Source organism: Pongo pygmaeus, chromosome 22 (assembly GCF_028885625.2).
Source record: "Pongo pygmaeus isolate AG05252 chromosome 22, NHGRI_mPonPyg2-v2.0_pri, whole genome shotgun sequence".
NCBI lineage: Eukaryota > Metazoa > Chordata > Mammalia > Primates > Hominidae > Pongo > Pongo pygmaeus.
The window spans coordinates 55298271-55425021 of NC_072395.2; the positions used below are offsets into that span (position 1 = coordinate 55298271).

The following is a 126751-nucleotide window of genomic DNA, read 5'->3' on the forward strand; positions in this document are numbered from 1 at the left end:
GTGCCTGAGTCATTGTTTTCTCTCATATTCCCACCCACCTCTCCTCTGCTTCCTCCCCATCAACTTGACTTCCCACTGCTCACTGCAGCCCCTTCAGGATTCCTGCTGCAACCACCTGACCCCTGCAAAAGAGACCACTTCTCAGCCTCTCGCACTCTCCTGGCCCTGGCGGAAGCCTGTGTTGTCCTAGGGATGCTTCCCTGGAATCCTGCTCAGGCCCCCACGCAGGGACACTGAGTGCCCACAGAGTTGGGAAACCATTACAAGAGATGGGACGTCTGCAATAGAGTGGCATCGCTAGTTTAAAGTGAAGCTGTTCACAACCTCCACAACTGTACTTGGTGGCCACATCCCCATCACATGGGCTCAGACTTGGGGGCTGGACATTGACTTTGAGCCCCAAGTCTTCACCCTCATGCAAAAACCATCCTCCTTGGAGATGCAGGCTGGGAAGGGCACCATGTCCGGATTCCCTGCCTTGCTGTCATCTACCGACCTTTGTGCAGCCTGTCCCTTTCGTTAAGAATTTCAGCACTGAGTTCACTGTGTTCCTTGTCAGGCTAAGACTTGGTCACATCCCAGGCATCTTCAACATGGCGGTGGATGTTTCATCCAAATTCCCAGTCGCTCAGATTTTATTTTTCCTCATCTCTAGGAACTTCCATCTCCACTTCACTTCTGCCACTTCTGCCACCCTCCCATGACCACACTCAGAACTTGAGCTCCACCTCTGAAAGAGGGTATGCAAATGTCCTTTCTGCCCAGGATGTCCTAAGTTCCTAACATTCTCCCTTTGTCTGAATCCTAAAGCCCTCCAATCCCCTATCCCACTGTGAGCCCCCTCCTGTCTATCCTTCCTTCCTGCTTCTCCAGCCTGATTTCCACGGTGCTCACTTCACCCACTGTCTTCCTCACTGCTGTTTCGCACTGTCTCTGTGCCTACGCCATCTGCCCAGTGTGGCCAACACCTACCTTGGATTGTTGCCACTCTCAACGCCTGATCTCAGTGCCATCCAGGCACTCAGGGCTGGCGCCCTCCTTCTTTCTGTCTATCCTTCTCCACCCCTGCTCACTTCCATTTTGCACACTTTGGGGATGATACTTTCCACCAGTTCACATAGAAAGTCAACAAATGGGAACCACCTCAGCTATCACCCATGTGGACTTCTGCTTTTGACTATGGAGTCACTGGTACCAGGCTAGCCTCCCACCGTGAGTAACTCTAAAACTACATGAGTAACTGTCTGCAGATGCTGAGCAGCAGGCAGTGACAGACAGCGATCCCTGAGAGAAGGGAAACAATAGGGGGAGTCCCACGGCTGCCTTGGTTTCCTGGAGATGCTCTCCAGACTACAGCACAGGGAGGGGAACCCAAATAGCACTGAAGTCCCATCGGGCTGAGGAGACAGAGGCTGGAACTGGAAGCTTCTGAGGCAGGTGGGTTATCAAGGTAAGAGAAGGGAGCTCCAGAAATATAAAAGTGTGTCCTTTGAGCTTTTCATCAAATACTATGCTGTTCATGCCCACAAGGCCAGGCTAAATAGCCCCTGGGGACAGAACAATCACTGGAGAGGCTGAACTGAACAACTAGTGTAGGGTTCTTGGGGCTGGAAAGCATTTGAGCTCTGAGCAGCCAGAGGTGTTGACCACTTCAAGCATTCAATAAAGGCCATGCCGTAAAAAGAAGCTGATTTTTCTAGAGGAAAACTACTCAAAATCCATTCAAACAAACTTTAAAACAAGTCTTGCAAGAATCAAGTTAACCTACAAGTAAATTAACTGCTTGTATTAGTTCACTCAGGTTGCTGTAACAAAATACTACACATTGTGTAACTTAACCAACAGAAGTGCACTTTCTCACAATTCTGGTGCCCAGAAGTCCAAGACAGGGTGTTAGCACATCTGGTTTCTACTGAGGCCTCTTTCTGCTTGCAGATGACTGTTTTTTCCCATGTCTCACGTGGTCTTTCCTCTGTGCACGCACATCCCTGGCGTCTCTCTTCTTATAAGGACACCAGTCAGATTGAACCAGGGCCCACCCTAAGAGCCTCATTTTAAGTTGATTACACCTTTTAAGACACTGTCTCCAAATGTAGTCACATTCTTAGGTAATGGAATTTAAGGCTTCATATGTGAATTTGGGGGAAATAATTCAACCGATAACACTACCTGAGAGAGCAAAGCTTTCAACACTTTACTAATGAAGACAGTAAAACCTAAATACACAACATAACATCCCTAATGTCTCTAACAGAAAATCAGAAGTTACTAGGTGTGTGGAGAGAACTAGGAAATATGGCCCATAATCATTAGAAAAATCAGTGAACAAAAACAGACTTAGACATGGCATAAAATGTTCAAAGATTGAAAGAAAAACATAATATAATAAAGGAACAAAAAGGAATCTCAGTAGATAAATGGAAACTAAAAATTAACCAGGTACAAATTTTAGAAATAAAAAATACAACATCTGAAATGAAAAATACACTGTATGGGTTTTAGATTAGATACTATTAGATGCTGCAGAGGAATGGTCAGTTTACTTGAAGTGAAGCCAGTGTGAGATAAACTATGCAAACTAGAGCATAAAGTGAAAAAGGGCTAAACAAATAAACAAGATTCCAATGACCGGTGAGACAATGTCAAGCAATCTAACATATATATAATTGATGTACCAGTAGGAGAGGAGAGAAAAAAATCTTTTAAAGAAATACTTGATCAAGAATGAGTATTGAGTAAATATTCATTAGATTTTTCTGAAGTTGATGAAAAGTATAAACCTACAAATCTTAGAGGCTCAAAGAACTTCAAGGAAGATAAATACCAAAAAAATCACATCAAGGCACAGCGTTATTCGTCTGTTGAAAATCCAGTGATTTAAAAAATTCTTAAAGCAGCTGGAGGAAAAGACTTCCATGGTTTGAATGTCCCTCCAAACTCATGTTGAAACTTAATCCCCAGTGTGGCCGTATTGAGAGGTGGGGCCTTTAACAGGTGATTGGATCATGAGAGCTCTGCTCTCATGAATGAATTAATCCATTCATGAATGGATGATGGATTCATGGGTTATTGTGGAAGGGGACCTGGTGGCTTTATAAGAAGAGAGACCTGAGCTAGCACATTAACACACTCAGTGCCCTCGACATGGAATACCCTGGGCTGCCTTGGGACACATCTGAGAGTCCCCACTAGCAAGAAGGCACTCAAGAGACACAACCCCTCAACCTTGGACATCCCAGTCTCCAGAACTGTAAGAGATGAAGTTCATTTCTTATAAATGACCAGTTTCAACTTAGCAACAGAAAATGGGCTAAGACAAATACATACAGCATGGAGGAGAACATAATAACAATAATGACTGATAACACAGTATTATTTACTCAACGCTCATTCTTGATCAAGTATTTCTTTTTATCTGATAATGCAAACCAGAAGACAATGGGATAACATGTGTAAGTGCTAGGGAAAAGTTCTACACTCTGAAAATATGCTTTCAAAACAATTGCAGAGTTGATTCATTGTGACAAAGACTGTAAGGCCCCCAAAACCTACAATATTTACTATCTAGCCCTTTAAAAAAATCCAGGCTGGGTGCAGTGGTGCACGCCTATAATCCCAGCACTTAGAGAGGCCTAGGTGGGCAGATCACCTGAGGTCAGGAACAGCCTGGCCCACATGGTGAAATTCCATCTCTACTAAAAATACAATACTTAGTCAGGCATGGTAGCTCATGCTTGCAATCCCAGCTACTTAGGAGGCTGAAGCAGAAGAATCGCTTGAACTCAGGAGAGGTTGCACATACCCCTATATTATAGTCTTAAGCTGTCTAAAAATAAAATTTAAAAATAACAATGGAGGGAAATATTTGTATTCTATTTTTCTTAAGAAAATATTACAGAAATGAGACTTAATCCTTTTTCCTCCCTCTATAATCTTGTCCTGAAAATAAGATATTTAGTGTACTGGTTGTTGGGAGACAGTTCTCCATAAATTTCTCACATTTCTGCACATCCTGTGAATAAGAAACTAACTATCCTTATAGCATAAGACCTAAACTTAAGGCACAATATTAAGTGCTGCCTTGACATCTGGTGAAACAGAGAGGGCCTCAAGCAGCCTCACTGAAGTTCCCCTTCCGTGTCTACTCCCATGGATAAGGTCCCCTAGCCAAACAACCCTCCCTATCAAGGGATCAGGCACCGTGCTTGCTTAGCCGTGAGTAGCAGATTTCAGTTTTCTGCCAGCCCACAGAATTATTTAAACAAGCCAATTGCATCCTCCTGGGGGAACCACTGGCCACTACACCCTCTTGATACTACAAAGCCTGCTTGCCGCAGCCTTTGCTTATTCACTCTGCTCCTGAATGCCACCTCTGTGTGGCTCCACATGGCACAGTGTCCTCAGCCCCTGAGCTATAAGGATATGGGTCTCACAAACTGCTATTGTTCTCACCTATGTGGTGTTGGGGGTGGTGTGTTCAGTCATCCCATCATCCTAGGGTGAAATCCCCCCCTCACCAACGAAATGTGTAGGAGGCAATTAAAACAGTTCTTTCTTCCAGACTATCTCTCCAAGGATGTTTGGGCGGCAAATAGTCTTGGAAAGTGGATAAAGTGTCTCCCTCTGAAGCAAAGAGCAGGCAAGCTCACTGTCCCTTATAAAACACTTGGATCCCTAAGTCCAGGGCTTCTCTCCAATAAGGCAACCCACTGTGTGTGCAGGCACCCATCTGAGCCCATTCCTGGTCCCAGTCCCTTGGGGGTCTTGGAGGCAAACAGAACCAACACAAGTAACCTTTCTTCATGCTGCTTGCTGTAGCATGAGTAATAAAGTCATTTATCTTTGAACCAGGAATCTCCTGTCATCTGCCAGCAAACAGGAAACTGGCAGACTCACCTGCTAGCTTGCACGTAGGATATAATAAGCTCAGCCCTTCCCACTTCTCGACACTGATAGACTAGGTCAGATGAAATGTAGAAAATCCTTCCAATACTTGCCTTTAGCTTCACTGAGTCCCCTTGCAGCATGTGCGTGTGTGGGCATGTATGGTTTGGTCTAATTTAGTCTGTTTGCTACCTCAGAAATGTCCAGCTCAGGGCACTGTTAAGAGCTGAAAAGAACAAGTCAGAAATCCTTTAAAAATAATACTATTTATTCTTGTGTTACCAACTGGTGTCTTCTATCTGCTTGGACCTTTAAGTCAGGGAGCCCCTTCTTCCTAATGGCCATCCCTTCCTTCTGGTAAGTTACAAGGACTGGGATTTACCAGGTGTGTGTCTCTTTCTTATGAGCTGATGTTTCCTATCAGACTCATAAAAATTAAATATTGCAACAAACCACCCCTCCCTCTACTTGCAAAGAAAGGTGAGGGAGTTTTCTTAAGTTAACAATATCTTTCCCAGTGACCCTACAAATATGAACTTAAGCCACAGCTTGGCTTCGAGAATTAGTTCCTGGTCTGGCCTTTAGTTCAATAAATGCCCTGAACAGAACCCTGTTGTGTGGGAAATTATCTAGAAGCAATTGTGGCCTCTGAGTACATAGCCAGTGGCAGAACAGAGGTGTGCGTAGACCAAATTAAGGTGTGAAACCTGCTATTTATTAAATCGATTGACAGCACATAGTGAAAAATGAGGGGAAAGAGAAGGTGAACACCTCATAGAGGCATGGGAGGATAGAAGGACCACACGCCTGAATTCCGGCCACGAGAAACTCTCGCATCCTCTCCGTCTCTCCACCTTCTCCACCAGGGTCATAGTAATGGAGATCTCAGCTGGGGACCAGGAGGTGGAGGGAGCCTGGGGCTGACACACGCTCTTGCTTTGTCTAAGAGATTCTGGGCTAGGGCTCCTGAGCCCAGCTGCAGCCCGGCACGATCCACAGAGCAGCCCATGTTTACTGCACATTTCCGGGGCCAAGCACAGAGTGGGTGGTCACCGTGAGCTGCTGGTTCAGGGCTGAAGGAGTTGTCAGCCTAGAGCACACCTTCGGTTCCCTGCGGCCTTCTCATCCTTTTCTCTCCCTAATGACGTTCTTGTTGGTTCCATCCTTCTCATCACACAGCATATCTCACAGAGGACCTCTCCTTCACTGTCCACCTTGAATATTCCTTATGAATGTGTGCCCCCATATGCACCTGACACATCTCCAGTTTCCCAAAATCCAATTTGTTTTCTTGCCTCCCACAGCAGAATTGCCTTGTCTCACACAATGGTGACAGCACTCTGTAATAATTTGCACTGGCCAGGGCTCCTTAGTTGCAGGTAACAGATACCACTGTTACGGCCCAACTCTGTTCTTATATGTTGAAGCCGGAACCCCCAGCGCCTCAGAATGGGATCACATCTGGAGAAGGCGCCTTTAAAGAGGTGATTAAAATTGTGAAATCAAGTTTAGCCTAAAGCTGCCCCCTTACATATTTTAAATTTGACCTAAAGGTTTCTCTGTACATCGTGAACTATAACAGGTGGAGGCGTAAACCGACCGTAGCCTACACTTGTGTCAATCACCCAGTTCTGACCAATCAAATGTAGCCAACTGTCCGAACTGAGTTCAAGTGAGGCAAAGGCGGAGCTGTAACCAGTCCGGCTGTTTTTGTGCCTCATATCCATTTTCTGTGCCTCATTTTCCTGTCTGTGTCCATATATCTGCTTCCACCACGTGGCTGTGCTGGATTCTGAGCCTACTCTGACTCAGCAGGCTGCCCGATTCCTGAATGGTTCTTTGCTCAACTAAACTTCTTTAAATTTAATTCAGCTGAAGTTTTTCTTTTTTTTTGAGAGGGAGATTCACTCTTGTTGCCCAGGCTGGAGTGCAGTGGCACAATCTCAGCTCACGACAACCTCCGCCTCCCGGGTTCAAGCAATTCTCCTGCCTCAGTCTCTGGAGTAGCTGGGATTACAGGAATGTGCCACCACACGCGGGAAATTTTGTAATTTTAGTAGATGGGGTTTCTCCATGTTGGTCAGGCTGGTCTTGAACTCCTGACCTCAGGTGATCTGCCCGCCTCAGCCTCCCAACGTGCTGGGATTACGGGCGTGAGCCACCACGTCTGGCCAAGTTTTTCTTTTATCAAGTTACAATGGGGTTGTTAGGCTGGGCCCTAATCCAACCTGACTGGTGTCCTTATGAGAAGAGGACATTTGGACACACAGACCCCAGACACACAGACAGACAAGCATGGGAAGAGGCAGCACAAGGGTGCTGCTTGCAAGCCAAGGAGCAGCTTACAAGAAAAGTGTAAACTGACATGTAACTCCATTGAGCAGATCTGAAATGGAAGGGCACTTTTTTTTTTTTTTTTTTTTTGAGACAGTGTCTCACTCTGTCACCCAGGCTGGAGTGCAGTAGCACAGTCTCAACTCACTGCAGCCTCCACCTCCTGGGCTCAAGAAATCCTTCCGCTTCAGCCTCCCTAGTAACTGGGACTACAGGCATGCACCACACACTCAGCGAATTTTTGTATTTTTAGTAGAAGCAGAGTTTTGCCCTGTTGCCCAGGCTCCACTGAGTGGAAGCCCAGGGAAACCACAGGAAGGCAGTGACCCACCTTGTTAACTGGCTCTGCCTGCAGTCCTTGGTGAGAGCAGTTGTTCCTGGCCATCATGGCTGGGCCATAGGCTCACTGCTCTATGGTAGATGGAAGATATGGGCCTTGGTAATATACTGAAATGCAACAGGAAACCAAACCAGCAGTGATTTAACCCATAAGAACACTTAGGTTTATTTAACATGATGTCTCAAGGTGGGTGGGGGGCTCAAATCAGCAGCTCAGGGTTATTAAGGCTCTAGCTCTTGGGCCTTACCTCATTATTACATAATGGCTGCCTGCAACACCACATCACACCCACCTTCCACAACACCCAAAGGCAGGCTGCAAGGGCTGGCCTAGGAAGCCAGAGGGCTCTCTTCATTCATCAAGGGAGAAGCCTGCCCCACCTTCAAGTAGATGCCCCCTGTGTCTCATGGGCCACATAAAATTGCATGGCCACTTCTGGCTAAAAGAGGGGCTGGGAAAGTGAATTCTTTTCCCCCTCCTTCGTAGAGTGCAAGTTAGGTAAGAAAGAAGAGAAGGAATGGATGGTGGACTGCCAGGAAACAGTCGGCTACGATGTGTCTTGTGGAAAGCCCACCTTTCTGACACCGGAGAACTGTGGGAAGAACGGACAGACCACACACCAGCTGGGCTCTGAGAACACCCAGCTTCTGCTCCACAGTGGGCTAGCAGGAATCCAAAAGGCATGGGCAGACCCCAGGGGCTCCTTCACCCCACCCAGGGGTAGAGAGGGCAAGACAGAGTAGAGCGAGGTAACAGACTGAGCAATGCGTCCCCAAAGACTGTGACCGACAGAAGCTGTGCAAATTATTATAACAAACTGAATTTTAAGAGGAATTGGACTAAATAAAGTTAGCTTGTTTTTACCTGTAATTAGCAGACAGTGTAAGATCAGACATACCATAGATGGAAAAGAAAAGCTAAAACTCCCTTGCACATCTGAGAGGTAAGAGGAGGTGTCTGTGGCCCCCCGACACATATGTGACATATGTATTATTACGGCTCATGTGTGTGCTGCTGTGTCAGGGGGCAGGGGGCTTCCCGTTCCTGATAGTTCTTCATGGTGGGTGTCTCCCGGCCTCTCAGGCCTCTTTACCTGCTGAACCTGGTAGCCAAGGGTTTGGGAATGATTTGCCAGACTGGTAATGTGGAAAGAGCTGGCCCCGCTCAATTCTGCACCTCCCTCTTCCTCCCTGGAACTGTCTGGCTGCAGAGAGCAGGAGCTTTCCAGAGCTCCCGGGACCCCATCTCCAGTATAACTGTGCAACGTGTGCCCAGCACAAGAGCACCAGATGGAGGGACAGATGGGAGGAGGAGGAACCCAGGGTGCAGTTGGCTTGGGGCTTGCTGAGCTGAAGTCCCCAGAGCAAGGACGACTAGGTCGGGGGGACACCCTCTCCCAATCCTAGCCAAGCTACAGAGGAGCCAGTGGGAATAAAGTGACATTTTGGCTTCTGTATCCCTCCCCTGCTGTTCTATTTTCTAGTTTGTTCAGATCTCAGGTTGGGGAGGGGTTTTCCTGGAGGGGTCAGTCCATGCCACCCTCTGCAATTTTTATTACACGTGCTTTCAGACATTCTGCTACAGGTTTCATCTCCTACGCCAATTTCTATCTGGGAAAGCAAATAAACGGAAAGGTAACTTGTATCACTTGGTCGCTGGGGCATCCGCGGTGAGTAGTTAAGAAATGCCAGGGGAATCGGTGTCCATTTTCATGCCTGGACAAGAGTGACCTTGGACTTGCGTCCTGCTGCACACCCCACCGTCCTGCTGCACACCCCACCGTCCTGCTGCACACCCCACTGTCCTACTGTACACCCCACCGTCCCCGCTTTCTGCACTTAGCTGCCCACTCATATCCCAGTTCAGGAAGCCCAGAAGATGCAGACCCTCTGCGAGAGCCCAGGGCGAAACGCTGCGCTTCACTTTCAAAGAAAGGAAAATCATTCATATTCTTTAAACAATGAACAGCACAGATTAACATCGATCTCTTTTAATTTTTAGGCCAATTTTGAGTAGTCAAAGTCAGAGCAGTCAATCTGTGTTGTGAGCCGAGGCACAGCTGCAGAAGCATGTCTGAGGTGTCCGGTGGAGGTGGCAGCCGAGCTCTGGGACTAACCACCATGCTGGGGATGGCACCGCGTCAGGATGCAGGCAGATCCCTGCAGAAGTGTCTAAAATTCACACTCCTCTGCAGAGGTGAGGGGGAGGGAGGAAGAGATGCTTTAGTGAGGATAAATATTTTCTTTCACATTTAAACAATTACAGAGTTTTTACTTTAAAGTATCAATAGGCACATTCTTTAGAAAACATGAACTGTCTGCCGGGCTCGGTGGCTCACGCCTGTAATCCCAGCTCTCTGGGAGGCTGAGGCAGGCTGATCACCTGAGGTCAAGAGTTCAAGACTGGCCTGGCCAACATGGTGAAACCCTGTCTCTACTAAAAATACAAAAAAAAATTAGCTGGGCGTAGTGGCACACGCCTGTAATCTCAGCTACTAGGAAGCTGAGGTTGAACTCAGGAGGCAGAGGTTGCAGTGAGCCAAGATCACGCCATTGCACTCTAGCTCAGGGGCAACAGAGCGAGACTCCATTTCAAAAAAAAAAAAGAATACATGAACTGTCTTCAGATTTTGTCATGCCTTCCCCTCTAGCCTAGGCAAGCTAGAAAGCATCACCAACAGTGGCTATTCACAGGCTTTTGGTTAGAGATGTGAAGAGAAGCCGGGGGAAAATCGGGTTTCTTCCCAAGCCCCTTAGCCCTGCCTTTCTATTCCCGGACCTGAATGCAGCCTGACTCAGGCTACCTGATTGCACCACCACCTGCGGCCATGACTCTGGGTAAAGGCATAGCTGGTGATGCTGATCAGATCCTCTGTAGCCTTAAGTGACTTTTCTAACTAATTCTGAATCTTCAGAACCCATGGTATAAAAAGGCCGTACCTTCTGGAGGGACGTCGATGGTCTTAGGATGGAAGCACCAGGGGAACCCACGAACGGTGTCGTCGAAACAGCAGCCCTTATTTGCACACTGGGAGGGCGTGACACCGGGAAAACCACAATTCTGTCTTTCACGGGGAGCCACTGTACACGTCTCTGAAAGTGCACAGGTAAGAAGCAAAGTAAGTTGTGGGCTGAACTCCTTGATGTTATCATGCACACACCCATCCAGCTTCCTTCTCCAATGACATCAGCAACCGTCCGGTGAGGCAGATATAAAACCCTCAGGACATGAGAGGGAGACGTGGTCCTCACATCCTGATGTGCAAACATTACGCTCAGGGAAAATGCAAGGTGCCCCGGGTTTGTGGACTTTGCGTCTTTCTAGGTAACTTATTTATTCACTTTTTAATTTCAACAAATGATTGTTAAATTTTACTCAATACATAAATATTTACTGAGCACCATTTGTGTGCATGAGAAGTGGGAGCTAGCACGGCAAAAGCCAGGCACTGTGCCAGGTGAGAGGGACCCAGAAATTAAAACCAGAGAAGTCATGATTAAGAGTCTAAATATCTGGGCCCAGGCTCAAGCCTGTAATCCCAGCACTTTGGGAGGCCGAAGGAGGTGGATCACTTGAGGTCAGGAGTTCAAGACCAGCCTGACCAACATGGTGAAGCCCCATCTCTACTAAAAATACAAAAAATTAGGCGGGCGTCGTGGCACACGTCTGTAATCCCAGCTACTTGGGAGGCTGAGGCAGGAGAATCACTTGAACCCAGGAGACAGAGGTTGTAGTGAACCAAGATCGCACCATTGCACTCCAGCCTGAGTGACAGAGCAAGATTCCATCTCAAAAAAAAAAAAGAGTCTAAGGATCTGATGGAGGAGAAAGGCAAGAACATGTGCGAGACAACGCAAGGCCATCGTCCCAGGGTGCCCAGGGTAACCACGGGGGTAGGGCACTCCCAGGAGGGGCCAATGACAAGCAGGCTGAACAAAGCAGGGGGGCTCCCTGCGGGAGGAGGTTCACCAGGTGAAAATGGAGCCGCGTGGGCAAAGGCCATTCAAGAGACACAGGTGTGTTCAGGAGGTGGAAGCCCATTGCAGGTAAGGTGAGAGGACGGGGTGGGGTGGTCTAGGAGGAGCTGACAGAGGGTACGAGCTGTGAAACAGCTTGAAGCAGGGCAGTGAGGAAAGGGATCTAGAGGAGGAAGACACATGGACAGACAGGGCTGGCTGGGGGCTGCCGCAGGATCTTATGCAAGAGATTCTAACACAAGAGCTTCAGGCCCTGAGCTCCGCGGAATCAAAGGTCTCAGAAAGCAACCTATTAGGATCTGGCGGTTGACAGCCTGCAGCAGGGGGTGAAAGAGGAGCCCAGAGCACCCTCCCTGTCCCTGTCCCTGTCTTGGGGCGTAGGAGGGGAGGAACTCGGTCTGGCCACACTGGCTCAGGTGAGGGCGCCCCAGGGGAGGTCAAGAGGGGCTGTTCCCTTGTCTGCTTTGCTATCGGGGACTGCCTCAAGCTGTCTTTGGAGAAAGTGTTCCTGGCTTGCTGGGAAGGATGCGTGTTCACCTCCCGCTGCCCAGCAGCTTCCATGGGAACCTTGCCCTCCTGGGGTCTGGATCCGTCACGAAGTGAAGGTGATCATCGCCCACCCCCAGGGCACTGTGGGGGTCAAGAGAGGCCCCGCGGTGAGGAAGGATCATCATCCTGAGGGTCAGGGGGGTTTCCTCCGCAGGAAGGAAGATTTCCAGCCCCGGCGCTCTGCCTCCGGCAGACTCTGTCTTGCCCACCCGCTTTGTCACATGATGGAAATAAACGGAAATGGTTTCCACACGCGAATGCACTAAATTGTAATCACAATTTTCTAGATTTCTGTTGTAACAGGATCATGGACCTGAGTGACTCGCAAAGACGCTCTGAGCCTTGAGCCAGAAGGTGTGTGGGGTGGGGAGGGGAGCTTGCCACGGCCTCTGTGATCCCACAGCACAGGGGGCAGAGCTGGGGGCGGGGCGGTGCAAGGGCGGAGGCAGATGGGCCTGGGGTAGCCAGCATGGGGACCCACCCGGTTCGTCCTGTACACCGAGGCCACTTCCTCTCTCGGGTTCCAAAGCTCCCCCGCTCCTTGCCATGGGCTTGGGGGTCTTCCCACTGCAGCCCGATGCTGGCTCCTCTTCTATGTTGCCCAAGCGCACCCCTCAGGCCCCGCACCCCACAGCAGCGATCAAGAGGTAGTTGGAGGGCAGTGGGGGCATGGACACCACCACTGGGCGCTCCCTCTTCAGGCCTCTCTGGAAACCCTTGCTTTGGAAACGTGGAAAACCCTTTCTCCTGCCCCCACCTTGAAACTGTACCTAACAATAGCAAATAAGTTATTCAGCTCCCCGCAGCTGGCAAAGTGCAAGTCGCAGATGCTGCCACACAGCATTTCCTGACAGCCCTAGGGCAGACCATTGATCCATTCTGCAGGTAAAGGAGTTGAGATGCAAACACTTCCCAAGGAAGCAAGAATGGCCTCCTCCTCCACTCCCTAGAAGGACCCAGGGCAACCGATCCACTTGACAACACCAGGGAATAGGCATTGCCAGCCACGCACTCATGAGAGAGGTGGCTTTGACTCTCACAGCGTGGATCCCAGGGGAGCCCAGGAACCTGTGGGAGAGAGTCTCCCAGTTGGCCACCCCTGGGATGGGCATTTGGGCCTATCTGGATGGGCCTTGGGAGGGTCTGCCCCTGGGGGAGATGTTGGCATGAACACTCAGAAGCACTATTCTGAGACCTCACACCAACACTTCCTCTTTGAAACATGACACTTGGGAGGATTGTATAGTCTTCCCAACACGGGAAAACAGCCCCGACCGAGGGCAGCCCCCTCCTCGTCGCACTTCTCGAAGGTCTCCCGGGGCCCCGCCACCCTGCGTTACTCTCCATCTGCTTTTGACGATCCTGTAAACTGGATATACTTTTAAGGGCCTAGAAGAGCACCTGGCACAAAACAGGTGCTCAAAAATATGTGTGCAAAACAGTGGCTCCTGGCGGAGGCTGCCCGAGCCAGCTGTGGCCCCACAGAGCAGGAAGAAGCGTGCCTTACCTGTCTGGGCCTCAGCCAGGATGCCGAGGGCCAGCATGGACACCAGGACCAGGGCGCAGATCACCTTGTTCTCCATGGCAGCCATTGCCTCCTCTCTGCTCCAAAGGCGACCCCGAGTCAGGGATGAGAGGCTGCCCTAGCCCCGGATTTTATAAGGCAGGCTCTGTTTGCTTAAAGAGCATTAGATAATATTTGCCTAAGGAGGCCCAGAGATCCTCTGAGACAATCATCTCCACTGATTTTTCTCAAAGGTGTTTCCTAGACATGGTCAAGCCACATGGAAGGATTTGCTGATAGAGAGAGATGACATGTGGTGAGGTCATCTTGGCTGAGGGATCTGAGATTCAGAAAGTACCTCTTATCCCATGGGAGTCTCCTCCAACCTGACCTTAATCCAAGTCCTACTCATATCTGAGAGGCCCTCCCGCCAGGGTAAATACAGTACTCACTGCAGAAGTGATTCACAGTGAGAGATGGCCAGAAAAAGGCTTGGCCGTGACAGCAGTGGCTCATGGCGTGGCCACCGTGGCCTTGCAGGGGGAAGGGAAGGAGCTCATGAAGCCCATTCCATCTAGGCCTAAGCTAATTCTTTTTCTGTTCTTTTCCCTTTTACAGTGGAATTGTTTTAATAATGAAATCGTAGGCCTGGCGCAGTGGCTCACGCCTGTAATCCCAATACTTTGGGAGGCCATGGCAGGCGGATCTCTTAAAGTCAGGAGTTCGAGACCAGCCTGGCCAACATGGCGAAACCCCGTCTCTACAAAAAAAATACAAAAATTAGCCAGGCATGGTGGCGGGTGCCTGTAATCCTAGCTACTCTGGAGGTTAAGTCAGGAGAATCACTTGAACCTGGGAGGCGGAGGTTGCAGTGAGTCGAGATCACGCCACTGCACTCCAGCCTGAGCGACAGATTAAGTCTCCTTCTGGGAGGGGCTGGGGGCAGGGGGGAGAAAAAAATAGTATGTACGAGCTGCCATCAAAGCTGACAAAGTGAATGTGGTTCACTCCCTCGTGTCTACGGGGCTCCCTCCCTCCCCCTCCCACGCCTTCCCAGTTAGTCCCCTGGACTCCTGTATTTTAGAGGACAGCCTCCTGCTTTCCTGTACCATGCCTCACTCCCCTCCCCTACTCGGGGCTTTCTCTTTCATAGCTCTTATTACCTCCTGGTGGATAAAACAAGTGACTGACACATTACATTGGTTATTTATTCATTGCACTCCTCCCTGCAGTAGACGGGAGGGCGCATGGGAGCAGGGGTCCTGGTCTCCTAGTGCCTTGAGGTGGCCCCAGACCCTAGAACAGTGGCTTTGATTGGCATTCGAGAAACGGCTGTTGAAGAGCTGCATGAAGAAATGGACAACAGGAGAAATCTTTTCTTCTTCAGTGAGAAATTAGGCCCTGAGGAAAATGCATGCTAGCCTAAAAAAGGTACTTTCTTTTCTTGGGTGACCTAGTCAGTACATTTCTGCAGCCCCTCTGGGAGGGGAGTCCAGGCCAGAATGGGGGCGGCCATGTCCCTCTTCGCTCCATCCCAGGACCCAGCCCCTCCTCCGGGGCTGCCACTCCTGCGCCGGGGTCTCCACTCCTGGGCTGGGGTCTCCAGGAGGGGCCTGACTGCAGGACCCATGGAGGGGCCGAGGCCTGGTGTCCTCTGTGGTCGGCTGAAGTTTATTGAAAACAGAACAGGGGCACCAGGCCCAGGGTGGTGCTCATGGTGACAGTGGTTTTCCCTGCTCTAATTTCTTGGATCAAAATGGGGGCTCTTGGAAATGGGATGTAAATTGCACAATCATTTGGAGAAAAAGTGGGCAGTGTTTGGTGAGGTTTAAGCCATACAGATTTTACAGCTCAGCAAATTCTGCTGGTTGCAGGCCTGGTCTCTTAATCCCAGAAACATGTTCATACTTGGGCAGAAGAAAACACAGGCAAAGATATTCTTTTTAGCATTGTTTGTAACAGCTGGAAACAGGGAAAGAAGGAAGGAAGGAAAGGAGGGAAAGAAAAGCAAAATAAATATCCATTAACCAGGGAAAGGGAAAATGAACTTAAAATACAATGCAGTCGTCCCTTAGTACCCCCTGGGGGACTGGTTTTGGGACCCCCCAGGGATGCCAAAATCCGCAAATGCTCAAGTCCCTGGTATAAAATGACATAGTGTGCAGAAACCACGTGCATCCTCTCATACACTTTCACCATCTCTAGGTTACTTACAATACCTGATGCAATACCTACACCTCACTTCATTCTGCAGATTCTGCATAGTACTTGACTTGTGGCACACCCAAGTTTTGATCTTTAAAATGTCGTAAATAAGATTTTAAAATACTTTTTTCTTTTTTTTTTTTTTTTGAGATGGAGTCTTGCTCTGTTGCCCAGGCTGGAGTGCAGTGGCGCAATCTCAGCTCACTGCAACCTCCACCTCCCAGGTTTAAGTGATTCTCCTGCCTCAGCCTTCCGAGTAGCTGGGATTACAAGTGTGTGCCACCATGCCCAGCTAATTTTTGTGTTTTTAGTAGAGACGGGGCTTCGCCATGTTGGCCAGGCTGGTCTCGAACTCCTGACCTCAGGTGATACACCCGCCTCAGCCTCGCAAAGTGCTGGGATTACAAGTGTGAGCCACTGTGCTCAGCTGGATTTTAAAACAGTTTTGATCTGACATTACTTGAATCCATGGATGTAGAACCCACGAATATAGAGAACTAATTGCATACATGTATTATACTTTACATATATTATATATGTATGTATGTGAGTATCTTTCAGAAGATGAAAATGAATAAATAATGAGAAATATTGAAAACAAAGCAAAGTGAAAAAATCCGTTAAAATGGTTTGTAAAGTAGGATATCATTTATAATGTAGATTTCCAAACTATGTGAAACAATGTGATATACTGTTGGAACTGCATCCAGATGAACAAAATGATGACAGCGTAGACAGGAAGGAGACACTGACTTCAGCACGATGGGTCTGTCTAGGAAGGAGGAAGCAGGAAAAGGTGGCGGGGTAGGGCACAAAGGGGCCTTCGATGTCTCCGTAATGTTTTCTTTTGTTGAAGAAAATCTGAGGGAAATAAGGTAAAAAGGTTAGCATCCATTAATAAGGGGCAGCGTAGATTCACGGATGTTGTTCTAGCATTCTGTACATGTTTGCAATTGCTTTCTTGGAAAGCCCAGCTCCTATCTCCTTGGGAGAGCTGTGAGATAACTACCAAGTGCCAGACTTTGGCCTCCCACGTTAGGGCTGGAGCAGCTGGAGCTGCCCCCAGGACTCTCCGTTTCTCGGGACAAGAGCTTTATCCCTGTGAGAGTGGACGGAACCCAAGACCACACCATACATAACCTTATCCATAAAAACTTGTTGAAGACAATTCCAGTGCAGCGAGGGAGAGAATGCAGAGGCGAGCGCCAGTCCATCATCAGTGGGGGACCCTGTGCCAGCATTTTCACAGCTCTGGGTCTTAGTTTTCTTATCTGAAAGACGCAGTGGCTGGGCCACAGGACATCTGAAGACTCCTCACCTCAGACCCTCTCCGGCAGGCATCTATGGCCGTGGGGGCGTCTGTGGCTGTGCAGGCACTGCTTGTTTCCTGAGCCCAGCTGACCTCCCTGCGGTCTGGCAAGAGCCCCTCATTTTCAGTGCGGGGCTCTGCAGCCGCCCAGATTCCCCACAAGGGGGACGCGCAGTTGGGGAGTCAGTCTCCTCCTGATGCTCCCCACCTGCCTGCTGCCCCTGACCTGTGCCTTGGCAGGAGGGGGTTCTGTAGGTGGCCCTGGCAGGAGGGAGGAGTTTGGGAGGAAGTGGATCTGGAGCTCTCCTCCAGGATCCCTCCTGGGATCACCTGGGACAGGTCATGTCCCCCTCTCAGCCATAGCCCAGGTGGGCGTCCTCTCCACACACCACCTTCCCCAGGCCCCAGAGTGAGACCCCTCACCCCCTGCCCCCAGCCTGGGGGGTTTACCAGCCCCAAGGAGACTTTTACACTGTCTTCACTCTCCTCACACTGCCCAGATCTGCTGTGGCGAAGCCCGTTTCCTGCCAGGCCTCTGGTCAAAAAAGCAACTGCCACCCCAGGGGACCTTTACACGGACACCCAGCATGAGGCCCTGGGGTTGGGGTCCTCAGGTATTGGAGGAGGCAGGTACTTTCCTGGCCAAGGACCCTGATGCACAGACCCACAGCATGGAGCGGGACCACATTCCTCAAATTAACCCAGAAAGAGAGGGGAATGAGTGGAGTGTTGAGGCCAGGCTCCTCCAGGGAGAGTGGCTGAGGTGCTATGCTTCCATGGTAACAGTAGGGCGGTAACCTTGTCAGGTTGGCCAGCTTCTTCCGGAGCCACACACACCCAGAAAGGAAAGAGGAGATCCAGGACTGAGCATGGACGCAGGACGATCAGAAAGGCATCCTTGGTGGCACTCAAGGAGCTCCTCATCACTTGGAGTTGCAGGACAGAGAGGGCTGGAGGTCGGGCAGCTTCTGTCTACATAAAACCCTTCTGACAGTACACCCGGCTCACACAGGGTGCGAACAGTGGGTGGGGGCTGGGGATGGAGGGAGGGGGCAGGGGTGGGGGATGGAGGGAGGGGGCAGGGGTGGGGGATGGAGGGAGAGGGAGGGTGGAAGTGGAGGATGGAGGGAGAGGGAGGGTAGGGGCAGAGGATGGGGGGGTGGGGGGAGGGGGTGGGGGAAGAGGGTGGGATCTCTTCTCAGAACTATTGGTACATCCTGGCTTTGTTCCCAGGTGCAAAGGGTTAGAACCCCCACAGGGCTGGTATAGAAAGTGGAAGGTGGTCTCATAAAGGACAGTCGGTGCCACCAAAGAGTTGCCAGAGCTGTATAGGCAGGAGCCTGGGAGGGTGGCTGAGAGGGTGTTGTGTCGGACTGTGTTAGACCATGGAGGATGAAATATCGTGCTCAAAGGGCTGGCGTCGTTGCACCCACCCAGGATTCAGGAGAGGACGTGTTAGCGCAGCAGGTGGGAGGCATGGCCATCTCCAGGGTGCTGCTGGAAGCCTGGGCTCCGTGGTGGCCAACAGTCCATGCTGCCGAAATGTGCGGCCAACAGTCCATGCTGCCGAAATGTCACAGCTCCCCAACACACGCCAGCCTCACTCCTCAAAGGGAGTGTGAGAATCAGCAGCATCCTGTCCCTGCGATCTTGGGGTACGTGCTCCCTCCAAACTGCAGGAAGTAGAATCCGCACACTAAAATGCTCCCAGGTGGCTCACGTTAGGTGTGGGAAGCCCCGTGCTGCCATAGAGGAGGGAGTCCGAGGGCTCAGGCAGATGCCAGTGTAGGAATGGGTCTATCGTGTGCACTCAGCTCCGCCACCCCAGGAAGGCTCAGAGGATACTCCCAGTTGGAAGGCACTAAGGAATGCCCTGGTGGACAGTGTCTTTAATAAACGATGCTGGGAAAACTGGCTATCCACTTCCAGAAGAATGAAACTAGACCCTTAACTCACGCCATGTACTAAAATCAACTGAAAATGTTTTAAAGCCTTAAATGTAAGACTGCAAATGATAAAACTACTAGAAAACGTAGAGGAAAATCTCCATGACACTGGCCTGGGCAAATATTTTTTTTGGATGTGACTGCAAAAGCACAGGGAGCAAAAGTAAAAATAGGCCAATGAGACTGCTTCAAACTCAAACCTCTGCACAGCAAAGGAAGCAATCAACAGAGCGAAGACATGATCTATAGAATAGGAGGACAGACTTGCAAACCTACACCAGATAAGAGGGTGGTATCCAAAATGTGTAACCACAACTCAGTAGCAAGAAAACAGATAAGTAGATTAAAAAGTGGGGAAAGGACCCTGAACAGACACTTCTCAAAAGAAGAAATGACCAACGGGCACATTCAAAAATTCTCGGCCAGGCACAGTGTCTTACGCCTATAATCCCAGCACTTTGGGAGACCAAGGTGGGTGGATCATGAGGTCAGGAGTTCGAGACCAGCCTGGCTTATATGGTGAAACTGCATCTCTACTAAAAATACAAAAAAAAACTAGCCGACCGGGCATGGTGGCATGCACCTATAGTCCCAGCCACTCGGGAGGCTGAGGCAGGAGGATTGCTTGAACCCAGGAGGCAGAGGTTGCAGTGACCTGAGATTGCACCACTGCACTCCAGCCTGGGCAGTAGAGGGAGACTCTGTTTCAAAAAAAAAAAAAAAAAAAGTCAAACTCATAGAAGCAGAGCATAGAATGGTGGTTACCAGAGGCTGGGGTGAGAGACTGGGGGAGATGTCGGTCAAAGGACAAAAAAAAAAAAAAAAAAAATTCAGTTAGAAGAAATAAGTTCAAGAAAACTACTGTACATCATGGTGACTATGATTAAAACAATGTATTATGTATTTGAAAATTGCTAAGAGTATTAGGTGTGCTCACCACTAAAAAAATAAGTTATGTGAGGTAATGTATATGTTAACTAGCTCAATTTAGCCATTGCACTATATATATATATATATATATATATATATATATATACACACACACAGACATATATACGGAACTGTCATGGTGTAGACCATGAATATATATAATTTTTACTCATCAATTTAAATAAATAAAGTAGGTGGGGAAATGTCTGGGTAAGAAACCACCAGCGCCCTTCAGAAGTTCTGTGGCTCCAGGCTTTGTGGGCCAGAGTTGAATGGGACCCAGAGTCCCTCAATAAGAATGGAAGCTAGGACCCTTTGAGGAATGGCCACAGATGCATCTGATGAACTTCTCTCAAGCCTTCCCCAGAGTGATCAGAGCCACTTACCGGGGCTGTGGGTTGCACTGAGTCCCCCCAAAGATAGTGAAGTCCTAAGCCCCAACACCTGTGAACGTGACCTTATTTGGAAATAGGGTCTTTGCAGATGACCCAGTTAAGGTGAAGGCATGAGGGTGGGCCTGAATTCAGTATGACTGTTTCCTTATATAAAGAAGAAGTTTGGGCTGGGCGTGGTGGCTCACACTTGTAATCCCAGCACTTTGGGAGGCCAAGGCGGGCGGATCATGAGGTCAGGAGTTTGAGATCAGCCTGGTCAATGTGGTGAAACCCCGTCTCTAGTAAAAATACAAAAATTAGCTGGGTATGGTGGCACATGCCTGTAATCCCAGCTACTCAGGAGGCTGAGGCAGGAGAATCGCTTAAACCTGGGAGGTGGAGTTTGCAGTGAGCCGAGATCATGCCACTGCACTCCAGCCTGGGTGACAGAGCATGACTCCATCTGAAAGAAAAAAAAAAAAAAACAAGAAGTTTGGACACAGAGACACATTCAGAGGGATGGGACATTAAGACACAGGGGCAATGCCATCTACAAGCCAAGGGGACACCTGAGGCTTCCAGAGCTGGGAGGGGCCTGGAACAGATTCTCCCTCAGAAGGAGCCAGCCCTGCTGACACCTTGATTTCAGACTAGACTCCAGGCCTCCAGAACTGTGCAAGAATCCATCTCTGTGGTTTAAGCCACTCAGTCTGTGAGACTTTATTACAACAACCCCAGGAAATTAACACAACCAGAGTGACTCTGCCCTGGGAAGAGGAAAGTATTGAGATCTGAGTGCATTACATATTAGCTCTAAACTGACATGAGTCAGAGACCCAGGCCCCATCGTGGTTCACCAAAGGGTGCAGCTTGTGGGTTGAAGGTGATGGGGCAGTCTGGGCCCATGTGGGTCTCACAGTGGGTCCAATAAGGTCATACACCCTCCACTGGGGGAAACAGATACCTACAGACACAGAAAGTGGAAATTGGTGTCACCTTTTTGGAAATTAACATGGTACTTTTTATCAAGAGTCTGAGAAAAAAGTCCACTTTTAGACCCAGTAAATCTGCACTGGTGGGTGTTCTCCCATCAAAGTCCTAACCAGGCACGACCCTGCTTAGCTTCTGAGATCAGACAAGATCAGATGCACTCAGGGTGGTATGGCCACAGACTATGTTGGTGGGTGTTCTAAAGAAAAAATCCTATACACAGGGAAAATCACTTTGCATGAAGATGTTCATCAAAAGAAATCTTAGTTCATAATAAAAACTTGTAATACGAAGAATTATTAACTAATTGTTAGTTTAGCTACATGATGAAATATTATGGAAACCTCACTAGCATATTTCTGTGGAATTTGTAATAACATGGAATAGTTTCATGCTTTAGTGTTAAAAAGAACAGGATACAAAAGTTTACAAACCACTCAGTAGAAAAAAGCAGAAAAAAAAGAAAATATACCAGTGGGCATCAGAGAGTGCTTAAGTATCAGTTACGTCTTTTTCCCTGGATTCTGCCTTCCTATTTACTGAAATATCTCTATGACGAGCATCATTAACTTTTACAGTGGAAAAATACTGTATGCTTACAGATAAAATGTAATGATTTTACTCTCCCCAAAAAGAGAGAGAGAGAGGAGTTCCCTACCTTCCCCGGTCGATGACTCAGTGAGTAAGAGACGGAGGTGGATGTTTAACTTTGGGGGTTCTCTGCAGGCCATGCCCCATGACACGCTCGCCCCATGACCTGTGTCCTCACACCTTCCCTGAAGTTAAATACAGGTCTAAGATTGCGGCGTAAGAGGCCTGTAATCTCTTAGATTTTAGCACCTGCTAGGGAGAAGCTGCCCATTCCTGCCCACTGAGTCCTCCTTGTCTCACCCAACAAATCCCACAGGACCGCTCAGTACAAACCAGTGAAACGCAGATGTGCCCATGGAGGGAGGAGAACACATCTGGCCCCATCAATGGTAAAACGGCCCCCGCCCCCCCTCTCCATGCTCCCCGCCCCTCACAGCCACCTGCTGCAGCTCCCACCGCCCTTCCTGTTCAGAGGGGCATGGCAAGGCCGGGCAGCCCTTCCATCAGTCACGGCTCTGAGAGCAAAGAAAGCCTAACTGTGGCCTCCAAGGAGCTGAGAACTGGGAGTGAGACATCACTCACATCACCAAATGTCAAAGAGACAAACCTGACAGAAGCAATGGGGAAAAGATTCCCTATTTAATAAATGATGTTGGGAGAACTGACTAGCCATATGCAGAAAATTGAAACTGGACCCCTTCCTTACATCTTAGGCAAAAATTAACTCAAGAGGGACTAAAGACTTAACGGTAAAACCCAAAACTATAAAAACCCTAGAAGAAAATCTAGGCAATACCATTCCTAGGTACATTTCCTTGTACCATTCAGAACATAGGTACAGGGAAAGTTTTCATGACAAAAATGCCAAAAACAATTGCAACAAAAGCAAAAATTGACAATGGGTTCCAATTAATGAGCTTCTGCACAGCAAAAGAAACTATCGTCAGAGCAAACAAACAACCCACAGAATGGGAGAAAGTTTTTGCAATCTATCCATCTGACAAAGGTCTGATATCCAGTCTACAGGGAACTTAAGCAAATTTACGAGAAAAAACAACCCCATTAAAAAGTGGGCAAAGGACATGAACAGACACTTCTCAGAAGAAGATATTCATGTGGCCAACAAACATGAAAAAAGCTCAACGTTACTGGTCATTAGAGAAATGCAAATCAAAACCACAATGAGATGCCATCTCACGCCAGTCAGAATGGCAATTACTAAAAGTCAACAAACAATAGATGCTGGTGAGGTTGCAGAGAAAAGGAACGCTTTTACACTGTTGGTGGGAATATAAATTAGTTCAACCATTGTGGAAGACAATGTGACAATTCCTCAAAGATTTAGAAGCAGAAATATCATTTGACCAAGCAATCCCTTTACTGGGTATATACTCAAATATAAATCATTCTATTATAAAGATACATGCACGCATATGTTCATTGCAGCGCTATTCACAATAGCAAGGACATGGAATCAACTCAAATGCCCATTAATGATAGACTGCATAAAGAAAATGTGACACATCTACACCATGGAATACTATGCAGCCATAAAAAGGAATGAGATCATGTCCTTTGCAGGGACATGGAAGGAGCAAGAAGCCATTATCCTCAGCAAACTAACACAGGAACAGAAAACTAAGCACCAAATGTTCTCCTTTATAAGTGGGAGCTGAATGACAAGAATACATAGATACATCGGGGGAAACAACACACAGTGGGGCCTGTGGAGGAGGGACGGGGTGGGTGGAGGAAAAGCATCAGGAAGAAAAGCTAATGGATGCTGGGCTTAATACCTGGGTGATGGGTGGATCTGTGCAGCAAACCACTGTGACACATGCTTACTTATGTAACAGCCTGCACTTCCTGCCCATGTACCCTGGAACTTAAAAGTTGAAGAAAATAATAATAATAATAATTCCTCTAGTATTGGTAATTTAGGTTGCTTACAATTTTTCTCTATAAAGGAAGATTTCTTTTGATGGACATCTTCACACAAAGTGATTTTCCTGTGTTTAGGATTCTTTCTGGGATGCAGATACACAGGTCTCAATTCTACACCCTCTTTTCCAGCCACCCCCAGCTCCGCCAAGCTGCAGTTACTTAAACTACCAATGCTTAGGCACAGCTCCAACCAGGCTGGAACGCAGACCTGCTCCTCCCATTGGGTGACTTTGGAATTAAGCTGCTGACTCCTTGCCAAGGTTTCAGCCTGGGTTATCATGGACGTTGTAGATTCTCATTCATTGGCACCCCAGTCCCTGCAGTGAGTGGACTGGGCCAGTCTCCTTCCTCGACACCATGTCCCTTCCTCCCTCCCGCGGGCACTGCTGGAGCCTTGACTCCTTGGCCTCTGTGCTGCCCCTGTCCTGGCCTTGTGCACTGGCTGGTGCAGCCCAAAGACTCTTCCTACTCCCATGAGCAGAGTATTCCCTCTGGCCGTCTGCCCACCACCCCAGCCTCAACCCTGTGAACATGGCCCCTGGTGGTGGTCAACTCATGCCTACCCAAGACATAAACGTGTGCTGAAGTTTTATTCTGGGTGTGAGGATCTGCTGTTTGGTTTGGACTGATGATGAACAGTTCCTGCTTCTACTGAGGAAAGGTCAAGAACTACAAATTATCTGTAAGGAGAAGATCCCAAGGATGGTGGTGGCTCATCCCTGGTACTGCTTCCAAGGCCTGTTCCCACCGTGATACTCCATGAGTCCCGGAGATAAAGACATGATGAAGAAGAGGCCAGACTGTCCATTGGTTTAGTGATCCATCAACATTGACCAAGAGGAAAACTTTTGTTTGCTGGACAAAGGCCCAGGATTTGATCATCTCTAAAGACACTCATTACACTTTATTTCTGTTTTTATACCTTGTAACCATGTCTTCCCTTTGTCAATTACTTCCTCTAAATATAGCTGCAGAGTACAGGGCTCTGAAGCCCAGGCACCCTGACCAAATGTCCATCGTCCATCTGTGGGGGATGCATGCAGGATTGTGCCATCTGGGCATATCCTGTCTTGTTGATTGTGTCCTCATCTGAGTCTCTGTGTCCCTGCTGTGCTGTGTCTTTGGAGGACAGAGGCCCTGAGAACAGGCATGGCCTGGGCCACCTGTCTGAGGGGGCTGCCAGTCTTCCACCTCTGTGCAAACTTCACATCTGCAGGAGACACCAAAGACGTTTATACCACTTTCATTATTAGACTTGTGGCTAGAAGTTAACGCAAAAGCATACAGCCCAAATGGTCCCTCCCAACAACAATCCTGTTTCATCATCCTAACAACCCTAAGATTTAGCTAAGACAAGTTACGAGGGAGGAATCTGGAAAAGAAGGGCTTAAGGAAAATGCCTGAGCTGCATGATCACTCAGGGGGCAAGGCCTGGACCCCCGGGCTTCCTGTTCCCACCCTGGGTTCACTGCCCACGCTCTAGGGTGGCACTGCTCCCCTCTTGGGCCCTCCTCACCATCTGAGAACCACTGAGGCATCTCACAAAGGCACGCAGGCTGCTCTCCTCAGTAACGAGGGCCCACGCATGGCGTAGCTGCAGCCAGCGCTGCTCAGCAGTCCTCCAGGGTGTCACCAGGTGCGTTAAATGCATGACTTTCATTTTTAAATATACGTTGGAGGAGATCCAAGCATCTCTCTATCAGACTGTTCTCCCTCTTTTCTATCCTCACATACTTTCTTCAGCGACAGAGGAAGGGGTGGCTGTGTTCTCTCAAGCTCAGAGCTGAACTTAGCTAGGCTCCCCATGAGAGACTCATCTTTAATGCACATTGCAGAGAATGTTTGAAGTCCACTCATCTGTCTGTTATGTTCTATTTTTAAATTCCTGCTTTATCAAGGGGATGGAAGGTTTAGAAAGCTCCTTTGCAAGTCCACCCTTTGTCTTTTTTCATTTTTCCACATAAGGAGACAGTGCAAAAACATTTCCCAAGACCAATTAAAGCAGCAAGTCAGCTTCTGAGGCCCAGATCTCCATGGGCCGGATATTTCCTGCCTCAGTCTGCACTGAGGATGGCGTGATGAAGAAGCTGAATATGGTTCAAGGAGAAAAAATGGGGTGTATGTATTCTCAAATGTGTTATGACAATTACATGGCTCTAAAAACAATTTTCCATTTAAAATTTTCAAAAGAATTAGTCCTCACCAAACAGCAAAGCTTCAAAATACACAGAAGAAAATGGATGGAGCAGAAAGGAAGAAGAGATACGTCCATAGTTAGAGTGGGAGACTTCAAGACTCCTTCACAGCAACGAACACGGACAGAACTACTAGACATGCAGTCAGCAAGGATCTAGAAGATCTGAGCTATCCATTAACCAATAGCAGCTCATTGATATTTATAGGACATTCCACCCAACAGTAACAGAATACACATTTTTCTAAGCATCCATGTAAATCCACCAGGATAGAATATATATATCCCAGGCCATAAAACAAACTGCAACAACATGTAAAAACAGTTGAAATCATACAGAGTGGGTTCTCTGACCACAAGGGAATCAACTAGAAGTCAATAAGAGACAACAGAAAAATCTCCAAACATATGGAAATTAATAACACACTTCCAAATAATCTACAGATTATAAAATAAGTTTCAAAAGAAATTTTAAAATACATAGAACTGAATGAAAATGAAAACACAACATATCAAAATTTGTTGGGCTCAGCTGAAGCAGTGCTGAGAGGGAAATTTATAGCATTAAATTACATCAGAAATGAGGAAGGCTCTCAAAACAGTGAGCTAAGTTTCGAGAATAGAAAAAAAGAGCCAAATAAACCCAAAGCAAAGAATAGGAAAGAAATAATAAAGAAAAGAGCAGAAATCAATGAAATCGAAAATAGAAAAACAATAGAAAAAAAATCAATGAGATATTTTTGGTTCTTTGGAAAAATCAATAAAATTGACAAACAGCAGATAAGACACAAATAACTAATGTCAGAAATGAAACAGGGGACATCATTACAGATCCCGCAGATGTCTAAAGGATAATAAGGAAAAATGAGGAAACACTTTACATTCATGAATTGACAACTTAGAAAAAAAGAACTAATTCCTCCAAACTCACAAACTACCAACATTCAACCAAAACTCAACAAAGATGTCAATTCTTTACAATCTGAAAAACTCTACATTCATCAGAGAAATTGCATTCATAATTTAAAATCTCCTCCCCCAAAGAAATGTATAGGCCCAGTTTTTAAAGAAGAATTAACATGAATTTTACACAATCTCCTCCAGAAAAATAGAAGAGGAATGAACATTTCTCAACTTATTTTGTGAGGCCGGTATCATGCTAATAACAAAACCAGAGGCAAGACACAAAAAAGAAAACATCAGACCACTATCTCTCATGATCTTAGATGCAAAATTCCCCAACAAAAAATTAGCAAATCTAATAAACAATGTATAAAAAGAATTAAATACATGACCAAGTAGGGCTTATTTCAACTGCGTAAGACTGGTTCAGCACTGTGAAATAATCAACGTAATCCATCCTATCAACAAGCTAAAGAAGAAAAGTCATTTGATCACATCAAACTGATGTGGACAAATATTTGACAAAATTTAACACCTATTCATGATAAAAACTCTCAGCAATTTAGTAATAGAGGGGAATTCCCTTGACCTGAAAAAGAGCATCTAAACACACTACGGCTAATGTCATACTTCATGTGAAAAACTGAATACTTTGCCCCTAAGATTGGGAATAAGGGAAGGATGTTCATTCATATTTAACATAGTCCTAGATGTTCTAGTCACTGGAATAAGGCAAGAAAAACAAAAAACAAAAATGATACAGATGGAAAGGGAAGAAATAAAATTAGCTGTTTGCAAATGGCATAATCCCCTACACCCAAAATCTCAAGGAATCTACGAAACAAAAAGAAAACAAAAAACTTTCAGAAATAAGAGAGCTCAGCAAGGTCATAGCACACAATATCAGCACACAAAAACCAACCACATTTCTATATACTATCAGTGAATGTGAAGAAACTGACATTAAAATCACAAGTGCCATTTACGATCACTCAAAAAATGGAATATTTAGGTATACACTTCACAAAACATGTACAGGATCTATATGCTGGAAATGACAACGTTCTGACAAAGGAAATTGAATAACAAATGGAGAGGCATACCAAGTTTATGGACTGGAAGACAATGTAGCAAAGAAGTCATTTCTCCCTAGATTTATTTATAGGTTTAATGCAATTCCTATCAAAATCCCAGTAGGGTTTTTGGCGAACATAGATAAGCTTATTTTAGAATTTACAAGGAAAGGGCCAGGCGCGGTGGCTCACGCCTGTAATCCCAGCACTCTGGGAGGCCAAGGCAGGCGGATCACGAGGTCAGGAGATGGAGACCATCCTGGCTAACACAGGGAAACCCCGTCTCTACTAAAAAATACAAAAAATTAGCAGGGCACGATGGCGGGCACCTGTAGTCCCAGCTACTCCGGAGGCTGAGGCCGGAGAATGGCGTGAACCCGGGAGGCGGAGCTTACAGTGAGCTGAGATCTCGCCACTGCACCCCAGCCTGGGCGACAGAGTGAGACTCCGTCTCAAAAAAAAAAAAAGAAAAAGAAGAAGCAAATGGAAGGCATCACTCTACATGACAGGAAAGTTTACTATATACAGCTACAGAAACAAGTAGTGTGGTAGTGGCAGCAGCATGGACACAGAGGTCAATAGAACAGACCAGAGAACGCTGAAACAGCCCCACACAGACATGCCCAGCAGATTTTGGCAATGGTGTAAAAGTGATTGAATGGAAGAAATAGAAGCTTTTCAACAAATGGTGCAAGAACAGTTGGACCTCCACGGGGGGCGTGGGGGGAATGAACCTTGATCTAAACCTTGTACAAAACTCAAAATACATCATAAAGTGTAAAGCATAAAACTTTCAGAAAAAAATCTTTGGGACCTCAAACTAAGCAAAGACTTCTTCCGATTGACACCATGAACATGATACTTAAAAGGAAAAATTGATAAATTAGATCTCATTGAAAGTAAAACTTTTGCTCTGTGAAAGCCCATGAGAAGAGGATAAAAAGTCAAGCCACAGACTGGGAGAAAATATTTACAAACTACATATTTGGCAAAGGAGTTGTATCTAGAATATATAAAAATTTTCAAAACTCAGGACCTTTGCAATCCAATGAAAATACGGGCCAAAGACATGAGCAGACATCTTACCAAAAAGGATATACAGCCGGCAGAAAACATCATTTGCCATCAGGGAATCCAAATGAAAAGCATAATGAGATACCAATCAGAGTGGTAAATAAACACAGTGGCAACACCAGATGCTGGTGAGGATTTGGAAAACCGTATCCCTCCTGTGTCACTGGTAGAAATGTAAAATGGTAGTGCCATTCTGGAAAAGAGTGTGGCAGTTTCTTTCTTTCTTTCTTTTTCTTTCTTTCTTTCTTTCTTTCTTTCTTTCTTTCTTTCTTTCTTTCTTTCTTTCTTCCTTCCTTCTTTCTTTCTTTCTTTCCTTCTTTCTTTCTTTCTTTCTTTCTTCTTTCTTCTTTCTTTCGATAGAATCTTGCTCTGTCACCAGGCTGGAGTGCAGTGGCACGATATTGGCTCACTACAACCTCCACCGCCTGGGTTCAAGCAATTCTCCTGCCTCAGCCTCCCAAGTAGCTGAGACTACAGGTGAGTGCCACCATGCCCGGCTAATTTTTTTTTGTATTTTTAGTAGAGATGGGATTTCACCATGTTGGCCAGGATGGTCTCGATCTCTTGACCTCGTGATCTGCCCACCTCAGCCTCCCAAAGTGCTGGGATTATAGACTTGAGCCACTGCTCCCAGCCCTGTTTCTTAAAAATCGAAGTATGCAGCTATTAAATCCCCCAGTAATTGCACCTGGGCTTTTATTCAACAGAAGTGAAAACTTGTACACAAATGAAAAAACCTGTACACAAACCTTCGTGACAATCTTAATTGTAACAGCCAATAACTGGGATCAGTCCAGCTGTTTTTCAATAGGTGAATGGTTATCTAAGCACTGGCATAGCCACACTATGGAATACTACTCAGTAATAAAAAAAGGAACAAAGTACTGATACTCCAAACAACTTGGATGACTCTCTAGGGAATTACTCTGAGCCAAAAAGTCAATTCCAAATGGTTCCATACTGGATGATTTCATTTCCGTAACACTTTTGAAATGACAACATGGTAGAAATGGAGAACTGATTAGTGGTTGCCTGGGGTTAGAGACAGGGGTGGGATATTCACGAGGGAATTGGGTGTAGTTTTATAAAGAACAAAAAGAAGAGTCCTTTTGATGATGGAATTACTCTGTATCTTCACTCTGATGGTGGATACTTGAACCTATACAGGTGATAATATTTTATAGAGCTAAATACACACACACATACACACACACACACACACATACGCAACTGGAGAAATCTGAGTAAGATGAATTGACTACATCAGTGTTAATATCCTGCTTGTGACCCTGAACGATGGTTTTGCAAAATATTATCATTAAGGAAAATGGCACCATTTACAAGGGCCCCCCTCTGTGTTACAACTGCAGGTGACTCTGCTGTTATCTCCATAAAATTTTCAGTTACAAAAGGTATTATTAGTCCAATAAGAATGTTTCTGAAATCATAGTTCTCATGATTTCACAAACCAAAAATAACTTTAAAAAATCCTTTTCCTGGCTAGTTTTTCTGGGGCTAGCAATGGTCTCCTCTCCTGGGGATGTGGGAATGCTCCTCGGAGGTGATTAAACCGAATCCTCAGCCGTAAGTCTCCTGTCCCTGGGGTGTCACTGTACCAAGAAGACAACAGCTCCTCCAGCATCCAAAGGACTCACTTAGGAGTTCTTGCCTGAGCCTTACAGAAGCCCCTGGGCTGCAGAACAGTTCTTAACATTGCCCAGCTGAAGGGCTGACTCCTAGTGAGATAAAGACCTGTCTGCTGGGGCTGAAGTGGGTTGCAGACTCTAAAGCCTTGACCGTGGTCCCTGAGGCCCGCCTAGCTATCGAGCCTATTGCCTGCTTTAGCTTTGAGGCCAACTCTCAGTACAGAACCTCCAGGTATGGCTGCTGGAAGTAGCTCTGGTCTGGCAGGAAGTAGACCCCCAAGTTCCCCAGTCCTTCTTCCTCCAGGGAGCTCTGACAGCAGGAGGGAGGTAAGATGAGGCACCCAGGGCCACAGGCCCAGGAGGCAGCTTCCCAGGGGTCTGGAAATAGCACCTGATCTGGAAGTTTCCAGGTCCCTGGAGGAGTGAGTGGGAGTGGCTGCCCTCCCCAGAGCTCTTCCTGGTGGCCAGGCCTGGGAAGTTCTTAGGTTTCCTCTGAGAGTGAGCTCGACAGGCCAGCAGCACTCTGGTCCTGGGCTCTGTCCCCTACTCCTGTCCCTTCCCTTTCCTCGCCTCTTCCTCTGTGGCCTCCAGGAACTGAGTACACAACTGTAATATTGCATTGGGAACCAGTAATATTGTAGAAAATATAACTTCAAGGCTTGGCCAGCTCCTGCACAACATCCCTGCCTGGAGGTGTCCTGGCCTCTGCTGGACCAGTCCCAGGTACAAATGAGGGAGGATTAGGAGCAGGAGGGCTGAAGGTGGGGGGCTGCGTCCTTGCACCAGTGGCTCCTGGCGAAGAGAGTGATTGGCAAGTGGCCATGGCCTATGTGAAGGGAACAGCAGATCTCAGCAACTCCTGTGACTCTCGGGCCAGTGCTCACACCCTCCAGCCACTGCTCACTCAGTGACTGACTCCCTCTGGCCACCGGCCACTCCCTCCAGACACCACTCACACCCTCCAGCCACCGGCCACTCCCTCCAGACACCATCCACTCCCTCCAGACACCGCTCACACCCTCCAGCCACCGCCAACTCCTTCTGGCCACCAATCACACCCTCCGGTCACTGCTCACTCCCTCCAGTCAGGGATCACTCCCTCCAACGACCACTCACACCCTCCAGCCACTGCTCACACGCTACAGCCACCACTCCAACCCTCCGTTCAGGTCTCACACCCTCTGGCCACTGCTCATTCCCTCCAGTCACCACCCACACCCTCTGGCCACTGCCCACACCCTCCAGCCACCGCTCAAACCCTCTGTCCAGGTCCCACATCTTCTGATCACTGCTCACTCCCTCTGGTCACAGCCCACACCCTTCAGCCACCACTCACACCCTTTGGCCACCGCTCACTCCCTCAAGACACTGCTTACTCCCTCTGGCCACCACTCACACCATCTGGCCATTGCTCACACCCTCCTGCCACTGCCCACTCCCTCCAGCCAGAGCTCACTCCCTCCGGCCACACCCTTCGGGTGCCACTCAAAACCTCCGGCCATGGCTCACACCGTCCAGCCACCGCTCATACCATCCAGTCACCGCTTATGCTCTCTGGCTACTGTGCACTTCCTCTGGCCACTGCTCACACTCTCCGGCCACTGCTCACACACTACTGCCACCACTGAGACCCTCCGTCCAGGTCTCGCACCCTCCAGCCACTGCTAACTCCCTCTGTATAGGGCTCACTCCCTCCAGCCACCGCTAACACCCTCCGGCCACCACTCACTCCCTCCAGCCACCGCTCACGCCCTCCGGCCACCGCTCACTCCCTCCGGCCACCGCTCACTCCCTCCAGCCACCGCTCACACCCTCCAACCACCACTCACTCCCTCCGGCCACCACTCACACCCACTACTTTGCCTGGCCTTGCTCTACTTTTGAGTTTTGTGTATGACATGAGCTGATGCTGATCTGCTGAGCAACCTGTTCCGACAGAAGAATGCCAAGTCCGCAATGCACACAGGAGAGATGACGGTAATGGAGTCCCTGGAATTCAGTGGATGATTTTGATTCACATGACCGGTCCACTCAGACACACCAGACAATGAGGGAAGAAAACACATTATTTGGAATCAAAGGACAATAATACATCAAGCACCAAATGCTACAAAGAAATCATGAAAATAGGCCTTAAATGAGTCATTCCTAGATTAACCTCCCCGCATGTGAAAATAAGTCTTGGAAGTAGAAAGGGTGGGTTTGGTTCTGGTCCCTAGAGACAAAAATGTGCAGCGACTGCACTTCTGCAGTTCTGGGCCGGTGCGTCTTTTCTGAGTGGCTGTTGGTGGCTTTGCACCTGAGGTGACATAACTGCTTATCTCGTCAGGAATTTTGCAAGACCCCTGGAGAGAAAACCAAATGGACCGGTGGGAAAGGCCGCCCTTGCAAGTTGCTGCTTCTTTTGTTTTTAGTGAAGATCAGAAAGGAACGTGAGGCTGGGCGTGGTGGCCCATGCCTGTAATCCCAGCGCTGTGGGAGGCTGAAGCAGGCACACTATTTGAGGTCAGGAGTTTGACAGCAGCCTGGCCAACATGGTGAAACCCTGTCTCTACTAAAAATACAAAAATTAGTCGGGCGTGGTGGCGGGCGCCTGTAGTCCCAGCTGCTGGGGAAGCTGAGGCAGGAGAATCGCTTGAACCAGGGAGGCGGAGGCTGCAGTGAGCAGAGATTCCGCCACTGCACTCCATCCTGGGCAACAGAGCAAGACTCTATCTCAAAAAAAAAAAAAAACAGAAAGCAGCTTGAAGGTTGTGCTGGAATCAGATGGAAGGGTGCCTCTTTCGGGCCTGCTGCTGGTGCCAGAACGCAGAGCTCCGAGGGTGTTTGCTCATGTGCAGGTTCCTACACTGGAGTCCAGGGGAGGATCAGGCTGTCTTCATCACCGCAGGAACTCAGGTGGCTACTTGTCCCCTTCCTCTTCAGGTTTTTAGGTCTCTCTATAAATGAAAACAAAGATGTTATTGTTTTTAGCAGTTCCAGCCATCCGTGCAACATGATGATGGAGCGGGCACCTGCATTTTGCCCTGTGGGAATTGTGGGGCTGTTCTCCACGATGAAGACAACGTTGGCCTCCCCCTGGGGCTGCCAGCTCTGAGTGGATCCCAGGCAGGCATGAAAAGCTACAACGAGCAATGCATCCGCAGGTCCCATCTCCGCCCTGTGACAGTTCCGTCACTTCCATAGGAACCTTCCAGGTCTCGGCACTGTGTTCCTAAGTTCTGGTTTGAGTCAGAACAATTTTGTTTTAAACCCCCAGCTAGATAGAGAAAAGTGCTGGATGAAAATGAAGATGAGTCCACGGGCATGACACCAACTAGCACACGGGACACTTCCCCACAAGACAGTGAGTGCTCGGAAGGCCTTCACATTGACATTCCTCACAATGGACAACTGAAACGCACAGCGGGCCCACTGGAGAGCCTCCCAGGAAAGGAAGTCTCTTCTGGGTCTCTCCTAGGATGTCTGAAGAGGGACTTGGGAAAGGGTGTGTCAGGCTGTGCAACTCATGCATGCACTGGTGGGTTGGAGGCAGCGGATGACTAAGGCGTTGTGCAGGGAGCAGGGGCTCCAGGCATTGCCGGAGCCAGCGTCACAGACGAGCTCCTCCACCACAGCTTCACCACAACAGGGGAAACTGCCTCCAAGACCCTCCCAGGGTTTCTCAGTGTGCCCTGAAGCCCCCCATGCAACAAATTCACCAGGGTCTTCACCCCGGACCTCGCAATCAGACTCCAGATAAATGCCCTGCAATCTTCACATTTAACAAACAGCCTGAGAGAGGCTTCTACACCCCTAAGTTTGAGATCTTTTGATTCTGCTCTGCAGTCACACTGGGACCACATCAGGGATCTGATGTGACACACACTCTGCCCTTGTTAGCTGGGGGGCCTCATGCAGGTCGCCTCCACTGTAGTACAGGGAGGGTCACAGGCTCTGTGGCCCAAGACGGTGCTGACATGGGAGGGGCTGAGGCGGCCCCGTCGTGGAACCATTGTGAGCGGGCTCCCCAGACTGATTTTGAACGTTTGTCTCCAGCTCACCCACGACAGCTGGAAGACATGGCAGTGGGCTTCTCTGCCTTGTGCCTTCAGTGTCTTAAGGGGGACTTTTAGGATCACCAGCTCAGTGCTTAGCCCCTGGGGATCTGTGTCTCGTGAACGCCTCCATGTACTGCAGACCCGTGTGGAGGACCGGCTTCTCCTTTCCTGCCCTTTGCCCTCTGTGCTCACACGACCCTTCTGTGCCCCAGGCTCCCACAGCACCCTGAACAGTGAGGAGGTCTCCCATTCAGTTGTCCATCCTGGTCCTTTCTACAGTGCGGGCGGGCTGAGCTGAGCTTTATACTGAAGAGCATTGCAGGCCACTCAGTGCCTAGTACGGGGCCAGGCTGCCTCTCCCAGCAAGGTGAGCAGGAGCAAGCACTTTCCACCGAGCCCAAGCACAGTCCTCACCACTCCCCGAGGGTGTGCTCAGGGCTGCACGGCCGCAGTACTGGAGGTGAAACTAGCCCAGGTCTCAGTCCCAGGCCTCACCCTGTGCTGGTGGGCACCATTCTGCAGTTTCTCATTTAAAGCACAAAATCAATGAGAGCAAAATGGGAATTAACGCCTGAGGCACATTCAGCATTTGATGTCCTTTCCTGGTCAATTGTTTCAAATTAAATGAGCTTTTTAAAAAGGTCTTTGAGCCTTGGAGACAGAAAGCTGACTGGTGGGTGCCAGAGGCTGGGGAGAAGAGTGGAGTCGCGAGTAACTGCATGCTTCTAGGGTGCCGTGTGTCTTTTGGGAGATGAGAATGCTGGGAACTGACAAAGGTGGTGGCTGCACAGCCCTGGGAATGTGCTGATGCTACAGGGTTGTTCACTTTAAAATGGTGAATTGTACGTTATATAAATTTCACCTGAATTAGGAAAAAAGAACGGACTTACTTTGACGTCATTGTTAGTTCTTGGAAACTACGACTTTAAGCAAAATGATATATAATGAAACCAATTTTTTTTTTCTCATCGACTTTATAACAAAATTACCTTGCAAACAAGGATGTTGCTGGAGGGCCTGTGTGCACTGTTTCTCCTAAAGCTGCAGTTTCCAAGATCCCATCAACCGTATTAAGTGAGGACCTCCTGTGTTTGAAACCATCCCAAGGAGTGGGGTGAGAGACCGTCTGAGATCAAGCCAGCAAATGTTTCCCCAGCGCCCACATGAGAAAGGCGCTGCATTCACCTGCCAGCGCGCAGCTGCCAGGGTCCCAGCGAAGCCCTAAGCCTCCTTCTTCCTCCTTCACCATCTCAGGGTTGCCCTCCATGCCCGGGTCCTGCCAAGCCAGCCTTGCTGTTGGGTGGCCCCCTGCAGGCCCCTCCCACTTTCATGCCTTCCCCTCCAGGACCCCCCACCCCCACACCACCAATGCAGAGCTCCCCAAGCCCCTCCTGACTGCGGATGCTGCCTCTCATCCCTGGCTCCCAGCAAGGTTCCAGCCCCTCAGCAGGCAGACAAGGTCCTCTCCTGCACTGTCTCAGCCCCCTGCCCTCTCCCACTTTCTCCCTGCTCCTGGCACACGGGGCACGCCCGACCCATCCCCATCCCAGCGGGGGCTCCTCCTTGCTGCCTCCTCCTTTCCCATGTCGTGAGGCTCCTTCTTCCTCCCGGCCCCAGCTCCTCTGCCTGCCAGGCTGCACCCACCCACAGCTGCCCAGGACTAGCGGTGATCTCTGTTTTCAGCACAAGCGTCTGACACCCTGGAGCCACCAAATCACTGCTGCTGAATTGACAACCACTCGGTCACTCCCTGGTTTTTATAGCAAGACCAGGGTTGCATTTAATGGACCCTAGGGTCAAAAGCCAGGGACAACATGAGCTGGGGAGGGCGCCGCACCCACCTCCATCTGCTCGTGGATCCAGTCCAGGAAGGAGGTGACACGGGTGTACACCCCAGGCTTGTTCACCTCTGCACAGCCGATGCCAAAGCTGGTCGCTCCCACTAACTTCCACAGCCTCCTCTCTTGACACACCAGGGGCCCCCCGCTGTCCCCCTGGGTGACAGGAAAGAAGCAAAGATTGGGGTACAGGCACTGCCATGCGAGATTGCTTTCTGTAGACAGTCTGCCATGTGAGGCTGCTTGCTGTGGAGTTGGGACCCCCCTTCATGACGTCACAGTGGATGACCCAGTTTACAGAAGGGAACCCACCAGCCCTTCCAGACACAGCATCCCCAAGAGAGGATGTCCCTCGGCCCCTTTGGGGTACTGCCTCCAGCTGTGTGTCCCTTCCAGAATGCAGACCCTGACCCTCTGAAGCTCAAGGGCAGCCGGTGAGAGGGAGGGTCTGCCTGGCCAGGGCCCTCAGGTGACCTGTGATCCACCTGGTAGAACTGGAGTCCCACCCACTGCAGCTTTCGGAGAGCCAGATTCACTGGTTCCCCGCCACCTACCACCCCACCACCTGCCTCCCCTGTGGTCCCCTACAAAGTCAGAATTGGAGGGGAGCAGCATGAAACCCCTCCCACCACCCAGCACCCATGCAGAGCCAGATCGCTGGGTAAACACAGGCCTGGCAGCCAGGAAAAGGAGTGATATCTTGAGCAAATTTCTTCTCCACGCCCTGTAAATTTACTTTTTGTTCCGTCACAGGGAAACGCTGGCAATGGCCTGTCCCAAGGGCTGGGTCACCCTGCCACGGCCTCGCACACCGCCGTGGCCCCGTACCTGGCAGCTGTCCACACCACCCTTCAGGTAGCCCGCGCAGAGCATGGAAGGGGAGATGATGCCACCGTACACATCCCTGTGGTTGCAGATCTTGTTGGAAATCAAAGGGATGGCCGCGTGGTTCAGGACAGGGGAGGCGTCACCTGCTCCAAAACAAGTGAGGGGATGTGTGTGAGAAGGAAGCCCGGCTCAAAACACAGAGGGCGCATGCTGAGACCACAGGGACGAGGGAACGAGGGAGGAGAGGGATGCTCCCTGGTGTAATGCAACGGCAGAAAAGGACAGGGCCCTGCGGGTGGGACAAGTAGACTCCCACTGTCTCAAAGCACATCAAGCCCAGAGCTTGCCCTCCTATGAGTAGCCGCAAGGGGCCACTCTGCTTCAAGGCAGGGCCACCGACTCTCCTAAGGTGTCCAAAGTGGAGGAGGAGTGGGGGCAACAGTGGCCAAGTCACCTCCTCCCCAGGTCACCAGCCCAATCAGCCATCAGAACACCCCAGGTTACGGGAGGGAAACTGAGGCTCAGGAAGGTCACTCACTCAGCATCTTTGTGAACTCTGGGATGGTCAGCAGAAAAATGACCCCCAAAGACATTCTCACCCCAATCCCCAGAACCTGTGACTGTGTCACCTTACAGGGCAAATGGGACATTGCAGGTGCATTGAGAGACAGTCCTTGAGTGGGGAGATGATCCCGAGTAAGAGGGTGGACCCGACAAAGTCACAGGGGTCTTTGGAGGAGCCGGAGGAGAAACTGTGACGACAGAGCAGGGACCAGAGTCAGAGAGAGATTCGAAGATGTGGCATTGCTAACCCGGAAGACCAAGGAGGGGCACAAGCCAAGCAGTGCGGGCAGAGCGCAGACGCTGGGAAAGGCAGGAGACAGGTTCCCCAAGGGCCTCCAGGAGGAGCCAGCCCGGCCCACAATTGACGCCAGCGCCCTGAGACTGAGTTTGGACCTGTGACCTTCCTAACTATGAGATGATACCTTTCTGTCATTTTAAGCCACGAATTTGGGGTCATTTGTTGCAACAGTCACAGAAGACTTAATCCACCTGCAGTGGGCCAAGCACGCGCCCGACACCAAGAGATGGACTCCTCAAACTTAGCTGGTTTGTGACCCAGGCATCTTGGTGTTTTAAAGACTCCATAGATTCCATGGAGACAACAAAATCACACAATGACAGGACCCTGAGGGACTGCTCTGAGGAGCGCATAGTATCACAAGACACTCAGCTTTCTGCCCGGAACGTGCCAAAACAGCTCAATGCGTTATGGGAGGAGATTCCAGCACAGGCTGGGGCTGAAGCCGCATCAGGACAGGGGTCATCGGACCTTTTGCGCTGGACAGAGCAGATTGACAGCGAGAAGCAAATCTGCAGCGGGATGGAGAATCTCCTGGGAGGATGAAGCTGTTGCACAGCCTCCTCTTCGGAGCCCAGTGTCATCAGAATGACTCTGACGGGCTGGGTGGTCCTGAATGAGAGCCCACCGTGAAAGGAACGGGAGCATAGATTGGTCTCCCAGCTCCCACCACACACCAGGGGTGCTGGTTCCGATGAAGCTGGAAGGGCCCTGGACCAGCCACACTGGCACAGAACTGGGCCTGGGCTGTGTGGGTGGGTTGGAAACTACAGAGAGCTGTGAGTGCCTTCGGCCGGGTGGGCAGCCCTGCCACTGGGTGGGGGAAAGTAGGCCCCGCAGACTCGAAGCATCTGGGTCAGCCCTTGGGTGACTTCAGCCGGGGGTGGGCTCAAGTAATCGGTGTTGAGAGGAAAACACTGAACATCCTGTGTTGGGTTGAACTGTGGGCCCCTCCAAAATATGCCTACCTGCCACTATGGAGCCCAACCTTATTGGGAATAGGGTCTTTGCAGATGTAATTAAGGTAAGAATCTCAACATGAGATCTCCCTGCGTTTAGGGTGGACCCTAAATCCAATGACTTGGTGTCCTTATAAGACACAGGAGAGGGAAGTTTGAGATACAGAGACACAGCGGGCAAAGCCACGGGAGGAAGGCGGCTGAGGCTGGAGATCCAGCTACAAGCCCAGGAATGCCGATGCAGCTGCAGCCATAGCCACCGCCACCAGAACCCAAAGGAAAGGGGTCAGAACCTCCAGGAAAACCACCCTACAGACACCTCAGTTGGGTGTGGAAATAAATTTCCATGTTTTTTTTTTTTTTTTTGGTCGTTTAAACACAAAGTCTCACTCTGTCACCCAGGATGGAGTATGATGGCATGATCACGGCTCACTGCAGCTTAGAATTCCTGGGCTCAAGCAATCCCACCCCAGCCTCCTGAGTAGCTGGGACCACCATGTCAGGCTAATTTTTGTTTGTGTGTCTGTGTATCTGTTTGTTTGTTTGTTTTGAGACAGAGTCTTGCTCTGCCACCCAAGCTGGAGTGGAGTGGCATGATTTCGGCTCATTGCAACCTGCGCCTCCTGGGTTCAAGTGATTCTACAGCCTCAGTCTCCTGAATAGCTGGGATTACAGGTGTGTGTCACCATGCCTGGCTAATTTTTGTATTTTAGTAGACACAGGGTCTCACCATGTTGGCCAGGCTGGTCTCAAACTCCTGAACCTCAAATGGTCCACTTGCCTCGGCCTCCCAAAGTGCTGGGATTACAGGCATGAACCACCGCACCCGGCCCAGGCTAATTTTTTTTAATTTTTTGTAGAGACAGGGTCTTGCCATGTTGCCCAGGCTAGTCTCAAACTCCTGGGCTCAAGCAATCCTCCTGCCTTGGCCTCCCAAAGTGCTGGGATTACAGGTGCATGCCACCGTGCCTGGCTAATTTTTGTATTTTTTGTAGAGACGGTGTCTCTCTATGTTGCCCAGGCTGGTCTCAAACTAATGGCCTCAAGGGATCCCATAGACTCGGCCTCCCAAAGTGCTGGGACTACAGGTGTGAGCGAACACACCTGGCCAATTTCCATCATTTTAAGCCACCCAGACTGTGATAATTTGTTAGAGCAGCCACAGAAAATGATTCCTCTTCCTACTAACAAAGAAAGTGATTGATGGAAAAACCTAAGACCCATGACCAGCTCTGTACCCACACTAAGGAAAGGGCGGCCCAGGCTTCATTTGCATGGACTATGGTTACTGCCACTCCTGCTTCCCTTATTATTACAGCGATCTCATCTGCTGCTGCTTCCACTTGCTCTTTATAGGATGAAGGAACACATCTTCCAAAGTCCCACAAGGCAAAGAGTCTTCACAAACACGAATCTTTGAGTTCTGAATGAAGCCTGGGAGGGTTGTCTAGGTGGGCTCTGTATGTCCTCAGTTAACAAGGCCAGGGGTCCGGGCAGGGGAAGGGAAACACCTGCTGTGTTCGAGAAGGTCTAACTCTCTCCTGAGAAGGTCTACAGGGTCATGTTGTCCCCATAACAATGGAACCGTGACTCCTGACCCACAGTTCCTCGGCTGACTGTGTGTCCTGAGCAGCTGACATGCACTCCCTGGCCGGGATATCTGGGCAGCCCATAGCAACATCACACTGGGACATTGGGAGAGCCCCCTCCGCAGCCCTCTGGGTTCTGAGCTCCCGGACTCAGAATCTTGGCTTCAGCCCACTGACCTCCATCCTCTGTGGCCCCCCATCCTGACGTCCAGCACACTTTTCCATCGGGGAAGTTCTCTTCAGAGTTAGGCAGGCACACAGGCTGGATCACTTCTGTTTGAAGGGAAGCAACAGTTCTCAACTCAATTGAAGCAGGAGTCTGAGAAAAAAATCTCATCTATGCTTCTGCCTCTGAGGAGCCCAAACTATCTCCCAAGGGAAGGAAGGTCAAGCCCTTGGTTATTTGAAAACGATCAGCTCACAGCAGGAGCCCCTTATCCCATCCACCACACCCAGAGCACTTAAAACTGTAAAACAGCCCTCCACCGTGGCAGCATGAGGGAGCCTAAACCAGGGTCAGCACACCTCTTGTGGAAAGGGCTGAATAGTCAATCTTTTAGGCTTCATGGGCTGTGCCGTCTCTGGCTGCCATCGGAGCATGAAGACAGCCCCAGGTGATAGGCACCAACATAGGTGTGGCTGTGTCCAGTAAAATGTCTATTTACCAAAATATGACGGGGCAGACCTGGCTCTCAGGCCAGTGCGTGCCCACTCCTGGCTAGATCACAGTGCATGTGTTGCTTATAGAACACGGCTCCATGAATATTGCTATGGTTCCTGGGATTTCTGGAAGCGACAAGTTTGCCTGTGTGTAGGGCTGGGTCCTGTGGGCCTCCCCCAAAGCCAGAGTGCCCTGCACGTACCTCAGGCTTTCATGTGAACACACCCTGAGGTTCCCCGAGCTTTTCTGTGCAGAACAGTAATGGAGAGATAGAGAAGGAATAAAAGAACTCACTTGAAACTTTGGCAAAGTACAGGTGCTGGCACCTCATTTCCTATAACCAATATCATTAATCATAGTTGGCAAACTGGCACCACCGTAATCATTTTCCTGCTTCTCTGGAAATATTTGTTTCCGGGCATTATGTGTCCATGTGACGGACACAGTAATGACTCTGCCAGGTAGAGCCTGCAGCTGGTCTCGGGCCAGGATTCTGCTCCAATAAGAGGCAATTCACCTATTTATTATGCTTTCCCTGCTTTCTTGAGAAGGAAAAAGGGCTTTAATTTATTTGGGTGTAGTCTCCTAGTACTTTGTTTGCATCTACGAGATGTTTGAAAGTTTTATCAGGTGTGGCTCTTCTGGCATTTTTGTAATGTCCAGAGGGCAGGGCTTGACTTTTTCAAGAAACAGCGTCTTTAGGAGCTGCTGGTTGGGAGAGAACTTTTCTGTACTTCCAGGGAGCTGAGGGTGCCCAGCATCTTTCAGCTTGTAAAGAAATGAGAGGACTCCACCACACCATGTGGCCAGGCTGGGAGGTTCTATTTCTAAACCGAGATGGCCCCTCTACCTGGAGAAACAGGAAAGTGCTCTTTGTCCCTACAGATGGATGACTCTCTTCTACCACCTAGAGGCCCCAGGTGGTCTGGCCTCAAGAAGCTCTTCCTGCCTCCAGGTGGCACCAACAGGGAGAAGGTGGCACCAGACAAAGCATACAGCCCACGAAGGCTCTAAAATTAAGTTATCATTGGAACTACAGCCCACCAATCTACCTGGCAGAGTCATCAGTGCATTCATTCTGTAGGCCAGGATCTACAAACGACATTTAAACAGGGTAACACTGAAAATGTAGGTAGGACTCAAGTCTGCAAACATGATAGCCACATTGTCCAGGATACAATTGAAAATCACTTGTCATACCAAGAGCTAGGAACGTCACAACTTTAATGAGAAAAGATAATCAACTGATGCCAACACCAACATGAATCAGGAGTTGGAATTATTAATATCTGACAAGGATTATAAAGCAGCCATCATAAGAATGCTTCAATGAGCAATTGCAAATCCTCTTGAAACAAAGGAAGAGCTGCAGAACCACACAGAGACCCAGATGTACCATTGAACGTGAGTGGCCCGGCCAGCTTCATGAGGGCGATGTCATTGCCCAGCCTCTTTGGCTTGTACTTGCTGTGGTAGACAATCTTCTCCACCAAGTGGGATGGGGCTGGATTGTCCAGCAGGGAAACTAGACCCACCTGGATGGTCCATGACTTGGGGAGGTACAAGCTGAAATGAGAAGAGCAAGAGGTGAAGCACAGGAAAAGTCCAACCACTGAACTCATTGACCTCAGGTGTCCTGAAAACCTAGGAAGATGGTGGGAGAGGTTATCAGGCAAGATGTGGTCCCATCACCCTGCTTGTTTATGCTGTATATGCAACTGCACTGCCACGCCCTGCAGAAACACAGACCCACACCCCGTGTGTTTCCCAGACAGGCCTCACTCTCAGCACCTCTGAGGTCGTCTTGGCATTTGAGGGCTGAACTCAACATTGCTCACTGCAAGGAGTCTATCAGGGCCCATTCTTCATCAAACAGCAACAAAATGGGGAGTAAAAATATCAGGGAGAACCATTGTGTTTGGAAGTCTTTTTTGTAGTTTTCTTGCACTCTAAGCTCCTGAGATTTTAAGAAGAAGAGACCCAGCACCTGGCCCCCAACATATTCTCTCTAGCCTCCCGCACCACCATGTCACCCTGTCTCTGCCATAACATGGTCCACTGGAATTAGCTATGGGAAGGTCTAGGTCCTTTCATTTTTGTGGGTTTCCTCCAGCACAAGAGCTTCCTTCCTCTTCTGTCTGCCCTTTCTGTAGGAGCTACAATCCTTAAAACAAGCTCAGCCTCACGAGTTACCCCCAGCCAATGATGATGGGTCCACAGTGAGGCTGGAGACTCCTCTCCAACTGTACATTACTTGGAGGTTGGTCTTTCTGTCTTCCCTCTGGACCCGCTTCTCACCACCCAAAGCAGCCCCTCCCTGACATGACCCAGGAGTGAACAGGGGTCTGGGAAGATGGTCAGCAGCACTCACTCGTAAACACAGTGTGCAGCGGTGACGATCCACAGGGGCGTGATGACAGAGCCCCCGCACAGGTGGTAGCCCTGGAACTGAAGGCTGGCCTGCCAGGGCCACTGCGAGAGCAAGGACATGTTTCCACCCACGATGCGTGAGCTGTAGCCCCTTCTATGACCACAGGCTATGGAGGGGAACAAAGGCTTGTGGGTCCACCCTGCAGACTTCTTTGGGGGACATGGTGTCACCACCATGCACCTGCTCCCTCTCCCCACCCTCACTGCCCCCGTTCCCAGAGCTCACAGCAGCTCTAAGACAAGTGCTGCAAGGGGGAGCTCAGCAGGGGAGGTGGTCAGGCTCTTGGGGAGACCTGAGGATGGTGGGTGCTGTGGGGGATGCGGTGGGAAAAGCACCTGCCCTGCTTGGTCAGTGCCCAGCATTGGCAGCGCCACTCCCCATCCTATTCCCCCAGTGATGACAACACCCTGGGATGTCAGGAGCAGGCAGGAACTTTCTGCAGCCCCCTCCTCACTGCCACTGGTGCACGCACCTCTCTGACTGCTCCAGACCCCACCCTTGCGGTGTGAACACTCCCCTCTGCCAGAAACGAGGGACACTGCCCGAGGCCTGGAGTGGGCACTGTGCACATGTAAGGAGGAAGTGGGAACTGAGTCAGGGACTCAAGGCTCTACAGAGTGATGGGACATCATGGGCCTTGGTCCTTTCCTCTGCTAATGAGTTTCTCTGGCTGACTCCCCCACCTGACAGGTGAGGCCAAAGGGGGAGGATGACACTGCTCCCCTCCTTCGGCAGGTAGGGGTACACGGAGTTCCCGCCTGGCACCCAGGAGGAAGTGATACAGAGCCCCATGGGTAGAGAGGACTCTGAGGACAAGGAGATAGGACTTAGCATGTGCTTGCTCCTCCAGACCCCTGCCTTTCTGGAACTCTTACCTGTGCACTGCAAGGTAACCACGTGGCCAGAGGCACATCCCTCCCTAAAGAGGAGAAAAAGTAGGCTCCGTGAAAAATGCCCCAGATCTGTGAAAGGAACACTCTTAAAAACTCAATCTTAGGGTAACAGAAAAATAAATTCTATTTCCCCCTCTCTTGAATGTAGATTACAATTTTAGTCTATGTTCAAAAAAAAAAAAAAACCATGAGGATGAGGTCACACAATTCATTCTAAAACACTCGACCAACAGTGAAGTATTGTGTATACAACAGGCTGTTCTGTATTTCTAAGCTTTAGATAGCTAGTGATAAAGGATATGATATCAACATATCACGCTGTCATTGCATGGCGATTCAGTCCAATGTTCTCCACCTCCTGGCCCCTAGGGACACAAGAGTGCCCAAGGGACAGTGTGGCAAGCTCTCCAGGACTCATTGTAGCCTGGGTTCACACACCTGGCAGAGGACTCCTTCCCTAGAGCAACAGAATTTTGATTGCCCCAAAGTTGACACTCCTACCCCCACCCCCACACACAGGTGGAGACCAGGGTGTGTGCTTTTCTCATAGTGAAGGGAAAGGGATCCCAAAATCTTTGTAACATTTTCTGCCTTTTGGGCCCCAGCTCATCATGCAAGAGAAAGCTAGTGTCACCAGACTGCGGATTTAGCACCCAAGACATGAGCTGTCCCTCCAGACTGCATGTGGGTCCCGGGGTGCTTATTCATCCCCGATGGACAGACCAACAAGCCTATTGTTCCCAGAGCAGAAAATGCACATCTTAGGGTTTGGGCCTAGATGTCAGGGAGAGAATATGGAATTGGATTCAGAACTCTTGGCTGTATCTGCTACACACCATCTAACCTGGGGCAAGGCAGGTGGTCCCTGTAAGTTTCAGTTACCTGATGGTTATTTAAGGACACCTGGATTTATCTTCCCCATGAGTTGTTGGGGAAAACATGTAAAATAAATAATGAATGCTAAAATACTTCGTAAACAAAGAAGGATAAATTTCTATCTTAATTTCTGTTTTTCTTCCTTTTCCCTCCCTCTCTTCCTCCCTTCCTTCTTTCCTTCCTTCCTTCCTCCCTCCCTCCCTCCCTTCCTCTTTTCCTCCCCACCCCCCTTCTTGCTTGCCTGCTTTCATTCCCCAGACACACCCAGAGTGTCTGTCACATGACAGTACATTGGTCACACGCACAGCATTGTTACCCTTCTACTCTATTTCCTTCCCTTTCTTTGTTGGGCCATACTTGCCCAGTTGGGACCAGGTTCTCGCACCCCCAGCCTGGCGCATCCACCAGTCTCATCAAGGTGGCCAACTCCCACCTTCCATCTGAGATAACACATGTATGCCTCTTAAGTCCTTGTGGAGTTGAGCATAGCATCACAAATCCAGCAGGTGACTCGATACCTGTACAGACAACAGCATCGCCTGACCACCTACCTCACATATACTGAGTGGTGTAATGCAGTCACCTTGTCGTCTGGCAAGAGGTGATTGATGGACACAAACTCCTCCCGGAACTGCCCCTCCAGCGAGCTCACTCTGAGGTTATCTGAACTTACATAGCTGCAAGCACATCAGAAACACAGACCCAACGTGGTAACTTTACACTTTGAAGCATTCAACCGATGTGCGAGTCACAATATTACAGGGATTGTACATGGGGGATGTCATTTTGTCCCCCCAAACCCATCAAAGGCTTCCTTTTGCCAAGAGAATGAAGTTCACTCACCCTGGCAAGGCATTCAGTCCAGACCTTCTGTGTTCTGGGATGACCCCCCCGCTTCTGGCCTGCACCTGACGGCCCTGTCCACCCACCCTGGGCTGCAGCCACACAGTGAGTGACCACCTCCTGATGTCCTTGGTTGAGTCATTCTTTGTGCATTCCAGTGAAATGCCCTTTGCTTGGCCTGAAGCAAGTCCAGAGGGGAGGTGAGCACAAAACTAGGTGCAGTATTGTCGGGGGTCACCCAAGCAGGGACACCAAGCTCCCCAAGAACAGTGAGTTGGAGGAACAGGAGAGATGTCCCTCACCTGCCCAGGACCAGCTCAGGGCCCTACTGGAAAGAGATGAACACGTACAAGAAAGCGATTCCACGAACACCAGAGCCCAGCTCATGTTTACAGTGCCAGGACACAGGTCTTCTGGAGAACAGTGGTGAAAGTGATGCAACTTTTTAAAAAAGAATCACATGTTTGGAGAGTCACAAGATGGAAGATGGTGAATAAAGAGCCATGTTCTCCTTCCCTTGTGAAATGAACAAAACACAGTACAGTAGGCTTGTTTTCATGGTGAACACACCAGCTTATCAACAGGATTTCTTCAGCTTACTGTAAATGCTATGGGGATGTGTACATAGAATACAAAGTTCAATCAGCTTTGAGTTTCGAGGAAAATGCAATCAAGGCGGCAGGCACAACCTTCGCAGCCCTCCAAGGATTGCTCAGTGCACAGATTCCACTGGCACTGGCATGAAAGAGCCGATTGTTGCTGGGATGGCTTGGTTCCAGTGCAGGTGGCCGGGCTTGTGCCAGGCAAGGGGACCCCAGTGCTGCAACTGGAGCCCCATGAACTGTCCGAGTCTCAAAATGGTAACAATGACAGCCACAACCACACACTCCCCCAGTGTGCTCTTGTCGACCAAGCCCTTCCACACTCACAGCGTCATCGGAACTTCAGTTCCCCTCAAAGCAGGTGCTATTATCATCCCTCTTTTCTAAGAAAGGAACTGAGGCATGAGCTGTGTGTGGGATTTGAACTCAAGCAATCTAGCTTGACCGTCCTTTGGTTATTTATTTATTTATTTATTTTTGAATCACAGATATCTGACATAGGATGTAGTAGAGCAGAGAAGATTAAGGAAGGATTTTCAAGGAGAATTTAAAAAAATAAAACAAAATGCAGAAATAAATCTTAGAAACTGAAGCAATGGATAGAGAACAAAAGAACAAGCCTATAGAGAAGAAAGTAGGCAACATCGGGTTGAGAGATGGGGGACATTGCATTCCCTGGATTTCCTTGTAGAGGGAGCATGTTAAGGGTGAGAAGGAATATTTTACCAAACAGGCTGGGGTGGAAGAGAGACGGGAAGGTTACCCCCACCATGAGGTGGCCTCTACCTGATGCCTGGGACAGTGGGGGCTCCTGACTTTGGTCTGCTGGGTGAGGAAGGAGAGGGATTGAGCTGAGTTTTTCTGCATGACAGAGCAGAGAGGCCTTGGGGTTTGCTCAGACAGAGGGGTGGTCCTCCAGGACAGAGGATGAGGGCAGAGAGAAGAGAAAAGGAGGCCCCCCAATACCCCCCACCCAATGAGTCAGAGGAAGAGGCTCAGCGGGGAAGAAAAATGCCCAATGGGGAAGCTGTCAGCTGTGTGCAGTGTGTGTGTGTGTGTGTGTGTGTGTGTGTGTGTGTGTGTACCTCTTCCTCCTTGTCTCTAAGGAATAATACATCGTTCCTGAAGACGTTAGTGTGGATGATTTTTGCTCTTCTCATTGAACTTGAATTTCAGCTCATTTCTGAATCTCAGTTGGTGTAGAGGGAAAGAGAGGCAGACCGCAGGGCTGGAGGCTGGAGGGCATTTTGGCTTCCACTGGCTTTGGGGAAAGACAGCCGAGAATATGATGCATGGAATTTGAAAACTGAGACTCTGTGGAGGACTCAGGGCAGTGTGGCTTTAATGACCCCATCTACTAGAGTACAAAGCAGAATGCAGCCTGCCTGCTTTGAGTGCTGAGACTTGAGAGCAAAGGGGAGTAAGGAGGCTGCTGGGGTAACCCGTGGAAGTACAGCAGCTGCAGGAAGTCAGAAGGAAGGGACCAGGGGAGAGAAGGAGGCCCATGCCTAGGCCAAAAATGTGTCACCCCAATGCAAAAAATCATGTAGGCAACACAGACACTAAAAAGTGAATAGTCAACTGTTACAGTTCTTTGTTCTACAAGTTGCTAAACAACTGTTTTGGATGATTGTGTCTTCACTAAATTTCTGACTTTCAACAATTGGTTCTCTGGGGTTCTTGGGGAAGCGTGCATGGACATTGATGTGACCACCAGGACCAAGCAGGAAAGTGTCCAGGAAGCTACTCTAGGAGCTGCAAGCTGAGGAGCTGGAGGGTTTTTTGGCTTTGTTTTTGTTTTTTACTTTGAAACTTTTTATTGTATGTTTGTATCTCCGATCCTGGCCTGGCCCTGAGAACCCCCAAACATGCCATTTCCCATGTGCCTTGAGCAAGTCGCTTAGCCTGTCTGGCCTTGGTTTGCTTGCCTGTGAAGTGAGGATGATATTGGGCATCCTAAGGTGGATGTGAGGATGGAATCTGAGAGCGTTAAAGCACCCAATAGTGCCCAACTAAATGGTAGTTGTCTTTCTTCATTGTTATCCTCTCTGTGTTTTGCCCATGGGTTGGAAATGCTTTTTAACTTGCCTTGGGAAACCCAGCTGGGCACAGGCAACATTTGCATAGTGACCCTTCCAGTCATCGGAGCACATGGTCTTCCACGAAGCAGCTGTGAACACCTGGAGCACGGCATTCTGACCACTCACTCGGACTGGCGATGCACAGAAAAAAAGGCTCATTAGTGGCCGGTAGAACCCTGAGACCACAGGCAGGGGTTTCTCCACAGCCAGCTCAAACCCCTCCTCTGCCAAATCTGACCCACTTCTTGTCCACAGCAGCCTCCCCAACACAGAGCAGTGACTCTGGACCCCTGAGACTTCTCGGTGGTGTCATCTTATTGCTTATGTGGTCTCCCCAAGTGAGTCAGAGCTCCATGGAAGGCCCTCCCTGACCCCCAGCCCAACATGTCTTTGGGCAAATGCCAGTTCAATCCCAGCTGAGGACATAACCTAAAAATGGCAATGACTTGGACCCATTTTACAGATGGAAAGGGTCAGGTTGGCTTCTGCTGCTTCCTTCTGCTTCCCCAGGGAAGAGCCATGACCTTACCACAGCGGTACTCGTCCTCCCCGTCTTTGCAATCTGAGACTCCATCACATCGAGCTGTCAGCTCGATACACTTAAAGGATGAGCGACACTTGTACTTCCCCGAGCAGTTGAAGTGGACTGGGAAAAGGGAGGAAGGCAGGAATTAACCAACAGCTCTTTCAGAGGGCAACAGTAACAACTGTCCACCTGCCACACGGCACAGAGCTGGCCCGTAAATAATGAAACCTGTATTGAAATTGCATCCCTGTCAGCAGCCTGTTTCCTGCAGCCCAGTTTCTGTTTTGAATTCCAATGGGTGGGGCTGCTGTGCCTCACTTTATCTCGCTATGTGGCCTGGCCCGGGAACCACAATGCAAGGTGAATTTAGACTCTGGAGGGCTCAAGGTCAAGAGAGAAACTGCATGGAGGGGAGCCGGCCTGCTGAGCCGGCCGAGCAAGAAGTCCTGACTGAGAACTGCTCAGCCTTCCTGGTTTCTCTAACCGAGGGCAGAAAGTGAATGAACTGTGGACCACACAGTGGGGCAGGTGGCGAATTGAACTGACCTGTGATTTAGGTATTTGAAAGAAAAATTGTTCCCTATTAGAGACCCTCCATCCAAATGACCCACTTTCTCAAAAGCCACATGCACCTTATTGTAAAAACAGCTGGTGAGCCTGCATTGCATGAATGGGTCTCTTTGTCTTCTCCCCGCTGCCCCGGTCAGTGCCTCCTTCCCACCTGCGGGATTCTATTTCATCAGCTGCCTTTGGCCACTCCTAACTGGGCAGGTTCCTTGGTGACAAAGCCATGAGCATGGCCAGCAGCCCTTGCTGCACCCCAGACTGACTTTACATTCATGTGGGCAAATAAAACTTCAAGTCAGCAAACCAAAAGGATGTTTGCCTCCAGTAATTAAGGCTGGGCAGCAGCAAAATGCTGGGGTGAGAGGGGGCGCTCATGAAAGTTTAACTACTTGGCTAGGTATTTGAGATCCTACTAAATAATGAATTGTACTCACTGCCCAGACCAATGGCCAGTGCTAGTATCAATGCAATGATCCCAATGACAATGATTGGAAAAAACTTCAATGGCAGCAGTGACAGGATCTGTGCAGCAACGGCATCTGCATCTGAAAACCAGAAAAAGGAAGAGCAGAAAGCCACAGAACTTGACTTGGAGTGGCATGAAACTTACAAATTTAGCTATCCCTTCCCCGTCCCCTCTTTGCAGAGAAGTCTCAGCCCAAAGAAAGATGTCTTAATTAGGGAAAGAGCCACCCACCAAGGGGCACATTCTCTAGAAGTTTAGTCCTACCTGCTCCACCTCTGACCTGGTTATTCCATGGGGGACGAGGGGATGGTGCTATGGGTTGAATAGTATCCCCCAGAAAGACACGTTGAGGTCTTAACTCTTAGTACCTCAGAATGGCATCTTATTTGGAGATGGCCTGGAGAGTCTTTACAGAGTCATCTAGTTAAAATGAGGTCATTAGGATGGGCCCTAATCCAACGTGACTGTTGTCCTTATAAAAAGGGGAAAACAGCCGGGTGAAGTGGCTCACTCCTGTAATCCCAACACTTTGGGAAGCCAAAGTAGGTGGATCACCTGAGGTCAGGAGTTCAAGACCAGCCGGGCCAACATGGTGAAACCCCATCTCTATTAAAAATACAAAAATTAGCTGGGCATGATGGCAGACACATGTAATCTCAACTACTCAGGAGGCTGAGGCATGAGAATCGCTTGAACCCGGGAGACAGAGGTTTCAGTGAGCAGAGATCACACCACTACACTCCAGCCTGGGCAACAAGAGCAAAACTCTGTCTCCAAAAAACAAAAACAAAAAGGAGAAATCAGGGCACAGGGACAAATATGCATGAAGGGAAGAGGATGGGAGGAGACGCAGGCAGAAGTCAGCCTCATGAAGATGAAGGCAGAGATGGGAGCAATGCATCTACACGCCAAGAAGTGCCAAAGATTATTGGCAAACTACTAGGAGCTAGGAAGAGGCAGGGCATGGTGCCCTATGGACTTAAGAGGGAGCATGGCCTTGAAGACACCTTGGAATTCGGACTTCTGGCCTCCAGAACTGAGACAATAAATTCCTGTTGTTTTAAGTCACCCAGTTTTGGAGACTTTGTTTCAGCAGCCCTATGACACTTAATATGGACAGCAGCCCTATGACACTAATATGGAGGGGAAGTAGCATCCCAACTTCCAAGGCTGTTCCCCTGCAGAGGAGGGGGTGAAACCCACATGGGGGGCTTGCAGGCAGAGGTAGTGCTGAGATCTCCCAGAGGAGATGCAAGGACAAGATGTTGATTTTTGTTTGTTTGCTTAAATTTTTTCTTATAGAGATGGGGATCTCACTATGTTGCCCAGCCTGATCTCAAACTCCTGGGCTCAAGTGATTCTCCCCACTTGGCCTTCCAAAGTACTGGGATTACAGGCATGAGCCACCATGTCCAGCCGAGGACAGGATGTTGATACACCATTCTCCACAGCTGCTGTGCACAGACACTAACAGCTTTCGTTCCAGATCATCTCTTCAAGAATGTGTGTAGAGCAAACAGCCTTGGAAGATACAGATAGCATCTCCCTCCAGAGCAAGAGGCAGGTTTGTTTACTGTCCAGTTTAATAAATATAATGCCTTCCTCCAGAGCAAAGTTTGCACAGGTCTGCTTGCAGACCACTATAAAGATGAGGGTTCCCTTAACTCTGGGATATGCAGCAGTAATGCAAACTGCCTGCACGTGCAGCATACACGTACTCCCACAGAGGCTGCTCCACATACCTCTGTGGGACTGAGAAGGCAAAGGCAGCCAACACAAACAGGATACTTGTGCCCCTTGCTGCACTGTTGAGGAATAGTCCTTTGTCTCTGACCCAGGACTCTCGTGTCTTCCAAAGCACCCATGAAATTGTGGCAGGCTAAATTTTGGCTTGCAAGTAAGGGTGACATCTCAGGCCCTTTACAGTTCTTGCCCCTAGAACCAGGCAAATCTGATGGAAACAATATGAAAGGAGGGTCCAGATGCCTGGCCAGAAGTATAAGCCTCTCTGGGCAGCAGGAGAATTCCCACTAGCACTCTTCCTTCCTGGAGAGAGCAGGCCATTTCACCTAAATTACCTCATCAATCCTGAAAATACATAAATGCCCACGTTGTCTTTGTTAAAAATTAGGAAGATTGGAATCCAGAAAGGTGAGAGAAGCCTGCCCAGGGTCACACAATTGCCCAGGATGAGACTAGCACATGCCTCTCTTCTCCTAGTCTTGGACATATTGAGCCGAGAGCTCTCTCATAGAAGAGCTAAAAAGATCTTTCCCTGCCTGTCCGTGGAGACTCACAACTTCACCCTCTGGCAATAAGGAGTGTGATTATGAAATGATCAATATCAGCTGAGGCTGCCTAAGAAAGAAGAGAATTTGAAGACAAAAATGATGAAAAGACGTGGAATGCAAGGAGAAAAGAGTGTGCGGAGGAGAGGGTGAGCAGGAGATGGAGGAAGAGCAGGGAAATAGGAGCTGCACGTCGCAGATGTGGAGGCTGCGAGGAACGCAGAGTGAGGGAGGATGAGAGACCGTGGCAAGCTCTGTGTTTTAGGCCTGGACAAGCTCAGTGGTTTGTTGAGGCTGCATTCTCCATACCTAGAACAGCAGGGGACACACAGTAGTCCTTGATAAAAATGTGCTAGATGAATGAGTGAATGACATCATGATAATGAAGGCCGTTTTAACTCAGGGTCTGAGACCAAGTCCTTCCAGGACAGCCCATCTGTGGTGGTGAGCTGGCAGAAAGGATCCTCTCTCCACCCTCACACCTCAATCCCCCACACACTAACAATTCTCTTGTATGAGGATGCCCACCCTCCGTCTTATACTTAGAAATCTGCAGGAACCCCAGGAATGACATCTTCGCATTCTAGCTGCTCTGTATTTAAGTTGGATTTAGAAAATGACCCCAAATTGTCAAATCAAAGATTGACATTTAATCGAAAGGCTGTATCAGTTCCCGTTTGCCCTGCTTCTCTGCCAGGCTGCCCTGAGGGCACTGCAGGGGCCCCACGCCTCCTCTGTGCTTGGTCCTTGAGGACATTGCCTGGAATAAACAATGAAATGTACAGCATTTCTCCAAAGAAGGAATGCAAATGGCACATAAGTATGAAAAAGCTTTCAACTTCTTGACCAGCCTGCCCAACACGGTGAAACCCGCCTCTACTAAAAATACAAAAATTAGCTGGGTGTCGGGGCACGTGCCTGTAATTCCAGCAACTCAGGAGGCCGAGGCAAGAGAATCGCTTGAACCCGGGAGGTGGAGGTTGCAGTGAGCCGAGATCACGCCATTGCACTCCAGCCTGGGTGACAGAGCGAGACCTCGTCTCAAGAAAAAGAGAAAAAAAAAAGCTTTCAACTTCTTGAGAAATGAAAACAATGCAAATGAGACATAACTACATACCAACTTCACAATGATTCACATGAAGTGAAAGGAAATGGCCCCCCACCTACAGTCACAAGGATAGAAACTGTGTAAACTTCCCAACTGTGCAAACTTAGACACCGGAAAGCTCAAAAACAGATGAAAGTTTTGACCTAGCAGTTCCACTTCTAGGAATTTATCCTAAAATGTCACCATAGATATATGCAAATATTGACCCCCAAGGACACTTAGAAGAATGGCACTTATAATATTGATGCACAGGAAACGGACCAAATTACCCACAAAAAAGAACGGGTGAAATAACAAATGAGGTACATATATAATGGAATACCTATAGGAGGACAAGATGATATAGAAAAGGGGTGGTGAGATTTTCTGTAAAGGACCAGATAGTAAATACAGCACTTAAACTTTATGCGCCGTGCGGTCTGTCCTAACGACCCCACTCTGCTGTTATGGCATGAAAGCAGACACAGACATTATGTGAACAAATGAGCATGTCTGTGTTCCAATAAAACTTTATTTACAAAAGCAGGGGGTGGGCCAGATTTGACCCATCAGCCATAGTTTGTCAACATCTAGAAAATATTTAATTATTTAATGCCATAGAAAGGTGAAGGTGATATTGTTAAAATTTTTTAAAAGCTTCAAAATAATACAAATAGTACATGTTACTTCCAAAGGAAATATAGATATATAGATAGAAAAAGGCAAGAAATTCAATAATAAATTGCTAATAGGATTATCTCTGAGTAATGGTGCCATTGTGGGTAATTTTTAAAAATCTTTTCAATGAGCTGTATTTTCTAAATTGTTCTTCTAATGAACAATACACTACTCTATTTACGAGGAAAAGTTTTTGTTCTTCCCCACTACTTTGTCATAGCAAAATAATCAAAAAATAAGAGAAAGGAATATTACAGTGCTATTAATATTCATATTATTTGTATTATAAAATATTAGGAACAACTATAGGTCAAACTATGACCAAATGGCTATGTAAATTGCATATCTACTTGATGGAATACTGTGATTCCATAAGAAAAAATTTATAAAAACCTTTTATGGAAAAAAACCCACCTGCCTATATCTGTACTGTGCATGAAACCACACATATGGGCAAAATCAGGAAGAGACTTTGCAGCCGTAAAAACCAGGTAAGTTTTGGGGGTCAGGTGATTGCAAGATTTTTTTTTCTTTCATTGACACTTAGCTAATTTTGAGCCATATTTTTAAATGTGTGTCTTTTCAGTTACTTGAAACCTCTTCTCCCACCTCCCATCCTTTCCAAACCTCCTCCAAGCCAATTTTCCAGTTGGTTTAAAAGAAATCATTAGGGTGACCCCCACTCCCACTTTCTGGAACCTCAGGCAGAGCTCCTGTGGTTCCTCCCTAGCACCAATGTGTCAGGAATCTGCCTGCATCCAAGCCCTGACTTCCAGAACCAGCAACCCCACAGCTCCCTTTGACCAGTCCTGACCATCTCTGGTCAAAAAGACCCTAGCCGTATAGGTTGCTAGAGAGTCCACTGTTTTACCAGGCATTAGTGACTTATTTACAAAACCAACTTTTTTCCTTCAGTTGTTAGGAGCCACTCTGTCATCTGCTGCTGGATTTTAATCTAGGCCCCTAATATCTTTGGTGACATCCAGTTTATCCTGAGTTTTCGGAGGGACTGGTGGCCACTGCTTCTCAGGACTTCCTGGGGGACTCAGAGATTTCCTGGCCAGGATCTGACCTCCTTCAGGATTGACAGGGCAATTGTGGAGCCCCAGTCTCTGAAAACCTCCAACAAGAGAAGAAAACACCAGTCTCCAGGGAGAGAGCAAGGGGCTTAACCAAAGGATCCCTTCTCCAATGCCCCTTCTCCCCGAGATTCCACAGATCTAGGGAAGTGCAGGTGTCCAGCCTGTGGGTGTCAGAATGGCTGGGGAGATATTTCCCCCACAGGGACAGCCAGTCACAATGGTCACCTACATGAGGGTATGGGCAGAAATCGCAAGGTCCTCACCTGGGTCCACTTACCTGGGGCAACAGGACTTATTTTCAAATCATCAAGGCCAAAAAGCGATCGGAATGAGAAGGGGGCTTCAGCAGCAGGCGGATCATTTTCCCCCATGGTGACTATTTCAGGACCTCTGACATCCGGCTCCACCTCCACCTCTACCTCCTTAGCCGAGGAAGAACAGAAAGCATTTGTTCCCCTATTTATGCTTGTAGCATCAGGTGCATCTTGGTCATACGGTAAATCTTTGAAATTCGACAGTCCACACAAAGCACATTCAGTATCGATTAACCAAAAACAGTCGTCTGGTGAGAATGCACTTTTGTCTGAGCTACAGCAGATAACAGAAAAGCTTCTAGAATAGCAAAAAAAAAAAGTATGAACTTAATTCTGCTAAGACAATGACTTTCCCGTTGTTTGTCCAGCCAATCTTCAAATCGATTGCTTTAGAGAGATTCCCTCTCACCATTTAGAAGTTGCCATATTGCTATTCTTCAGAAGATAAGTGACTCTCAAAGCCCTTTCCATCGCTTTTTTGTGATTGTTTTCACCTGTCCCACATAAACGCAATTCTTTCCCTGTGCGTGTGGTACACCTGCCATAAGCATAAGTAGTTTCGGTACTCACATAATTCCCGAGTCCCGAAAATGTAGATGGCTACTGGCTTCCCATAAACACAGCCCTTTTCTGGCTCACACGGGCATGACCTAATTAAGAATGAAAGTACCCAAGCCGTCCGGTGCCCAGTCCTTCCCCCACATAGCAAAGTGGGGAGTGGCTTTGGACCAACGGCTTGCATTAAAATAACCCTGGGGCTGTGTTTCCTATGAAAGAATTCCACCTATCACAATGCCAAGGAGACCAGAGACCTTTCTAAGTCATTCCCTATAACTCTGAGAGGGCGGAGGAAGCAGGGAAATAGCAGAAGATTCCCAATTAAATTCTAGTTCCCTCTCCCAGATATCAGGCATGGCTGCTCTGGGAACCTGCTTCCTCCAAGGGCTAAAATCCACAGGGGCTCCGGCAGGCACATCAACACAGATACTCAGATCATCCTCTTTCATTCCCTTTGTGACTACCTGTTGTAACATTTGAAATTCCAAAGGGATCTAGTAAGCCATTTGAAACAAACCGTGTTTCCCAACATCACAGTAAAATCTAAACAAGAGTTTTGTGCCAAAAATGTTTATTTCATTTCTATCGCAAGAAGAGCTTGAAAGAGTATCTTAGAAAAGCAAGAAGTTCATGTTGGGCCATTTTCTGGCTTTCATTCTTGCTGATACCTCTGTTTACTATCAGCATGTAGCAAATTACATAGTTTATCCATATAAAAAGAATAAGTGGGCAAATGGCTTCTGAAAGATGGAACCTGGGTGAGAACATCCCCTCCCAAATAGGCTGTGGTTGGCAGGCTGTACAACATTGAGAAATGTTGAGAAGCATCTTCTCTCCTCACACCCATTTTACTCACCATTTCTGGAGCTGCCATCATTAAAAGCAGAAATAATTTCCTTTTTCATTATAAAAACAAGTGTGATGGTAAGCAGGCCGCCAACAGGTTAGTCCAATCGGGGAATATTTTCCCCAAGTCATTCAGCCTTGTCGACTCAATAATCGCAGCAAATGGCATTATCGCGGGCATCTGTGTAACCCAAGCTGCGTGTGCCTATCAAGTAGCCCTTGGTGGTATGGCTGCAGAGACCAGGGAGGGAAAAATGTGGCTTCCCCTTTAATTAGTCAGTAAGGTGAGCAAACCTTTTCAGAAGCTTTGCTTCAGAGAATGATCAGAACACAGCCGCTCCTTTTACTTGAAAGAAGGGGTAGGCTCTGCCCAGTGCTGAGCGTGTGGCCGTCAAGAGGGCAGGCATACTCTTTGGTGGGGGTTTCTGTCCCTCCCTGTAACTGAGCCCCCAAGTTCAATTCTGCAGCTGCCCCTGCAGATAAAAGATGGGGAGCCTGAAGATGCTCATCACAGCCTGCGCTCCACAAAAGACAGGTCATGTTTCCTTCCTCGGGGGCCTCTGCATCCCAAGAGGCTTCTGCACATAGTACTGCTCAAAGGGGTTTAACTGCTGCTGTGGGGATGGGAGCTCTGAGCATCTTTGAAGGGCTGAATTTACCATTGTGGATGGTGAATTGTGAATCCATGCATTTATTCAGCAAATATTTAGAGAGAGATGAGGGCGAAGTGGAACAGGACGGCCTCTAGGGAGAGTGATGTTTCAGCAGGACCTTGATGATGTTTTAGTAGAGACCTTGGTGACCAGTGAAGTGAGTCTTGTGAAATTCCTCTGAGGAGGGTGACCACCAGCTCCAAAGCCTGGAAAAGGGGCCAGGTTGGAGTGTCTGAGGACCTCCAAGAGGGGCCGTGAGCCCAGAGAGCAGGGAACAGGGAGTAGCCGATGGCAGATCCCATGGCCCAGGGGCATGGGAAGGGCTCTGGTTTGCCTTTGATGTGTGGAAAGCCTTGGGCGATCTGGATGGGGCAAATTCAGGTTGACAGGCAGGGCATAGAGTGGGGTAAGGATGGGGGGACACAAGGACAGCCACAAGGAGGCTGCACCTCGTGGGCCACGAGGGCCATGACTCGGCACGAGTGGTGATGACGGTGAGGACTGGCTGCCCGAGGTTGATTTTGAAGGCAGAATTGGCAGGATGTGCTGACGGCAAACGCCTGAGAGATGCATCCAGGCAGTCTTTGATTAAGACAGTCTTACTTTCCCCCTCCCAGTAGGTACCTGCCCACACACCTGTCAGTGCCTTTGGCTGTGATCTACGGTCTCCTTCAAGCTCACACATCTCTCCTTCACCTATTTCCTGACTACTCTTTCTGGTCCCTCAACGAATGTTTGCCCTCAAAGGCAATGACAGGAAATTTAACATGCCATTCTTTCTTTGCTTTTACCTGTGTGTTATAGGAGATGCTCCCCGCTGGAGTACAGCTCTGGGGGGACAGAGTCTGGAATGTACTTTCACTCCTAAGACCCCACTGTGCCCAGCACAGCCATGTGTGTGTGACAGGGGCTCTGTATGCATAGATGAGCTGATCATAAACCCTGGGAGGACAAATAACACCAAATTGACATGCAATAACCAACTACAGGGGCATGTTAACACGTGCGTCAGATGTAGGTCAAAGGTCAAGCCAGCTCCCCAGGGGGTAGCAGGGAGAGGCCCTACAAGGGTGGCTGGTCTTCCTTGCTATAAAATATCCTCTCAGAAAGTTTACCGACCAATCAATTCCATTGAGCTCAAACTAAAATTTTGAGGAACCAAACAAATAAGCTTATTTGGGGCCCAGCACATGACAGTTACGCAGCCAGTGCCATGAGCAGACTTGGTTTCAGCGCATGAGCGCCTTATCCTGTCCTGATGTCTCCTGGGAGCCCCGCGAAGCTTTAGTAACGATTTGCAAACAGCTTGAGTTACAGGCACATTCTCTTCAGTAAGTGAGGGAGGAAACTGGTAGACTCTTCCCTGATGGGCTTGGAAGAGAACTTTTCAAGTTAGGAAGGCAGGATTAAGCTAGATAGGACATCTTCTGGCTTACACAAATAAGATTTTTTTAAGAGAAATGCATAGAAGCATTTTTCATTTTAATATGTTATAAACATAACACAATTGCTCAAAACAGGGTTTATTATTTAGAAGAGAAAAATATACTTGAGTAGAGACTATATTTCACACCCAAATCTGCTTTTTCCCTCTGGGTCACAAGCTTTCTCTATTTGCAGACTTTCAAATTCAAGATAAATCATTTGATTGTGGAATTATTTCATCTTTTGAATTCCCCAAAGAAAAAGGATAACAAACTGTCAGGACATTATGCTAAGTGAAATAAGCCAGATGGAGAAAGACAAATATTGCATGATCTCACTTATATGTGGAATCTTAAAAAAAAAAAAAAAAAAGAGTTGAATACATAGAGAATAAAGTGAGGTTCTCAGGGGAGGGTGTGGGGGCAGGAAATGGAGAGGTGTAGGTCAAAGGGTGCAAAGCTGCAGATGTATAGGATGAAGAAGTCCAGAGACAGAAGGCACAGCTGACAGCCAGAGGTATAATATCTTATTGAATACTGAAAATTTGCCCAGAGTAGATTTTAGTTTCGGTTACCATGAAAAAAAAAAGTATAAAAAGTAACAATGCAAGATGATAGATATGTTAATTTGCTTGATGACAGCACTCATTTCACTATTATGAATATAGCAAAACATCCCATTGTACACCTTAAATATGTACAGTAAAAAGAATATTATTATATTTATTTTTTATTATTATTATTATTATTTTGAGACTGTCTCACTCTGTCACCCCGGCTGGAGTGGAGTGGCGTGATCTCGGCTCACTGCAAGCTCCGTCTCCTGGGTTCACACTATTCTCCTGCCTCAGCCTCCCAAGTAGCTGGGACTACAGGCTACCACCATGCCCGGCTAATTTTTTTGTATTTTTAGTAGAGACAGGGTTTCACCGTGTTAGCCAGGATGGTCTCGATCTCCTGACCTCAAGATCCACCCACCTCGGCCTCCCAAACTGCTGGGATTACAGGCATGAGCCACCGCGCCCGGCCCCAAAAGAATATTATTTAAAAATCAGGTGGGGCGCAGTGGCTCACACCTGTAATCCCAGCACTTTGGGAGGCTGAGGCAGGTGGATCACCTGAGGTCTGGAGTTCCACCCTGGCCAACATAGTGAAACCCCATCTCTACTAAATACATAAAAATTAGCCAGGCATGGTGGTGCCCGCCTGTAGTCCCAGCTACTCGGGAGGCTGAGGCAGGAGAATCACTTGAACCCAGGAGGCAGAGGTTGCAGTGAGCCTAGATCATGCCACTGCACTCCAGCCTGGGTGACAGAGTGAGATTCTACCTCAAAAAAATGAAAATAAAACTATACAAATAAATATCATAATATGCTCACATTTATTGGTGAAATATTGAGGCCTTGTCCTCTGAAATGGAGAGTTATACAAGAAGGTGCACTAGTACCACATCTGTTCAACATTTGACTTGGGTTCCAAGCCACTGCAATAAAGCCAAAAAAAATAGAAGGAACTATTATGCGTAGAGCTGCCATGAACATTCATAGACCAATCTTTGTGTGGACACACATTTTCATGTATATTTACCTTTATAAGAAACCCTCCAAATGTTCCCCAAAGTGGTTGGACAGTTACACATTCCCACCAGCACAGTGTGAGAGCTCCTGTTACTCCCCAGCCTTGTGTAAACCTGGTATTTTCCATTTTAGCTCTTCTGGTGGGTGTGCTGTGGAATCACGTTGTGGTTTTAATTTGCATTTCCCTGATGACTAATGATGTTGAGCATCTTTTCATGTCTATGTATATATCTTCTTTTTGAAAGTATCTTTTTTGATACTTTCCACATTCTTAAAATAGATGCTTATTTTCTTATTATTTGTTATAAGTATCTATAAAATATTCTGTATATTCTAGATACAAGTCCTTTGTCAGCTATATGTATAGTGATACTTTCTCCCAGTCTGTGGTTGACCTTATTATACTCTTTATGATGTCTTTCAAAGAGCAGAAGTTTTCAACTTTCGTGAAGTCCAGTTCATCAACTTTGTCTTTTGTTGGTTTATTCGCTTTGTGTCCTAAGAAAGCTTTGCAAACTCCAACATAGCAAACATTTTTTTTCTAGGTTTTCTTAAGGAGTTTTATAGTTTTAGCATTTACATTTTGAGTTAATTTTTGTGCGTAATGTGAGGTAAGGGTTGAGGTTCATTTTTCCTCATACCAATATGCACTTTTCCTAGCACTAATTTTTTTTTTTTCAGATAGGGTCTCATTCTGTCACCCAGGCTGGAATGCAGTGATGCAATCACAACTCATTGCAGCCTCGATTTCTTGGGTTTAAGCCATCATCCCACTACAGCCTCCTGAGTAGCTAGAACTAATGCCACCATGTCTTATTTTTTTTTTTTTTTCTTTAAGAGACGGAGTCTCACTCTGCTGCCCTGGCTGATCTCAAACTCCTGGGCCCAAGTGATCCTCCCACTTTGGCCTCCCAAAGTGCTGAGATTATGGGCGTGAGCCTCTAGCACCATTTATCAAAAGCATTATCCTTTCCCCCATTGAATTTCATTGGCATCCTTGTTGAAAATCAATTGATTGTAGGTGTGAATCTTTTTGCACTACCCAATGACACACTATGACACACCATGGCAACCTGATTTGTAAATGTTTATGAAAAAGCAAAGGACAAAACCAGAGGGTTTAGCACTATAGTGATTAAAACAGTGTAGAATGGGCACAAAAAGGGACAAATCAAACAAGAGAGCATAAAAGTTAGAAAAAACTAATCCATATACAGTCACTTGATTTACAATAAGCCTCCTACTGCAATTCACTGGGCAAAGGATGGCCCTTTCAATGGGGAAGAAGATGAAAGTTTACCCCTACCTCTTGCCATACACAGAATGAATTCAAATGGATCATAGAGCTAAATATGAACAGCAAAAGTAGGAAAACTTCTAGAACAAAACAGATGATCTTCATCAATGTTGGATTAACAACAATCTCTTGAATAGGATGCAGAAAACTCTAACCAGAGTTCCTACAAATTGATAAGAAAAAGCAAACAACTTAGTGAAAAAAAAAAAGAGCAGAATATCTGAACAGGAATTTCCCCAGAGAGGATATTCAAATGGGCAATAAGCCTGTGAAATGGTGCCCAATATCATTATCCCTCAGGGAAATACAAATGGGAACCACAGGGAGATACCACTACACACCACCCCCACCAGAGTGGCTAAAATTAGGGACTGATAATATTAAGTGTGAATGAGGATATAGAGCTTTGTACAACTGCTTGGCAGGTCCTAATGGAGTTTCATGTGCTCTGTGATCCAACAGCCCCACTCCTAGATGCACACCTAACAGAAATGTGTGCACAAAGCACTCAAAGACACATACAAGAACATCCTCAGCAACATTAGTTACAATAGCAAAACAACTGAAAACTTCCTGAATGCATATCAACAGAGAAATGGATACATGAATTATGTTATATTTATTTTATTTATTTTTGAGCTGGAGACTCACTCTGTCCCAGGCTGGAGTGCAGTGGTGCAATCTTTGCTTTCTGCAACCTCCACCTCCTGGGTTCAAATGATTCTCCTGCCTCACCCTCCTGAGTAGCTGGGATTACAGGCATGCACCACCGTGCCTGACTAATTTTTGTATTTTTTAGTAGAGACAGGGTTTCAACATGTTGGCCAGGCTGGTCTTGAACTCCTGACCTCAGGTGATCCACCCCCCCCCCTTGGCCTCCCAAAGTCCAAAAATGCTGGGATTACAGGCGTGAGCCACCACACCTGGCCGATATATTTATTAATCAAATACTACACAGCAATAACAGTGAACTAACTGTGGCTACAAGTAATAATGTGGATAAATTTTACAGGCATAATTTGAGGAAAAAGAAACTAGATGTGATAGAGAATATGCTATATGGTTCTATTTACATGAGGCTCAACCACAGGCACAATTCATATACAAGTGATACAGCAGTTTACTTTCTGGGGGAGGGAGGAGATAACTGGAGGAGGCCGAGCTGGGGGCAGAGGTGCATCTGAGGTTCTGAGAATATTCCAGAGCAGGCTTTCTCCACCTTGGCACTAGTGACATTTTGTTGGGGAGACTGTCCTGGGCACTGTGACATTCCCAGCCTCTACCCACTAGTGCCAGTACCACAATGTCCACCCCACCCACCACCACCCCCGCCTCATTTTGGAAACAAAAATGTCTCCGGACGTTGCCAAATGTCCCCTTGGATGGAGGAGGTACAAAATTCCCCTGGTTGTCCTGTTTGATTTTGGGTCATGGGGGAATTAGGGGTTTGGGCTCATTTATGGAAATTCCTTGAGCTATACACATATGATTCATCAACTTTTCTGTACACATATTAAGCTTTTAAAGTTTTTAAAATAAAAAAACAAGTCAATGAATGACTGAAAGAACCAGTAAGTTTTCCAGCAATCCGAGACAATAGATAGAGTGGGGTTTAATATCTTGTTCACAGACAAGGAGACTGGGATCCAGGGTGGGTCAGGGCAGGATCCAGGAGGGAACTCATTCCCTGACTTCTCCTCCACTTCCTTCCCCCATGCTCTCACGCATTCTTGCTCCCAAATACTGGCCAAGTCTCTATAGAGGCTGATCCCATGCAGGGGCTGGGTTGGACCTTTAGCCTCAAACCCCCGTGGTGGAAACAGTTAGGATTGGTGGACGCTGCACCCAGCATCCTGCAAACAGAATTCTGAAAACCGATATCTCATGCAAACAGGATATCAACTTTTGTCAGAAAGATCAAAAAGAGCTTGAGGTTTCTCTTCACAGCCTCAGCCTTGCCTCTCCCCCTCTAGCTTTATCTCCTCATTTCTGTGTGCAGGCAAGCTTCTTGGCCTGTGGGCAGGAAGAGATGGCAGCGGGGGAGACGCAGCTCTACGCCAAGGTCTCCAACAAGCTCAAGGGCCGCAGCAGCCCCTTGCTCCTGGAGCCCCTCCTGGCCATGGGCTTCCCAGTGCACACCGCGTGAGTACTGCCCAGAGACCCTGGGGCCCAGCCAGTGAGGCTGGAGCCAGACCCTGCTGCGGCCCCCGGCATGGATCTACAGGGGTGTAGGGTACGGCTTCCTGTCAAAGCAGTGCACCTTGCAGGGTAAGACACTGCCTCTTAACAGGGCCCTCTTCTGCTTTTCGTAAATGAGGTGATCTTGACCAAGCTTGTCCAACCCACGTGAGGCCCAGGACAGCTTTGGGCTTAAGCCATCATCCCACCTCAGCCTCCTAAGGCTGCCCTGTTCAATTTGTGTTGGCTGCCCAACACAAATTGGTAAACTTTCTTAAAATATTATGAGATTTTTTTTTAGCTCATTAGCTATTATTAGTGTTAGCGTATTTTATGTGTGGCCCAGGGAGGCACAAGAATACCCCTGATATTCTTGACCTTTTAAAGACCAGCTCTGCTGGCTGACGGGGGACCCTGAAATTTGTGAAAATCAGAAGCCATGTATTACTCTGCGTACCCCATTTTGGGGGTTTGGAGGAGATTGGGGCCTGGTTGTAATCTCTCTATGTGCAGCTCAGTGACTCTGAAGGTGGCATTTCAAGATATTCAAACTCTAACGTGAAAAGCCCCAAAGCCCGCTGAGTCTCTAACACTGGGACCAACTGTCAGCAGGGCTGTGCTTCCATGCTGTCCGGGGAAAGTCACTTGTCCTCACAGAAAATCCCTTGAGTGTCTGATAACGAAACAAATGGGTAGGAAACTTCAGACACAGTGTGAGCGCGACTCTGCTGACCCAAGGGAAAGGCCTGCGTGTGGAACAGCTTAGCCTTCAGAGTTACCGCTCTCGGAGAGGGAGGACACGACACCAACATTGGGTTATAGCTTTCATGGCAAACCAGTGCCTTAGATCTGACCCATTCAATTTTTCACATGGAAAAATATATCAGAAACACACTTTAGATCTGACCCATTCATTTTTTCACATGGAAAAATATATCAGAAACACACTTTAGATCTGACCCATTCATTTTTCACATGGAAAAATGTATCAGAAACACACTTTAGGTAACTTTGGGTTGGGGAAGGAGCTAAACTTTCCTTCCACACTATAACAAAAGCTTGGCCAAATTGGGTGAAGTAACTTTGAAGCTAGATAAACCCCTTTCTTCTCCCCAAGTCAGGGCTTTGTCGTCACTGTTATGTTCAAGCTAAGCCAGGGGCCTTTGAATGGGGAGTGGGGTCAGGCATGTGCAGGGCAGCCACCGGGCACCATCCAGGCATTACAGACAATGCAGCTTTTGTCCACTGCTCGCCACCCAGTTCAGGCAGGACACTGGGCCCAGAGAGTGCATTAGTGGCGGAGGTAGGACTCTAACCAGCTCTCCATGCCTTTGAAGGAGTCCATGCTGGATTTTACTACTAAACCTGTAGCATGGACTTCTATTCAAAATTCCTTCCAGTTTAAACATTAAGCACATGTTGGAGGAAGAGAAATGTGTGTTAATTTCCCCACACCAGAGCACCTCATAGTAAGGGCCCTGCACCAAGGCTGCCTTGTTCAAACCTCTCCAGGTGGCCAGAACCCCATCGGTGCCCACCCAAATAGCAGCATTCGGCATCATGTGGTGGGTTCCTCATGGATGCCCGCTGTTTCCAGTCTGCATTCCTGATAAATTACCTTTGCTATATTCCATTCTGTTTCATTTGGTCCAGTTCTGCCCAATTCAATGCAATGTACTTACGTCCCAGGTTACCGTGATGAATAAGACTCAGCCCTGCGTTCAGGGAGCTCTTGGTCTAGCAGGGGAGAGCCGTGGGTGCAAGGGGACTGTGTAAGCCATGACAAGTGCCTGCCTGGGTGCTTTGGAAAGGGCTGTTTCCCAGCAGAGAGGTGTGGGAAGCGAGCCTGGGGATCAGGGTCGCTGATGCTGGGGCGAGGAAAGCGTGGGTCCGAGCCAGGGGCACGTTCCACAAGGTGGGTCCACTTGCTCTAGGCAGTGGGGAGGGGCAGGCCAGGGAGAGGGATTGCAGGAGCGGGCGGAGGTCAGGTCCTCAGCACTGAGACCCTGTGCCAAGGGCTGCAGCAGGTAGCCAGGGAAGGACAGTGAGGGGGAGGTGTGAGCTGGTCAGCATTGTCCAAAACCACGATGGCAGCCCTCAGGGGACAGGCGCTGGAGCTTCCAGCTGGAAGTTCAGCATCAGGCCCTCTTCAGAGCACCCCCCAAAGATCCTGGGTGGGCAAGACTACACCCTGTCTCTCTGGTCCTTTTCCCAAGAATGGGCGACATGACTCTGTGCCTGTGTCTGCTCTTCTGCAGGCTGAAAGCGTTGGCAGCCACGGGGAGGAAGACGGCGGAGGAGGCCTTGGCCTGGTGAGTGCAGCCACTCCTGTAGACCCAGGAGCGTTTGGGCTGAATACCCTGTGCCTGAGGACTCCCTCCCACCAGGGCTGACGCCAGGAAGAGCCGGGCGCCTCTGGGTGGGATGGGGCCACTGCGGAAGTGAAACAAAATAACCTCCCTGCCTACCCATAGTGCACTGAGGGAGGGGCACAGGGCTTTGGTTAACCATGGAAAGAGAAAGAGAGAACTCTGAACAAGGCTTTCTTCACTTACAAACCTGATTCAATCCAATTTGACTGCCAAGAAGAACAGGTTCATGTGCTTTGCTGAGTAAATGGGGAAGACATAATTGTTGTGTTGTGATAAGCACGTAAATGAGGGTAATTGTTAGAATAAAGTAATTAGGTTAAAAATGGCAACATTTGGGTTTTATATTAGTACTGCTAATATTCAACCTATTTGAGTAATTGAAGAGTAGGCTGGGATTTTGCATACTTGTGTTTGATTAAGTCCTCCTCAACTGCCTACTATGATGGATAAGATTGAGATAGATAGGAGGATGTTTGTGTTTATTGATGGTAAGATTTGAGACATAATTGACATCTTTGCTGATAGAAACTAGCGGCCACCATGCTCTCGGGCTGCCTCTGAGGGGAAGGGAGTTTACTGGTGGTCATGAAGCCAGGTGTGTGGGTCTAAGGGCGACAGGTGTGTGGGTCGGGTGAGGGCTCTGATTTGAGGTGACCCCACCAGGTACAAGCTGTGTGAGTGATTCTGCAACCCACCCACTGCCATGGGCCTGTTCTCTGCTCTGGGGATGGAGAGGAGGGCCACCGGTTCTCTAAAACCCTCTCCCACCTGGATGTGCTGTGGGGAGTCCTTCATCCTCTGCCCTGAGATAGCCACAGGGAAAATCAAACAATAAAAACCAGGTCCCGGGAGGCTGGAGTGCCCTCCCCAAAGCAGGAGGGTAGATACTGATCCTGGGTCTCTGAACGTGCAGTGTTCCCAATGGGATGCCCCCTCCTCCTCCAGAAAGTGTAGGCCACGGGCAAAATGGGCAACCGCTTCACAGACCCCACTAAAGCCAGTTGCCAATTTTGGATCAGAAACAAGCCCACTGCTGTGAGGGGCATGGCCAGCACCTGCCCACTGCAACCCAGTCAATAAGACTAGGAACCCCACCAAAAAACAGGGAGGCAATGGGGTCCCCTAGACTCAGTCAAGAGCACCCCAACCTCTCACTAGTAACCAGGGAGGTGGTGCAAATTGAGATATCATTAGAGCAAACAAGGTAACTACAAGTGTTGATGAGGGTGAGGGAAGGGGGGGCCTCACATGTCACTGGTGTCACTGAGGAAGGCAGTGCTGGGTATCTGCCAACCTTGGCAATGTGCACAGCCCATCAGCCTCCATCATGCATCTAAGCAGATTCCCTGGAGAAACGCAAGGAGCCTAAAGAGACATGTACAAAGATCTTGATTACGGGGTTATGAAATGGTTTTAAAATAAAATAATTTAGATGTTCATCAGTGCGGGAATGAACAAGTGCAACATTATATATGTATATGATGAACTATTACACAGCCTTTAAAAAATTCGCGCTGACAAACTTCACTAGATGTGTGTATCAAGAGGGATTAACTGAAAAGACATGGTAGAGGAAAAATGCCAGTTGTAGAATAATTTGAATAACAGCTTATGATTTATGTAAAATAAGTGCTATCTATAAGTCTGTTACTTAAATTTCTGGGAGAAGACAAAGCAGCTTCACCCTCTGGGTGAACCCTGGAAAGGGGGAGGGTGGGAACCGTGATGGAGAGGAGAGGTAACTTCCTCTGTGATTTTTATTGAAGAGAATATGGTCTTGCATAAGTTCTGTTTCCTCTAGTGATTGAATACTACTTTCTAAATTGAAAATTATATCAAGGCACTTTGCTGAGTAATTAGAAATTCTTCCAAACCATGATTTCTAATGAATGCACGATAAATAGATTTGCTATCAGTTATGGAGTTTTTCTTCTTTCTTCTAAATAACCCTAAATAACCTTCTAACTTTCTTCTAAATAAGTTTCTTCTAAATAACCCTAAATAAATGTTTCATGTGTAAAGTTTTGCCTATACAGTACTTTGTGCTCTTTCCTCGGGAGACGTTTCTGGAAGTAGAATTATTAATTCAAAGAGTGTGGACATTTTAAGACTCTCAATACCTATTGGCAAATTGCTTCACATAAAATTTGAAAGGTCTGTCCTTAAGTCCTGCTGCACCTTTCACACATTGAGCAGAACTTTTATCCTTTTATTAAAAAAATCTTTTTGAACTTGACAGATGAGAAAAATGCTGTCTCGGAGCTATTTTATTTCCATTTTTATCGTTAGTGACAACGAACTCCTATGCTGGGTCATCCGTCATTTTTCCTTTAATTTAAAATAACTGTCTGCCTGAAATCCCAGCCACTCAGGAGGCTGAGGCAGGAAAATCGCTTGAACCCAAGAAGTGGAGGTTGCAGTGAGCTGAGATTGTGCCACTGCACTCCAGCCTGGGCGACAGAGCAAGACTCCATCTCAAAAACAAAATAAAATAAAATAAAATAACTGTCTGAATCTAAAGAAACGCAGTAGCTACCTAAATTTTGTCTAGGTTTTTGGTTTTGGTTTTTATATATATGTAATTTGAAGTTTGAGGTAAAATACAAATGTGAGGGTTTTCCACAAAATTTTCCCACACCATCAAGGAGATGCTGGGCCCACAGATCATTTGAAGACCAGGTTTTAGGTCTTGCTGTCAACTTTCTTTCATTTTTTCCACCTTTGACTTTGGAATCAGACTAAGGTGGGTCTGAGAGCAGGACTCACACTGACCAGGTCTGTGCCACACACAGCTCTGCTGCAATGCCTCCCACCAGTAGGATGGCTGTGAGATTAATATATGTCATAAGCATATATGATGTGTTCAGTGTGCCCTATAATTCTGCATTGCTGTCATTGTCATTCTGTTGTGTGTCCTCAAAGGGGAAAAATCTTTTTGTTGTGACAGTGGGTGACGCCGGCTTGCTCTCTGTTGCAGGCTACATGATCATTGCAATGACCCTTCTCTAGATGACCCCATCCCCCAGGAGTATGCCCTTTTCCTCTGTCCAACGGGGCCCCTGCTGGAAAAACTTCAAGAGTTCTGGAGAGAGAGCAAGCGCCAGTGTGCAAAGAACAGAGCTCATGAGGTCTTCCCACATGTGACACTCTGTGACTTCTTCACGGTGAGTCAACCCAGTGTGCCTTCAATGCTCATGGCAGCTGGAGGCATTTTTCTGTGCTAATTAGGCCATGATGGGACAAAGTTGACTTATTTAAATGGGATGGTCCAGAACTGCATCATTAGCTGGCACCTTCATGTGAGCTGTCCTTTATTTTCCTCTTTGCCTTCATCTGGTCAACTCTTATTCCTCCTTCAGAACCCAACTCATTTATCCTCTCCCCTTTTTGAGTCTTCTCCAGCTCCCCAGGCAAAAGGAGTTGCTGCCCATTTTCTTGTTCATGTGTCTACTGGCACTTTTGTATCATATGGGCCATGTGTCTGGTGCAGCACCGCATCCCTCACCAGATCAAGTCCCTTAAGGGAAGGCAGATGCCCCACTCATCTTTGCACCCCCAGAAACTAGCACAGCCCCTAAAACAGAGTTTGCGCTTCCAAAATGTGTGGTAAGTCAACTCAAGGACGGGTGATTGTTGGCTACCCCCAAATGCAGAACTTTTCCCTGTCTCAGGGACCAGCCATCTGATTCAGAAAAAAATGGCCCAGTGGGTAGCTCCACAGCCACACACAATGGCCCAGCGGGCAGCTCTACAGGGGCACTGGGAAGACAAGAAGGATGTGGGAGCTTCTCAGGAGAAAAGAAGGAGAAGGGAGGGACAGACAGCCACTGCCCTCCTCAGCTCCGCCAGAGGGGCTTAAGGAAGGGCACACCCACTTTCGCTACCGCGGCCTGGCCCTAACTCTGCTGTTGGCAAACTGATTTGTTCCACCCATTTCAAGGAATTCCATCAGGGCCCAAACAACCCTCCATTCCAACACCAGGCCCCTCAGTGCTGGATGGTAAGGAGGAATGCAAACCTCTGAAGGGAAAAGATTTCTGGAAGATGTCCCAGGAGAAGCAGCACCTTCCAAAGCCTCCAACCACCACCCCGGATTGCCTGAGACTTGCAGGGATCCCCAGAGCACAGGACTAAGCCTGGGAAAGCCCCAGAAAAATCGAGAGAGTTTTCACCCTACATCGACATCAGTGGTACTTGTGACAAGCTGATTCCCTTCTGGCTCACCCTCTGGAGCTAACAGGGAAAGGCAAGACAGACCAAGCCGTGTGACACAGCTCAGAAATCAGAGTAGGCCTTAGCCCCCTGCTCCTTCCCCAGCCCACTGAGGCACAAGCACACACACACACACAAACACACACACACAGACACAGAGACACACACATAGCTCGCACACACAGACACACACAGATTGACACAGATACTTACACATGCACACAGATACACACACATACATGCATACAGACATACATAGATATAGACACACAGACACACACAGACACAGAGATGTACACACGGCACACACAGATATACACACATACATGCATACAGACACACACAGAGACACACAGATACACACACACACATATATACATGCATACATGGATACAGACATACACAGACACACAGAGACACACATACACACATACATGTACATAGGTACACATGCACACAGATACACACAGATATACACACACAGGAATACACAGATACATGCACATAGACACAAACAGACACACACAGAGACACACATTAGATACACACACATGCACACACACAGACATGCACATACATAGACACACACACACACACAGACACACACATAACCACCACGTACCCACATATGCACACAGATACACACATGCACACACACAGACACACACATAAGCACCACATACACACATATGCACACAGATACACACATGCATACACACAGACACACATATAGACATATGCAGGCACACAGACACACATAGACATACGCAGACACACACACATAAGCACCACATACATATGCACACAGATACACACATGCATACACACAGACACACATATAGGCATACGCAGACACACAGACACACATAGACATACGCATATGCAGACACACACACAGACACACACACATATAGACATATGCAGACACACACACACTCACACACCTCCCTCTGTCGTTAGCTCCTCCCAGTCCCCCACCCCAGGTCTGGCCTGGCTGTGGTTAGTGGAGCTCCCCTCACAGGCAGAAGAGTGTAACAGAGACTCACTGTGTACCTTTGATGCTGTAAAATGAAAACACTGATCTTCTGAAGTGTGATATTGATCACAGCTACATTTATAACATGACTATTCTTGAAAATTACATATCTGAGGCCAAGAAACACAATGTGAGACAGATTCAGGAATGGACATGCGTTCACTGGGTGGTTTTGTGTTGAGTACCATTGAGGGCTGCGGAGAAAACAGACAGGGAGGAATGTCAGGCCGGCCTGTCCACGGGGAGATGGAAGCTGCATTAAACACTGTGATCTGGCCTCATACTTGGGCTTGTAAGAAGCACTGTGGGAAATTCCGAGGGCAGCCCGGTGCTGGAAAGAGAAGGGATCAGGCCATCTCCCGCCAGGAGGATGTGGTGTCTGGGTTTCCCCTGTGGTCCAATGTGGGCAATGGCACTGGGAAGGTCTTCAAGCCCAGAAAGCAGCCTGCCCAGGGCGGTAGGCAACACCAAGCCCAGATGTCAGGACAGGCCACATCTGGCTGGAGGACGGGGGTGGGAGCCCCATAGGCAAGGCTGCCGGGCCAGCACCTGTCGGGCTCTGTGGGCCTGAGGGATTCTCCAGGTGACAGAGAGCCTGCGGCCTCAGGGGTGGGAGCTGCATCAGAAAGAGGGTCCTGCAGCCACTCAGGGGGCATCAGGGAGGCCGGGCCAGGGGCTGTGCAGGCTCAGGTCCTCCAGGGAGCAGACCCCAAGGCAGAATTCCCAGTGCAGGAGACGCACAGGGGAGAGACTGCTGGTGAAGGCAAAAGAGGAGGAGAGGGTTGGAGGCAGGCAGAGCCTCAGTGCCTTAGAGGAGTCCCCTGTGGAACCCGACTCAGTGCTCAGCCATGGACGAGAGGGCGGCCCCGCCACTGGAAGTGCAGCTGAGTCCCCCTCACTACAGGCTCTGAGCAGTGCCTGGGCAGCCTTGGAGTCTGCTAGAAACCTCCAGAAGCCAAATCATGCAAACCTGAGCAAAGCAGTGGGCCATGGGACTGAAGAAAGGGCCTGGCAGGTGATGAGCATGTGCCATGGAGGGAGGGAATGCAGTTCAAGGACCAGGGGATTTCCAACCTGGGCACCTAAAGGAGACTCCATCCCGAAAAGAAACTTACCTGAAATATTTGAAAAAACCGAGGTCCAGGTATAGAACAAATCCATAACCCCAGACACACAGGGACACGATAAATTATGTTACAGCGCTTTGAACAGAAAACAGTCTCACTTTAATTGCTGCCTGATTGTTATTAATTAAATTAATAGATGACTTCTGATGAGAGGTGTGGAAATACAGGATCTGTCTCTGTCCCCTTAGTGTGAAGACCAGAAGGTGGAGTGCCTGTACGAGGCACTGAAGAGAGCTGGAGACAGGCTCCTGGGCTCTTTCCCCATGGCCGTGCCCCTGGCTCTCCACTCCTCCATCAGCTACCTCGGCTTCTTCGTCAATGGCAGCCCCGCAGACGTCATCCGGGAATTCGCCATGACCTTCGCCACGGAAGCATCTCTCTTAGCAGGTGGGCAGCCCTGGCCGGTTGCACACACAGGGCCGGATTCACAGTGAGTGAGCCCTCTGTGGCAGGGACTAGCCCCCGGCACATGGATGCAGTGGGTAGGTTCCAGGGGAGCAGAGCCCAGCAGCAATGGTGGGATGGCTGGGTGGGCTTTCTTCCGGGCTCAGTGGCTGCACCTGTCCTCACCCAGGCACCTCCGTTTCCCACTTCTGGATTTTCAGCCAGGTGCCTGGACATGGCCCTAACCTGAGGCTGAACAATTTAACTAGATCCTCCTTCATGAGCCACTACATCCTTCAAAAATGTAAGCTGTTAGAAAGCTTCCAGACCAGCTTTGGTCTTCTCTTTAGGCGGGAATAGCCTTACGTTCACATTATATGGTTTTTAAAATGCTTAGTTATATACCAACAGCCTGGGAAAGTGCCCCAGAAGGGTGTGCCAAGCATCAAGCCTGAGTGGGTGACCATGACGGGGTTGGAGGCTGGTGCACACAGGGAGTCAGGGCCTCCCCACTCCAGCCTTCAGTGGGAGACACAGAAGTCCTACGTGACTTATTTCTGTATTTTCAGTATGAGCTTAGTGCTCTCTCCTTGGCCTCTCCAGGGAAAGATTATTTAGACTCATACTGAGAATCATCAAAATTCCCTTCTCTCCAGACACCAGCCCTGGCCAGGAGACCAAGGCTACCACTGGGGTTTAGTGGAAAGGATTGTGGACTTGATGTCAGAAGATGTGATTTTTTTCTGTGTCCCTGATGAGTGGCGTGACCTTAATCAAGTCATGTCCACTCTCTCTGTCTCTTTTTCTTTCTCTACAAAACAATGAGAGCTCTCACTCTTCAAGAACAATGTTGCCTGAGTCTGTGGCCCACCACGCCATAGTTCCCGGGACACAGAAGGCACTCAGTATTGCCGTGATTTGCCGACTCTAAAATCTGACGAGGCTGCAGTGCCTTGGTGGGAGGGCTCCCCACTCTCTCTCTCCGGGAGTGAGTCTGTCTCTGTGCTCAGACGTGTATGAAACACAGATCCTGGCCTGTAAATCCATCCACGAATCCTGGGCCTCCACTTGGATGGCAGCTTGTGAGTCTGGAGATCGAATCTGCTGGGTAATTAGAAAGTCGCCCCCGGTCTTTGTGGATTAGTCTCCTTTATCAAATGATGGCTCTTTCACACCCAGGCCCTCCCCCAGTGAACCTCATTGGCAGTATCTTAAAAACAGGAAACTGAGGCTGCAAAGGGTGAAGTGCCTGCCCAAGGTCACTGTGGTGTGTAGAGTGGTGTCCCCTAAAAATGTATGTCCACCAGGAACTTTGGAATGTGACCTCACTTGGGAATAGGGCCTGTGCAGATGCGATTGGTTGGGAGGAGGTCACACTGGATTAGGGTGGGTCCCCGTAAGTATAGAGGCCGCATAGAGACACAGAGAAGCCATGTGCCGACTGAGGCAGAGACCGGAGTGATGTAGCCACAGGCCAAGGGACGCCTGGGGCCACCAGAAACTGGAAGAAGCCAGGAAGGACCCTTCCCAGGAGCTTTCAGGGCGAGCGCAGCCCTGCCAACACCTTGATTTTGAACCTCTAGTCTCCAGAAATGGGAGAGAATAAATTTCTGTTGTTTGAAACCAGTCTAGTCCCCTAACCAGGCTGGTGGAGCTGGGACCTGAACCCAGCTCTGTCCTGCTCCATGCTGCCTGGGTTCATGCTGGGCAGCCCCACTTCCTGTGGGAGCCAGGGTTGACCTCACATCCACGCCCCGACCCTGAGCAGGCTGTGTCCTGCCCTTCCGTGGCCCATGCCTGACACCGAGGGGGTGGAGGGGCCTCTCTCAGTGATGAGTGACCAGTCACTACTCTGAAGTGGCCGAGGTCCCGCTCGGGGCAAATGCACGAGGCCCCCTGCCCGCATTGTCCCTCCCCAGTGAAACGTGCCCATAGGCACAGGTCCACAGAGAGAAGGAAACGCAAGGGCCCGTTCAGAAGTTGGTGTGACTCACTCTGACGTCAGCAACCTGCAGTGGGTCTTTCCCAGGCCGCACTCACTCACATGGCAAGGCGGTCCTCCCTGACTGCTAAAAACAAAAGTCAGAAAAGGAATTTCCCCACCACCTACACACTCATGCCGCTCTGGGCTGCGTAGCCTCAGTCCCCCGGCTTTCCTAGAGACCGTGGGAGCTTCCCATTTGCCTCTAAAGGTTCACCTCTCAGGTGGGAGACAGCAGTGGGCCCCAACTTTGGGGCTCCAGGGAAAGGCTTACATCACCCTTGACCTTTTTTAGGGAGTGAGCAGATCCTGTTTGTAAGTGCCTTGCCGTGGAGTGGGGGCAGGGGACCTCTGTGCACCGACACAGCGTCTCTAGCAGGAAACTTTAGGTTAGGAGGCTGATTTCCCACTGCAGCCTTGGCGAGCAGGCGCTGCCATCCTCCAGCAAATGCTGCTGAAGCAGAAATTGGGCCAGGCCCAGAGGCTCGGTCAAGGTCACCCTGCAAAAGGGGGCACGGTGCAGCCTAAAACTAGGTCTATCCAACACCAAAGTTTGTGTTGTTCCTGTCAAGACACAGACCGCCTCCCTAGGACATAAAATACTTTGAGGCTCAACTGAAATCAGATCCTGGCTGCTTCGGTGATGCCAGCTGCTCTGCTCACTGACCCAAGAGCCCCTTGCAGGACCAGGGAGGGCTAGGGCCACAAGTGCAGAGGACACCCAAAAAGACCTGAGGCTCAGCCACTCCCAGGACTTCCTGCTTCACCAAAACAAGGTGAACCTTAAAGACACTGTGTGTTTTATAGTTTTGTTGCCTAAAGAGTTTTCTTCTTGAAACTCTACAATTAAACAAAAAGCCATTGAACTGGAGCTCGGGCCTGCAAGTCCAGGCCACTGGGTAACGTGCACACCCCGGGGAATGGAGTAGCCGTTTACTCTGTGCATCTGAATTGTGCATTCAGGCAGCTAGCCTGCAAACTGATAGGTCCCCAAGACCCTGAACCCACATCTCCATATCCTCCTCTTTCCTACTTCCTGGAAAAATCTGCAGGGATCCAGCCATCTCCTTTATGATGTGAGTTCTGAGTGGGCCAAATGAGCTCTGAGTTCTGAGAGCCCTTGCCTTGTTGAGGAAGCATGGAGGTCGGAGGAAGGAGGCATTTAGGTAACAGTGCCCTGGCACCCTCTGTGTTTCCCTGATTTCACAGACTGCTCCGTGAAGCCTTGCACCAAGCAGCTGCATCTGACCTTGGCCCACAAGTTCTACCCCCACCACCAGAGGGCGCTGGAGCAGCTGGCCAGAGCCATCCCCCTGGGCCACAGCTGCCAGTGGACAGCAGCACTCTACTCCCGAGACATGCGCTTTGTGCACTACCAGGTGAGAGAGCCGAGCAGGGGCTCATAAGAAGCAGATGAATGGGCAGGGCTCAGTGGCTTACCCCTGTAATCCCAGCACTTTGGGAGGCCGAGGCGGGCGGATCATGAGGTCAGGAGATCGAGACCATCTTGGCTAACATGGTGAAACCCCGTCTCTACTAAAAATACAAAAAATTAGCCGGGCGCCTTGGCGGGCACCTGTAGTCCCAGCTACTCAGGAGGCTGAGGCAGGAGAATGGCGTGAACCCGGGAGGCGGAGTTTGCAGTGAACCCAGATCGCATCACTGCACTCCAGCCTGAGCTACAGAGCGAGACGTCTCAAAAAAAGACGCAGATGAATGAACAGCCACTCACCTGACAGCACGTACCCTCTGGAGCCCTCCAAGGGAGATATGTTAGTAGCAAGGAAAATTTCTATTGCTTCTCTAAAGCCATTCTCTTTCTTTTGCAATTTACAACCAGCATTCTTTTTTATGTGAGTTAGAGATGCACAGACATTTTAAAACAAAATAGAAGCATTTCCAATATTAGAAAAGGAAGCTGGGTGTGGTGGCCCACACCTATAATCCCAGCACTTTGGGAGGCTGAGGCAGGTGGATCACTTGAGGTCAGGTGTTCGAGACCAGCCTGGGCAACAGGGCAAAACCCTGTCTCTACTAAAAATACAAAAAATTAGCCGGGTGTGATGGCACGAACCTGTAATCCCAGCTACTCGGGAGGCTGAGGCCGAAGAATCACTTGAACCTGGGAGGTGGAGGTTGCAGTGAGCGGAGATCGTACCGTTGCACTCCAGCCTGGGCAACAGAGCCAGACTGGCAAAAAAAAAAAAAAAAAAAAAAAGACAGAAAGCAGAAAGGACTATTGTAAAGGTCTATGAATACATGTTTTGCTTATTAATTCTTTTTTATTTATTTATTTTTTAAATGTAGGGGCCATGCTAATCTTCTCCGTAGCGTTCCAATTTTAGTTACATGTGCTGCCAAAGTGAGCACAATTCACTTTAAAGAATGATTTGAGTGAAACCTCATTCTGGGACTTCCTGCCCATGAATTGATGGGTTTAGAAACGAAGTGTGTGATGCTCCTTTCAGACCCAGAGAGCACATGTGAATGAATCCACCATGTTCTGTATCGTATGAGAAGATGTCAATAACCTCACACCAAGGAAAGCAGATGTGAAAGTCTGCTTAAGCCTTCAGATCTTTTGTAGACAAAAAAGTACCTAGATGGATGGATGATGGATAGATCCCAAAATGTATTTCTTTTTTTTTTTTTTTTTTTTGAGAGGGAGTCTCACCCTGTTGCCCAGGGTGGAGTGCAGTGGAGTCATCCGCGCCCACTGCAACCTTCGCCTCCCAGGTTCAAGTGATTCTCCTGCCTCAGCTTCCCAAGTAGCTGGGACTACTGGCACCCACCACCATGCCCGGCTAATTTTTGTATTTTTAGTAGAGATGGGGTTTCACCATATTGGCCAGGCTGGTCTCAAACTCCTGACCTTGTGATCCACCCACCTCGGCCTTCCAAAGTGCTGGGATTACAGGCATAAGCCACCGCGCCTGGCCCCAAAATGTATTTCTAAATCTATCCAAAGAATTCTATGCTGCGTTTCGTTATATTCTGTGCTACATATTGCCAGACAAAGCTTTGGATGGAGACTTGGAGACACAGAACACATTGGAGGGGCAGAAAGCAGGAGGTGGCAGGTGATAGGCCTCCTATTGCTGCCATTTTCCAGTGTAAATCTTTGCTCGAGACATGAAACCCCTTGCCTCTTTTCTAGACCCTGAGAGCCCTATTCCAGTACAAACCCCAGAACGTGGATGAGCTGACGCTGAGACCTGGTGACTACATCTTTGTGGACCCCACACAGCAGGACGAAGCCAGCGAGGGCTGGGTGATTGGGATCTCACAGCGGACGGGCTGCCGGGGCTTCCTGCCGGAAAACTACACGGATCGAGCCAGCGAGTCTGACACGTGGGTGAAGCACAGGTGAGTGCTGCCTCTGGCTGCAGCCCCGTCATCTCTCTCTGAGTTACTGTGTGAGAGTGCCCACCTGCAAACAGTGTGCTTCTAGGCCATTCCATTATTGGTAAAATTGCATTCTCCATGCTGGCAAAATTATTCCTGCAGGTATATAGTAAACATCTTGGTTCATCCATGGTTTTCCGACGATAACATTCAAAAAAGAATGAATTACTCTGCATTAGAGTAATTTGAGATGGTAATCCCCAAATTATTGCAAAATACTACTTCCTTATCACAAACATAATAAATTATACTCAGAGGTCCTGAGCTTAGGTTTATTTATTCTTCTGCTCCGTGTATGAAATGTAAAGTCCTAGGGCGTATTATTAGTTTTCTATGACTGTATAATAAATTACCACTAAAACAAAGTGCAATTATTATCTTATTGTATTTATGCGTTGAGAGTCAGAGTCCAGCTTCACTGGGTCCTCAGCTCGGTGTCTCAAGGCTGTAATCAAGGTGCCTGCCAGGGCTGGGCTCCCCGCTGAGGCTTCACCGCCCCTCGCCTGAGCATACACAGTTGTTGGTGGAAGTGATTTCCTTGAAGCTGTAGGGCTTCTGGTGAGTTGCTTCTTCATCAGCTGAAGAATCTCTTAATTTTAGCACCTTTAGCATCATCTGGTGAGGCTAAGGATTTTCAGAATCATCAGATACTGGTTCTTTTTTGTTCAATGTTCTTCCCTCAATTTATCTCTTTCCTCTCCCGCTTCACTATAAATAACACGAAGAAACCAGGTGATACACTTAACACTTTGTTTGGAAATAGCCTTAGCTGTGTGACCAACATCATCGCTTACAAGTCCTGCTCTCCACGGACAATTTCATTAAACTCTCTGGCACACATGGGAAGGATCCTCCTTGCTCCGATTTCCTGGAACACGTGTCACATTCCTTTCTGAGTTCTCCCCGGAGGATTCACCTTTCGCATCCCTATTTCCACTAGCAATCTGTTCATGGTGATTTGGGCTTTCTCTGCCATGCTACTCAAAAGTCTCTTAGCCTCTGCTCACCGCCAAGTCCCAAAGTTGTTTCCACATTTTGAGTTCAGAAGGTTTCCAGCTTCCAATGGTTCGGCTTAGGATTTCATAATGATACGAAAGTGATATGGGTTCAATAGAAACTGTACTTCAAGTGCCCATACAGTCATTCTGCACTACACTTTCAGTCCAACATTTAACGAATTACATGAGATACTCAACACTTGATTATAAAATCGGCTTTGTGTTAGATTATTCCGCCCTATCATAGGCTACTGTAAGTGTTCTGAGAGTGTTTAAGGTAAGCTAGGCCAAGTGTGATGTTCAGTAGGTTAGGTGCGTTAAACGCATTTTCAATTTATGATGGGTTTGTTGGAACATAACCCCATCTGAAGTTGAAGAGCATCCTCTGTTTGTTAGAACAGCACCCCATTCCTGATACCAAATTTAGTAAAAGTTTAACCAGAGATGCAGAACCAGTCACTTTCATACAATATATAATACAGATAAGTATATGTACAGTTGTCCCTTGCTATCTGCAAGGGATTGGTTCCAGGACCCCCACAGATACCCAAATCCTCATGTTCTCAAGTCCCCAATATAAAATGCTGTAGTATTTACATGCAACTTATGCACATCACCCTGTATCCTTTAAATCATCTCTAGATTACTTGTGATACATAATACAATATAAATACTATGCAAATAGTTGTTATACAGTATTGTTTTTATTTGTATTTTTTAAATCGTATTGCTATTTTTTATCGATTAATTTTTTGAATATTTTTGGCCTGCAGTTGGTTGAATCCACAAATGCAGAACCTCCAGATACAAAGGGCTGACTGTACATACATAATATTTTATATTATATACACATGTATCACACACATATATATATATGGAAAGGTATATATGTATACACACATCTATATTGATTTACTACAATGAATTGCCTTATGGAATTACTGGGGCTAGCTAAGCAAGGGCAGACAGGCAGGAAGGGAGGATCCTACTCAGGCTGAAAACCCATGGGCAAGCTGAAGCTTGTTGTCCACATGTGGCAGTTGGAAGGACCACCCGGGTGATGGGAGAGCAGTCACAGACACAGCTGCTATTGAAGTCTCTGAGTGTGAGGAAAGCCTAAGTTTTTAAAAAATGCCTTCCGACTGCATAAGTCAGGCCTGCTCAGAATAATCTTGCTTTTGATTAATTTAAGTTCAACTGATTAGGGGTTCTCGTCACATTTGTAAAATCTCCTTCCAGCAGCACCTAGACTAGCATTTGATGGGATAGCTAGGAAGACTGTGTGTGATGCTTAGGATGACTACTGCCTCCCTTCCATCCTCCAGCTCTCATGAGAATGCCTCTTGTAGCCCACCCTGATCAGACATGTGCTAAAAAGGAAGTCTAGGAACTGTCATTCAGTCTGGCCAAGTTGCCACACCATAAAGCCATTGCAAAGTGTTAAGGTGGCTCTTGTGAGCTTTTTCACCCTCTTCTCCCAGGTTCCAGTTAGGAGAGTGGAGAGAGCAGGCAGAGGTCAGAGTACACATGGTGAAAAAAGAGAAAAGTTGCTCAGCCTCATGGGTGTGCATGTTGGGGTGGAGCTCTTGCAGGTGTCAAGACTGATGGTTGGAACAACTGAATGATGAGAGTGGGAGGAGAAGGGCAGAAATACACAGAAAAACCCTATGTTGTGGTTCTGGGCTTCCTGGCACCTTCAGAGCTGTGTGGCTGGGGAAGAGAGCCTGGAAAAGCACCATCATGGCCATCCCTCTGTCTCCAGGCAGGAGGTCTTAAAACCATTTTATATTTCACTCATTTGTTTAATTCTCTCCTAAAATGCTCCACAACTTCTCTAGGGTTCCCGCCATCACCCTGACAAATAAATAAATCATTAAGTTGAACACAGATGTATCAGCGTCTACTCAATCTACAGGTTTTCAGATCTGTGCTGGACATTTGCTGTGGACATCTATTTCCAGCATCTATACATCCAGGGAATTATTTTCTGTACCCTTCCTAATGAGGTTCACACACAAGGCAAAACTATGAAAATTGTGACATTTTATTTGAGTAGTCATTAAAAGCTACTTAAAAATTCTCAGAGGCTATATGGATAAGCCTCTGTGTGGGTAAGACTAGCATTTTGAGTAAATTAAGAAAGAATATATTTTGAAGAGCTGAAATAAATGATTGCATATTGGTCATTTTTATCCAAACCTCCCAAAAAAGAAAAGATGGTTTAATAGTACCTGATAGAAGCTCTTGGTGAAATGATTAGAATTTGCAAGAAATAGTAGTAAAAATAATGGAAGTATTGTCGGAAATATTTATAAAAGGAGATTTGGTGACTATGGCTGATTTCTTTAGGTATTATATTTCTTTTTGCTAATTATTCAGACACTGAGATTTTTATAACGAGCCAGGGACAGCACCTATGTCCCTGGGCTCCCCCACTAAACATAATAGCCACTTGACACTCAAGGAGAGCAGATTCCAGCTAAAGCCCCACAGCTGTGCATACATGACATTCCATATCATCTTCTCTTGAGGCCATGTAACTTCTTACCCTAATGAATAAGAACTTAGGACCACAAAATGCAAATATGGGATGAAAAATGCAGCCGTGGTCACGTGTCTTTATTTATTGATGTGTTGACTCCTAGTCTACTTAAATCTATTTTAAGGCAGCTTAAGAGATGTCCAATAGCTTTGCACACTAACATCACTCCCTGTGCCTGGCTCTGTGCCATGCATTTCCCTTATTAACTGATTTACTTCTCCAATACCCCTGGGATAGGCACTTTTATTGCTCCATTTTATAGTTGATGAAACTGAGACACAAAGAGATCAACTCACTTGCCTATGTTCACACAGCAAGTGAGCAGAGGAAGCCGGATTCCAGTCTTATACCTAATCCCACGCTTGGGCTTTCAGCTATGACCTCAGCTGCCTATAGAAGAGATCACTATAATTTAAAAATAAGTCCATAAATTAAATTATGACACATCCATATAATAAAATATTTGCAGCTTTAAAATAATTAAAAGGGAGAATTTTATATATTTATTTGAAAAACTATGCAAGATTTATTGATAAATGAAAAAAATTAGTTGCAGAACGATGTGTGTGGCATGATATACTTGTGGGGGCAGGGGAGAGAAACACATAACTGTCTGTAAATACATGTGCACAATATTTATTTCTATACATGTGTATGCCTAAAGGTTCCCTGGAAGGGAGAATGTCTAGAAACGTCTAACCATGGTTACCAGTGGGTGTTGGGAGTGGGAGCCAGAAGAATGGAACAGAAATGGGAGGGAGTCTTTTCAAACACGACCATTTCATAATATTTCAATGTATGAAAGGTATAAATGCATTACTTACTCAAAACATAAATTAATCCATTTTAAATTTCAAGAAGAGAATATAAGAAAGCTGGGTCAAAGGGAGAGTAAAGGTGGAAAAGCTAGACAAAGCCAGGGCTGAGGTTTGTCCACACCTTGGCATACGCTGTGAGCTCCCAGCTCTGGGCTTTCCCACATCCAATGAGAAAATGGACACACATTCAACCAACAGTCATGGCCATCCCAGATGCATGCAGACCAGCGGTTCAGGAGAAACACAATTTGCTGACATAGACATGTCCGTGGGTCCAGGGGCCACATCAAAATCACAGGATGTGGGTGCCACAAGGGATTGTAGAGATAACCGAAGGCAACTCCCCTGCTTGAGAGCTGAGTAGACTCAGGCCCAGAAGGCCAGTTGATGTTGTACAATCAAGGAAGCTCTTGCTTTCTTGGAAGCTCAGTTCATCACCTGATCCAATCAACAGTTTAAGGAATAGAGAGGAGATGCTGGCTGTGCCCTAACTAACCATCTCAATTTCAGGAGGGTTGGGGGCTCCCCTGTGGCCCTGCATCATTCATCATGTCTTTCGCTCTCTGCCCAGGATGGGAGAGTTTCACTGTCACAAAGGAACCACAAAGACTCTGCAGAAGATGAGTCAGCGGCTATGATACTTTTCACTTCACAATTAATACATTAGACACCTGCCATCAACATAACCATTCCAGCTTTTATGCCTGACGTTTCTGGGACTGTTCTTTCCAGAGGAACTTTCTCTTGAGAATTAATCAGTATTAACGAAAATTGCAATGAGAGGAAAGAGAAATAAGCTCTGGGCTAGGTGCTGTGGGTTGTCTGATTGGTCCTGCTTTGGAAGCACCCTCATTGTGGCTGGGGGAGCAGCAAGACACCCTGACAAGCTGTGATCTGTGCTTATGGGCCAGTGAGGCAGATGATGGGAGCTGTTGGACTTCACTGTGCTGGCTAAATCTTTTCAAATTGCTAAAAGTCCTTATTAAATATCTAAAGCTTTCAAAATCAGAAAATGATCCTTGAATGTCTCCACACATCACTGACATATTCATTAGTGGAAAATGGGGTCAGACAGCAATGTCCAGAGGCCAACTGACCCATGGACTGACAGATAGCTGTGCAAATGTTGAATAATTACTTCCTACAAGCCCTGGTCAGGACTCACACTTGCACAATCCAAGCAGCAGAACCGCTGGCGTTAGAGTGCCTGGAAACAGACCTGCAGGCACACCAGCAGGAATCCCCCTACCCGCCACAGAGGGCACCTTTCCCTGTACGAGTCTGCAGCTCCGATGTGTAGTACTTGTCAATTAACACATCAGTCACCCATCACCACTATAACGACCCCAGTCTCAGCCTCCATGCCGGATGGTGCAGGGATTCTTTGGACTTACCTACCGCAAAATCACACTATGATGTTTGTCCATTGCTTTGAAGATCAGAGATGGCCTGGAGAGAGTGGTGATGGAGGACTGTATTCACAAACACAGCAGCTTCCAATCCTCTGTACAGGAGAGCAGACAGAGCGCCCCTGTGGGACAAAGAACAGGGGGGCTTGAGTGTGAGAGAGAATAAGTGCCATCCCCCAGTCAAGATGAGGACATTCCCAACACTGAAGACAGACACAGCAGATTACTTCAAAAACCTCAGAGCAGGTTTACAGCAAATATCTCAGACATAAGAAAGGTACAATTAAGGGCTAAATTGCATCCTGCCAATATTCATATGTGGAGGTCCTGACCCCTAACACCTCAGAATGTGACCTTATTTGGAGACAGGGTCTTTGAAGAGGTGACTAAGTTCAAATGAGGGCATTAGAGTGGGCCCAGATCCAATATGCCTGGTGTCCTTATAAGAAGAAATGAGGACACAGACACACACAGAGGGACAGCCTGTGAGGACACGAGGAGAAGGTACCTGTCTACAAGCCAAGGAGAGAGGCCTCAAGAGAAACCAGCCTCAACGATGGCTTGACCTCAGACTCGCAGCCTCCAGGACTGTGAGGGCATCTGTGGCTGTCATTGAAGCCACTCAGCTGTGGGACTTTGTTATGGCCGCCCCAGGAAATGAACACAGGGACGTAGTGATGCAACCCCCAGATGGCAGCTATGTCCTTTTAAGAACCAGGGAGAATTCAAACACGTCTGTTTCATGGTGTAAGTTACCGTCAAGAGGCTCTCTTAAGTTAAAGAGAAAAATGAAAATGTGAAAATGTTAAGTTCTTTTCTTTCTCCTTCCATCACCCATGTTCACAGAGTAATCTTGATCGTATTTCATTTGAAAGACTAGCAAAATGTCCTCCGTTTCTCTCTGTAAACCTCACAGATGTCATCAGTTGATAGCAAAGCCCTACTACCTGCAGAGCGAGCCGCAGGGAGGCTGTGGGTGCCCTCGCCTTGCCCTCAGGAAGGGGAAGCCAACCAACATTTCCTGTGCTAATGTGGGGCTATGAATTGTGCCTCACTGCTCTGAGCATGTTAATTTGAAGAGGAAACTGTCGATTGTTCCAATGAGACTATCTATAGTCTTGGTCTACTTAGGATCAACTCAAGTGTGCGTTTCCTATCTGTTGGCATCTGACAGCTTGAGAAGATGCAAAGTAAATTGGCCTGGACCTGCCATAGTTTATAGATGGAGACAGGGCAGGCAACAGTGTAAGAAGATCAGGTGCAATGCAGGTGCTGAGATGCAGAAGAAAAGATGCCCTTTCTGGCTCTGGACGGGTCTCAGTGGAGGCGTGGGAGCTACTGCTGGTTTTATGAGAATGTGGGGACTTGAGACCTCTATGGGAGAAATGCAAACACTTGCAAATGAGCTGGATAAATAGAAACATGCCCTGTGCATGGCTGAGAACAGGAAACTGTGGCGGTGTGTCAATTCCTCCCAGAGTGGATCAAAGGGGATGGTGTATTAGTCAAGGTTCCCCAGAGACAGAGACAGAGACAAAGACAGAGAGACAGAGAGAAAGAGAGTGACCGAGAGAAAGAGAGAGAGAGAGATCTAGTTGAAGGAACTGGTTCAAGACTGTGAGCCTGGCAAGTCCACAATTTGCTGGGCAGGCCGGCAGGTGGGAGACCCTGGGAAACGTTGAGGTTACAGCTCAAGTCCAAAGGTGGTCTGGAGGCAGGATTTCCCCTTCCTCATGGGACCCCAGTTCGTTTTCTCTTAAAGCCTTCAACTGGTTGGATGAGACCCACCCACAGTGACGTGTCGAGACATTCAAGGACCATTTTCTGATTTAAAAAGCTTTAAATGTTTTTAATAAGGACTTTCAACTATTTAAAAAGATTGAGCCAGCACCATGGAGTCCAACAGCCCCATCAACTAGAGGGTGGTCTCTGCTTTACTCAGCCTAGTGACTTAAATGTTAATCTCATTCTAAAAAAATACCTTCACAGTGACATCTAAAATAACATTTGACCCAATACCTGGGTACTGTGGCCTAGCCACGTTGACATGTAAAATTAGCCATCATAGATGGTGATCATTGTAATAAAAAACCACGTCATCCACACTTCCTGAATCCTGAGCACTTTGCACACGCTACTTCATTTTGTGCTCATGGGAACCTTTCTGCTGAGGTTGTCCCGGACATTCTCAAGTACATACACGACCAGATGCTGGGTCTCCATGGCAACAACACGGTCTCACCTCTGTTCAAGCCGTGCTTTCCTTCCCCCGCAGGATGTACACCTTCAGTCTAGCCACGGACCTGAACTCCAGAAAGGATGGTGAAGCCAGCAGCAGATGCAGTGGGGAATTTCTTCCACAAACGGCAAGGAGTCTTAGCAGCTTACAGGCCTTGCAGGTAATAGAACATTCCCTTTTTTCTTTTAAGTAAACTAAGCAAAACTACACTTTGTATTAACTTCACGGTGGACACAGCTTCGTAGGTGTAGCTTTTGTTCCGTAGACACATCCTCCCTGCCCTAGAGTGTGGTCAGCAAGGGGGCCTCCCACCGGTGCTGAGGTGCCAGGGGGTCCTGCCCTGGTCTGTCTGCTCTGGGCAGACAGGGAGCCACCCCTCCATGGCAGAGTGCCCCACCTTGAGCTCCTCAAGGCAGCTTCAGTCATGGTACCAGGACACGGGGCAAGGAAGAGGCAGGGACACAGCACTGCCCTGAATCCCGAGTTCTCATCCCATTCCCTCATTCATGAGCCAAGCGGCCCCCAAGACGTCACCTGCCCCGGTGCCTTGGCCCCTCATCTTTTGAGGCAAAATTCTCCATAACCTGGGGGTCAGCAGATTCAGGCCAGGGTCCAGGGCACAGCAGGGCACCCCAAGTCGGCCACCCTCATGTGGCACATCCAGGAGTGCAGGCTGCCAGGCAGGGACACCAAGGAGCAGGCAGCCCCTCCCTGAAAGCAAACAAGTGACATCGCATCCCTGATCCCTGTCCTGTGATCTGAAACTTCACACTCCTTACAGAGGAGCCCTCAAGAAGGGGCTGTACCTGCTGCTGGCCTTTGTCCAGTTGTCACAGTAGTGGAAATACCTCTCTGTCCTTGTTCTTCCCAAATTCTTCCGCCTGTGCCCTGCCATGTGCCGCACACATTACTTTAGGATCTCTCATCCCTGCTATCCCCAATCGACACAGGAGGCACTATTCCTTCCCACTACCCATTTTACAGATCTGAAAACTGGGGCTTATGGAGGCTAGGAAGCTTGTCGGAGAGCACACAGCCTCCTAACCACTCTCCCATCAGATTGTTGGGAGGATTACATGAGATGGGCCATCCAGTGCCCACCACGGCCAGGCCCCTGGTGCGGAGAAACTATTGTGCCCAGAGGGTGGGGTTGCAGTAGCCTGGCTTATTCCCTAGTCCCCGGGGCCCAGCCTGGTGCCTGGTCCATAAATCTCCAGAACAACCAAAAGAAGGCTCTGCCGGAACTTGTCACTGGCTCACCCTAAGGTCAACGCTCACCCTCTGTTACGGATTGAATTGTGTGCCTCCAAAATTCCTATCTCGAAGTCCTAACCCCTAGTCCCACTGAATGTGATTGTATTTGTAGACAAGGCCTTTAAAGAGGTATTTAAGGTTAAATGAGGCAACACAGGTGATGCAATCTGATCCAATCTGACTGCTGCCCTTATAAGAAGAGGGGATGAGGAAACAGACACACAAGAGGGATGGCCCTGTGAGGACACAGGGAGGGGACACCACCGGCAAGCCCCAGACAGAGTCCTCAAAAGGAACCAGCCCTGGCAACACCGTCATCTCTGACCTCCAGCCTCCAGGACTGTGGGAGAGTAAACTTCTGCTGTGGAAGCTAAACAGTCAACCCACACGCAGCGTCCCTGTCGCCATTTGCGCCTCCTGGCAGCTGGTGCAAATCAGCCCAAAGCTAAGTGGCCTTGGCAGGTCTTTGCAGCCTTGGTGGCTAGGCGAGGAGGCCTTTTCTTGAGAAATCAAGAATGTGTCTCTGAAGCTGGGTCCATGTGAAATGGTGATCAGTATTCACCATGTGAGAAAGGCCCAGACTCAGGAGAGCTGAGACTCCCCAGGGCTGTGGCCTCAAGATTTAAAAAGCTGATTTAAAAAGCTTTAAATGTTTTTAATAAGGACTTTCAGCTATTTAAAAAGATTGAGCCAGCACCATGGAGTCCAACAGCCCCATCATCTGGAGAGTGGTCTCTGCTTTATTCAGCCCAGTGACTTAAATGTTAATCTCATTCTAAAAAAATACCTTCACAGTGACATCTAAAATAACTTTTGACCCAATACCTGGGTACTGTGGAGAAGTACCCAGGTATTGGGTAGGGGGAGAGCCTGGAATGAAAGTCTCTGCTCGTAGCTCAGCCTGTGTCTAGACCGTGCTTTCAATGGCTGAAAACAGAACATGCGTCTGCCTGTGAACTGGCCCCCCTCACATGGTCTTCTCTATAGGGATCTCACCCCTTCCCTACAGTAAGAAAAGACAGCTGGCCGCAGGTCTGGTAGAATCATGGCCCCAGAGATGATGCCCTAAGCACGGGCACCTGTGCATGTGACCGTATTAGGAAAGAGAGTTTCTGCAGATGGGATTGAGTGGAGGGTCTTGAAATGGGGAAATGATCCTGGGTTATCCAGGAGGGCCCTAAACCCCATCACAAGTGTGCTGATGAGAGAAAAGCAGAGGGGATCTGATACAGCAGCAGAGGAGGCCATGCAGCCACACAGGCAGAGACTGGAGCAATGTGGCCACAAGCCAAGGAATGCCTGGGGCCACCAGGAGCTGGAAGAAGCAAAGAATAAATTCTCCCCTAGAATGTCAGAGGGAGCATGGCCCTGCCAACACCTTGACTTTGGACTTCCAGCCTCCAGAGCTGTGAGAGAATAAATGTCTGTTGCTTTGCACCACCCAGCCTGTTATGGCAGCCCCAGGACACCAACGCAGCACCTGCTGTCTAGAGAATTGGTGCAGTCCTGCCTCATTCCACAGATCTCAGAGGTCAGTCCATTCCACTCCCCACAGGGCTTTCTTTTGCTTTATCATCATATTCCTGTGGCAAAGCTCCACAGAAGAACATTTAAAATGCTCTGAGCTCTTCCAGGAAGAAAATACCCCAAATCCAAAACTTCAGCCCACAAGTTGAAAACTTCAGGGACTTTGTTACTAGGCAGAATGAGGTTCCAAGCACATGCGTGCTTTGCAATCTACTTTCAGATCAGCTCTCTACAGGAGAATGGGCTAGGATGTTTTAATATTCATTCTGGGATGGGGCGGTGGGTGCTGCCTCTTGGTGTCAGTGTAGGCAACCTCTGCATAACTACACTTCACATGCAAGAGAGCAAGACAGCAAGACAAACCTTCCCCTGAAGCTCTTCCCCAGGTGATGCGTGTTTCTATCCTGAAACAAACAACTGAAGTTCTCCAATAAGGGAAAGAAATATTATTCACTTGGTCTTACCGTGTATCTGTTTTGAAGACTCAGCCCGGTGACCCTAAGAAAGTGTTTGCATGGCGACTGCAAACGTTCTCACTGGCTCACCAATCCCATAGTTTATGCACCTACCAAATGTAGTCAGGGCTACCTAGAACTGTCTGGTCCTGATAAATTTCAGCAGCTGGAAATTCTGCATTGTCCAGGCCAGTGGGGACCTCACAAGGGATCCACAGGATCTGGCAGGAGCTGCCCGTGGTGCTGACCCCAAGAACGTTTGCTTGCAAGGCAGGTGAAATTGGCCCCCACCCTACTTTCTGGTGTCCCTTCCTTCCCAGTAGTTTCCGATCACTTCCCAAGCTACAGGGACACCACTGGGGACCACTCTTGCCAGAGCGAGTGGCCAGTTAGTGCAGACCCTTGAGACTGGATCACTGTTCACAGAAGCAAGTCCAGACAGGAATGATCAGCTGCACTTGCCGGGTAGAAAATAAGTCCCTTCCTCCCCAAGGGTGTTTGGATGTTAAAGGCATTTGCATTTTCCTCTCTAGGATTTGGAGGGAATCAGGGTGATGCTGGGGCTGGTGTATGAAGGTTTATGCGGACAAGGCTCACCTCTCCTCACCTGTCTTCCTTACCCTGCTCAGTAGGAAAACATACACAAGAGCCGCCCTCTCATTTTAGCCCAGAGAGAGCTGTGTGGCCAAGAGGGAGCAGGGCAGGGATAACGCCTGTCTGAGCTGCCTCCTGTCCAGGGGTCCTCCCTACCCTGTCCATCCCTGGTCGCCTCAGCTCCAGGTAGGATTTGGTCCCCAGAAGGCCCCGCAGCCCACCTCCTGTGGCAGGCCCTGTTCGCTCTGCCCCCACCATCTCTGTTGATGACTCATCTTTCCATGTTCATCCCTTGGCCCAGGGAGATCTGCAGCTCCCTAAAGCGGGGATGCTGTGGACTGCAGCTTCATGGCCCAGCATGTGACATGCTCCCTCCTGCGGTGCCATGTCACAGGGAGGTTGAGGCATGAGTCCTGGGTGCCAGAGGGCAGCACCACTGGGCCTGTGTTGCTGCCCGGCTCCCCACCTCTTGCTCTGAAATGGACCCCCCTGGATAGCCTGGGCCTGGCTCTGGGGCTGGGAACGTAGGTGAAGGGCCAATGTCAGCTAGCACAATAGTGCCCTCCAGGGAAGCAGCCGAGCCTGGTATCTCCCTCTAGGGTCCTGGTGCAGGGCTTATGCTCCACGCAGCTGTCCTGGTGGCCTCTAGCTGGCTCGGCCCCTAGCACTCTGCTCTGTGGTCTCGGGGGGGGCATCCTCAGCTCTCATTCACTCTCTTCATCTCATTTGCAGTGGGTTCCTCTCAAGGCCAGTGCCTCCACTTGATCAGCCCTGCACAGCACGGGGAGTAGGGTGCCTAGCCCCCTGAGGACAGAGCGCCCCACAACACCATCCCACACAGAGGAAGGCCCCTCCCAAAGGATAGCTGGCCTCACTGCCCTAAGCATGACCTTTGGGCTACTTCCCCAAAGCACAGGCTCCCCAGAAACAGGGCAGGCGTGAGCCCTGTGACTATGAGGCTCCAAGGCCATCCTGGGGCTACCTGAGGCCGGGGAGGAAGGTGCCCGAGAGCTGCTGTCCCTGGCTCCAAGCTGCTGGCCACCGCCAAGGCCAGTCTCATGCCAAGAGGAAGTAAATAAACTATAAAGTACTGTTTTCCTCTAGCATTCAGCCAAACAGAGAATGACCAGCTACGGGAAAACAGCAAGGGGATGGATGAGGGCTTCTCCCCTTGGTACTCAGAAGCAGAATTCATACCTGGGAGCCATAAAAGGACGGCCCCTCAACGTGTCAACACCAGGGCAGTCCTGGAGGGCTTCTCAGAAGAAGTGTGCCAGCAAGAGAGGAGACTAGATATATAGATAGGTAATCTATACTATAACAATACGTACTATAATATAGATAGGGATAATGTCCTAAGACGTCTCTATGGGAATGAAAAGGACTTAGAAAAGACAGAAAAGTAGAAAAACAGATGTGTCATGGTAGGGGCCAATCCTGTCTCTTTTCATTTTCTTGATGTTAGAATGCCCAGAAAATAAAACACTGGAAGAAATTGAAGAGATTGCCAATTTCATGTCCTCTTTCATTCTAATGATTTGGGCAAAATGGGCTGAGCTATTGACTAACGAAGGAAAAAATTCCCTCACAGTTGCTGGGTGACTGGGAGAGCTGCTGTTGGTGCAAGTCTGGTGAGATGGATGTTAAACTGCATGTGCCTTGCTTCCTGCCCCACCCCCCAGGCCACCGTTGCAAGGAAGAGCGTGCTGGTGGTTCGCCACGGGGAGAGATTGGATCAGATCTTCGGGAAGTCGTGGCTGCAGCAATGCTCCACTCCTGATGGTAGGTCATGCTCAGGCGGGTCTACGGAGAGAAACACTGTAGATCTGACCAATGAGATCTCCTTCTCAATGACCTTACATGGCACCAGATCCCCTGAGGCACCATTCTGTAGAATGACCATGTGTAGACTGTATATGTGGAAAACGTGCCTGCTACATCTTCCTCCAGGGCTGTTCCATGTATGCATTTGAGTGTCTGTGTTGTCTGTAAGAATCTTCCATCAACTTCTCTGTGGATCATGGAGGAATGGTTCTCCATAGGAAGCAGTTCTGCTAGTGTGAATGCTTGGACAGGTCTTTTCATCCCAGCAGCATATGTACGTCATTTCGTTAGTGAATGCACCCTGACCTGTGGTCTCTGACCACGCCACTTCTGGCACATGCTGTACTTCTCAGTCTCATCTCTGAACCTCTCCAACCTGATCTTAACTGATGTAATTTTTGGCTATGCTGCTTCACAGATGCACGTATTCTTGAACATGCCTCTTGCACACCCCAGCTTTTCTCCTCTGAATGCCAGGAAGTAAGAACAGTGCTTATAAATACACATACCCACAAGCCAACCTCTGTATTGATGATCAATGTCCACATCAATGCTCATCTCCTAATAGGAAGCCTGTAGTGTCACAATTTCTAAGCCATGACCCATTACATAAATTAAGGCATTGAACATAGTGACAAAATCAATTCACAGTTGCTAGGTTGGCCGAACCCTTTTGGGATCCCCCTCCAGAAGCCCAGCAGACCCAAGAAAGTGGGAAATGAGTAGGGAAAACCATTGGCAGATGACAATCACACACCAGAAAAGATTCTGAGCAGATAACATCATGATCAAACATATTTCCAAGAACTCACAGAGCTAATAATATGGTCGCCTCTATAAAACAAGATCAAGTAAAGATACAAGAGCTTAAAGGAGTAACAATAAGACAATAGGTGGCTATCAGGATGCATTAACAAACATATAAGAAACTTTCTTTCAATAAAACAGTTTTTTTAGCTATTGAATTACTGAAGCTACAGATTGAACTGACACACCTTGTCCATGGTGGGGAGAACCAATACAAAACAATCAACACCAAAAATAGTTATTGAACTTCATAGAAAAAGAAAAAATATTTGGTCATCTGGGCAAAAGATCAAGTCACTTATAAGGGAAAATATTTTAAAGGCACTGGAAATCCCCATCTGAAAGGAAACTCCTGGTGGATCTTTTCCCAAGGTAGAGAGGCCCTTGACAAAGTGAAGAATTACATCTAGTTTGTCTGAATTTTGTATATTGCAGGGTTTAATAAATCACAAGGAGGTATAGCCACGTCCTCCCCCAAGGTGACCAACCTCAAGGGACACAAGAGAGATTTGGGGGGCTCTACTGGCCTCTCCCCAGCTCAGCTCACTTTTGGCCCAGGCACCCACATCCTCACAGAGCCCCTTACCTCACCCCATATTCCACACAGACTCTGTTCCCATCAGAACCTGACTTTGCCCCACATCCTTGTCCTCCCCTGAGCTCTGCCCTCTGCCCCCAGAGTGATCACAGCTGAAGTGTCAATGACAGCAAAATACCTAAATGGAGTGTCTTGACATTTTGGGGGGGAATCACAGATGCCTTTGAGAATACAATGAAATTGATGGACTTTCTCTCTGATTTTAAAACTGCCTTTCCCAACAGCTAATGTTGGCATTGAATAAACACCTCTAAAATGCAGGGTTCAACCAAGAGTCTCTGCTCATGGAAATCCCAGGGAGGGAGTCTTCAGAAAACTCCTATATGGAACCTAAAACACAGGCATGAAAAATAGCCACTGTCCCCCGCTGACCCCTGCTGCCTCCCACTGCCCCCCGACTCTGGGTTTGTGCAAGGCTGTGGGCCAGGATAAAGGGGCATGGCATATTCTGGGGTGCAAAGGGCAGGGCCTGCTATGTATGGCAGAGCAGGTCTCAGCAAGGTCAGTGTGGTTGCTGGAACCTCCTAATAGCCAGGAGGCTTGGGGTCCCTTTGGAGAATGTGAAGGCAAACCAGAGTGCACTGGAGGGCGCAGTGTGTCGTGGTGTCCTGTGTGAGGATATCAGTCATCCTGACATGAGACCAGCTCCCCGACTCATTGGCCACTCCCTCTTGAGTCAGAAGCTGGGCTATGGGTGTTACCTCACTGACTCCTTGTTATCGCTGCTCTTTCCCTGTTTTTTACTGATAAGAGAGATGAAGTCATTTGTTTCTCGCTGCACAGTGAGGAGATAGTGATGCCAGGATTTGCTACCAGACTGTCAGATCTTGGAACTCAAGGTCAAACTCCACGTGAACCCTGGCACCAGGCAGCCTCTGGTGGGAGAGAGTCCCAGTGAGCCCACCTGACTTCCAGCCTGGCTTCAAGCAATTGACTAAAGAATGCACAACACAGGCATCTCCAGCTTGAGCACTCTGTCCCCTGAGCAAGAAGGATACGTTTAAAGCTAGGGGGATGGATCATTGATGCCAACTTCAGATTCTTACCGAGTTACACTAAACTAGTCATAGAGACACTTTATCAGGTTCTTTATCAGAAAAATGTAAGAGTGAATCTTCATGGGGCATTTTGGGAGGACAAAGAGGGTTGCATAGTTCCTGGGGCTGAAACCTAAGTTTTCTGCATTTGAGAAAATGTTGTGTGCACAGCCGAGCAGCACCTTCTTCTCAAATTGAAGCCATGTTGCAGAGCATGTTCAGAAACAACACAGTTGATAATAATTTCAATAATAACATTGCTGTTAGAGTGGGTCTTGGTCTTGGGAGTTTTGTGGAACAAATCTGTACTAACTTGATGAAACTGAATGTCTGATGCTTATTTATACTTCAGGGAAATACTACAGGCCAGACCTGAATTTCCCTTGCAGTCTGCCCAGACGGAGTCGTGGGATCAAAGACTTTGAAAACGATCCCCCATTATCATCGTGTGGCATTTTCCAGTCCAGAATTGCAGGTATGTTTGAGGGCTGTCTAGTAGGAAAGGTAACAATAACAGCAACAATGATTATGGCTAGCAAGCATCCATCTTGAGCCCTAGCTATACACCCTTTGATACAGTGTTAGCTTTGTCTCCAGTCTGCTGAGGAGGCTGGGGCACAGAGAGGTTAAGCAACTTGCCCAAGGTCACACAGCAAGAAAGTGGCAGTGTAGAGGTTTGATCTAGGAATGGATGATTCAGGAAGTTGGCAGGAATGAAAGAAAGGCGTGGAAAGAACAAGAGAGGGGAGGAAAAATCAACAACCAAGGAGCTCCAAGGAGCTCACTTTACAAGTGGGAAACCACATCCTCTCATTGGTTTTATTTCAAAATCTGTCACTTTGGGCTTTTGTTTCATGTCTGGTGGTTCTGCTTCTAAGTGACTGAGTTTATTTAAACAGAAGAGACCGTTGAGTTCATCGAGTCTTCATTTCCTAAATTCAGAAAATGGAATCCAGAGAAGCAAGTTACAGCAATGGTTAACTGCAGAGACCCCCACGGCCCACTCGCCCAGGGCCCCACTCAGGCGTGTGCTCAGAAATGTTTACCCACCTGCTCCGGGCAGGGTGGGAAGTCCGAGTTATAGAGTTATAGAGTTATAGAGTTAGTTATAGAGTTATAGAGTTATGGAGTCATGGAGTTATAGAGTTATAGAGTCATAGAGTTAGAGAGTTAGAGTTATAGAGTTATAAAGTTAGTTATAGTGTTATAGAGTTAGAGTTATAGAGTTGTTATAGAGTTATAGAATTATAGAGTTGTTATAGCATTATAGAGTCATAGAGTTAGTTCTAGAGTTCTAGAGTCATAGAGTTATAAAGTTATAGAGTCATAGAGTTATAGAGTTAGTTCTAGAGTTATAGAGTCATAGGGTTATAAAGTTATAGAGTCATAGAGTTATAGAGTTATAGAGATAGTTATAGAGTTAGTTACAGAGTTATAGAGTCATAGAGTTATAGAGAGAGAGTTAGAGTTATAGAGTCATAGAGTTATAGAGTTATACAGTTAGAGAGTTAGAGTTCTAGAGTTCTAGAGTTCTAGAGTCATAGAGTTATAGAGTTAGAGAGTTAGAGAGTTAGAGTTCTAGAGTTCTAGAGTTCTAGAGTTCTAGAGTTATAGAGTCATAGAGTCATAGAGTCATAGAGTCATAGAGTTATAGAGATAGTTATAGAGTTAGTTACAGAGTTATAGAGTCATAGTTATAGAGTTAGAGAGTTAGAGTTATAGAGTTCTAGAGTCATAGAGTCATAGCGTTATAGAGTTATAGAGTTATAGAGTTCTAGAGTTCTAGAGTCATAGAGTTATAGAGTTAGAGTTCTAGAGTTATAGAGTTCTAGAGTCATAGAGTTATAGAGTTATAGAGTTAGAGTTCTAGAGTTATAGAGTTCTAGAGTCATAGAGTCATAGAGTTATAGAGTTAGAGAGTTAGAGTTAGAGAGTTCTAGAGTTCTAGAGTTCTAGAGTCATAGAGTCATAGAGTTATAGAGTTATAGAGTCATAGAGTTATAGAGTTATAGAGTTAGAGAGTTAGAGAGTTAGAGTTAGAGAGTTCTAGAGTTCTAGAGTCATAGAGTCATAGAGTTATAGAGTTATAGAGTCATAGAGTTATAGAGAGAGAGTTAGAGTTATAGAGTTATAGAGTTATAGAGTCATAGAGTTATAGAGTCATAGAGTTAGAGAGTTAGAGTTCTAGAGTTCTAGAGTTCTAGAGTCATAGAGTCATAGAGTTATAGAGTTATAGAGATATAGAGTTAGTTATAGAGTTATAGAGTCATAGCGTTATAGAGTTATAGAGTTAGAGTTCTAGAGTTCTAGAGTTCTAGAGTCATAGCGTTATAGAGTTAGAGAGAGAGAGTTAGAGTTCTAGAGTTCTAGAGTTATAGAGTCATAGAGTTATAGAGTTATAGAGTTCTAGAGTTCTAGAGTTCTAGAGTCATAGAGTCATAGCGTTATAGAGTTATAGAGTTAGAGTTCTAGAGTTCTAGAGTTCTAGAGTCATAGAGTCATAGAGTTCTAGAGTTAGTTACAGAGTTAGAGAGTTAGAGTCATAGAGTCATAGAGTTATAGCACTTGCTGAGTGCAGTGGTGAGAATACTGCACTCCGCGACAGCTGATTCCAGACTCCCAGTGTGAGCTCCCAGGACACTGAGTCGGGAGGAGATGGTGGTCCCAGGCCTCTGTCCCTGGCTTGTAGGCGACATTTTCTGTCTTCCTCTCCTCTTCTCTGCATGTCTCTGTGCACAGATTTCCCCTTTCAGAAGGACACTGTCATACTGGATTAGAGCCCACCCTAATTTAATTGATTGAGGTGCACACCATTATTTTAACTTATCACTCTGTAAAAATCCTGTTTCCAAATGAGTCACATTCTAAGGCACCAAGGGTGAGGACTCTAACATGTTTTTCAGGGGAGGGGATACAGTTCAACCCAGAAGAGCCTCCACTGAAACCTCGCTCATCAGCTTTCGGGCTATGCAATTTTTGTGCTGTAGGGACTCCCATATTTCCCTGAGAGCAGGGCTTCCAATATCACAGGGGGAAAGGCAGTGTACAGGCTTGTCCTTCTGCAGGGTCCAGCCCCACAGGGTTGGTGGGTCTTTCCCCGTGTGCAGTGACGAGAGAGTGTAGAAATAAAGACACAAGACTAAGAGATAAAGAAAAGACAGCTGGGCCCAGGGGACCACTACCACCAATGCACGGAGACCGGTAGTGGCCCCGAATGTCTGGCTGCGCTGTTATTTATTATCCAATAAATACAAAGCAAAAGGGGCAGGGTAAAGAGTGTGAGTCATCTCCAATGATAGGTAAAGTCACATGGGTCACGTGTCCACTGGACAGGGGGCCCTTCCCTGCCTGGCAGCCAAGGCAGAGAGAAAGAGGAGACAAAGACAAAGACAGCTTACGCCATTATTTCTGCATATCAGAGACTTTTAGTACTTTCACTAATTTACTACTGCTATCTAGAAGGCAGAGCCAGGTGTACAGGATGGAACATGAAGGCAGACTAAGAGCGTGACCACTGAAGCACAGCATCACAGGGAGACGGTTAGGCCTCCGGATAATTGCGGGCAGGCCTGACTGATGTCAGGCCCTCCACAAGAGGTGGAGGAGCAGAGTCTTCTCTAAACTCCCCCGGGGAAAAGGAGACTCCCTTTCCCGGTCTGCTAAGTAGCAGGTGTTGTCCCTTGACACTTTTCGCTACCGCTAGACCACGGTCCGCCTGGCAACAGGCATCTTCCCAGACACTGGCGTTACCACTAGTCCAAGGAGCCCCTCTGGTGGCCCTGTCCGGGCATAACAGAGGGCTCGCACGCTTGTCTTCTGGTCACTTCTCACTATGTCCCCTCAGCTCCTATCTCTGTATGGCCTGGTTTTTCCTAGGTTATGATTATAGAGCAGGGATAATTGTAATATTGGAATAAAGAGTAATTGCTACAAACTAATGATTAATGATATTTATATATAATCATGTCTAAGATCTATATCTGGTATAACTATTCTTGTTTTATATTTTATTATACTGAAACAGCTCATGTCCTTGGTCTCTTGCCTCGGCGCCTGGGTGGCTTGCCGCCCACATCCTTCCACCAGCTTCAGTGGGTCTTGAGTTTTCTCAAATGACCACAAATGTGAAGCCCCGCCCATTTCTGAGCTCACAGTGGTGCAGATCCAAAGCCCAGGCCCACGGGGCTGCTTCTCTGCTGAGAGTCTTAAAGCCTGAAGTCAAGGTCTCTGCTGGGCTGAGTTTTCATTGGGAGCTCAAGTCTCCTTCCAGACTCGTTCTGCTGTTGGCCAAATTCAGATCCTTGCAGTGGGAGGACTGAGGTCCGTTCCTTGCTGGCTGTTAGCTGGGGGCTGCTTCCAGCCCTAGCAGAGGCTGCCCACATTCCTTGCCATGCAGTCACCTCCATCTTTGCAGCCAACAATGGAGAATGTTTTGCTGAATCCTTCTCACTTCACACTTCTCTGACATTCTTCCATGACTGGCTGGAGATAATCACTGCTTTTAATGGGCTCACCAACTTGGTCACCCCCACCTTGGATCCCTTCCCTTCTGCCATAGGATGTAATGGTCCCAGGAGCAACAGATCATCCTGGTCATGGGTTCCACCCATACTTGGTAGCTGTGCAGGGTGTGTCACACCAGGGGGTGGAAACCCGGGCCCTTTGAGGACCCTGCCTACCACAGGGAGCACATGGCTTATCTGCCATTGGAGGCTAGAATTATGAAGGGGCATTTTCTGCCCTTTTCACTATTTTCCAGGGGATGCGCTACTGGACAGTGGTATCAGAATCAGCTCTGTGTTTGTCTCCCCAGCCCTCCGCTGTGTGCAGACGGCCAAACTCATCCTGGAAGGTCAGTGAGAACCTCAGTGAGCCTCTCCTACCGCCTTGACCTTGGGGCTATTCTCCAAGGGGAGTGGGAAGGGAGTGGAGGTGGAATTGGATGACTGGCAATGAATGCCCACACCAAAGTTGTCAGGCAGGTACAAGCCAGCCGTCCAAGGATGCTGGCAGGCATGCTGGGTCCGTGAGCGTGTCTGGAATACCAGGACCGTCAGACCAGTAGGGGCTGGTGTAGCTAAATGCCAGGGCCTGTCCTCATACTATTTCTCTTTGGCCTCCGTCAGCTAGGCATTTTTAAAATACACGTGGAAAGCAGCATTCGAAAACCTTGAGAGCTGGGAACTGCTACGGTTCCTTGTAAGTCTGAATTGCATGACCCTGGGCCAGTGGAGCTGTCCAGCATCCTCAACGGCTGATGTGTGCCAGGAAGTCCTGGGCAGACCCTTCTGCAGCTCCCACCTATGGGAAGAAGAAAGTTCCTGCCCATAGGAGAGCAGCTTGTCCAAGAGGCCTGGGCTCTGCCTTCAGCCTGAACCCTGTCCTGCTCCTCTTTGTCTGGGAAGAGGGATAAGATCTCGGTCCCCAGGCAGGGACTGGCTGTGGCCAGGAGCATGGGTGACATGCAAGGAGGCATGTCACCTCCATGGTGACAGGGGAGAGGGCAGAGCACAGAGACGCAGATGCAGTAGGAGGGCAAATGTGGGGGACAGGGCTTGCCTCGACTTTCTCAGAGACCTAGGAAGTCAGGCCACCAGCGGAAAGTGGGGGCAGGGACTGTGGGAAGTTTGGGGTGAGCTGAAGGTATGAATGGCTGTCAGGGAGATGGGCCCAGGACATGGGCTGGGAGATGCAGAGTGACTGCTGGGCAGCACTCAGAGCCCACACACAGTTTGTGAGCATGAGTTTAAATGGAGGTGCATCAGCCGGGCTGGGGGTCTCTTCCAGCTTAGACCGGGAGTGGGTGGAGAGTGGGATGCAGCTAAGGGCAGGGTTGAGCTGTGAGTATGGCGGAGCCAGAGGGGACGGGAAGACTTGAGGGCATAGTGAGGGACTGCCCTCACTATGGGACTGTCCATGGGGAGTGCCCATGGACCTTCACCTGGGTCAGCTAGGAGGCCGAGCACGGGGGAGGTGAGTGCAGGAGAAAGGAGGTGATCTGAGTGAGGGTCAAGGTCCACGAGGGAGGCTGCTTGGAGACAGCAGAGTTTGGCACTGCACCATGGCGGGGCTGCAGTGGCTAGAATGACAAGTCCTAGGTGGAAGGAATGGGTGCTCAAGGCAGGGAGGAAGCCATGTCCTGCAGGAGAGCGGCAGAAATGGAGGGGCCATGGAGGAGCCATCCCGCAGATGGTGGTCTTGCCGGGACTTGCACATGGGGCCACATCAGAGCTGGGGCCACAAGGGGCAGGGACCTTCACAGGAGGAACTGTTGGGACAGCAGTGGATCCACTGCACACATGTGCATTGCCGGTTCCCATGTCCTCAGATCCCCTCTAACCCATCAGAGGCTCCCTCAGAGCACCTTCAAATCCAGGTGCCCAGGAAGCCCCAGCCAGGAGCGGACCTGGCTCCACCCCGGAGCCTCTCAGGCTCATCATTCCTGTCCTGTGCTCTCATGAACTTTCCATCCCATAATCCAGTCCTAGTTTCATGAGGCACAGAAATCCATTTTATCAGCATGGAGCATCCATAATCCACCTTCCACGCACTTAAAAATGTCGAGACACTTTCTGCCCACCTCAGTCTTGCAGCTTCATCCTTTCGTTTCACGCCCAACTGTGGCAGAGGACCCCAACCCTCTGCACGGCATCTCAGGTTACAAGACAGAAATGCAGACTTATTCACTTTGCCTTGGAGGTTCCCGTGTTAATTGCATCATGGCTCCTCTGGGCTCTCAATGAGCCAGATGAAGATTAAAGAACAATATCAGCTTCTTTGACCAAACCACGAAAGGACTCGCGAATCCCCAAATGCCTGACGGCAGTGTAGCTGGAGGCCAGAGGCGGCTCCACCCGAGGGCAGGCAAGGCTTCCACAATCCTTGTCCCTCCTCACAACGCTTGCATGCACACACACATACCACACACCACACACATCCACACACACCACACACACCACACGCCACACACACACTACACCCACCACGCACACCCACACACCACACACACCCACACACACCACACACCCATGCACACCACGCACACCCACACACACACCACGCACACCCACACACCACGCATACACACCACAGACCACAAACACACACCACACCACACACACCACACACACACAACATGCACACCCACACACCACACACCACAAACACACACCACACCACACACACACCATGCACACCCACACACCATGCACACCCACACACCACACACACCCACACACACCACACACCCACGCACACCACACACACCCACACACACACCACACACACCCACACACCACACACCACAAACACACACCACACCACACACACCACACACACACCACACACACCAAACACACACACCACACACACCCACACACCCACACACACCACACACACTACACATACACACCACACACCACACACACACCACACACCACACCACACACCACACACACCACCTACACCCACACACACCCGCACACACACACCACACACAACACACCCACACACACCACACACAACACACCCACACACACCACACACACACCACACACACACCACACACACAACATACAACACACTGAACCTCACACACACCACACACGTGCACACACCACACACACCACACCACACACACGACACACACCACACATACACACACACACTACAAGCCACATACACCCCACACCCCACACATACCCTCACACAACACACACAATACATACACACCACACACCACACACACCACACCACACACACCACACACTACACACCACACACACCCACACACCACACACCACACACACAACACACACCCACACACCACACACACCACATACACCACACACACCACATACACCACACAAATACACACCACACACCATACAATACACACCACACACACCACACACACCCACACACACCACATAAATACACACACCACACACACCATATGCTACACACCACACTCACCACACACATCACACCACACACAGAACACACACACCACCCACACACCACACACCTCACTCACACACACCACACCAGACACAACACACACACCACACAGACACCACACACACGACACACACCACACACCACACACATATCACATGCCACACACACCACACAGCACACACACCACACCACACACTACACACCACACCACACACACCACACACCACGCACACCAGACACACCCACACACCACATTCCACACACACCACACATACACCACACACACAAAACACACAACACACATACACACAACACACACACACAACACACACACCACACCACACACATAAACACCACACACCATACACCACACTCACCACACACACACCACCCCACCCACACACCACACACCGCACACACAACACTCACCACACATATAGCACACCACACACCATGCACACACAACACACACTACACACACCCCACACAGCACACATACCACACACCACACACACAACACACAACACACAAACACACACCACACACACACAACACACAAACACACACACACCATACATCACACACACCACACACACCACACACCACAGACACACCACACACCACAGGCACACCACACAGACACACAAACACACATACACACACCACACGCCACACACATACATCGCTTGGGGTTTCACTCGGGGGCCGAGTCACAGACCACAGAGGAGGAGACTGTGATCCTTGAGAGCCACGACCCCAGCCCAGGCGACAGGGTCCCGCGATGTCCATCTCTCTCTGTTCCCATGCTCACAGCAGCAGGTCCCTCCTTCGGGTTTTCAGGAAGGCCTGAGAAACAGGATGTGGCCTCTCCAGCTCTGCGCTTTGGGAGGGACGAGGGTGGCAAGATCAGAAATGTGAAGGGGCAGGGTCTCCGAGTATCTGGGGACCCTTCAGTGTGAGGGTGGCTCTTAATAACTATGATGGAATAAAGCAAAATTGATATATAGCAATTTCATCCCTGGTTGTTTAGGATCAATGTATTTATAATTAACCAAACAGCTATAATCATAAGATGTGAACCAAGCAAGAAATCCACACAAATATACGACAAGAGGGGAACGGGCCTGTGCCTCAGTTTCCCCTCTTCTCCCCTGTCCCTGGTCTTTGCACCCCACTACTCAATGAGTGCATTTTGTTCGAAACCACCTAAGATGCTGCTGTTCTTCCACTAAGTTTCAGAATCACTTTGGTTTCTGCCACTGGCTGGCTGCCCACTAGCAGGCCATGTGAGAGTCCCCAGGTCACCCGTGCCTGCCAGGCCAGCAACAACAGTCTCCTCTCACTGGGGCTTTTACTGCCTCAGCCTGCAAGGTTCTCTTCCAGTGAAAACCTTCATCTTTCTTTCCCTACCCAACCTCTCTCACCACGATAACAACAACGAATAAAAAAGGAATCTCTTGGCCAGCCTTTGTAATAAAAGAATACGACTAACTGAAAACACTTTTCATAATTTTATCTCTTTTTTGTCATCGTTCATGGTTCCTCATTAACACACTTATTCCCATTTTTGGTGGATTTTTTGACTTCTATTATCTGGGTCACTTTGATATAAAGTAAAAAGCTTTCAAAAATGTCTTTTGCCAGCAATAATGTCAAAGTCTTTAATATGATCTCTCAGTGACCTTTAAGTGCAGATGATGATGATGATGATGATGAAGATGGTGATGATGATGATGATGATGCCACCTGTTTAAAAGGCATAGGTTTATAAATCCTCTGTTAATTCAGAAAAACAAGGACACCCAGTCTTCTTTACAAGGCCTCAGACATGATCAACCTGCTTATCAGATGGTGTCTGAGATGCTAAGGTGCTCAACTTTGTTTAAATTCAATGTCAGAGAATGTCCACATGAACCATTTCACAGCCAAGCCCACAAAACACTGGCCTACAAGAGGTCCTCAAAGGAGAGAGACCCATGGCCACACCTGTCTGGAAGGCTCTCACACTGTTCCTTCATCTTATTTGTTCACAATGGAAATGAGCTCTTCACTGGCTTGGGGGAGAATTCGGGGGCCTGGTTAATCAGGGAGGACTTGGGGGCCCGGTTGATGGGGGCGGACTTGGGGGTCTGGTTGATGGGGGAGGACTCAGGGGCTTGGTTGTTGGAGGAGGACTCGGCGGCCTGGTTGTTGGAGGAGGACTAGGGGGCCTGGCTGATGGGGGAAGACTCGGGGGCCTGGTTGATGAGGGAGGATTCACGGCCTGGTTAATCAGGGAGGACTAGGGGCCTTGTTATGGAGGAGGACTTGGGGGCCTGGTTGATGAAGGAGGACTTGGAGGCCTGGTTGATAGGGGAGGACTTGGGGGCCTGGTTGATGGGGGAGGACTCGGGGACCTGGTTGATGGGAGAGGACTCAGGGGCCTGGTTGATGGGGGAGGACTCCAGGGCCTGGTTGATGGAGGAGGACTTGGGGGTCTGGTTGATGAAGGAGGACTTGGGGGCCCGGTTGATCTGGGAGGACTTGGGGGCCTGATTAACTTGCTTTAACTCTCTTTTCTAAGCATGCTTGATGAAAGAGCTCCTTCCATGGATCTAAAACACATTTGAGGAACTGATTTTATGTCCAGCATTTGAGTTCAATGACATCTTCTCCATTCCCAGTAAAAACATTCAGGTCTTTTTTTCCACTCAAAAAGAGATGGCCTTACTTTATGGCTCTTCCTTTAATCAAAATATAAAATGCTTGGGAAATGTGAGTTGCAGGGAGTCAGAATGTTCCAGAAGATGGCTCCTTCCATTCTTCACCTCTTGCCCAGTCTGTGTGTTTATCAGGAAAGTGCCTCATGAGGCCAACATTCTTCGTGATGGGTCACATCTTGTCCATTGATCATTGGATCCACCATGTTGGAGGATGCAGCCGGTGGGCTGGTTTCACGGTGGAGCTGTGCTGGGTGCTCAGGTGAGCCCCAGCATGAGCCTGCTGCCTGGGACACTCACCAGCTCTTGGGAGACTCTGGCCCTTCCTGGCACACAGGGGGCCATCACTCCTCTGATACCTTCCCACTGCTCATCAGTTTTGGCTTCAGAAATAGCACAGCTATGCCTAATCACAGAACGGTATTTGCCAAGAAGAAAATCACACTGTTTAAAAGGCATGATTTAGACTTGTGTGTGACGGTCTGAGATCTAAAAAGAGACTTATTTATGCAAAGTCAGGGTGGATGTTGAGGATGATAAACATTTGTATTCTGTTGAATCCAGAACTCAAACTGGAGAAAAAAATCAAGATACGAGTGGAACCTGGAATCTTTGAATGGACAAAATGGGAAGCTGGCAAAACCACCCCAACCCTCATGAGCCTGGAAGAGCTGAAAGAGGCAAATTTCAACATCGACACTGATTACAGGTATGCTGTTCTAAAGTTCTCTGCCACTGGGGCTTTTCCAGTTATGGTTAAAGAAAAATTTCAAGACACCGTTAAAATGGTAAGAAAGACTTTATTCAAAAGGGACCGCTGCAGTGGGGTTTTGCAGCAGGGGAGAGAGGTGGGGCTCAACTCCTAATACAAGGAAAAGAAGAGAGTTATAGCCACAGAGCAGGGTGGGTGTCAGTGGATGGAAAATTCCTGAGAAGGTGGGTCATTCTTGCTAAACTGACCTAAATGGGGACTCTTGCTGAAGGCGGACCAAGGTGATCAGACGTCACCTGGGGGTGGTAGAGGACGAGGAACTTGATCAGATACCGAGGGTAGGAGGTTCTTGCTAAACTCACTCTGCAAGAACAGACACAGAAGCCCAAGGGTCAAGACCTCATCGAGAAGAAGGTTCAGAGGAGCTGGACTGGAGTTTGGTCAAGGAGAGAGTCTTTGTCATTCTCTACCCATGTCTGACTCTGCCATCACAGAGCTCTCCTGGTGTTGAGTAAGAATGTGTGCTGGAGATTGACTGTCAGTGCTTTGCCAGTTTTCAGCACAAAACTGGAGCCTCCCTGTTGACCATGAGCCTGCCTTAAGGCAGAGACATCCTGGAAGAACATTCTCCTTCCCCAGCTAACTGCAGCTGAGCCTTCCTAATCCCTACCAAAGGGCCAGGGCAGCAGCCTCTCCTTCTCGTCCTTCCAGGCCCGCGTTTCCCCTGTCTGCCCTCATGCCGGCCGAGAGCTACCAGGAGTACGTGGACAGGTGCACGGCGAGCGTGGTGCAAATCGTCAACACCTGTCCGCAGGACAGTAAGTGCCTCACCGTCCTCAGTATGAACAGCCCCTGGGGCTTGGGGAAATATCTCTGAGATGGAAATTGGCCGATTTTCTGAACCTATGAATGCCCCCACTTCCCCTGCCTGCCTCCCCACCATTCTCCAGCAACAAAGTTTTCATCACTGCTGCTGCTGCTGCAGCTGCAGTAACCGGGTGCACAGACACGCACTCCCCCGCCGCCCAGGCCCTGGGATCCCCCATCCTGGGACTGAGTGCTGATGGGATCCAGGCCAGCAGGGTCAGCACAAACCACCCGTGTCCAAGGGATTCGAGTCAGCTTCCAGGGAAACAAAAGAGACAGAGAGAAAGAACAACCAACTTCCAGGTGGAGCCCCCTTCCCTGACCCATCACGCGGGTCTCCTAACCCTCCCATGTTGCTTTGTCCTGGATGAAGCATGCACAGAAGCGCTGACTTCCCGCGCCTTCCCCCGAGCTGGCAGGGACACGCGTGTCACCTGAGGGAGGCCCACTCGGCCTGTGGTCTCCAGGTGTTCGTATCTAAAGCAGGAGTCGTAGCAGGCTCGTGTGACAAAACAACCGGCTGACCTTTCTAAAGTGAATCAGGTCTGGCCTGGGCGTCAGCCACCACTACATCCCAGTCTGTGGCTGACGGGGCCCAGGCAGCCGGCGACCACGGTGGGTGGCTCAGCTCACTTCCTAGGCCTCCCTGAGGCTGGTGGGCAGCTGCTGCATGCAGACGAATCCATGAGCGAGGGTGGGACTCAGGCATCACTAAGCCGTTACCAGCCACACTTCTAGCCCAGGGGTCTCGCCAGGCTTCAGGGCACTCTGAGGTAGCTCTGCCCCCACCACTTTGGGGGCACCAGTCTAATAAAAAGGTGCTCTCTGGGGCTGCTTTGACCTGGAGGTGTTCTTGTTTTCCACAGCAGGTGTCATCCTAATTGTGAGTCACGGCTCCACTCTGGACTCCTGCACGCGGCCACTGCTTGGGCTGCCGCCCCGGGAGTGCGGGGATTTTGCCCAACTCGTGAGAAAGGTACGTGCCCACTCTTGGCTCTTTGGGCCACAAAATCAAGCACCCCGAAGACACAGGTTTATCACATCCACTTCTCGGAATGAAAACAAGTGTCCAGCTGACCCAGGGCCACCAGGATCCACGTGCCCCCAGAGACTGTACCCACCTGCTCTTGTGCAAAGGGAGACTTCGGGCTGGGGCTGGTGGGTAGGTCAGTTATCCTCATCATCATTGGTCACTTGCCAATTTTTTACCAGTCAGGTCATGCCATAACCCCTTGCAGCTCTCTTAGAAAAATAGACGGTCCAGGAGGGAGTAAGCAGTTTAGATGAGGAGGGAAGAAACGACTGTGGGACTCGATTCTGGCCTCTTCTGGGGACCTGGGGCAGGGCGGCTGATGGATGAAAAGGAGCCCCTCGATCCTCTTGCCCTCGGAGTCACCCAGCCTGGAAGAACCTTGAGCTGGTTGTAGCTGCCAGAGTGCTCAGGTGCTGGCAAGGGCCTTGTGAATGACAACAGAGGATAACGCACATGTGGCATCTTGAACAACCTTGATTATCACTCAGCAAAGCCAGAGGGTGATGTCCAGTCCATGGGTGAATTGAGGCAGGCAAACTCAGGAGTGCAGATCCCACCCCAGTCCCAGCCCTTCCCTGCAGATCTACTCAAGGCTGGACTCGCCACAGTCCTGACCTTTTTATGAAATTCATCAGTCCATTGGTCAGTGCCCAGGCAGCACATGCAGTATAGACAATGCCTGTCATCGGAGGTGCTTGAGGCCCTGACCTGGTTTCTTCACATAGCACTGCCACAGGACCACACTAGCCACAGCTTGTTTGCCATAAGTTGTGGGCAGGAGGGGGGTTACTGAGTCCTCCCAAGAGGTCAGAGGCTTCAGAGGAACCCAACTCCCAGGCCCAGCCCAGTGACACCATCCAGGTTCCTGCAGGAGGGCTTAGCTCTCTAGCTACGCCTGCCTCAGCAGCCGGATAAGAGGTTACACACACGAAGAACATGCCTGCCACGGGTCATTGTCACTCAGCAATTAGGCATCAGACACCCGAATCCCCCTTTCTTGCTCCACTTTCTTCTGCACCTGAATAGAAACATGCTTCCCCTGCAAAATGTCTCCAGGATGGTGTGTCCCAATTATGATCCATACTTTATTCCGAGCGCCCTGGGTTCCTGAGCCACCAGGTGAGCATTGTCCAAATAGCGCAGCTCAACTCCCCCGGGCCACACTGGTAGAGGTCTGCATGGATTTTCCTGGGGACGGTCCGGGGCAGCCCTGGCACCACCTGCTCCCAAAATGTTGCTCTTGCTTCTGCAAATGGGTCTCCTACACATGTGCTCTGATGTATCCCTCCTGTCCCTTCCCCCCTTCCCACAGCCCCATATACACATACCAAGCCTCCAGCCCCAGGTGCTCCTGGGGGTCCACGTAACCAAGGGTGGCAGCACTGCACACACCAGCTGCTGACAGTCCTCCAAACCCATGAACCTTTGTGGCCAAAGCTCCACCTGCTCCTTGGACCCTTCACCCCCTTCCATAGGTGCCAATCTTGAACTTCCAAACTCCTGGACTTTCTTATGCTGGTCACGTGGTGTTCACCCTGCCCCCACCCCAAAATAAGCTGGACTTGCTTATGCATATCAGAAGATACAAAGGGGGCTCTACCAAATGATGGGCCCCCAAATCAGGGCAGCTGGAAAGGGAGCACTCAGGACCCTCCCCGGCCAGCCCATCACCGCCCCCCACCCACAGCCCAAAAGCACAAGGAGAGAATTGCCCTAGAGTCAACACCAGCCTCACTCAGATCCCCCTGCCAGTTGGCATTTTTGTAAATTTCATCTGCCTGAGGAATTTCTAGACATTAGAAAGAGGAAGGGAAGAAAGAAAAGCAAAAGACAAAAACAAAAAAGGCTTCACCACAAAGCTCTGTTCCCACACATCCATTTCACAGATGAAGGGATGGAGGTCTAAAGGTTCACTTGGTGCTCTTCTTTTGGGTCTGAAAACTCAATGTCTGTGTCTTTTTGTGATGCTGATTGTGAGAATATGAGTCTCTCCTTAAGTGGTGGATGGCAATCTCCACCTCGGCCTGCAGACCTTTGTGGTAGGGGCCGTTCTACACATTGTAGGATGTATCACCTTGTAGGACCTCTACCTGCTAGGTGTCGGCAGCACCTCCATCCTCAGTTGTGACAATCGGAAATGTCTCCAGAATTACCCAGTGTCCCCTGGCTAGGGGACATCCCCCACGGGGCACCGCCTCGGCAGATGTTGGTGCCATTTGATGGTGGCAGTGCCAGCCTGGGCAGTTGCAGACCCTCCAAAGTAGAGGAGTACCTGACAGTTGGCTTTGGAGCTAGTCTGAAATTGATGGACTTGCTATAAGATATTAACAAGTGATTTAAAACTCTGTTCCAGATCCCTTCCCTGGGCATGTGCTTCTGTGAAGAAAATAAAGAGGAAGGAAAATGGGAGTTGGTGAACCCACCGGTGAAGACCCTGACCCACGGGGCGAACGCAGCATTTAACTGGAGGAACTGGATCTCAGGCAACTGAGAGCCACGGTGATGTTCTCATAACCTCAGAGTGGAGAGGCAGAAACCATGTGCAGAGGCTGGGAGATGCTGCTGTTTCCAGAGGCGTCTTAGTCTCACCCAATGTGATTTGTAGAAGCACAAGACGCACTTTTATATTCTGGAATATTTCCCTCCGGCTTTCGCCTTTGTAACTCCCATCTGTGGACCCATCGTCCACCAGCCCAGCTGTGGGGAGCACGAGGCAGGTGGCTGGGTGAGGATGCCGCCCTGCAGCATGTACACTAAGTGTCTGCAGCTGGGGACACAAGTGCCCAGGACTGTAACTTCCAGGAATTAAAGACTCACGACACACAAAGGATCTAACCACTTCATTTTCCATGGTCTAATCATTAAATTCCCAATCGTTTTTTCTTTTTCTACGTCCATCACTCTTTAGCCATATCCACATGGGCTAAAACAAGTGTAATAGTCAATAAAATGGTCCCAGAAAACCATCTACCAGATCAAAACTGGGTTGCTGCTCCGTGCTGTCAACATTCATGTTGCCATGTCTCTGCGGTTGCTGTAACCAATGACCACAAACCTGGGGGTCATGGAAAGAACACAGACTTTACACACACACACACACACACACGCACATACACACACACATATGCATACAAACACACAGGCACACACGAGCATGCACACACACACAAACACGTGCACATACACATGCGCACGCACATGCACACACATGCAGGTACACAAGCATGCACATGCACATACACATACAAACATGTGCATGCATACATGCACACATGCAGACACATACATGCACACATGAGCGCACACAAACATGCACACACTCGCACACACACAAAGGCATACACTTGCAATGCACACACACAAACACACATGCACACACAGGCACACACACGCTCACATGCACACACACACACACACACTGACTGTCCTACAGTTCTGGAGGTTGGAATTTTTTCAGCAGGCTGTGTTCCTTCTGGAGCCTTCCAAAGGCAAGGAGGGAGGATCCTTGCCTTTTCTCACTTTTAGAGGCCACCTGCATCCTCCCTCCTCAAGGACAGCAGCGTAGCAGCCTCCAAGCTCTCTCAGTTTCTGCCTTCACAGTCACATCGCCTTCTGCCTCTGACCCTCCTGCCTCCCTCCTACAAGGGCCCTTGTGTTGACACTGGGCCCACCCAACAACCCAGGACAAATTCTCATCTCAAGAGCCTTAACCGCACATGCAAAGTCCCTTTTGCCACATAAAGTTGCATATTCCCAGGTCCCGGGGATTAGGACGTGAACATCTTTGGATCCTGTAGCCTGCCATAACATACCCCAATCCTTCCAAGCACAGCGGAGCTGCCCGTACAGGACCTCGGACATAAGGATTTGACACACTCCCCTTGCAGGCCTTTTTTGGCTTCTCCTATTCTTGTTTCTGATCACGTAAAGGAGAGAAGAAGACTTTGCCAGTGGGAGAAGTAGGCTCCCCCGATTTAACGGGGCCCCAAAAGAAGGGCCACCAGCAAAGTGGAGCCTGTCCGTGATGGTGATGCTGAGGAAGCTGGTCCAGCAGGGGATGGTCTCCCCAGTGGGGAGCCTCATGCCCCAGCCCACAGGTCACACCTGCTCCCACAGCCCACACATGTGGTACCTCATGCTGCAGGCAGAGATCCCAGCATGGTGCAGTGACAGTCCATTGATCTTTCATCTGTTCTAGCCCCCTGATCCAGTGCAGGTGTTATTTCATGATTGCAGTTTGGGGCTGTGGTGGTGGCTCTGTGAGTGCCTTTTATAGTGTGAATGCAGAGACAGGGCAGGAGCGACCCGTGCCGCACCCTCAGCCTCCCCCTGTGAGCACCCAGGCAAGCGGAGGGCAGAACACAAAGGGAGCTCTTGTAGAAATAAAGACGGTGAACACCCCGGGCTGTGACAAAAACGGCCCACATTGTGTAGGATGTGCAGGAGGCCAGACCCAATAAAAAGTTCCTCACTGTTTTAGTCAATCAAACACGACCTCCTGAGAAAAAGACACCTGTCTGTCCCTTGTTTTATTTCACTAATGATGTAGTTTTTCTGTGTCCAGACATAAAGAAGTTTGAAGTTGACACAACCACAGAGAGCAGAGCGTGCACCCCACTCACAGGTCTGCTTCGAGTCCAGGCCACACCGAGATGACGTCTTCAGGGAGATTGTTCTAGACGCATCCCAGCAGATACCGACTAGAAAAGAGATGGATTTACTGGGATGTAGGCAGATGGCCAGTACATCCTGCAACAAATACACCCCACCGCTGGGCACCTGGGCGGTTGGTTGTTCTTTCTCCTCGGCAAGTGTGTGTTTGGGTCCAAGTCCCTCCTGGATACCACAGTGCCACCCTCGCTAATCATGATGATGAATTAAAGTGCTGCAAGTCAAGGTATGGCATTGAAATCACAGTCATGTATTCGGGTGGTCTGTAACGAATCTCTGGATTCACCTTCCCAGGGGTGAAGCTTCCAGGTCCTCCACCCTGGGCAAAGCCACACACAGGTAATTCCTGTCTCATCCTGCTGAGCTGCTCACAGGTTTTGCAAGAAGAATGAGATGGGTTTGAAACTCAGATATCCAGATCTCCAGATCTAGTGTGCAAGAAATAGCATTTTCTTGATATTCTATGATTCTGGTTCTGTCAGATCCTCATTCCACCCCCAAGGCAGAGGACCCCAGTTCAGTGGTTCTGTTCCTCCAGAAGGAACCATTCGCTGTACGGACTGAGCCTTGGGGACAGAGCTGGACTGGAAAAGGGCAGAGATGGAAATGCCTGGTGGGATTATCATGATTGGGTGTAAACTGTCTACTCTATGAACCAATAGGAAATCCCAAAAAAAGAAAAGAAAAGACTCACTCTTCCTTCCTCTCCCTGGGTGGGTCGCTTTGGTGTTTGTGAGCCGAGTCTGACCCCTGCCGACACTGTCTAGAAGTGGACGTCCTGTCACCAACGCCATCCCAACCCATGCCCCACCCTCATTCTCTTTTTGACTTCCTCACTGTGTGCTTGAAAAAAAAACAAGCCTGGGCCGGGCACGGTGGCTCATGCCTGTAATCCCGGCACTTTGGGAGGCCAAGGTGGGCAGATTACGAGGCCAGGAAATGGAGACCATCCTGGCCAACATGGTGAAACCCCGTCTCTACAATACAAAAACTTAGCCAGGCATGATGGCGCACACCTGTAGTTCCAGCTACTCAGGAGGCTGAGGCAGGGGAATCGCTTGAACCCGGGAGGCAGAGTTTACAGTGAGCCGAGATTGCGCCACTGCACTCCAGCCTGGCAACAGAGCAAGACTCCGTCTCAAAAAAAAAGAAAGAAAAAGAAAAAAACAAGCCTGAAAGGGAATTCTACCGTCATTCCCTGAGGCTAAGCGGATGACAATGTTGTTTTGTAGCTTAATGTTCCCCTCCAAGACCTGGTTCTTTGGAAAGATGGAAAGTGGTGAGAAGGGGGTGGAGCTGGCCTCAAGCTGGGCAGCCAAGGGGCCAAAGGCCTAAGCCAGTGCCTGTCTCCAGGCTGCAGCCTGTGGTGCTGAAGAGCTGAGGGACAGGCCTGGGGCCACCAAGCCAAGCACTGCCCCTGGCAAACACTGCTGCACTCGTCTAAGTAGAAAGAGCTATCATAACCATCCACCAAAGTACATCTTATTTTAGAAGCAAATTTGAGATTTTTTTAGACGTGATTCATATTGGTGCATATTATGGGCTAAGTTGAATGCTCCCTCCCCCACCCAAATTCAACCAGCCAACAATTCTGCAAGGATCAGAGGTCGGAAGAAAGGAAAACGGCAGCATCAAATGCACAGCCACAAATCCCAAGATGACCCCAGGTGCCTGGGAGTGGCTGCGGAGGAATTTAGGGCTGGATGACCCACAGGACATGGTGAGAACCATTACCATGGGTTGAATCGTGTCCCCCTAAAAACCTATGTTGAAGACTGATATGGTTTGGTTCTGTGTCCCCACCCAAATCTCATGTTGAATTTTAATCCCCAGTGTTGGGGGAGGGACCATAACCCTAACCCTATAAACATGGTATTTTTTATATCCTCATATCCTCATACCATGTATAAACCTATGGTAAGCACCTGCTCTTACACAGGAACAGTAGATAACTGGAAATCTTAGAGGCCTTCCCAGAACTGGGGTTCATCAGAACATGGGTGGATCCCGACCCATCACTCCCAGACCCAGAGCTTATGTACCATAGGGGAGAGGTGGTTCAGAAGGGATGTGCAGGACAACTAAAGTACAGTAACATCGAGGTCGCTTGACCTGAGGGCAGGACCTATGGTAAGTACCTGCTCTATGGTAAGTACCTGCTCTTATGTAAGTATATACAGTAAAGGAAACAGTCATAGCAGTTGGGGAAGGAAGGTGATTAAATAAATGACACCAGGACAACTGGATCACATTTGGGGAAAAGAAGGTTGGAATCACTCCTCGTTCCTTATACCAAAAAAAAAAAAAAATCAAAGACTTAAATATTAAAAAAAAAAAAAAAGAAAGAAATCATGAGCTGGGCACAGTGGCTCACGCCTGTAATTCCAGCACTTGGGAGGCCAAGGCAGGTGGATCACTTGAGGTCAGGAGTTCGAGACCAGCCTGGCCAATGTGGTGAAACCACATCTCTACTAAAAATACAAAAATTAGCCAGGTGTGGTGGCAGCCACCTGTAATCCCAGCTACTCAGGAGGCTAAGGCAGGAGAATCACTTGAACCTGGGAGGCGGAGGTTGCAGTGGGCCGAGATCACACCACTGCACCCCAGTGTGAGCGGCAGAGTGAGACTCCATCTCAAAATAAATAAATAAATAGATAAAAATAAAAATCATCATAGAGTTAAAAAGTAAAAGGTAAGCTGGGAAAGCTGTGTGCTTCTCATGCCGCCCATTCCAGCCCACCCCCTCCAGGAAGCCCTCCTGGCCGCCAGCCCACCTTGCTGCCCCTGAATCCCAGCTCAGGCGTCCTCTGCACAATTCATGTCAGTCATATCTGCCTTGTCCTGTTGTTGCTGTCACTCATCGTCTTGTCTGTCACTCCTTCCCAGGGGTTGCAATAGTGACTGTGTGCCAGGCTTCCAGGCAGCCCCAAGACCAGTGGGACCAGTGACTCCCCTGCAAAGCTTCTCTGCTCCTAAAGGCCAGGATTTCCCAGCCTGGGCACTATTGACATTTGGGGCCAGATACATCTTTGTCAGAGGATGCCCTGTGCATTGTGGGATGTCCAGCAGCATCCCTGGCCCTCCCCCACTGAAGCAGCAGTATGTCCCTCACCCCAGCCCGCCAGTTGTGATAACCAAAAATGTCTCCACATGTTGCCAAATGTCCTTAGGGGAGCAGGATCGTCCCCAGCTGAGAAGTACCGATGTATTCCCTTCACAGGGCTGCATGGAACTCTGGCCTCAGGGCTCCCGCCAGGGCACTCGGGCGTAGCGCGAATGGGCACAGGTGTGTTAGGAGTCTGGAGTCGCACATGTGCACTCCTGCTGAGCAGACAGACCTTTATGGAGACGAAGGTTGGAAAGGAATCGGCGCACATCTCGAGCTGAACACTTGTGTGATGCTGCTACAGAGGAAGTCCTAGTAGCACTGGAACTTTGCGGACACTGCTCCTGGACTTAGGTGTGGGCCTGGGCAGGGGGAGCCACGCGGAGGTGGGACCAAGTCCTGCACAGACCCCACTGCCTCCGTGTGATGTGGTGGCTGTGATGGCAGCTGAGCCCTATGTCCAGCCTCGTAGTCCTCTTGGCTGGCCCCACACTCAAATTCTAGAACACTTAGGTGCACCGTGGACACCATGAGGCTCCACACTGTTGGACTCCAGTCTTTTAGCCCAGCTGGGAGCAGCCCTGACACAATAATTCTTCAACAGAGGCTTCTCCTCAACCCTGTCTCATGCTTCTCCTCTCCCCTCATCCCCAAGGCCGGCAGACAGCGGCTGCACACACATTCAGGAGACTACAGGAAATAATTTCCAACAGCAAATGAGACATTAATTATTCAATGCAGATAAACATCAACAACAGCGCTTCATCCAAAGGAATTCCACTGGGATCCAGGGGCTCTGAGTTGGAGCCCAGTTCAGTCCTCTACTCATGGTGACCTCAGACACAGTCTCTGTGTCTCGGGCTCACTGCTATAAAATCATGCAGCTGTCGATGGGTCCACGTCACTTGCAGCATCTTAGTCCTCATTCTGGAGGACACGTGCCCTCTTAGCAGCGAGCCCTAGAGAGGCTGACTCGCAGTGTCTGCTGTGTTTTCCAGTTTCCATGATGTAAATGCATTAGGGCTGATTCTGGGCTGCCAGTGTTTTGACAATTGATTTGCAGACAGTGTGAAAATTTTAAACTCAGCTCTCTTGAGCTGATATGAGCCACCCCAGCCCACCCCACCCCTGCAGCAGGCACGAATGTTTGTTTGCAGGGAGAGGCCAGCTGAGCTGCTGCACAGACCTGTTGGGATCATCACAGCTGTGCGCTTCAGGCCGGTGCCTCTTCCTGTAAAAGGAAACAACATTCTCTCTACAGAAGATGGAAGGACAGAAGGGCTGAGGCCCATGTGCAGGCGGGGTCAGGAGAGAGAGGAGGCCAAGTCCCTGGGTCTAGGAAAGACGGGTGGGTGGAGCCAGGCCAGGGGCACTGAGTGGAACGCTGTCTGCTCACTGCGGGGCACTGGACAGACTTTTGGTTCCAGGGATTCATCCCGAGCTGTGTCTCTTCCGGGATCCTTGGCCAGCAGCGACTCTGGCACCTGGAGCACACCTGAAGAGAGCCCCCAAGCTCTCACCTCTCTCCAGCCCTGCTATCCAACCGGATGTTCCCACTCCTGCTCCTCCCTGCCTAATCGCCTCAGTCGCCCGGGGTGAGCCACCTGCTCTCCCAAGGCAAGACACAGCCGGCATGCTTCACACACTCACCTTGAAGTTCAGGGTTGGAAGGTCAGTCCATCCAGCTGAAGTTCACTGCTAGAGATGTAATTGAATCAGCCCTGGCAGGAGCATTTGGACCACAGGAACAGGCAAACACTGCTGCGAGTCAGCCCCTCCAGGGCTCACTGCTAAGAGGGCACATCATGTCCTCCAGAATGAGGACTAAGATGCTGTAAGTGACGCGGACCCATCAACAGGCCACATGATTCTATAACAGTGGGCCCGAGGCACACAGAGACTGTGTCTGAGGTCACCATGAGTAGAGGACCGAACTGAGCTTTAACCCAGATCCCAGTGGAATTCCTTCGGATGAAGCGCTGTTGTTGATGTTTATCTGCATTGAATAATCAATGTCTCATTTGCTGTTGGAAATTATTTCCTGCAGTCTTCTGAATGTGTGTGCAGCCACTGTCTGCCGGTGCGTGGGGGTTCTTCATGAAAAGTGAGAGGGGTCCAGCTGTGTGAAAGGCCTTTGCAAGTTGCCACAGCAAACTCCCAGAATTATGATGTATTTATTCCTGTGTGGTTCCAAGTAAATGCCACTTCCAGCTGTCCAGTACCATTTTTTCTTAGGACTTAAGGCCACAAAAATAAATTAAGAAACACGCATGCATGCATGCAATCTTCCTGGTGAAGTCTTCAAACAAAGTTCTCCAAGAAGTCATTAAAAAATTAGTGATCTGCAAATGTCATGTTTCTCCTTCTCTCTCCAAAATGTATTTCTTTCAACCATTAACTCATTCTCTTTCATTGTGTCCCATAATGAGACAAAACTGTGTTAGGACAATAAACCAAGCAATTTTCCAAAGAAGCTACAGCACAAAAGCAACATAAATCCCAAAGGAGAAACGCCTGAGAATGAGCTCACCAAAGGCACACTCTCCTCCCAAGCGCCTCCCCGGAGAGGCAGCCCGTTTATTTGAGTTAGTGATTTTGGAAGACACACTGCATTTTCTTTGCCTCCAGCTATCCTTGAACCATTTTGTTCTCCTTGCCAGGTACTGATAGCACTTATTATCTAGAAAATATAACCAGACTTTGAGGAAAGGCAAGGGGCCCTATAAATTATTTATTTTTTTGCTTCTCAAACTCTGGCCCGAGGACCAGGATTACAGGCATTGCCTGGGAGCTTGTTAGAAATGCAGGGCTGCAGGCACCCCCATCTCCCATGTCAGCAGCTGTGTCTTAGCAGGATCCCCAGGGCATTGCCTCACAGTCAGGGTGGAGCAAAAGTCCTGCCTGGCGTCCTGGTGAGTGGACCAGGACGGGGCAGGTGAAGGCGATATTATTGGTCCTTCGACTCCAGACAAGAACTTGCAGCTTAGCCTGTGGAAAGAAATTAGCCCATATGATGAAACAATCTGATGATGTAAAGGATTTTCGTACTTATTCCCACATGTTTAGACATGGCAGCCCGCATACTCTTAAACCTGAACTTTAACATACCGTGACTTAGAGCCACAAACAACAAAACAGAGTGCAGAAACCAGAGTTCTCCAGAGAAACAGCCAGTAGGAAACAGGACCCACATCCATATAGATACAAACATACAGATACAGGCTGGGAGAGGGAAGAAGAGAGGGGCATTGGCTCACACTGTTACAGAAGCTGAGAAGCCCCACGATCTGCGGGAGCTGTTGGCCTCCCATCTGGAGGCCAGTAGGCTAGAGACCCAGAAAGAATCGATGTTTTCATTCAAGTCCAATGGCAGGAAAAAGCCATTGCCTCAGTTCAAAGGCTGTCAGACATGAGGAGTTTCCTCTTAGCCTTTTGTTCCACTCAGACCTTCAACTGATTGGATGAGGCCCACCCACCCTGGGGAGAGCCATTTGCTTGACAGTCTCCTGATTCGAATGTTCATCTCATCCAGAAACCTCCTCACACACCCACAGAGTGACACTGGGTCAAAACGTCTTTGAACCCTGCTGCCCAGTCAAATTCACACATGCAACTGAGCTTCACATTGGGCGTTTCTGCCCTGGTAATGTCCTCCCATTACCAAGAGCCTGGCATTTATCCTTCTTTTCAGTGGTTTTCACAGCCCAGCAGCAGCTGGCCCTCTCATAGAGCAGCAGTTCCCAGCCTTTTGGCACCAGGGACAAGTGTCGTGGAAGACAATTTTTCCACAAACCAGGGTGGGGTGGGGGTGGGGAATGGTTTTGAGATGATTCAAGTGCAATTACATTTATTGTGCACACTTATTTCTATTATCACATTGTAATACATAATAAAATAATTATACAACTCACCATAATGTAGAATCAGTGGGAGCCCTGAGCTTGTTTTCCTGCAACTAGACAGCCCCATCTGGGGGTGATGGGAGACAGTGACAGATAATCAAGCATTAGATTCTCATAAGGAGCTCACAACCTAGATCCCTCACATGCACAGTTCACAGTAGGGTTCACACTCCTATGAGACTCTGATGGCACCACTAATCTGACAGGAAGCAGAGCTTAGGCGGTAATGAGAGCAATGGGGAGTGGCTGTAGATACAGATGAAGCTTCACTTACTCACCCACCCACTGCTCACCTCCTGCTATGCAGCCTGGTTCCCAACAGGGGTTGGGGGCCTCTGTTACAGAGGACCCTCTCCTGACCGCCAGTGAGACCCATGAGCTCACCGTCTTGTCTGCCCTTCCACAGCCCATGCTCCCTCCTTAGCCCATGCTCCCTCCTCAGCCCACACTCCCTCCTCAGGCTCAGCACTGGGAAGAGTTCGTCCTTCCTCACCTCAGCCCTCATGTGTGGAGTCCGGCCCCTCAGTCATCCATTCAACAGACATTTATGAGGGAATGCTTGGGTGCCATTAGCACTGCTGGGAAAGCAGCAGTGGATCAGATACAAGCTCACTCTAAAAGAGCTTATATTTCAGTGGAAGGTGGTGAGCAATGGACTAATAAGCCAGTGAACACGTAACACCTCCTCTGCCAATACGTGAGGTGAAGCGAAGACAGCAGAGAGGGGGACAGAGGCGGAATACAAATGTTATGTTAGCAATGAACAATCAGTAAGTAAAATAAAAACATCAAAATAAAAACATCACTTATAGTGGCATAAAGAAACCAGAAGCAAAAGAGTATGTACTGCATGATTCGATTTATATACAACTATTTAAAGACAAATCTAATCTGTGGTGACAGAAAGCAGCACATCAGATGCTTAAGGCTGGGAGTAGGGGAATGGATGGCAAATGGGCATGAAGGTATTTTCAGGCTGACGGGAATCTGTGTGCTGATTGTAGGGTGGTGTATTAGTCTGTTCTCACACTGCTAATAAAGACATACCCGAGACTGGACAATTTATAAAGGAAAGAGGTTTAATGGACTCACAGTTCCACATGGCTGGGGAGGCCTTATAATTATGGCAGAAGGCGAAAGGCACATCATACATGGCAGCAGGCAAGACAGAGAATGACCAGCCAAGTGAAAGCAGAAGCCCCTTATAAAATCATCAGATCTTGCGAGCCTCATTCACTACCATGAGAACAGTATGGGGAAAACTGCCCCCATGATTCACTTATCTCCCACCAGGTCCCTCCCACAACATGTGGGAATTATGGGAGCTACAACTCAAGATGAGATTTGGGTGGGGACACAGCCAAACCATATTAGGTGGTCACATGGTTGCCTACATTTGTCCAAACTCATTGAACTGTTCACTTAAAATGGATGTTTTACTGTCTACAAAATATACTTCAAGAAAGTTGATATAAAATGTTTTTAATTTTTTAATTAAATTGGGATATTAGGGTACTGGTGCCAATACCCAAGGGCTTCTCATGGGCCCCGCGGAGGGCCAGCTCTTGTCACACCCACCAGGTGAGGCACAGAGAGGCCAATGTTCCCTGAACCCGTAGCCAATGGCAATTGATAGAGTACTTTACATATATCTTTATGATGGTTAGTGTATTTGGATGATTTTGTTAATTTCTGAGTTGTCTACATTTTGGGGCATTGGTTGGAAGCGACACTCTTACCAGGTTCCCACAACGCAGGAGCCAGATTTTGAAGTGGCACAGGAAGCCTAGGGTTGTAATTACATGAGCTTAGGTTGGTTCCTCCATCCCTTAGCCACCAACCCCCTTCCAGTCCCTCTTCCACATACCTCCCTTCATTCTGTGCTGTATTATTATTATTATTATTATTATTATTATTATTATTATCATCATCATCATTGAGATGGGGTCTCAGTCTGTTGCCCAGGCTGGAGTGCAGTGGCATGATCTCCACTTACTGCAAGCTCTGTCTCCCGGGTTCACGCCATTCTCCTGCCTCAGCCTCCCGAGTAGTTTGGACTACAGGCACCCACCACCACACCCGGCTAATTTTTTGTATTTTTAGTAGAGACAGAGTTTCACCATGTTAGCCAGGATGGTCTCAATCTCCTGACCTCCTGATCCACCCACCTTGGCCTCCCAAAGTGCGGGGATTTACAGGCATGAGCCACCGCACCTGGCTGCTGTATTATTATTTACTCACAAATATATCTTGCCATGACATTGCAGGGATGCAACATGAGTTTACTACTCCATGCTCCTTCCACCTAGCCACCCCCACTCCTGCCCAAGCCTGACTCCATGCGCAGTGTTTGATCATAGTCCCCATTCCATAAGTTGTGGTCATATTAAAAGTGAATAAAATAATCCCCAGAGTTTAGTTGTGTATCATTCTATTTCAATAGTTGTTTTTATTGTGGTGGTAAAACTAATATAACCTAGTTATAACACTCTTTATGATATTAATATAGCCTCTAATCTGTTGAAGTTTCTAATTTTGTGGACACTCCTTTTTATTGTATTTGTAAAAAGCAGTAAAATCCGGGAATGCAGTGTACTCTTGTTCCCGGACGAGGCTGAGTGTCGGGCAGCTATTTCTTGTGGCCCAATAACGAGATGCAGATGAACTGGGGAGGAGGAGAGTTTTTATTTCTGAAACCAGTTACAGGGAGAAGGCCTGGAAATTATCACTAGACCAACTCAAAATTACAAAGTTTTCCAGAGCTTGTATACCTTCTAAGCTCTATGTCTATATGTAAGTGTACATTCATCTGAAGACTTAAGTGATTAACTTATTTTAATCTATAACTAAGGTCTGAGTCCTGAAGACCTTCCTCTGGAGCCTCAGTAAATTTACTTATCTAAATGGGTCCAGATGCTGGGGTGATTACCGTTATCTTGACTTCTGCTAAATCATGGAGGTCTGGGGAGTTCCTTCAGACCTCCAATAAACTTGTTTGTGGAAGCCTAGGGAGTTTTTTAACCCCAATACAACTTGTTTAATCCTAAATCGGTCCTGTTGAGAATTCTTTCATTATTTTGTCATGCTTTAAGGCCCAGGAAAGGCCTGGGCAAAACCCTTGGTGGGCTTTTGTTACATTTCAGCCTTTGTATAGGGGTACTGGCTTTTCTTAGCTTTTAATATTTAACTGAACTACTCGGTCAGTACTGAAACAGTTGTTATGGAGGCCTGCATTAGTGAAACCTGGCCTGCCACACTCTGTTTTACATACTCTTACAAATCCAAGTTCTAGAAAATTGTTTTCAAATAAATTTATCTTATGCAGCAGCTGTGTTCTGGATTGCAAGTGGATAAAACGAAACTGAGTGGATTTAACCATGCAGCACCAATAACTACCAGGTAGGGGCTTCCCACGTGGAGGTGTCAAACGAAGTTCGTTCCCTGCACTCCCTCATGCAATCCTCAAGGCAACATGTGAGATTTGCAGTGAAGAAATTATACAACATGCAGAGATCACAGAGCTAGCTAACTGTGACGCTGATGCCTGAATCTGGCACCTGGAAGTTACCAGTCTTTGGACTGGACGACTGTTACACTGAGTCATGAAAGCTGATGGTTCTCAAAATGTGGCCCCTGCACTAGCAGCACCTGTTCCCACTGGAAACTTGCTACAAATGCACATGCTCAGGGGTGGATCTGAAATTTGGGATGGGGCCCAGCCATCTGTGATTGGACAAGCTCTCCAGGTGATTCTGATGCAGCTCAACCTGAGGACCATTTCTCTTGGGGAAGTGGCTTTGTGGAGGAATGCCACTACAGATCCAATACAAAGAATGGCCCTGGGAGGTTGGCAGTCAGGTGTTCAGGTCAGGTTTGCTCAAAGGCAAGACTCCTATATGACAGGAAGATGATCCTGTGACTTTATAACTACAGATGTGTGTGTGTATATGTATCTATGTGTGTGTGTCTATGCCATTTGTATACACGTATTTTTGTATTTTTTTTCTTCCTACAATGTGATGAAGAATCAAATTGCAGGCTCTTCATCCACAGAAACTCCCCCTTGTGATCTGAGGCTCTGCCAAGCAGTGGCCCCTCCCCAAAGCAGCCCCAGTTCTCCACTTCCCTCCTGGCCCCCACCCTTGATCATGGCTCCCGAGCATTTTGGGTTTTGTCCAGGGGCTCACTAAGAGCTCTGAGCAGGAAGTTCTCGCTACAAAGATTCAGCTGTGGGAGAAAACCGTGTCATTTCCCCAGGTGATGTGGGGTGTGAGGGCAGGGCTGGAGTGCCCCTGGGCTCACTGGGGAGCAGCAGAGACTATTGCTTGCCTTCCAGGAACCCTTACCCTGTGCCAGCTTCCACAGGACTGTGGTGGAAATGTGGTCAAGGTCTTAGGAGCAGGCCACACAGGGATGGTTCATGCACTGAAGGAGGGGTGTGGAGCCTCTGATTCTGATGGGACTCCCAGGGGTGCTCACAATGGCAAATGGGCTGCTGTTACCTCCTAGCACTGGACTCTGGGTCACCCACAAGTGTAGGTCACTTCCTTGGTGGTCAGTAATGGGGCACAAGTCACCACGGCAGGCGCTGCTCCCGAAACTCTCTTCAGTGATAGCACAGGGGGAAATGCAGGCAGCAGGCAGAGCATGGGGGTCCATGTGGTGCTCAGTCACTATGGCAACTAGAGATCATAGAGCCACAGTCACCATCCCCCTAGGGCACCTGCCCAGGGAAAAGGAGAAATGTAAAACCACAAGCACACAATTAAGAACAGGTACAGAGACCCAGCGGCTTCCAGGGCAGCTTTGAAGGGATCCCTCATCTCTCTGGTCCCAGGACATCTGTGCCAAGGGCCAAGCATGGGCCTGATTATAAGGAGCAGCACTGAGGTTCCGATTAAATGTTCAACCCTGCCTGATCTCTTACAAGGAAAGGGTGTGATACGTCCCCACCCAAATCTCATGTTCAATTGTAATCCCAAGTATTGGAGGTGGGGCTGGGGGGAGGTGACTGGATCATGGGAGTGAATTTCCACCTTGCTCTTCTCGTGATAGAATTCTCACGAGATCTGGTTTAAAAGCATGTGGCACCTCCTCCTTCTCTCTCTTCCTCCTGCCCTGATCTTGTAAGACGTGCCTGCTTCCCCTTCGCCTTCCGCCATTAATGTAAGTTTCCTGAGGCCTTCCCAGCCATGCTTCCTATATAGCCTGCAGATCCCTGAGTCAATTAAACCTCTTTTCTTTATAAATTACCCAGTCTCAGGTAGTTCTTTATAGCAGTACAAGAACAGACTAATACAAGGTGTCCATGGGGAAAGACACAATGGAGAGATTTGGGGAGAGATGAAAGAGAGGCTGGAAATTTGGAGCTGCCAATTCCCCTGAACTCCTGTTGTCTACAGAGGTGGCGCCCCTTTGCTCTCCCTTCTCTTTCTCTCATCCTCTCTCCTCCTTTCCCTTCCCCTCGCTTTTGCCCCTTTTTCCTCCTTTCACCTCCCATCCCCCATGGAACCCAACACTCCTCTATTAAAAAGCCTTGCAATGACTGCACCTGGGGAAGCTGCCTCCTGAGCTGATGCCACTTCCCCAGGACCCACCTCACACCTCTCATTGCCTCCAGTCCCGGAAAACAGTTGACACCAGCAGAGGCAGGGTGAGGAGGGCCCAAGACCCCCCTGGGAGGAGATTGCCTCAACATGGAGCTGCAGGTCCACTCTAGCAGGTAGCAGCTAGAGCCTGGGAGCAAGCGTGGGGTGGAATGTGACAGTACCTGCCTCACATGGAAGAGAGCGAGCCAGGATTAGGCTGGGTTTCAGCGTTTAATATGTAGGCTCAAACCCTGAGAAAGTGGTTAATAATCCTCCAGGTTGGCTAATTGGACAAAGTTAATGAGATTGAAAAGCTTGAAATCCTGGCACGCTCTAGAGAACAGATCTCAAAGTCTCAAGGAAATAGAAATGTAGAAAGGCGCCTACTATTTGCAACTGACTCAGACCTTCCCTAATATGCCTCTTCCCCAAGGGGCCCGGAAGAATAGAGGAAATGCGTTGGTGAGTCCTTCACCAGCTCTGTGGGCCGTCCTCTGTGGGCTGGAGGCAGCGCCACTCTAAGGCCGTCCTCTGTGGGCTGGAGGCAGCGCCACTCTAAGGCCTTCCTCTGCAGGCTGGAGGCAGCGCCACTCTAAGGCCGTCCTCTGCGGGCTGGAGGCAGCGCCACTCTAAGCACCAGAGTAGAGGTGGCTCTTAACCATCAGAGACAAGGCAGGTCTCAATGCCCCAAGGAGCGAGGGATCACAGGTAACAGTATTTTGACCCATAATTGTCTATGGCAATGGGTCCTTGGTCACAGGCACCCCAGACATGAGACAGAGAC

The 126751-nt window shown here is 48.6% G+C and overlaps 3 protein-coding genes and 1 pseudogene across 5 annotated transcripts; 1 reads left to right on the forward strand and 3 right to left on the reverse strand.

Moving 5' to 3' along the window:
• Positions 1–9532: 9532 nt before the first annotated feature.
• Positions 9533–13716, reverse strand: TFF1 (trefoil factor 1). Its single transcript, XM_054468929.1, has 3 exons — positions 13592–13716; positions 10498–10650; positions 9533–9746 (listed from the first exon to the last, which is right to left on the reverse strand). The coding sequence occupies exons 1-3, from the start codon at positions 13674–13676 to the stop codon at positions 9730–9732; spliced, it is 255 nt and encodes an 84-aa protein (XP_054324904.1). The 5' UTR covers positions 13677–13716; the 3' UTR covers positions 9533–9729.
• A 19100-nt stretch (positions 13717–32816) lies between these two features.
• Positions 32817–61406, reverse strand: TMPRSS3 (transmembrane serine protease 3). The gene is made up of 12 exons (XM_054468937.1): positions 61139–61406; positions 56242–56386; positions 49800–49916; positions 49278–49401; positions 46296–46421; positions 44851–44894; positions 43916–44081; positions 42941–43110; positions 41061–41156; positions 37474–37616; positions 36649–36801; positions 32817–33706 (listed from the first exon to the last, which is right to left on the reverse strand). Exons 1-12 carry the CDS (start codon positions 61298–61300, stop codon positions 33689–33691), a joined length of 1464 nt encoding a protein of 487 aa, XP_054324912.1. The 5' UTR covers positions 61301–61406; the 3' UTR covers positions 32817–33688.
• Positions 61407–64618: 3212 nt separating this feature from the next.
• Positions 64619–111681, forward strand: UBASH3A (ubiquitin associated and SH3 domain containing A). Of its 3 annotated transcripts, XM_054468935.2 has the most exons (15): positions 64663–64775; positions 67070–67123; positions 70161–70347; positions 73747–73945; positions 74133–74246; positions 77133–77302; positions 79081–79289; positions 87371–87494; positions 92847–92946; positions 95783–95905; positions 100190–100282; positions 106653–106797; positions 107512–107618; positions 108534–108643; positions 111054–111677. In XM_054468935.2, the coding sequence occupies exons 1-15, from the start codon at positions 64663–64665 to the stop codon at positions 111189–111191; spliced, it is 1986 nt and encodes a 661-aa protein (XP_054324910.2). In that variant the 3' UTR covers positions 111192–111677. The 3 variants fall into 3 exon arrangements, with proteins under 3 accessions (XP_054324909.2, XP_054324911.2, XP_054324910.2); XM_054468934.2 differs by lacking the exon at positions 74133–74246 and having other exon boundaries at positions 64619–64775; positions 111054–111681; XM_054468936.2 differs by lacking the exons at positions 74133–74246; positions 107512–107618; positions 108534–108643 and having other exon boundaries at positions 64619–64775; positions 111054–111666.
• Positions 78195–78293, reverse strand: LOC129022738 (U6 spliceosomal RNA; annotated as a pseudogene).
• Positions 111682–126751: the final 15070 nt, after the last annotated feature.

What these genes read in the sequence shown, in the direction of transcription:
- TMPRSS3 (XM_054468937.1), bottom strand. Translation starts at nt 61,300, where the DNA reads ATGTTCATGGCAGCTCTACGCATAATAGTTCCTTCTATTTTTTTTGGC. An exon ending in GGAGGACGAGTACCGCTGTG is followed by an intron (nt 49,402 to 49,799) that starts GTAAGGTCATGG and finishes GTGCATCGCCAG; the next exon opens with TCCGAGTGAGTGGTCAGAAT. An exon ending in GCCCAGCTGGGTTTCCCAAG is followed by an intron (nt 46,422 to 49,277) that starts GCAAGTTAAAAA and finishes ATGTGCTTGCAG; the next exon opens with CTATGTAAGTTCAGATAACC.
- UBASH3A (XM_054468935.2), top strand. Translation starts at nt 64,663, where the DNA reads ATGGCAGCGGGGGAGACGCAGCTCTACGCCAAGGTCTCCAACAAGCTC. An exon ending in GACACGTGGGTGAAGCACAG is followed by an intron (nt 79,290 to 87,370) that starts GTGAGTGCTGCC and finishes CTTCCCCCGCAG; the next exon opens with GATGTACACCTTCAGTCTAG. An exon ending in GGCCAAACTCATCCTGGAAG is followed by an intron (nt 100,283 to 106,652) that starts GTCAGTGAGAAC and finishes TGTTGAATCCAG; the next exon opens with AACTCAAACTGGAGAAAAAA.
- TFF1 (XM_054468929.1), bottom strand. Translation starts at nt 13,676, where the DNA reads ATGGCTGCCATGGAGAACAAGGTGATCTGCGCCCTGGTCCTGGTGTCC. An exon ending in CCTGGCTGAGGCCCAGACAG is followed by an intron (nt 10,651 to 13,591) that starts GTAAGGCACGCT and finishes GTGCACTTTCAG; the next exon opens with AGACGTGTACAGTGGCTCCC.